This window comes from Phascolarctos cinereus, unplaced genomic scaffold (genome assembly GCF_003287225.1).
Source record: "Phascolarctos cinereus isolate Bilbo 61053 unplaced genomic scaffold, phaCin_HiC Scaffold_1;HRSCAF=81, whole genome shotgun sequence".
Classification (NCBI taxonomy): domain Eukaryota; kingdom Metazoa; phylum Chordata; class Mammalia; order Diprotodontia; family Phascolarctidae; genus Phascolarctos; species Phascolarctos cinereus.
In genome coordinates this window covers 158,600,527-158,744,705 of record NW_027555514.1, presented here as the reverse complement: position 1 = coordinate 158,744,705, position 144,179 = coordinate 158,600,527, and the positions used below count along the sequence as shown (strand labels likewise).

The window sequence follows — 144,179 nt, the reverse complement described above, 5'->3', positions numbered from 1 at the left end:
AATTTGGAAGTAAGGAAGAAGAGGAGTATTCAAGGGAGAATATCAGGGATGACATTCACTGTTTAAGCTTGGGTGTTAGAATGGTAGTGCCATTAATAGAAATAAGTACATCAGGAGAGTAGGGGAAGCGGATTTTGGAGGGAAGATGATAACCTTGTTTTGAGTGTGTTGCATTGGAGATGAAGACAAAACATCCACACAAAGACATCTAGCGGGCTTGAAATTTTGAAGTTATCTACGGAGGTGACAGTTAAGCGGTGGATTGCAAAAGAATGGAATGAAGATAAGTGGTGAAGGTAAAGGACTGATCCTCAGAGAATGTCTACAATTTAGGGTTAGGAGGAAGAAGAGGAGCCACTGAATGAGGAGGGGAAAAGGAATCAAAGAAATAGGCAAACCAGGAACATATTGGAAGCCAGTATCTACTACTATGCTATTTAGTGTTTATAAATTTTAGCAGAGTAAAATATATAATATTAGATTTTATGAACATTGACTCAAAATGACTTATTTTCAGAATTTCCATTTTATGTGGTTTGACTTCGCTGTATTTCATCCACTAGAAATAATGTTTTAGTGGAAGAATGGTTTCTAGGACACAGTGAAAATTGAGTATGCATTACATTTGATTTACTGGTTTATATGTTTGGAAAGGTGTAACTATTAGAAGTATACTGCAGATAGCATTCTGCACTCATTAGATTCTGATCTTTGATGTCCCTCTAGCATTTGAAACTCATCATGTCTAAAGTTGAACTCATCACTTTCACCCTAGATCTACTTCTCCCCCTAACTTCTCTGTTTTGATTCATGGCATCACTGTCTTCCAAGTCACCAGTCTTCTAAACTTAGAGTTCTTTCTTGACAGGTTCCTTTCCCTAACCCAACACATCCACGTCCTGTCATCTATATCTGTACAATTTTGGGGGTTTTTTTGGCACCACTTCCTATTTCAGTCACCCTAGTTCAGGCTTTACCTGTTATCAACTAGGCTGCTGTAATAACCTCCTCATTGGTCTTCCTGCCTTCAACTTCTTCTCTCCCAAGTACATCAACACACAACCTGGACCTCTTTTCAGAATAATAGTTTGCTGCCTACACTTACAATAGAAGAAAATGCCAGATTTCAGTTTGAGATACGAAAAAAAGACAGTTTTTTCCCATTCAAGTTCATGGACTCCCTAAATCAATCCAGGGACCCCTTAGGTCTGTGGACTCCAGGTTAAGAACCTCAGTCACTTTTAATGTCTTCTTGTTGCCAAACAAATACAATATAAATTCCTAATCCTGGTATTCAGATCCTTCCACAATCTGGGTGTAACCTACCTGTTCAGCTTCCTTTCATCCTACATTCCTGTTTATATTCTGTGTTTCAAATGCACTAGACTACTCTCCACTGCCCTTTTATAGCTTTCTTCTTCTCAGTTCCATGTGCTGTGCACCATACCTGGAATAGCCACTTCCTATCTATTAATGTGTTCCTTATTTCATGCCCAATTTAGATTCTTCCCCCAAAATGAAACTTTCCCTGATCTTTCACCCTCTCCTCCAAATGATCTCAATCTCTCATAGCACTTTGTTTAGAACGCTACTTTGCACTTATGTCCCTTTCTCCTGTATCATAGGTTTTCATTATTTGTGTTCTCATCCATTGGAGTATAAGCTTTTAGAGAGCAGCGTCTGTGTCATATCTTTGTTTATATCCCCACACACCTGAATGCCTCAAATACCATAAGTAGGCTCTTAATAGGTATTGGTCAAGTTGAATTCAAATTGCAAAGGACGTGTATCTTTAAATTAGTGACCTGAGTAACTCTGGAGCCCACCTTATAGCTGTCATGGACTTTATGTCTTAGTTTTGGTTCTCACATTGATCTGTCACAGGATGGGGCACTGCAGTGATCTGAGCAAATGGACCAGGATGGCAAGCAGTTAAGAAGGGGAGAAAGAAGAAACAGCGATTTTCCAGCAACAAGGAATGGGAAAGAGTGAGAAGAAAGATCTTACATTCCCTTCCTAGGAACAAATGGCAATAAGAAAAGAGAATTTTAAAATACGATCACGTGGGAATGGTGGGATGTTTTGACATTCTGCTGTACTATTAAAAATAATAGTGTATCAGAAATATGCATACATATTAGCTTAAAACATCAGGATTAGAATATAATATTAAGACATCATGTCATATCTTTGAATGTAATTGAGAATGAAATAAATAGCTTCCCAAGTCTATTCTAGTTTGTTGTTTTGTTTTTCAAGAAAAAAGTCATAAATCCTACCCACTTTTGGAATTCGGTGTGGAAAAACTTAACCTACTTGACATATTTTAGTCCTTTTTAAAATGCTTCTCTAAAATGTCTCACTTTAAAAGCTATTTACTGTTGTTTAAAATCAATTATCTAAGAATTCTAAACTTTAAGATGAAAAGTACCTAAGTATGCATTTCGTAAAATGGAGGACTGTTGTGAGGAGGAATTTGTTAAAATGCCCACTTGGTACTTAGTTTCAGATATCAAGATGGGTCAGGAAGGTTTAGGGAAAGCGTAGTGGCCTTTGCTGTACCTCGTAATCTTTAATAGAATCTTGCTTAAAGTCTGAGGCTGAGGTTTTTATTACAGTAGTGGTTACAAACAGGTTATTGGGAAATATATGTATTTTTAAAATTTTAAGTCTTTCTATGGGGGGGCATTTCAACAGTTTGTCATAATTATAAGATAATATTGTTTTAACATCTTTCAGAAAAAAGACTGGTGGTAAAACTTCTGTAGACATGGCTAGTTCTGACATGAAACCAAAATCAATAAGTCGTGCCAAAAAATGGTCAGATGAGATAGAGAATCTGTACAGATTTCAGCAAGCAGGATATCGGGACGAAATTGAATATAAACAAGTGAAGCAAGTCGCTATGGTAAGGTAGATTGTAGAAGAAGAATAATTTTCCTATATCAGAATAGTTGTTATGTCCCATTCAAGAAGCAACATATTTGTTTTTATGTTTATCTGTTATTATGCTTTTCTTTCTGGCATTTGAAGGGGTTGGAGGACAGGGATGAGGGGATGGAGTTCCAACCTTGAATTTGAAATTTTTTTTTTCTTTTAAGGAATTTAAGTTAGTGTTTATGAAGAAGTTGATCTAATAATCTAGGCCACTAGGTATTGCAGTGGATGGGGTGTTGGATTTGGAGTCAGAAAGACTTGAGTTTGATTCTTTCCTGGAATGCTTACTAGGTGTGTACCTCTGGGCAGTCACTTAACCTGGGTCTCTCAGTTTTCCCATTGGTAAAATGGGTATAATAATGGCATCCATCTCATATTTGATCCTCACAAGAAGCTGTGAGGATCAAATGAGCTAACATTTGTAAAGCACTTTGTAAAACTTAAAGTGATAAATGCTAGCTATTATTGTTAATGTTTAGAATATAACTTATTAATAATGGGCATTAGCCAGGTTCAGCCTTAATGAAATTCATCTTGGTTAAGCATTCAGAATTTTCTTTATAAGGATGCTGTAGTTATAAATGCTTTGCATTTTTCATATAGATAAAGCTGTGTACAAAATGCCTAGTTAATTCAGGCTTATTATCTACTTTCTGTATCCTCAGAATCTTTAGATTCTCATCTTTCGCTTCTATCCAGCTGGATAGCTTTTCTTATTAGTGCTTGGCACTTCTACAAAAAAAGGGGGTGGAAAAATGAAAGATGAAAAAAAAAATCTCTGGCTATTTATTAGTAACTGTGATTTAAAAAAAAAACCTGCTTGGAAATGAGTTTAAAATTATTGATCCTAATTGAATTATGTATGATTTTTATTTATCAGAATTATCACAAGTATTTGAAGTTGACTATATTCCTATAACCACAGGAAGGGTTCTTAGGGTTTTTTGGTACTACAATAGTTTTGAAATATATAGAATAGGAACAATATTATTTGAAGAAGGCTAAAATAAGCCCCAATCCTTCAGCTGTAGGCAGGGCTGTCCTCAAGGGTCTGTAGCAGTCTCTTTTAGTACTGAATGTTTGCACATTGAGTCCTCACCTTTCAATCAGTCAGTCAGCAAGGATTTATTACATTTTTGTACAGGCAAAACCAGAACTCTATTTCTTAATCATGGAATGGAGGAGAGACCCTTTATTATTGAAGGGTATTCATGCCAGCAGAGAACAAGGTCTAACAAGTCCTTCCAAGCTAAAAGTCTTCAAGTATAGCCTGGGGAGAACTAGTCTAGCTGAGTGAGTTAGGAAAAGCGGATGGATCCATACCAACTCAAAAAGGCTTAACATTAACATTGTGTCAATTAAAAAAGGTATTCATTCTGATTAAATCAGATTTCTTTTAAGTATTAAAGTAAGGCTGTACATCAGTGAACAATAAGAGCAGTTCTAAAAGAGAAAAGTAGTCACAAAAGGATACCCTGAGGAATGGATGTAGAAGAGGACAAAAGCAGCCTTAACCTGTGTTGTTTAAGTATTGTGGGATGATATGTAATATATAAACCTCAGATTTTGTTTTGTTTTTAGTGGTTGGCAGGACCACCTCCTCCCTTGCTAGGTACCTCTCAGAATTTTTCCAGAAATGTGGTCCTCGAAAGTTTAGGCCTGCAGTCAGACTCACTTATCTTTCCTTAGGAATGGCTTTGCCCAAAGGTAACATCTTGTAGAAGTGATGCTGGTGAGGCAACTCATCAAGCCACAACGTAGCTTGCAGTAATAGAGCATTGACTTTGGAGAACCTGAATTCAAGTCCCAAGTAACTAAGATCTTTATTGCAGTATCACCTTGGGTAAATCACTTAATATACCTAGGCATCAGTTTCTTAATGGCAAATGGAATTGAACTAAATTTATTTTTAAAGTCCTTTTGTGCTCAAAATTATATTACCTGAAGGCATGAGAAATTTGAATTTCCTTGAATATGTTCTATGTCGTGGCCATTGTCTAGAAATTCTAATATGGTTCTAGGAAGAAATGATAAAATGAGTAAGTTTTATATTTTTTGTTCCAATTGTTTATCTGAAAGTCTATATATATAACTTTGTTGAAGAATAAAAGTTTTATACAAGTTAAATACTTTAATTTTTTTATTTTGAACTATCAGTATAAAATACCAAGAATTCTTTTGCATTTAAGTACTTCATAAATATTATAATATTTGTTTATTTTCTTTGTGTGTGTGTATGTGTGTGCAGGTAGATCGTTGGCCAGAGACAGGCTATGTGAAGAAACTTCAGAGAAGAGATAATACTTTCTATTACTACAATAAACAGAGGGAATGTGAAGACAAGGAGGTTCATAAAGTGAAAATTTATGCTTATTAGCATTTCTTCCTTGTGTGATTTGTTATTTATTTTAAAAAACCCACTGAGTTTCATGAAATAACATGTAAAATGTATGTCAGATCACCAGCTGTACTCTTCACCTTAATGCTTTGCAACATAAAAGTAATGAAATTAGCTTTCTTTTAAGCCACCTTGCCCCATAGTTTAAAATATCTGATAGATAAATAAAATATCATCTTCTAAAAAGAAATCAGGGGGAAATTGGTTATTTCTCTATTTTTGGGATTGAGTTAAAAAGCAAATAACTTATTTTTTCAGGAATGTTGTAATATTAAATCAACCCCATTTATGCTAGAAGGAATCATGCTTTTGAATCATGTCTGACACTGCATAGGATTTACTTAAGTTTTTGAGTGACTGCAAATGCGATTTTACCAAGATAATTTTAAAAAGATGATATAAACCTTGTCATTAGCATCACTCCACCTAGTACAGTCCTTTTTGATTTTTCTTCAACTTCGTCAAGGCATAAATGGCAGACTCTGTAGGGCAAAGAAGAGGAAAAAATTTCCAGCTTACCAGATTATCTGAGGAAGCCAGACATAAACCTGACTACCTTAGATACTCAGCATAGCCAAGTTGCCAGAAAGCAATTGAGGCAGCTTAAAATGGCAGTGGATAGAACACCAGGCCTGTAGTCAAGAAGACCTGAGTTCAGATACAGTGTTATATACCTACTAGCTGTGTGACCCTGGGCAAATCACTTTGTTTTCCTCAGGTCCCTCATCTTTAAAATGCAGAGTTGTTGTGAGGCTCAAATGAGATCATTGTAAAGTACTTGGCACATAGTAAGTGCTATATAAATGTTATCGTTATTATTATTATCATTATCTGAGGGGATTTATATAGGAGCTAAGCTTCATCAAAGAATAATCATTATATAGTTTTCTCTAGTGATTCAGTTTAGTTATACCAGGCCCTTCTTCCCCGACTCCACCCCACACTGCCCTACCCCAAGAGAGGAGACAGAAATATTTAGAATGAATGATAGAATGATGAGAGCAGCCTCTGACCAACAAGAGGAATTCTGCCTATTTAGCTGACTTACTCATGACTAGAGTATTCAAAATACCTGGAATCTTAATTGGTGTATTTGTAAAAGGCTACAGCCCCCGTAGCTGTAAAACCTCTTGTTTTAAACCCTCCCACCCACCACTCTTCCGCTAAGAATTGGTCTATTGTCTGGATAGAGACGATTGCCTGGGTTAATTGTGTGACTTCATTTCTCCAAAACAGATAAATAAATATGGGGACTCAAGAGTGGTGGTCAGGCATCAGCAAATAGCTCCTTATACCCTTTTCTTTTTAATATGCTTGAGCATTCCACTAGTGATTTGATTGCTATTAATAAACTCTGTACTTAGATTCCAGGAGAATGTGACTATGTTTCTATTTTTTGAGATTCAGAACCAGACTAACTCAACTAACTATAGTTTCCTATCATCTTTTTCTTTGTCAGTCCATTCCCCTAAATAGTGTTCAGAAACCCAAGCAAATACTCAGGCTTCTTATATAATTACATTTCCCACAGAGCCAATAAACATTCTTATGCAGTACACAGGTTTGGGCTAGTTTTATGTATATGTGTATATATGTGTACATATACACACATACATTCACTGTTATTTCACCCTGATTTACTGGAATAACGAAAGCAGAGGAAAAGGTACAATTTATGAACATAAACATCTATCAGAATTCTTGGCAAGTTTTACATATATTTAATTCACATAAGCCATAGGTAATATACATTGTATGTTATGTCTTCCCTCTGAAGACTGACATACTTAGTCATTTTAAATTATCCAATGAACATTGATCCTTTTAACATTCTTAGGTAAGCATTGTTATTTGTATAGTTGATCAACTGACTTTCCCCAGCCAGTTAATGAAATCATAGAATGTAAGGGGGCAGATAAAGAGACAAGAAGATGTAAAGATCTTAAAGTGAAAAAAAGTGTCAATCAGACATTAGGAAATCACAAGGCAGCTAGCTGTTGGCTCCCTAGTGGTCTTTTAAAAAATCTAGACATATTCTTTAGGTAATTAATAAACATAGACAGCCTTGAGGAGTGTGACTTCTGGCAACAGAGAAGAGAGTCAAGGGGCAGGTAGGTGGCACAGTGGATAGAGCATCGGCCCTGAAGTCAGGAGGAGCCGAGTTCAGATCCAGCCTCAGACCAACCACTTGACTCTTAATAGCTGTGTGACGCTGGGCAAGTTACTTAATCCCAATTGCCTAATTAAAAAAAAAAAGAGAGAGAAGAGAGTCAATATAGAAAGAATTATGCCCACAATGCCCAAGGAATGAGTTGACTTTGCCACGTGTATTTCCCTATGAATGTGCCTCTCTATCAGTGTACCCTGTGTGTGTATCTACACTTTCTACAGAATCTGTATTTGTGGGAGAATATACCCCAAGTTTATGGGGAGAATGTTTTGTAGCTACTGATCTTAGTATGTATCTAGGTTAATTCAGATCTCTATAAAGGTTGAAGGTAATTTAGTAAAACAAACAGCATGGCTTAGGTAGTTTGCTTCTTGATAACACAACAATAAAACGAGAATCTAGAATAGATAAATCAGTTTTTCTCAAGTAGTTTAGCAAACCTTTGGCAATTATTGGTTAATCATTTCAATACTGAATTCTCTAATTGAGGCCTTTAATGCAAATATTCTATGTTGTCAGTTATTAGGAGAACCTCGTGCTATATATTTGTTTTAGATTTTATTTTTATTTCCGTTTCCAAATTCTCTCTAACTCCTCTGCCATCTTGAGAAGGCAAGAAATATGCCCATTATACATACGAAGTCATGCAAAACATATTTCCACATTAGCCATGTTCAAAAAAGGAAGAAAAATAAAAGGAAAAAACATGCTTCAGTTTGCATTCTGAGTCCATCTTTCTCTGGAAGAGGATAGCATTTTATATCATGTATCCTTTGGAGTTGTGGCAGATTGTTGTATTGATCAAAGTTACTAAGTCTTTTCACAGTCAGTTAGCTTTACAATATTGCTATTGCTGTGTAGAGTGTTCTGCTTCTGCTTACTTCACTTTGCATCAGTTCATACAAGTCTCCTCAGGTTTTTCTGAAACTATCCTCTTCATTGTTTCTTACATCACAATAGTATTCCATTACATTCATGTGCCATAACTTGTTCAGCTATTCCCCAATTAATGAGCATCCCCCTCAATTTCCAATTCTTTGCTGCCAGAAGAAAAAAATTGCTGCTGTAAATATGTTTGTACATATGGACTTTTTCCCTTTTTCTTTGATTTCATTGGTATATAGACCCAGTAGCAGTATTATTAGGTGAAATGATATGTGCACAGTTTCACAGTCCTCTGAGCATAGTTCCAAATTGTTCTACAGAATGGTTAAACTAGTTCACAGCTCCCATCAGCAGTGCAGTAGTGGACCTGTTTTCCTACATCCCTTCTGGAATTTGTCATTTTCCTTTTCTGCCAGCTTACCCAAGTTGATGAGTGTGAGATAGTACCCCCAGGGTTGGTTTTTGGGGTTTTTTTGGGATGGCAGTTGGGGTTAAGTGACTTGCCCAGAGTCACATAGCTAGTGTGTGTTATGTGTCTGAGGTCACATTTGAACTCAGGTTCTCCTGACTCAAGGGCTGGGGCTGTCTCCACTGTGCCACCTAGCTGCCTCTCAGAGTTGTTTTAATTTGTATTTCCCTGTTAGTGATTTGAAGCACTTTTTCACATGACTAGTGATAGTTTTGATTTCTTCTTCTGGAAACCACCGGTTCATCCATGTTATGTTTTTTAAAACGTACTGATACGTTTTGTTTTGTCACAACAAATACATCTAGAAATGTCCACCAGAACCAAAGTACATTACACCCAACAGTCAATTAATCATGAACAGAAAGGGTGTCTTTTAACTCTGACAGTATAGTACTAACATTATGTACATATTGTTTTCTTCAGCCTGGAGCACTTCAAATAAGTCTTCCTATGTTTATCTGAATTTCTCATATTCATCATTCCTTATAGTCAGAAATACTGCAGTGCATTCCAGTTTATACTGCCATATCCAAACTTAAAGCATATATTTGTTTCCACCTGTTACATATAATGGCTCCTTTTGTGTATGTGGATCTTAACTTGCTGTTGATAAGCACTTCAGGATACAGTCCCACTAGTACAACCTTGAGATCAAAGAATATGAAACATTTTAATAACTGCAAATTTGTTTTCCTGAATGATTGAAATAATTCACAATTCTGGCGTTAAGTGGATTAGGATCAGGATCCCAGTTTCAAAGTACTTCAACATTCATCCAGCTCAACTCACACTCCTAAAAGAATCTCCACTTACAACATACGTTTGAAGACCTGCAGTAAGGAGAAATCTACTGCCTCCTAAGTCAGCCCATTCCATCTCTGGATTGCTCTAATTTTTAGAAAGTTTTTTCCTTCCATCAAGCCTAGATTTTCCCTCTTTGCATTTTTACGCTTTGATCCAAGTTCTGCCCTCTAGAACCAAAGAAAACAGGTCTAATCCCACTCTTCCTGGCAGGAGATAGCTGTCTATTCATCCCTGATCTTTTTCTTTTGCAAGTTAAACATCCCTAGTTCCATTAACTAGTCCTCATATTGCATGAACTCAAAGTCTTCATCATTCTAGTTGTCCTCCTCTGGATACTCTCCAGCTTATCAGTGTTTTTCTAAAATGTGGGTTTACTCACTATATTCCTTCCCATAACCCCTCTAACAATATTTTCCTATTTCTTTTTACCGTCTTTGCCACATTGATCCCCTATCACCACACATAACATCAAAACACAAAGCAGAATTAGGGGCTATTACTATATTTTGTATACTACTAGAATAAACATTGGCAAAGAAATAGAAATTACAGGGGGAAAAGGGGAGAGACACTTTGGGTATATGCTGACCTGTCATGGCCTGCAACTGCAGGCCATGTGTGTGAGGGGAATAACTCAGTATTGCTTAAATTGCATTTCTCTACTAATGATTTTGAACATTTATTCAGGTAATTGATATTTCTTTTTGAAAAGTGTTCATATTTCTTGACCATTTGTCAGGAAATGACAAATGGGAAGTAAACTATGTGTTTTAGAAACCAGCAGTCATGAGTTTACTACAGGTATTAGTGTTATGAAAGTGTAATAGCAACAGTCATTATATTCTTGCCCAGAAAGAAAAGCAATCCACTTTTGTAAAAGGGCTCCTTGCAGGTAGGGTTAATAGTTGGTGAGAAAATATATTTTAATTGCATTTCCTTATACAGTTCTTTCTGTGGTTGAGACTCCAGAGTTCTTACCATGAAGCATAAAAGAAATAGTTTTCAAACGTTTTCGTAATCCTTCCTCAGTATCTGACCCTGCGATGGAGCCCTTTCCCAAGATCCCTCTAGTCATGAGATCATGAATTGGAGAGGTCAAGGGAGAGGAAGAGGAACACACCTGAGACAGTTTACAAAGAATTCAGGATAGAAGGAGGAAGGCCTAGTTGCCTCCCATCTTGAAGCCATGCAGGCTTTTTCAGTCATGCGCTTAATACTGGTGCTCTGCCTTCCCCTTCAAAGACCCTGAAAGAAGGGGCTAGAGCTAATGCTGCCAGTTTAATGATGCAGCTAAAGCAGCTGGGAATGTGAGCACTGAGCCTGGCTGACCAGGTTGGGTGAGATGACACCTAAGTACCTTTAAAGACAAATTCCTCCTCCCACAGCCCTAAGCTGGGAAGGAAGAGTGTAGTTTCTATTAATTTACCCACTCCTCCAGAGTTTTTGTTTGAGTTCTTTGTGAGTCATGGAGTTCATGGGGAAAGCCTGGGTCTCTGCAGTTGCAGGCCATGACAGGTCAGCATATACCCAAAGTGTCTCTCCCCTTTTCCCCCTGTAATTTCTATTTCTTTGCCAATGTTTATTCTAGTAGTATACAAAATATAGTAATAGCCCCTAATTCTGCTTTGTGTTTTGATGTTATGTGTGGTGATAGGGGACCAGAAGAGAGGTCAAGTCTGAATAAAAGCAGAGGCATCTAGTTCCCCCCTGAAGTAAGGGTACAGAAGCAGCCAAGTAATGGGCTCTGCCTGGGAACTCACACACAAGGTGGGACTATCTGTGACAGCTTCCTAAACTAGCCCAAAGTGATAAGCAGGAGAAATAAAAGCAAAGAGAGATCTGTAATAGCCATAAGTTCTCCCTAAACTATTATTGTAAATCAGAAGCCATGGACAAAGTGGGAAAGGAGAGGGACTTGTTGTTGTGGGCTCTCCTCTTTCCTTTCCCCAATTGGCTGCTAAAGTTGAGTATTCTATGTCACACATGTCACACACAAGCTTCTTTAGCTTTCCATCAGTATGACATCTGCCACATTAACACTGTTACATTTAAGTACAGGTGTCAACAACTGATTGCCTAATCATTAGGAAAACCTCAGTGTGGTCCCCATGGAATGTCTTATTTATCTACATGCACTTGGGTGGCCCACTACGATAACTTATCTGAAAAATGAACCACCAAACTGACCTGATAGGTGGGATTAATTTGAATGTCCACCTTGATGTTATAGTCATTGCCATTGTCATTCAGTTGTTTCAGGCATGTCTGACTCTTTGTGGGGTTTTTGGAGTTTTCTTGGCAAAGATACTGGAGTGGTTTGCCATTTCCTTCTCTAGCTCATTTTACAGATGAGGAACTGAGGGAAACAGTAACTTGCCAAGGGTCACACAGATAGTAAGTGTCTGAGGCCAGATTGGAACTCATAAAGATGAGTCTTGCTGACTCCAGGCTCTGTGTACCACTTAGCTGCCTTTAGTATTGGAGCATACCTACCAAATAGGGTCCTTGTAGTTTTGCTGTAACCAATAAGCAGTCTGTTCCATCTCCCTACAACTAGCCAATAGGTCCAACTAAATACTAGACAGAAAACTAGATCAAAGGGGAAAGGGGGTGCTTGTTTTCCTGTTTGCTAAAGAAGGAAGACATACATGTAGTTGACTTCATAGCTGTGTTAGACCTTTCATATAGAAATTTAAAAGAAATTGTACTAGGGTGTAGTCGTGTTCAACACCCATTTAGAATTCAGATTGAATCTCAGGAAATTATTTCTATCAACCCTGATTTTAGCTGATTCAAGCTCCAAAAAAACCTTTATGGCTTAGGATCTATGCCATGGTTATATAATGTGGTCCATAGATGGTTCCTGTCTGTTTTTAAGCTGATGAAAGATTGATGAACATTCAGGCATAGGCTGTGGAGTAAGGAAAGGGACAAAATTTTATAAGAACAAGCAGAGATTAGTAGCCAGGCATACAGGTCTTAGAACTGCAAGGGTCAAGCAATAGCAGTGTCTGAAGTAGAGGCTAAAGTCAGAAACCAGATTGCCATTCCATTTAAGGTGACGAGGCCTGAGGCAGGAGCACCCTCTGAAGGGAAGTCTTGATTAAAACCAGGGGTATAGTCAAATCCCAAGAGGATAGTATAAGGCAAAGGTCAAGCATCAAAGGTTTCATATCAGTTGAGCAATAGGGTATTGGGGTTAGACCAGGAAAAAATCCTAATTTGTCCCTTTCATTGGTCTATAGATAAATACAAGTTTTTATAATGTTCGGGCCATTTTAGTCATATCTGCTTCTTCATGACCCTCTTAGGGTTTTCTTGGCAAAAATACTGGGGTGGTTTGCCATTTCCTTCTCCAGCTCATCTTACAGTTGAGGAAACTGAGGCAAACAGGGTTAAGTGGCTTGCCTAGGCTCACACAGCTAATAACTGTCTAAGGCCAGATCTGAACTCATGAAGATGAGTTGGTTCCTGACTTCAAGGCTAATGCTGTATCCACTGTGCCACCTAGCTGCCCTCTACTACATTAGTTCAGAGCAAAGACTATCATTGCAAAATAAATGAGAAGGAAAAATTCTTTCCTCCCATCACACAGTGGCACATTTCCCCAGATTTCCATACCACTGAAGGGAGAAAGAACATGCTTAGAAGTAAGTAAACACATAAAGATGCATGGCCAAGAGTACTCATAATCCTATGACTGTGACCAGTGATATGCTGATAAATGTTTAACAACTGGCTCTCTGTAGGGGGAAATATTACATGCTTTTAAGTTTAATTTCCATTATTAATATTTATTCTGTCACTTTAGGCAACCAGAAAACAATACATCAGGCTCCAATCTGTAGCATTTGCCTATGTCCAAACTGTAAAATTTAACAACCAGCTCTCCAGAACAAGTAGTGCCAGCTCTAGCACACCTCTGGCAATGTCCCACCTGGAACCTGTGCATAGCAAACATATATACAGGAACATAACAGGGAGAGTCCACATGTATAGGAAATACAGTAGGAACCATTCCAAGAACTGTGTCTCTGTTGGAACTTCTTCCTGCTTTCAAAGCTGCTGCTTACTGCTTCCTCATCCTTATCTCAACCAGAGCTATGGGTGATATTGTCAGGTTGGGAGCTGCAAGTTCAGCATGTCCACTACTGAGCTATCCTGTCTACCCCTGCTCCTACCCTTCCCTGTCCTCTATAACACTGTCATCTACCAATGCCTCTGGTGAGTGGCTCTCTGTGTGTCTTGTTCTGATGTCTAGTGCTACCTTCTGTTTTTCCACCGAGTTACAGCTACTGTGTGACCTCTTTCCAATGCCCTTTTGTGATACAGACTGAACCAGCCATAAGAAGTGCTTAAGCACTGTCTGCCTTATGAACCAATCATTTCTGTATCAAGTGCCAATTCCTTGAATTCAATCTATTTATTGCGTTAGGGTGAGAAAATTCCTTTTAACTTCCCAAATTTGTCATTCCAGTCATGGTCCGGGCCAGTCAACCTGTGAGTAACATCACTAAAACATACACACAGTTCTCTTTTCACTGGAAGTTGTTGATTTGAATGTTTATTAAAGACACAGCAAAGCATTAATTCTCACAACTGTGAGCACAAATGATTATAAAATGGACCCATATTTCCAGCCAAATTCACTAACTTAAAGGGCTCCCAAGAAATGCTTTTCAGAAAGAACTTACCAGGACTTATATTAAGGCTATGACTTTGGTTCTAGGAAACCTGTATATGTGAGAGTATCCAAACGAATAAAAAGGATCATTTCTCTAGTACTGAAAATTAATTAAACTCCAAATTATTGACACCTAACAATGTGCATAATGCTACTATAAGCCTGAGAATACAAACGTATGCATACATACAGACATATATATTCGTACAAATACATAAGCCAGTAATACCCATGTCTTTGACTTAAGAATGAAACACATGAAAGAGTTACTGTGGAAATTCGATTCAGTTCACTCAGCATTTATTAAGTACCTACTGGGTGTCAGGCATGGGGCTAGTAACTTCAGATACCAAGGAAAAAAAAAAGTCAAACTTCCCTGACCTTAAGGAGCTCACATTCTGAGGGGGGAGACAACCTTCAGGTAACCATGTATGTACAAGATATATACATATGTGTAGATGGAAGGTAATCTTAGAGAAAGACACGAATAGTGGACGTAGAGGCATGGGCTGAGGTGGGATGGATGAGGAAATTTTGAGCTGTGTCTTGAAAGAAGCCAGGAGGCAGAGGGAAAAGGGACAGCCAGAAAAGGCATAAAATAGGGAGATGTAGTGTCCTGTAAGAAACAATCAGGCCTCAGAAAGGACCAAGTTGTAAGGTGCTTTAACTGTTAAATAGGCATTTTGCATTTAATCTTGAAACTACTCGAATTTCAGACTGCTGGAGTTTGTGAAGTCTGAAGGTGAGATGGTCCTGTGCTTTAGGAAAATCACTTTGGTAGCTGAATGGAGTATGGATTAATAAATGGGATAAGAAAAGAACAGGTAGTTCTGAAGGGAAGCAATCTAGGCTATTTGTAGTCATAAGGAAAAATGTTCTAACTCACTGATAACTAGAGAAATTCTGAAGTTCTATCTCACATTCATTGGCAAAGATAACAAGGGAAAATGAGAAATGTTGGAGTAACTGTGGGAAAACAGGCACATTAAATAACATGGTGGAGCTGTGAATGGGACCAATCATTCTGAAATTACATACAAAATGTTACTAGCAATGTATGCAAGCACATTGACCCAGCTATATCACTACACCTAAGAGACTATTGGAAAAAAAAAAAGCTCCTATATGCACAACAATACTTATAGTAGCTCTATTTGTGGTGGCAAAAAAAAAAAAGGAAAATAAAGGGATGCCCATTAATTGGGGAATGGCTAAACAAATTATGGATGTGTATGTATATGGATGTATATGAATGCAATGGAATAATATTGTGCTGTTAGAAATGAGGGAAAAAGATTATTTCAAAGAGACATGAAAAGACATATAAATTGATGCTGAATGTAGTAAGCAGAACCCCAATAATTTGTACTATATCATCGTTATAAACAATTTTGAAGATTTGTATGAACTGATGAAGAAAGAAATGAGCAGAACCAAGAGAACAATTGATACAATACAAAACAATCTACTATAACAGCCATTAAGAACTCATTCATCAGCACAATAAAAATCCATGATTCCAGAGGATGAATGTTGAAAAATATGCTATTTCTGACAGAGAGGTGATGGATTCAGGGTATAGAGTGAGAAATCTATATTTTAGACACAACCAATGAGGGATTTGTTTTGCTTGACTATGCATGTTTGTTGCAAAGATTTTTCTTTTCTTTTTTTTTTTTAAATGCAGTGAAGGGTGGGAGGGAGAGAAAATATATTACTTTTAATTTTTTAAAAATGCATTTTAAAAGATTTGTGCTTTAGAAAGATTACTTAGGGGCTGAGTGGAAGATAATTTAAAGTGGGGAGGGTCTTGAGGCAGAGAGACCATCCACAAAACTTTTGCAATACTCTGGGTATGAAGAGATGAGGACCTGCACCAGGGTGTGGGCTATGTGAGTGAAGAGAAGAGGACGTATTACAAGAGCGTTGGGAAGGTAGAAATGACAAAACTTGACAATAAATTGGATATGTGAGGTGAATGTGAGTGAGGACTTGAGAGTGACACTCAGGTTCTGAGCCTGGGTGACTGGGAAGATAGTGGTACTCTCAGTAATAATTGGAAGTTGGGAAGATGAGAGGATTTGAGGGGAAAGATGAATTCCGTTTTGGACACGTTGAGTTTGAGTTACCAATGAGAAATCTAGTTTGAGATATACAGGAAGCAGTTTGTTGATATAGGACCGGAACTCAAGAGAGAGAGACATGGATTGGACATCTGGGAATCCCCGGCATAGAAATGATACTTAGAACACTATATATATAGTTGGGGGGAACCCAAACAGAAGGCAGGAATTGGCAATTTGAGGTGGATCTGGTCTGAAAAAGGCCTCAAGAGCACTGGAGAAAACCCTGAGGCAATGACAGAAGGTGTGAAGTGAGTGGATGGCATCTGCAGGTGGGTCTCCTCGATCAAGGCATCTCTGGAAAGTCTCTGGAAAGAGGAGGCCAAGAGAAGGGTGGCCTGGATGATAGACAAAACCTGTGACTTCATTGGCATAGGAAACTCCTACTGAGGAATTAATTGCCTCTACTAATGTATTTGCTCTTCACCTTATAGTCTTAGAGAATTGCCTAGAGCACTGAGAGGCTAAATAACCTGCCTAGGCTCACACAGCCAGAGTGTGTCAAAGATGAGATTGAACTCATGTCTTCCAGCTCCCAGGACAGCTCTCTGTCTCATGCTGCCTCTCCTTAAGAGAAGCAGGGATAAAAGAGACTGAAAAATCCTTGCCTTTCCTAAAATGAATTTTAAAGATACTAAATTTTATTGATGCCTTCTGTTTTTACATTACAGCAATTTCCAGGTCTCTCTCCTCTTCATACCTAAGATCTCTTTTGTAATAAAGAAAAATAATTAAGAAATAAAACAATAAAGAAAAACAACCCACACAATAACCTCATCTCTGAGTCTACAACATTCTGCACCTTTTGCCATCCTGCCTTACTATTAAAAGGAAGGTGAATGTCTTCATCTTTGCCCGAGAACCAAGATTAGACATTATGATTACTCATCTTTACTTCATCTTCATTTAGTGTTCTTTTCATTTATATTATTGCCTTAAACTGAATTTTCAAAGAACTTCACCCTTGTTTATGTACACATTCAAACTACTTTTTTTTTTCAGGGATGAAAGTGAAAGCTTAGAAAAAACAGCATTTTCTAGAAAGTGACAGAAAACTCACTAGTTAGGAATAAAGTTAGAAAAGTACAATTTAAAAAAAGAAGACAATCATGGAAAATACTCACTTTGTTCTTTGATTTGAATGGTGTAGCTACATCTTAGAAAGTTTTTATTTTAAATGTTTCATGGATTTTTTTTTCATTAAAAAGAATTTTTGTTTGGAGACAGCTTTGGTTTTTTCACTAGTAGCCAGCATAGAACAACTATATATACATACATACATATATCTATATGTATATATGTGTGTGTGTGTGTGTGTGTGTGTGTATACACATATATATACATATATATACATATATATATGTATATATATATGAAAACCAGCTTTAGAAACATGATCAGAGTAACTAAAATTATGCTAGTGGAAAAAATAAAAACAAATCTCCCCCCAAAATGAACACTTTATATCCAAAACTCTTGAGCTATATTTGTAGCATTTTTTTCTTCAGTCTCTGAAAACTTTCAATCTTCTTGATCTTTCAGTGTACAAACATTACTTTCTCTTGTCTATTCTTAGTATGAAGTATGGGGATTCTGTGACAAGGTCAGGAGAGGTGACAGATAGAAGAAGAAATACTGGAAAGGTGCTATTCTTTGTAGCCAGAGCAAAAAAGGAAAATTTTCAGATAAAAACAGTGCACTCAAGGACACATATGAAGGAATGAGGATAAACAGGAGATAGGAAATGTCCATGCTCCATCAAGTAAGGTCATGGAAAGAAAACATAGACAGTATTCTCAACAGCAGCGTAACTAAGCAGGGCATTCAAAGTCTAAACATGTAGGAAGGTCATTTGGTGTCTTTACAAATCCTCTTTCCTGAGAGCGCATTTTGACTTACGCATGCCATGAGAGGGAGAGCTGAGAAGACAGATATCTTCTTCTTCCACAATTCACTTCTTCAAATATAAGAATCATTCTCTCTGCCTTTTCATGGATTCGAAATGTTTCAGAGTTAGAAGAGACTTCGGAGGCCTTTTGTCTAACTCATCACTTATACAACAAACCTGACAGGTGGTCATCTAACTTTTGACTTAAAGAACTCTGGGGAGAAGGCACCCACTAGTTTCCTAGGCAGCCTGTCACTTTTAAATAGCTCCATTAGGAAAGTTTTGCTGACACCAAGTCTAAATCCCTCCACTTTGAACCTTTTACCTATGCTTTATAGTTCTGCACTCTGGGGTCGTTGTTGTTCAGTTGTTGTAGGTGTGTCCGAATCTCTATGATCCCATTTGGGGTTTTCTTGGCAAAGATACTGGCATGGTTTACCATTTTCTTCTCCAGCTCATTTGACAGATAAGGAAACTGAGGCACAGAGGGTTAAGTGACTTGCCCAGGGTCATATAGCTAGAAAGTATCTGAAGTCAGTTTTGAACTTAGGTCTTCTTGACTCTAGGCCTGATGCTCTATCCACTGTGCCACCCAGCTTCCCCATGTCCTCTGGGACAAACAGAATAATTCTAATCCCTCTTCCACAATGAATATCTTCCCCTTCCCCTAAATCCTTTCTTCTTCAGTCTAAGTATCCCCAGTTATTTCTATTAGTCCTCATGTAGCATAGACTCAAGGACCTTTACCATCCTGTCTTCCACTGGCTACTCTCCAACTTATTAAACTAAACAGCATTGCCCAGAACTAAATACAGTGTTCCACAGTGCTTGTGGTCAGACAAGAGCAGAGTATATAGCAGGGCCATCTTCTACTTATCTCTGCATTTTCACCTATGGTCATGGTTGGGGAATTAAAAAATATTTGTTCTTCATTGTCACTTTCATACTCTCCCACTACCATCATCACTGTAATCTCTCTTTCTTTGAAGTTTTTTCAGTCCAAATTTACCATCCAATCATCTTTTGTACCACAAGAAGGGCTGCTATAAATATTTTGGTGTAGATGGAGCATTCTTTTTGTCAGTGATCTCTTTGAGGTATATGCCTGGCAGTAGAATCTCTAGGTTAAAAGGGTATGGCCATATTAGTCACTTTTATTTGCATCATTTCAAATCACTTTCCAGAAAAGATACTAATACACACCTCCATCAACAATGCATTAGTGTGCCTTTCTTAACATTGACTATTCCCATCTTTTGTCATCTTTTCTAATTTGCTAGGTATTAATTTGCATATTGTTTTGATTTGTGTATCTTTTATCACTAGTGATTTGAATCATTCTTTCTTATGGTTGTTAATAGTCTGCAATTCTTTTGAGAAGCTTGCATGGACTTTGGCCGCTTGTGAATTGGGGATTGGTTTTTGGTCTTACCTGCTAATCTTATATACCTTGGATACCAAATACTTATAAGATGTATTTAATATAAAGATTACCAGCCCTTCCCCACTTTCTTTTTATTCTACATACATTAATTTCATTTGTGCAAAAATAACTTAATTTCATGTAATCAAGATTATTTTATCTTTTATAATTGCCTCTATCTTTTGTTTGGTTTAGATTTTATATCTTATCTATAGCTTTGAAACTTATATGATCTGCTTCTCTCCTAATTTTTAATATTATCTTTAATATTCAGGCCATAAATGGTGTAAGATGCTGGTCTAAGCCTATTTTTTTTTAATCAGGCTACTTTTTTATTTTCCCAGCAGTTCTTAAATTCCACAATAACTTTTTTTGGTAATTTTAAAATTGATTTTAAACTTAAATACAAAACAGAGTAGAAAAAACTGTCATGTACACAGCAAAACATAAGAGAGGATTCAGTATAAAATAATAAATTTCCATTTCTATGTAATAAATAGTACACATTGTTTTCAAAGGTACCCAGCTTTTCTTTGCTTCCTTCTAGGTTTTCTTTTGTTCTCTGCTGTGCACTTTTTACTTTATTTTTTCCCTCTCCTCCTTCTCTCCTCCCCCCAAAGAAGGCTACAATTAAACATAGATGCACACACACACATATATACACATATACAATCATACCCTTATATGTAAGGCTGTAGTATGTTTATTCCCACTTATCATCAGTTTCTCTGAATGTGGATAGCATGTCCAAGTTATGTTTTTCTAAATCAACCAGCTTATCATTTCCCACACTATAGCAATATTCCAACCCAATCACATCCCATCTGAGAGATTGTGTATGAAAGTATCCCCCAATTTTCTATATTCCTTCTATTCTTAGATGTATAGGTTTTATTTATACAAGGAAATTTTAATTTAAATAATCAGAATTATCCATTTTATACTTCAACAATGCTTTCACCTTATAATATAGTTTAAGATCTGATACTGCTGAATCTGCTTCCTTTACATCTTTTTTCCTCTGGTTTCTTTGAAGTTCCTAACCTTCTGTTCTTCCAAATGAACTTTGTTCTTATTTTTTCTAACTCACATAATTTTTTTTTAGTAATTTTAATTGGGATGACATTGTGTTGTCCACAACTGATTCACTCGGCTACGGAGCCTACCTAGGGCCTAGGATTTCCCAATTACCTGATGAATCAAGACCAGCTTGATTTTCTATCTCGAATGCGCATTGATGAGGCGAGAGACAAGATGGAAGCAACTCCGTTTATTTTTAGCAAAGCACTTACTTATATAGTAAAATAACAGGAGCCCTTTCTCAAGTTACAATGACATATAGCCCATGCTGTGCTCAAGGACAGTGCATGCATGTGCTGTGCACTTATCTGACTCCAATCCCAGAATAGACTGCTAATGACCATACAATAATTACGAGAGTTAAAGATTGTTACAGATCCATACAATGGAGCACCGAACCATGTGACCTTTGCTCAAAGATCAGCACCCCAGAGGGGACTCTGCCCATCAGTGAGACCTCTTGAACAGCCTGTGGCCCTCTACATCCTTATAGATCCCTAACAATTCCCCCTTTTTGTTTTTGCCAGAGACGGAGCATATGAAGCTCAGTCCCAAAGTCCTTTATCTGATTAGCTATGCACCTGAGCAAACATGGTCCAAAACACGGCATGGCCAGCAAAATCAAACATAGTGGCAACAAAGAAGACAACATATAGACATAAAATGTCCAAGGTAAAAGGATTACGGAGTTTATCTATCCAATCAAGTATATGTTGGGCAGTTTTATCTGGCATCAAATCCTTATCAGCGGCCCTTGCAATATCTTTAACAATTTCGTATAAGTCATCAATATCCACTGCAATAGTAGAATTCCCAAACAGCCCATTTAGATGTCTACGTATTCTTTGCCAATCCCATTGGGATTTATTGTATTTAACATTGGTAAGGCAAATGAGTTCATACCTATAATCACATTTCAAATGTGTTCTATATTCTAAAATATCCAATTCATCACCTATTTCGATAATGGTTTCCTTCATTCCCTCAAGTATATGGTAAAATTCATCATCTATCCTTTTTTGTGTTTGAAAACCTTTAGATACATTGCGAGCTAATTGATTCATAAAATCAGCTTGAACCATTTCATTTCTTGCGATAGATATAGATTGAGATAAAGATACAGAAGCAGTTATGATAGCTATAAGTGAAACAATTCCTAATGCTACACATGAAATACATCTCTTTTTCCTAGCAACTGCTAATTGATTACTTTGGTCTATTATTCCAAAAATATGATCAGAACGTGACTCATACCAATCTTTGCTTTTCACAGGCACCAAGGCAAACTTTTGTTGTGTAATAACAAAAATAATTTGGTCTCTAATCTTGGTTCCTATACATTCAGACCCTGCAATTAATACAAGTGACATTATATTCCCCTGAATCCACGGCCATTATATTAACATTCTGTGCTCTTCCCCACATAAATGCATGATTACCAGTCAAACAAGCTGCATTGTCATATTATCATGGTCCCTTGCAAATTCATGATGTTTATGGGCCTAAGGCTGCCCACGCCTTCCACAACTGATTTTCAACCCCTCTGTCATGAAGGGAAACCCACTGAGGAAATGGAAACCCGCCAAAAGCCCAAGTATGTTGTTTTTCTCCCTAGTATAATTGTGCCAGGATTGTAATGTAAAATTCTTTTGTAACACAACACTGACGTTCTGAAGTATAAGATAACCAAGGAGGATACCCTAAGCTCTTGCTAATCGGTGTCACATGATAGCATGGCTTTGAATTACTTGGACGTCTGATAGGTTGTCATTAACACACTGTGACCCCAAGATGCCCGTGTAAGTAACCTTATAAAATTGAAAAAGACAACAGTATAAGGAGGAGGTGCCGTGTTATTAAACACATACCCATCAAAACGGGTGGTGACATTAAATAATTGTAAACACGTGGAGTCTTTGGTGTCATTGCCTTTTGTAACACAAATAGGCGGCACCAAAGCCACACCAGTAAAGTTCATTTTTACAGTGTGTTGAGACCGGTTCTTAGGTGATATGAAATGAAATTCCTTGCCAAAACCTGTGGAGGCATTTCCTTGCAGAATGACCTCAGGTATTGTCTCTCCCCATGTAACTAGTCTGGGCCATGGTGGTTTTGTCACAAAGGCCCATCGTGTTGTATTTCCTGTCTCTGCTGCTGCTGTATTCTGCATCCCTGCTGACGATAACGACAAGAGGCACAGCTTGGTTAAAAGTTCTTGTAGTGCCTTCTTCTTATTCTTTTGGCTCCTTCAATTTCCTGGCCGGCCTGTGTTTTCTCTTCTGCTTGCCTTGTCCCTTCTGAATGGATAATGCGGACATCCTTTGTTCTGACCCAGAGTTCTCCATCACCTGTGAAAATAAGAACAAACCCTTGCCCCCAGGTTAGCACTTGCCCTGGACCCTGCCAGACACCGTCAACGTCTCTCCACATAACTTTCATATTATGTTTAGGAGAAAGGAATCTGTTTGATTTAGTGGTGTCACTAGTACTGTTGTCATTTCCTGCCAGATATTTCATTGCAGGGAGAGGTTACAACTATCGAATTTTAAATAATTTATAGTGTAGAGTGCAGTGTTCAATTGATGCCAAGGGGATCCCTTAGCTCCCCCTTTTTGTTTTTGGAGCACCATTTTCAAGGTACGATTGGCACGTTCAACTATGGCCTGACCACGAGGATTATAGGGAAGGCCAGTAGTGTGACTAATAGAGAACTCAGTACAAAACTTTTTAAAACCCTGCGAAATATATGCAGGACCATTATCAGTCTTTAAGCATTGAGGTGGGCCAGTGAAGGAAAAACAATGAAGCAAATGATTAACAACATTGCGAACAGCCTCACCCGCTTGAGCAGTAGCAAAAATAAAGCCTGAATAAGTATCAATAGAAACATGAACATATTTTTGTCTTCCAAAAGGAGAATAATGAGTAACATCCATTTGCCATAAGGTGTTAGGTGTAAGTCCCTTGGGGTTATGGACATCAACATGGAAAGGGGGTTGAAATGGCACACAATTAGCACAGCGCTTAACAATTTCACGTGCTTGTGATTTTGTTATGCCATATAAAGTTCTTAAAGACCTAGCAGATAAATGTAACCTATTATGACTATTCCTTGCTATTTCCACATTCATTGTTAAAGACCTATCAACAATATTGTTACCTTCAAAAATTGGTCCTGGGGCAAGAGTTTGGGAATGAACATGCAAAACATAAAATTTTTCTGTCCTATTCTGTATCATAAGTTGTATATCATTAAGCAGCTGACATATATTGTTACCAGTATTTTTTATTACAGCAGTCTCTAGATGTTTTAGAATTCCTTCAACATATTTACTATCTGTGATAATATTCATTGGCTCCTCATATTTTTGAAAGGCACAATAGACAGCATATAATTCATTCTGTTGTGTGGATATAAAGGGTGTTTCAATCACATGTAACTCTTTCTTTTGGGGCACCAGATAGAGGCCTTATTCATCTTAGTGGCATCAGTAAAGACATTAATCCTGTGTACGGGTTCACCTGCTGTAAGTGTGGGTTGTATCCAAGGCCCATTCTCAAAGACTGCATGATATTTAAGGGGTTTTCCAATACACAATTTTCAAATTGATATTCACTTGCCAGTTAGGCATTGTTTGTATTGCTGTTTCAATCATTTGTTGAGAAAATGGAAGGTGTATGACTTCCGGATGTGTGCCACGTAATGTTAAACACCTGTTGTCAATTTTATGTATTAAGTCCCCTATCAAGGCCATATAATTACTTAAAGTATTTTTAATTTGAAGTGTTAAATATAGAAGCCTCCACACTTTCATGCCTATCAATCCTGTTTGTGTATGCTCCAACTACTTATTCCTGAATATACAACAATGTGTGTTTCACCTCAGGGGCCAGTATTCGGGGTGAATCTAATTGAGGATCACCTCTAAGGCAATCATATAAAGGTATCAATTCATAATTTGGAATGCCTCTCTGTGACTGAAGCCACTGTATATCTCCTATAAGTTTCTGAAAATCATTAAGTGTTTTCAACTTTTGTAGGTCTATTTTTGGAGGATGTTTTTGAATTTTTTCTGGGGCTATTTGAAGCCCATAACATTGCAACAAATTTTGTATTTTTAACAAGATTTCTTCCAGCACTTCAGGATTGGGATGAGCACATAAAATGTCATCCATGAAATATATCATTTTTAGCTTTTTGTAATGGAATAGTAAAAAGCAATCTTTTAAATCAATAACTATCAAGGGCTAGGAAGTCATAAATTTTCCTGACTTCTTTGCAATAATAAAAACAGGAGAATTTTAAGGAAAATATTGCACCCACAAATTAAGGGAAAATGAATTGAGTTTTAGCTATCTGTTATCCTAGTAGTTTAAAGTCATCTTAAAATAATTGATTAGTGGTGATTTATTAGGCAAGCTAAAAGTAATTAATATCTATAAAAAGTCATATGAAACTTATTAAAAATTATCAAGGAATCTTGATTAATTTGTAACGTTTTGGTGGTATACCTGCAGACTGCAGAACAATACACCCAAAGTAAGCAAAGGGTGACACCCTCTGTACCCTTTCAGGGGTAATTATGAATCTATGAGACTGAAAGGCTTGTTGACTGAGAAGCTTGTTAAAACTTGGGCATTAATAAGGAGAGTTTGGTAGTAGTAGGACAACTGCAAAGTTTATCATCCATATAATAAATTATTTTTGTCTGGGAATATTTCTGACTAACAAGTTTAATAGTGTGATGAACAAAATTTCGGCACATGGTAAGAAACATTCCTCCTTAATGGATTATAATAGGGAAAATGGGAAATACTGATTTAATGAGACAACCATATCCATATTCAAACTCAAAACAAAGTTAATTATAGTTCTAAGAGTCTTTTACCTCAAGCAGTAAGTTTCACTAATTATGGCTTAAAGCCAGATACAGTTAATTGTTTTCATAGAAGTATAATAATAAATAAAGATTTACTAGGACTTCCATATATAAGAAATTTTACTTAACATCCTTTCTTTCCCACATTTAAACTTGTCTTGGTGAAAAAGCCAATTCTTAGAAATTATTTATATAAAGTTGCAATTTCTCGGTCTTAGCTTTAAAACAGTAACTTCAAATAACTTAGTTAACAATTTGGTAATTTTCATGAGTGATAGTTAAATTGTTTTAGCTCTAAGCTGTTCTTTTAATCATAGGCAAAAATAGAAATACCTGATCTTCTAAATGATAGTTATAAAACATCACAGAACAAGATTAACCAGACTTGATAAAATAATTTAGCTGGATTTACACAGTTGTCTCACCACCTTTCAGTTTCTTTTAGTTCACGTTTTAATAACATCAAAATTATTAAAAATTGCTTAACATAACACATAAAAGTGTACCAATTTGTAATGAGACTAGATTTTTGAAACTTGAAACATGCATATTACTAATGTGAATGAACTAAATTATCTTTAGATTGTGTTCCAATACTTAAAAACTTTTCTTTTTGATTTGAAGAGGAAAACTGTCCTCCTTATCTCCTCCTTCTTTCTCCCTCAACCCAACCTGGCCAGGGTTGGAATTCGAGAGAAAGGAAGAGAATATTTTTTAACATAATCTTTCAATCTTACACCCAAAGCTTTGGCCAGAGCTTTAGAATGCAAAAAAGAAAGAGAATTTTTTTTTTTCAAAAGTTTCCAAATCTTTTACTCTCAAATCATCTATTCCTGCTATTCATGCAAACAGATTATATTATTCTTTCTATCCATACTTTTCTTATTCCTGTATGCTTAAACTTTCTTGCCTTTTATCAAATTATATAACCTAAATAATGAAGTACTTTTTCTCCCATTCTCTCCCCCATCCACCTGCTCCCGGGAAATGCGGCTGGTATTAGGGAGGGGGAAGGGGAGAAAGTCACTAACAGCATTTCAAAATCCAGTTGCAGCCCTTGGCTGCCTGGCAGTAAAAGATTAAACAGATCACAGACATTAATCACAGGCCATCATTCACAGAGACACAGACAAACATAGAACAAAATGACAGGGAGAATCCAAAAGCGAGAAACTTGTCAGAAATTCCCTACACAAATGAAATAATACTATTTTTATTTTATTTTATCTTTTTCTTTTCATGGTATTCTAAAACCAGGCAAAATCTTTCTTAAGATTTTGGTTTTTATAAAAGGAAACTTTTTCACTTTGTAATGCTCCACAATGTCCACAATATAGTGCTGTGACTACACGTTTCTTTTCTACTTCCCCTTGGGGATTTTTGAAATTCCTCAAGGTGGGATTTTTGAAATTCCTCATGGCACATGGTGGGAGCTTCCTTTGTTCTAGTGAAAGTACCCAGAGGAACTGATTTCAGCCTCTGGTGTTATAAAATTCTGTTAATTGTTCTCCCACTATTTTCCATTGTTCTAAATCTAAGTTCAATTCTCTGGGGTGCCATGGAGATTTTATATCAATAATATCTAGAAACTCTCTTATTTTCTTAGGAGTTACCGAGCACCCCTGTTCCTCAATCACTTTACATATTACTCTAACATTCTGTTCCTTATCTGAGAGTTTACCTAGATTTTGCCTCATAATAAGACTTTACCTTACCTCTCTGTAGTTTTCTGCTATGGGATACGATTCAGAGACCTCTCACAAGGAGGCTGCCTGGCTCCAACAGACCTCGGTGTCTTGATGTGGGTGTCGAGTCTTCTTGGTCCAGACGTTTCCTGACTGTTTCATGCCGCTGTCTCACTCTCCGTATCTTCTTCACGGCAGCAGTGCAGCCCCACGTTGGGCGCCAGTTTGTTGTGCACAACTAGTTCACTCGGCTACGGAGCCTACCTAGGGCCTAGGATTTCCCAATCACCTGATGAATCAAGACCAGCTTGATTTTCTATCTCGAATGCGCCTCGATGAGGCGGGAGACAAGATGGAAGCAACTCCGTTTATTTTTAGCAAAGCACTTACTTATATAGTAAAATAACAGGAACTCTTTCTCAAGTTACAATGACGTATAGCCCATGCTGTGCTCAAGGACAGTACATGCATGTCCTGTGCACTTATCTGACTCCAATCCCAGAATAGACTGCTGATGACCATACAATAACTAGGGGATCCATACAATGGAGCACCGAGCCAGGCGACCTTTGCTCAAAGATCAGCACCGGAGAGGTACCTCTGCCCATCAGTGAGACCTCTTGAACAGCCTGTGGCCCTCTGCATCCTTATAGATCCCTAACAACATTGAATAAATAGGTTAGTTAGGTAAAATTGCCACTTTTTTATTATACTGGCTTTATCTGCCCATGAACAATAAATATTACTCCAGTTATTTAGATGTGGCTTTATTTGTATAAAAAGTGTTTTATGTTTATATTCATATAGTTCTTATGTCTGCTTTGGCAGTTATATTCTCAGGTATTCTATACTTTCTAGTTGTTTTAAATGGTCTAAAACAATATTGAATAATATTGCTGACAATGTATTTACCCTCTTTTCTCTTTTGATTAAATCTATTTTATCTTTAACTTTGTCTGAGATCGTGATTACTAACCCTCCTTTTTCTGCATGATAAATTCTGCTCCAGCCCTGTATTTTATCTTTTTATATATCTCTCAATTTTATAGCATTTCCTGAAAGCATCATATTGTTGAATTCCAATTTTTAATCTGCTATCAGTTTCCATTTTATGGGGTAAATTCATCCCATTCTAAGCTATAATTACTTGTGTAACAGAGCTAGGATTCAAAACCTACTGTCTATAAATCTAGTGAGTTTTTTTTCTCTTCTTCTGCCTCTCTACTTAGTACTTTCTTCTTCTTTAGCCTCTGTGATACTATCACACTTCTCCTATCTCTCCAAATACTGCTCTGTTTCATTTGATGTCTCTTCATCCTTCTCCTGCTTCTCGTATGTGAGTATTCCCCTAGGTTCTGTTCTAAGCCTTTGCTCTTCTCTCTATACACTAGTCTATCCCTTAGTGATACCATCTATTCCCATGGCTTTCATTATCACCTGGATGCAGATGACTTACAAATTAATATCCTTTCTTCCAACTTCTCAGAGCTCTAGGGACATATTTCCAATGATCTGCTACCTATCTTCGTCTGGAACATGAAGGAATGAGGAAATAGTTTCATAAAGAGTAAGTGATTCACCTGAAATCTCAATGGTAAGTTAGAATGAGCACAGCTGAGTGTGAATCTAGGTTCTCTGACCCCAGATCAAGGTCTCATTCTACTTTACTACAGGTGAGACACATTACTGGAAAGAGATTTTAGAGATGAACTTTGTTCTACAGAGTCAAATGCTTTTTTTGATAATTAATTTAAAGATAGCAGAATCTTTGAAGATATGGTCTGCTCTATAGAGAATCATCTGCAAAAGCCTACTTATTTCCTTCTCATATTTTTGTCAAAGATACATGTGTAAACTGTTCTCATAAAGATGTTGTATAAATAAGGAAAGAAGTCATATGGATCATTATTTGTTGACACCTTCTTGGTCACTTTTTTGGTAATAATACCATAAGTGATTTATTTTCTCCCTATTCATTTCTTGTTGTCTGCTCTTTGAAATATCTTACAATCAATCCCTTGAGTGTTCCATCTTTTGTGTTTACTTAGTATTGTTTAGCCACTGTTTTTGACTTCCTTTTCTGGTACATGGTACTATTTAACACGTCCTAGCTGATGCAATCTGGGCAAACTAGGCTCTTAGAGTGAGGAGGAGGAAGATAAAAAAAAAACTTTGACAGATTTTTGACACATTTCTGGATAGAGTCCAAAAGTGCAGCATTTGATACTAAAAGGAATTCTGTCATCACCTATGAACATCTTTATGTAAATTCTTCATTATTATGTTTAAAAGGTACTTGGCATGGAATAAAGCTTGTCGTATTTTGTTTTATCTCTAGAGAACTTGATATTACAGCAAAGGACTTTGGGGAGGTTTTGGCATTGCTCCCCATGAAGGACCCTGGGAAAATTTCTTTCCTATAGGATACTTTGATGTTTCTAGGCAGAATAATGGCAAGCACATGCTCAATACAATGAACTACACTAAATTATCTATTAATATTTTAGCCTTCTTAGAATATTTTAAAAAACTTATTAGGTTGCCAAGTCTCACTAACTCGCCTAGCATTCATTGTATTCCCTAATCAATATACCTCCTTTTCCCACCCAATTTTGCACCATCCTCACTTGATTTTTCTCTATTCTCAAAAGAGTATAGAGTGTTTATCCTAAGTTTGAATGAAGACTTTGTCTGTGGCTCTGGACTTACTTTTCAGCAATTCTGTCTGCTTACCTTAAACTAGTGTATTTTTAAAAAGGGGAGGGAGAGTTCTTAGATCTCTTGAGTACAAAAGCACCAGTCCTAACTTCTAGGGCCACTCAGAACCACTTTTCAGTTTTCTTTGGGCCTTATTTCCTAGAACTACTGATTGTGCTGCTTATGCTTAGGAAACAAAGCCAGAAAGGACAGCTGAGGTTTTGGGTGAATGGCAAAGTGGATTAGCGTATATATCCCTTCATTCTTACACTTTTTTTTCTTTTTTGGGCTAGGCAATGAGGTTAAGTGACTTGCCTAGGGGCACACAGCTAGTAAATGTTATGTATCTGAGGTCGAATTTGAACTCAGGTCCTCCTGAATACAGGGCCAGTGCGCCATCTAGCTGCCCCACTCTTCATTCGTTAGCTACGTGTGTAACCCCTTTATCTATATGTTATCCATTTTGTATAGGCTTTCTATGTTATTAGTAAATTTAGTAGTTAGCAACAGAGTTTGCAACTAAGTTTTAGTTCTTTAAGATCTAGAACCCGAGTAACTTCCTCATCCATCACATCAAGTGTTGCAGAAAAACTCTGAAGGAGTGATAGTTGTACACAAAGGGGGCGGTCTTGCAGCTGACACAAGGTTCTAAATCACCTCCTACCTAGGCTATAAGGAAGCATCAGGACCTTTTCTTGGTGCTGGTAACCAGAGGAGTCACTATGGTTGAAATATGGCTCCAGGTTGTTTATGACAAAATATTTTGAAAATAGAGTATAAAGCATACGGAGAACACTGTATGGACAGTGTTAGTGTTGGGGCTGGAGTGATTTGTGTTGCAAATTAGAGAAGAAAGGTTTATGTTACTAATTGCCTGCAAACTAAGGAAATACATATCACTATGTGTATGGAGGATGTGTCTGTAGGATTTGTGGGCTCAGATACAGATCCCTGGGTAATTTATGGTTCCAGGTTGTATCTTCAAGTATGACTCTCCAGAGTTTTCAGGGTAAAGGCAAACTTCCACTTAGGGAATTGGGAACAATTGAAAATCAAAGCAGTAGCAATTATGGGTACCAGAGACTATCTTGATAGGCCTGACTAGATTTGAATCAAGGCCTGACTGACCCTTTTGTAACATCATCTCACAAGCAGTACATTCATATGTAAATGCCTATGAAAAGCTCTTAAAAAAAAAAAGAAAGAAATCTTGTACACCCAACTTATTTGGCAACCTCTTTGTAGATTCCATGCCTAAGAACTGTTCTAGCTGAATTTATATGTGGCCTTCAGTATTTTGTTTTGCCTCTTGATGACATTTCCAATGGCTGGATGCACTTGTCTGGGGAAACTGGTGTTCATGGGATCTGACATTCAGAAGCTGTAGGGTAGAGGATAATAAGATGGGCATACGTATCCTGGAGTCTACCATATTTGAAGATTATGTGTAGAGCATTGATATCACTGATTTCAACAAAGTCTAAAAGAACACTGAATGTGCGTGAATTTATAACAAAAATAAAGGCTCAGTTCTGAAAAAAAATTTTCTGGTCTGAACTCTAGTCACACATCTCCCACTGACCAATTAGATACTTCAAACCTATGCCTCATAAGGATCTCAAACTCAACATGTCCAAAACAGAACTCACACTTAACTCACCCACTTCTGAACTTCCTTTTTTTCTCTAAAGAGCACAACCATCCTTCAGTTAACCAAGTCACAACTGATGTTATCCCTGACTCCTCACTCTCTGTCACCCCACATATCTAATCACCGTCCCTTTCTCTTTATTCGCTCATTGACTAGGTGTTGCCTGAGACAAACTAACGCCTGGAAAGGCCTTAATTTAGAAAGGCCAAGTCATCCACTGCACCCTGGACCAAAGTTACTAGTTGTCTTTGACTTATGTCTTGCCACCGTACTTTAGTGAGTGAAGCCGATGACTCTACTCACCTCTGCCTCACTCAAGTTCAATGTACACCAAGTCAAGGCTTCACTCTCATGATGTCATCGGTCCTCGAAGGATGAACAACCATTCACACAACAGTACTCCTAGTTCAGAACCTTATCTCCTCTTGCCTCTGTTATTACAATAGCAGTAGCCTCTCATTTCGTCTCCCTGCCTCAATTCTCTCCCCTCTCCAATTCGTCCTCCACAGAGCTGCTGGTGATTTTCCTAAATCACAAATCCGATCACACCACTCCCCTGCTCAACAAACTCCAATGGAATGTCTAGGATCAAACTTAAACTCCCCCTTTCAGATTTTAAAGCCCTTCACAACTTTACCCCAACGTACCTTTCCAAAATTAACGTTCCCCTTCCTACACAAGACCAGTCAAACTTCTCTTCTTGCTGTTGATCACACGTGACACTCCATCTCCTGTCTCAGCACCTTCACATTGGCTGTGATCTATGCCTAAGATGCACTCCTATCTCACCTCCACATTTTAGAATTCCTTTTTTCCTTCAAAACTCTGTTTACCTTCTATCTGAAGTCTACCTTAATCCTTCTTCTCCACCACCAGCTTCTAATACATTCCTCCCCAAAATTTTACCTTGTATTTACTTCGAATAGGCTTTGTACTAATCTATGAAGATGTAGTCTCCCCCAGTAGAATATAAGATTTTAGAGCAGAGATGATTTCATTTTTGTCTTGATAGCCTAGATCCTTCCATAATGCCTAGGAGTTACTTACTAAATGCTTGCATGACTGATTGTAGCCACTTTCTAGAGTATCTAGCTTTCTGAATATATATATTTTTATGATGCATAGACAGTTGTCTATTCCTGTTTTCATTTTTAAGTGGTATACTTATTTTTAATGAATTAATTTATTTTCAGTTTTCAACAATCACTTCCATAAGCTTTTGAGTTTTAAATTTTCTTCCCTTCCCTCCTCACCTCCCTCCCCAAAATGGTGTGCAATCTGATATAGGCGCTACACATACAATCCTATTAAACATATTTTCACATTAGTCATGTTGTAAAGAAGAATTAGAACCAATAAGGGGAACCACAAGATAGAAGAAACAAAACAGAAGGGAAAAAAAAAGAATGAATAGTATGCTTAGATCTGCACTCAAACTCCATAGTTCTTTCTCTGGATGTGGATAGCATTTTCCATCATGGGACTTTTGGAGATGTCTTAGATCCTTGCATTGATGAGAAGAGCTAAGTCCATCAAAGTTAGTCATTGCACAATGTGGCTGTTACTGTGTATAACGTTCTTCTGGTTCTGCTCACTTCACTCAAAAGCTGTATACCTATTTATAAATTATATACATATACTTCTGAACTAATGAATTATATACATTATAAATCAGAAAAATAATTTGTATTTTATTTATTAAGGCTACAAAATGTCTTTTTGCTCCCACTAAAAAGTGTTATCAATAACACTTTAGTGAGAGTAATGTAATTGAATATGCTTCATTTAAAATGTTTTAATTCTCAAAATTTTTGGTTATGTTGAAGGTGACAAACATTGACAACCATATACATTTCCATATATAAACAAGAATAAGAAAAGGATCATATATGAAACAACAAATCTCTATTATATACTTGCTTCCTTTTTTCTTCAATCTTGATGTAACATTTTTTGACAGATTTGAAGGTCTCTTTCTAAGCTGTTTTTATGTAGGTTCTGGATTTTAATAGGTATTATTGAGTCAGTCAATAAACATTTATTAAGTTCTTGCTAGATGTGCCAGGCACTGTGCTAAGTGCTGGTGATTAAAAACAACAACAAGGGCAGCTAGGTGGCGCAGTGAATAGAGCTCTGGCCTTGGAGTCAAGAGGACCTGAGTTCAAATGTGACCTCAGATACTTGACACTTACTAGCTGTGTGACCCTGGGCAAGTTATTTAACCCTGACTGCCTCACAAAAAAAACAAAACAAAAAACCCAAACCAACAACAGCACAGTTCCTGGCATCGAGTTGTTGGGGGGAGAAGGATAATATGCAAAAAAATATTGAATATATAAAAAATACAAAATGTTAACCAGGCTTCAGTCAAGCCTGAGCATTTTGTGTGTGTGTGTATGTATATACATTAGGATGTGGAGAGAGCCCTAAGCTTGACCAGGATGCTGAGTACCTGCAAAAGGGATGGAGCCAGTTCCAAAGCTTCTTTGGGGAGAGACACATGTGGTTCCAGAGATTTTATGAAGAGTTAGACACCAGTTATATTTGAGCTATATTCTGAAATTACCAGAGGCAACTGTGGGTGGAAACAATACAAAGAGATGGGGTAGACCCCATTATTGGACCAAGTCTATGTAAGCACAGAAACTAGGACCACAGGTTATTCATTCCATTGAGTTCAATTCACAATTAATCAAATGCCTTATTATGTGCAAGGCATTGGGCTATGTACTACAGGTACAAAGACAGAAACAAAGAGTCCCTGCCTTCAATGAGGCTTACAGTTTACTGGGGGCAGAGGGCAGAGAAAGTCGTGAAAGGCAATAGGTTATAAGAGAAGAAAGCACACTGCACACATAGGGAATCTATTTGTGCAAATGAAGAGAAGCAGGAGATGAGCTATCAATTTTGGCAGGAGTCCAGCGTGCTTGGAATGAAGTTAATGAAGGAGAATTGTGTGAAATGAGGCTGAAAAGGTAGGTGGGACCCAAATTGTGGAGTGTCTTAAATGACAGGCTGAGGACTTTATATTTTACAGGAGCCACTGAAGTTGGTTGAGAAAGACATGATCAGACCCACGCATCAGGAAGATTATTTTAGCAATTGTGGTAGGATGGATTAGGGAAGAGAAAGACTGGGGGAAGGAAGACCATTTGGGAGGTTATTACTGTAGTCTAGCTGAGAAGTGATGAGAATCTGAATTAGGGTGAAATCTGTGTAAGTAGGAAAGAAGGGATGGATAGAAAGATTAAGTAGATGGATAGAAGATAGAGATAGCATATATTAAACCTTTTTTCTTTGCCAAGCACTGTGCTAAGTGCTGGAGATACAAATATATATAAGCAAAACAACTCTTATCTTCAAGGAGTTTATATTCTAATGGAAGAAGACAACACATAAAGGGGAGCTTGAAAGAGAGTGTGTGCATGTATAACCTATATCAGATTGCTTACCATCTTAGGGATGGAGGAGGAAAGGGAGGGAGAAAAACTTAAAACTCAAAATCTATAAAAAATGAATTGAGAGAGTTAATACCTTTAATGCTCAATTCTACAGCTGATTTCTGTTGTCATTGCCGGAACTGTCAAGGAACCCAGCCAAGCAAGCATAATGCCAATATTTTCCACTGGAGGGAAGAGGGAAAAAAAAAACTAACTACCTTTCTAGAAACAAGCAAACAAAAAATTGCAATCCATTTAGTTGACTTCAGCCAGACAGTGTAAAAGGCAAAAAGTTACATAATTCATCTTGGGGTTTTTTTTTTTTTTGGTTTTTTCTTTTTCTTCTTTTTTTCTTATCTTGGTTTTTATTTAGATTTTTCTTCCTTGATTGTAGTGCTTTACTTTAAAAAAAAAGTTCCCCAGAATGAATTCAAAGAACATTTGACCCAGTTCACTATAAGAATAAAATGACTATTTGAAGTTCTAGATTTGACCAACATAATTATTTAATTCAGGGCAGGAGTTGGAGAGGAAGTATTTTTCTTAAGAACCTAGATTTTTCAAATGTATTACCACGCAATCTTCCTTTTATTATTAAAGTGTTTTTAGGCAAAGAAAGGAAGCATGATTACCCTGTAGTTATGTTTATTTGGAGCACAATTGAATAAAGTAGCCTATATCAAGGCTACGGGCATTTTCTTTTTCAATGTGAGAAGAGTGGGGAGTATGCTTGAAACATTGTGAAAACAAAATTAAAATCAAACAAGTTCATTTGGTAAAACTGAGCAATATCAATGAGACTCCTATTTAAAAAAAATAATAATCTAAGGGGGGCAGCTAGGCGGTGCAGTGGTTAGAGCACCGGCCCTGAAGTCAGGAGGAGCTGAGTTCAAATCTGGCCTCAGACCGAACACTTGACATTTACTAGCTGTGTGATCCTGGGCAAGTCACTTAACCCCAACTGCCTAAAAAGAAAAAAAATAATCTATATCATACCAGTATGCAAAGCTGTTATAGTACTTTCCTTATTTCATTCTATTCCCCCCTTATGTACACTAAGATCTTCCCAAATTGGACTAGCTCACAGGCTCCAGAGGATACTGTATGCTTGCTCCTCTTAGAGTTTCAAACTCTTCCCTATATCTAGATTGGCTTCTCCACTTCTTACCTTAGCCCTACTGATGCTTTAAGACTCAACTCAAGTGTTATGTTTCCATGAAGTCTTCTTTGATCCCTCCAGCTGGAAATGCTTTCTCTTTCATTCCATTATTTAATCAATCTTATATTAGCGGCTACAGTGTAGGGGATAAAGAATTGGCCTTGGAGATAATTCTGGTCAAGGTGGCTGCCTGAATGAAGACAGACCTCATACCTCCAGCCTACTTCCACCAAAACCTAACGTTCGACATAATAATGACCAAGAAATTCAATGAGAAACCATAATGAATTATTTCTTCCACTCCAGAACTGTGCAAAAATTCAGCCAGAAGCATATGAGAAATTGTAAAGGAGGGCACCAGCAAAACTAACGCCAGCACAGACAGACAAACTGATAGCCGTTCAGCAAGGAAGACAATTCAGGGACACAGGTACCTTCAAGCCCCTGTGTCTAGAGGCAAAAAAAGCACAGGTTTTTCCTGAGGAAACCCCAGGTTAGTCAGAAACTCATGGCAGGGACTATGGAAGCTTTGGGGAGTGGAAGCCACCAATGTGGTGTGGCAGCAATGAGACCAGGACAGTCCAAGCACTCGGGGCCTCCAAGGTACCTAGGACTTTGTCCTGAGATGCCACAAAACAGGAGTTCTTGACCTTTTTTGTGTCAATGTACACTTGGACAGATTAGTGAAGTCTATGGATTCCTTCTAAGAATGTTTTTAAATGCATAATATAAAACACATAGGATTGCAAAGGAAAACAACTATAGTATATTGAAATACAGTTATCAAAATATTTTCTAAAAAACATATTAATGGGCCCCAGGTTATGAACTCTGACACAGAAGCTCTGAAGATCTAAGTGCTCTGAATCTTAAATCCCCTAAAGGGTGGAGCCTGGACCCAGCATAAGACTCCAATCCAGTAACTAAAGCTGGAGAGATGAGTATACCAAAGCTGACAACCAGTATAAAAAAATCGTCATATATCTAGAAATCACCAAAGGAAGGAGAGGAGAGAGAGATGGAAAGGGAGAAGGGGACAGGGGATAGGAGAAAGACATAGGAAGAGGAAAGGGGAGAGAGAGAGAGAGAGAGAGAGAGAGAGAGAGAGAGAGAGAGAGAGAGAGAGAGAGAGAGAGAGAGAGAGAGAGAGAGAGAAGGAAGAGGAGAGGGGAGATGGAGAGGGAGAGAGAAAGGAGAGGAAGAGAGGGGAGGGGAGGAGAGAGAAGGGAAGAGAAGAATCTTGGGTAGTGTAAACTGACAGTGTGAAGTAAACAGAACCAGAAGAACGATTTATAGAACATTGTAAAGGAAAAACAACTTTGAAAGCCTTAAGAAATCTGATCAATGCAATGATCATGTGTCTAGGGGACCTAGAGTAATGGTACTCCCTTCCACACAGACTCAAGGTGCAGAAAGAGACTTGCATTCTTTTGTTATGGTCAATGTGTGGGGTTTTTTGCTTGACTATGCTTATTCATTTAAAAGACATTTTTCCCCTTTTTTTTTGGTTTTATATAGGAGGAGGGTGGGAGGGAAGAGGTGTTAGCAACAGTAATGCAAAAAAAAAAGTCATTGAACATTTTTTTTTAAATTCCCAGAAGAGAATGAACATAAGTCCAGGACAAACAGACAAGCAGGGCAGTTTTGAAAATAGTATGTGGAATTTGTTATATACTCTTTTTTAAAAGCAAGAGGTATAAAATGTCAATTTTACCTAAAATTGAATAATCCTATTCAATGTCATCCCAATTCAATTGCTAAGAAGTTATTTTACTGAGTTAGAAAAATAATAACATTTGCTCTTCATTTGGAAGAGCAAAAGGTCAGGAACTTCAAAGAAACCAGGAAAAAAGATGTAAAGGCAATAGATTCAGCAGTATCAGACATTAAACTATATTATAAGGGAGAGAATTGTTGAAGTATAAAAAGGATAATCTAAATTATTTTAAATTAAATTTTTTGTATAAATAAAACCTATGTAGCCAAGAATTGAAGGAACGCAGAAAATTGGGAAAATAATTTTCATTGATAGTCTTTCAGATAAGATATGATTGGGTTGGAATATTGCTGTGATGTAGGAAATGATGAGCTAATTGATTTAGAAAAACATGGAAAGACTTGGACTTATGAAGGAAGATGCTATCCACCCTCAGAGAAACAGATGACAGGTGGAAATAAGCACAGTATTATCTTCCATATATGTGTATGAGTATATATGTGTATATATGTGTATGTTTATAGATATCTACTTAATGCATCTATGTGTGTATAGATAAAGATATAGATATAAATACATAGATACACGCTTACCTTTAGAGCTGAGGGGAGAGAGGGGAAAAAAATAAAGTACAAAGTGCACAGCAGAAAATAAAAGAAAACTGACAAGGAAGCAAAGAAAAGCTGGGTAGCTTTGAAAACAATGTGTAATATTTATTATATAGGTTTTCTTGAAATGAAAATTTATTGTTTTGTATTGAATCTTCTCTTATGGTCTACTGTGGACATGACAATTTTTTTTTCTTTTCTCATCTTGCATTTAAGTTTAAAATAAAAAAATTTACAAAAAAAAATAAAAGCAAGAGGTATGAAATGGAGAGTCACAGTTTCACATGCAATCATATTTTTGTGTTCTGTCATGTCTATGGAAATCCCCTTTTTTATATTTAAATCCAGAATAATTTTTTTTAAAAGACCAAAATAGAACAAACAAATTTTTAAAAGAGAAAACATACAACTGTTTTTACCACCTTCCTCCCAAAAAAACAAACAAAAACTATCCTTGGAACCCTGAGGAGTGAGGTTAACATGAAGTCCATCTTCTGACACATACTGGCTATATTGTCTTGCTTAAGGCACTTCTCACTGCCCCAAGCAACTCTCTCTATAAGTGTAAGTTGAAGAAAAAGTGGTGACTTCTATTGAAAAGGAGTTCCCTACCTCAACGAAATTATAGATCCAGTCCTTTTCCATAATGCTTTACCTTTCTTTTATAATAGTCTACTTATAATAGTCTAATTAGTATCATATTTACTATTTGTATGTCTTCTCATTCTGGAAACTGCCTTTTAAACCAATTTTTGAATGGCTCCCTTTTTTAGAGACGTGATTTTTTGAAGGTAGATTATAGAAAAAAAAGGGTTAGTTTCATTCCATCAGCAAGCATTTACTTTTATTTTTAATTTTACTTGCAGTTGATCTCATTATTTTAAAATGTTTTTTAATTATCTCATAACCTTAACAAACATCAACAAATTTGAACATGTTCCTTATGAAAAGAACAGAAAAAGGTGATTGTATGTGACAATATGAATCATTACACTCAACTTTTAAAAGATATATTAAATTTATCATGATAGTTTCAACACTTATCTGTGTCTCATTCTGAATTTTCTGCTAGCAGGCATTTATTAAATATCTACCATGTGCCAGGCACTGTGTACTGGAGCCACAAAGACAAAAGTGAAATAGTTTATTTCCTTGAGGTGCTCAAAATGGAGTAAGAGGAGACAACATGTATATGCATAGCTGTATGCACTATATATGTATGTGTGTGTGCGTATGCACATAAATTATAAGTAATATAATTCAGAGGGGAAGACACTAGCAACCTGGAAGGGAGTGAAGAATCAGAAAAGTTTTATGCAGGACGCTTCAGCTTGAGCTGAGCCTTGGAACAAGCTAGGGGTTATAAGTGGTGGAGGTAAGGATGGAGTACATCATGGGAATAGGAAATTGAGTGTCAAGTATGAGAAAAAGCAAGAAAGTCAGCTTGGTTAATTAAGTGGTCCAGCTCATTGGTTTCTAACTAATTGAGGACCTTGAGGCTGATCACAAACATAATCTCTTATCAAAAAGGTAATTAGTATTGTACCCATTATACAGATAGGAACAACTTGATAATTAGTACTATAGCATGCAAGAATACTTCATAACCGAGGGGTCAGACACACATCCCACAACATTCCAGAGTGTAGCTGAACCAGATTAAAATGTAGTTAGGAAATATTTAACTAAATAAATTAAATACAAACAAAATTTAACAAAACAAATAAAAATACAATAAAACACAGATAACATTACACTGCAAAACAAAGATCCTTGTGGCTACAGGGATCTTATGTTCCATTTAGTGACCCTGTCCACATTTGAGTTTGACATCACTGCTTTATAGCATAATTAATATTAATTCACTCTCTGATCTTTAGCTCTCTATGAAGAAAATTCTTATCTTGTTGAGAATGTTGCAAGAATATATTATTGTTCGTAAAGTATTTTTATTGTAAAAAGAAACAAACTCTGAATGTGCTACTTTTTCCAATTAGGACCTAAAAGTAGCATAGATATTAAAAGCCATAGGAAATCCAAAAAACAAAAAAACCCCCAAAAAACAAACCAATGGTCAATCAACATTTGCATCCTTTCCGAACCTTATCTTCCCATCAAACCATTGGCTAGATATGATAATTAGAAACAAAACCAATAAATACTAAGTTAAATTTAGGAATGTCTAACCATTTTCTTCAGGAAGCTTTTAATCACTGTAAGGGATTTCTTAGGGAATTGATAAAAAAGTAAAAATGTTATCTTAGGAATTTTAACCTAGTCTATAAATTTGATTTTTAAAATATTTCATTAACTACTTCAATATAATTGATTTTCTGTGTAATCCTATGTATTTTGCTTTATTAATTTAAAACCATTATACTAAGAAAGGGCCCATAGATTTTCCCTTGTCAAGTTAGTCTATAACTCAAAAAAGGTTAACACACCTTGTCTTAGAAGAAGAGAGAGCTTTTCATCTTGAGTATACTAAGGTTGACTTAAGAAGAAATACACTCTGATAGCAAATATTTGTCATTAAATTTTGCAGTTTAGTGTTAAAGGTAAATATGTAGTTTGAGACTGACTTGAAAGCTTTCAAACCCTTAATAAGCTAAAAATAATTATACTACAAGGTGAAATAAACCATTAGTTTCATTTCCTCTTCGCTATTTAGCAGTGGTGTGGTATTATGGCTGAGGGGGCAGGGCTCACAGTCACTCTGCTTTGCCCCTATTTTTTGTGGGTCTGGTTACTACTCCCCAGGAATGCCTTACTTTTACAGACATTTTTACTGTAAAAAGAATTTTGAATCTGCCACTTATTCAAATGCAAAACACTCTAAAAAATAAAACTAGGAATAAAACACTAAGATACTAATTGAACACATGTCCCTTGAGGTCACTTTCCACTTTCTATCTATACCTCGGCTTGATTTCAAGTCTAGGAGGCGTGATGTCCCTTCTGGGGAATCCTCTGGTGTCTTCCTCCCTTTCCTGCCCCACCCCTTTTACCTGCAACAGTTTGTGTATTATCTTTCTCCCTTAGATTTCAAGCTCCTTGAGGGCAGGGGCTGTTTTTCTTATTTGCATCTCAAGAGCTTAGCATAGTGCCTAGCAAGAAGTAATGCTTTGGCACTATTGGTCTAGACAATAGGTATTCTTCATCCACTTCTTTTTTCTTGTGTGGATTGTTAGGCAGAACTGTTCTGAGCAGTAGTAGAACTCAGTTAAGAATCTCTGGGATGCAATCAGAACAATATCCTCTTATAATCAAGGTATCTAGAGGGCCTCACCCTCCATTTTTCTACTGACAAAACTCTGGGCTGATCATCCTCCATGCCAATAGCAAAAATCCTTTGATACCTCTCCCTGTTTTCTACTTTGATTGATGATGATAATCAGGAATCACTACACAAAGTGATTTTTATTACATCCATGCAGGGATCTGGCATGTTATAAACATAACCCTGAGACATAAGCTCTCGTTATTTGGAGATGAGCCTTCAAGGCTCTACTTACTAAAAAAAAAAATTTTTTTTAAATTACATAATCAATAAATAGCTAGCATGATGTAGTGGACAGAGGTGGCCTTAGAATCAGGAAAAGTCCTGCCTCTGACAAACACTGGCTGTGTGACCCTGGGCCAATTACTTAACTTCTCAGTGCCCCAGTCAACTTTGCAGAACTTTCATTTGAAGAGCAGATATTGAGCTACGTTGGTAGCGAGTGACTTTGCTCACTTAAAGGAATGAATCTATTTGAATAGGACCCAAGATATCAAAGGTATAGTCCAAAATATTAAAAATAATAATAATAAATGGCCAAACAACAAACTAGCAAAACTGTGGGTTCTTTCCTTACCCTTCAGTTAATGTGACTTGGGTATATGGTCTAATGGAGATTATAGTTTGCGAAGCCCCTCTGTTTTCTTTGTTGTCATCAAGTAGCCTTGGTCTGTGTAGGTTATTCTTATAAAGATTTTAAAGAGAAAGTAGGCTTATGGATTGTTAGTAAATGTAAATGTAGGAAATGTAGTAGTATTTTCCAGTGAGGGTGGCACAGTAGATAGCATGCTGGAGCTGGAGTCAAGAAGACTCATCTTCATGAGTTCAAATCTGGTCTCACACTTCGCAGCTGTGTGAGGAGAGGACAAAAAGCACGATGAAAACTGGAATAATTCTGTCTGCATTTCTATACTAATTTCTTTATCAGCAACAGTGGAACCACCAGAATTGTAGTCAAGATTGTCCTCCAAGTGTTAAATGAGGAAGTGTAAATAGCACTAAAAAGAACAAAAACAGGAAAAGCATCTGGACCAGACCAAGCATACATAAAGGAAATGGGTGCTTGAGGCCACACAGTTTTAAGATCATCGGGAGACTGGTTTTCATGACAGCTAAAAGAAGGAACAATTTTTTTTCCCTTCAGTTGTGTCCAATTCTTCATAACTCTTTTGGAGTTTTCTTGCAAAGATACTGAAGTGTTTTGCCAATTCCTTCTCCACCTCATTTGATAGATGAGGAAACTGAGGCAAACAGGGTTAAGTGACTTGCCCAGAGTCACACTGCTAGTAAGTGTCTGAGGCCAGATTTGAACTCATAAAGATGAGTCTTCCTGACTCTAAGCTGGCACGCTATCCACTGTTCCACCCGGCTGCCCAGGGAGCCATCTAAGAGGGAGTAATTAGTTCCTGCTAAATGAAAATTCCTCCCCCTTCTACTGTTACAAATAAATGAATAAGGAGGCGGCAGCTAGGTGGCACAGTGGATAGAGCACTGGCACTGGAGTCAGGAGGACCTGGGTTCAAATCCAGCTTCAGATACATAACACTTATATTAGCTGTGTGACCCTGGGCAAGTCACTTAACCCCATTGCCTAGCCAAACAAAAAAACCTATTTATCAGTGATTGTAAATAAATATACAACCAAAAACAAAAATTGCTTATACAGCAAAAAGTGGTTAGAAATGATTATATATGAAACTAATGTGTTTAATCTGTGATCTATATTTTTAATTGTGAATGTCAATTTTAATAAGGTAATAATAAAACCACTCAGAGACGTTGTGCAGGTAATATTGACAAGATGTGGCAACTGTTTTGATGTGGGAGTGAAGGAAAATGAAGAGTTAAGGATGACATCAGGATTGTGAACCAAGAACCATAACTATTTCAGGAACCAGAAACAACTGAATTTAGCATCTGCTTAACAAAAGTGATTAGTTAATATTGGAAACTGCTCCCTTCAGGCTACAACACCCCAGGTGAATTCCTTCCCTTTCAATTCTCCACTGCCTGTAAACTGGTCTCACTGTATTCTGGATAAGTGCTTCTCTTTCCCCTCAACTGAATGTACCTTAAACTGTTCATTTGAGTTTTTCATGCTATTTGCCTGGGACTTCTGTGAAGTGGAAAACAAAACAAAACAAAACAAAACATCTCACAATTTAGTTATGACTTTGAAGTTATGTTCTCTGTCCAAGTACAGACCAACCTCATTTAAGAAGATGTTCTTTATCTCTCTTCTTAGAATTGTAAATTTGTTAGGGACTCTTAAGACTTTAACAAGGGGCAGCTAGGTGGTGCAGTGGATAGGGCACAGGCACTGAAGTCAGGAGGACCTGAGTTTAAATCCAGCCTCCCGACCAAACACTTGACACTTACTAGCTATGTGACCTTGGGCAAGTCACTTGACCCCAATTGACTAGAGTTTAACAGCTAGTTTTTAAGTCAAGGGAATTAAAGCCCAAAGGGTTTGTCCATTTCTTTTTCCATTTCTTTTTTTTTTTTTAGCTAGGCAATGGGGTTTAGTGACTTGCCCAGGCTCACACAGCTAGTAAGTGTTATGGGTCTGAGGCGAGATTTGAACTCAGGTCTTCCTGACTCCAGGGCCAGTGCTCTATCCACTGTGCCACCTAGCTGCCTGTGGACTTTTTACTTTTTTTTGGTGAGGCAGTTGTGGTTAAATGACTTGCCCAGGGTCACACAGCTAGTAAGTGTCAAGTGTCTGATGCTGTCTCCATTTCTTTTTGAAACATAGGTTTTTTTTAATAAATTTTTTCCAATTACATATGAAGACAAATTTTAACATTCATGTTTAAAAAATTTTAAGTTCCAGATTTTCTCCCTTTCTCCTTCACCTCTCCCCTCCCTAAGATGGTAAGCAATTTGATATGTTATATATGTGCAATCAAGTAAAACACATTTCCTTATTAGTCATGTTGTGAAACAAGAGAACGGCCAAAAGGAAAACAAAACACACACAAAAAGGAAAGTTAAAATAGCACACTTTGATTTGTATTCAGACTTCATCAGTTCTTTCTCTGGATGTGAATAGCATTTTCCATGTGGAATTGTCTTGGATCATTGTATTACTGAGAAGAGCTAAGTCATTCATAGTTGACCATCACACAATGTTGCTGTTACTGTGTACAATATTCTCCTGGTTCTGCTCGCTTCACTTTGCATCAGTTCACATAAATCTTTCCAAGTTTTTCTGAAACCATCCTGCTTCTCATTTCTTATAGCACAATAGTGTTCTTTTACATTCGTGTTCCCTCAACTTGTTCAATTGATGGGTTATCTCCTCAATTTCTAATTCTTAGCCACCACAAAAAGAGCTCCTTCAAATACAAGTAAGTCTTTTCCCCTCTCTTTTTTCTTTATTTCTTTGGGATATGGATCTAATAGTGGTATTGCTGGGTCAAAAGGGTATGAATAGTTTGATCGCCCTTTGGGCATAGTTCCAAATTGTTCTCCAGAATGGTTGGATCAGTGTGGTTTGTCCATTTCTTAAAAAAAAAAAATCTCACAATCGTATAGCTCTTTACTATCAGCAAAGCATTTTTCTCACAGCACTGAGATTCTATTATGTGATACTGTCCATTTTGTAGTTGAGGAAATCGAGGTGTGTGCAATGACTTGCTTACTTGTAACAGAACTAGTTGGAAGAAATAGACCCCACATCTTCTCCTAATTCCCAGTCTAGGGGCACTTTTCTACTCCTTTCACTATACTATTCCACACTATCTCTTATGTTTCCTTAAAGAGCATGAGACGTTATTTTGTTCACGTGGAGGGAGCTGTGCAATGGAGACAGCTCAGGCTAAGACAGAGAAGATGTGTTTGTCACACATTTGTGGTCTCTGAATCTGGATTGCTCAGTTGCTATGGTAATTCCTTATATTTGTATAGCTTTTTTTAAAAAAAAACTTTTTAAAAATAACAAATGGCAGGTGCTTAGCCGTACTTTATGCATACTAGAGTAAATAAATTGTGTTTCCTTTACAATAAATATTATTGTACCTTAAAAACACCATACTTAAGATCTACCCCAGAGAAATTCGTATTAGAAAGGCTAACTTCTTTGCCTGTCTAAACATTGCTTTTGCTAGTTTATTTACTGTGAGCAGAGTCTAGAACCTATTAGGCCTCAGGGTGCACAAAAACAATTCGAGAACAGGCAACCCCACTATCTGCTGCAATGCCTTAATAATAGAAATCATTTTTGTAAAGGTAATTGCAAATCATGTTTCCCCAGAATAACAGTGTTATGATGGGGTTTGGCGTTTCTGATCAAGGATTCAGCATTAAACAAATCACAGATGTATGTAACTAACAACATAACATAAAGACAAAGATGCTGGTCAGAGAGGCACAATAACTGTTCCAGTCACAGGGCCCACCATTCTTTCAGATGAATGTTGACTCTAATTATCTGAGACTTTCTAGCCCTCAGGTTCTTCATTTGGAAGATATTGGGATTTGATTTTCTTTTCTTTTTTTGAGTTGTTAACAAATACCAAATCAAATGGGCATTTCCATATATACAGTATAACAGGAAGATGATTGTACATGGAACTGTAGATCTCTTTCATGTACAACTTGCTTTCCTTTTCAATATATGATTTAATTTAATTAATTTAAATATGTGTTTGAACATACTTTGCAAACCTCACTCTTTCTCTGAATTTGCTGTATTTCACTGGTTTCTAGTCATGTGTCCTTGGCATAACAGAATCACTTCTCCACAGGAATGGACAGGCATGCCTGATACTACAGACAGTCACTTTATTCAAAGCATAGGATCAATAAAATAATATATTATATGCTCCCCAGCTGAATCTAGAGAGGTGATTCACTCAGAGTGTCCACTGAGGCATATTTATGTTTTGGACATAGCCAATGCAGAGATTTACTTTGCTTGACTATACATATTTGTAACAGGTTTTATTTTTCTTGATTTCTCAGTGGAAGGGGAGTAGGGGGGATAGAATTTGGACCTGAAAATAAAATTTAAATGAATCTTCAAGAGCAATACATAATAAAACATTTGCATGAAACTGTATACTCATGGCTTCTCCCAAACCTAGGCAGCCTCTGAGACTGCCTTAGGTCTGGGAGAAGAGATTGGAGCATACATAGACTATGGGAAAATGCATAGGCCATTCGGAACCTAGGCTTCTAGGAACTACACAATTCAGTTTGCTTGGCTGCCATGGCTGATCCTTCTGCAGCAAGTGAGAGAGTCTGCAATACAACACAATTCACAACTGATGTCAGACTCACACGTCCTGAAGGGTCAATTATTAGATGGTGATTCAGAATGCTGGATCCAAGAACACTGAAGCATAGAGAGGGATCTGGTGCAGATTGGAAGCATGCTCTCTTCCACTGCTTTTTGTTATGGTTAGCTCATTCTTAAAGAGCAGGGGAGGGATGAGGAGGGGATTTAGCAACAGGTCTCAACCAGGAACTAGTCATTCTCTCCAGGTGTCCTCCTCACCCTGAGGCCTTTGTCCTGACACCTCTCTCCAGTTTCTGCATCAGTCACTTCCTTTTACACACTTCCCAGGTCATAGCATGTTAGAGCCAGAAGGGACTCTAGAAATCTACTAGCTCATCTCTCAATTAGCAGAGGAGGGGACTGAGGCTCAAAGATGGTAACCAATACAGCTCAGGTTGCATTCTATAGTTAGTTATTGGCAGGGCCGACATTAGAACCCTCCTGATTCTTAGTCTGGTACTCTTCTTTTCTGCTATATCACACTGCCTCTCCATCTTTTTCTGAAGGAGCAATCTAGTTGGATTTTTTTTAAGCAGTCTAGTCTTTACATTTAGTTATAACTATATGAATGAATAAATCAAAGAAGCATTTATTAATGTGCCAAACACTGTTCTAAGTGCCTGGGATATATACAGAAAATCAAGGGTTCCCTCTGCTCTCTAGTTGCTCAAATTCTGATTGGGAGAGAGAACCCATAAATGAGAGCTTAGTTGCAGGGCAGATGTGTATAGCAACGGAAATGATGTCAGGGTCTAGGAGTCCTCAGTTTTTTTTGGTAGGTTAGATAGATGACAGTCCCTAGGAATGTGAAGGGTAAAAATGCAGGTTGGATGATAAGGCTTGGTGGTCTTCCATCTCACTGGAAGGAACAGAGTTGTTCAGTCAATGTACATTTATTAAGTGCCTACTATGTGTCAGGCACTGTCCTAAGCTCTGGGAATACAAAGAGATGTAAAAAGAAAGTGCCTGCTTTTAAGGAGCTTGCAGTTTAATGGGGGAGATAACATACAAACAATCATATGCAGGATAATTTGGAAATAATCAACAGAAGGAAGGAATTAGAGCTAAGAGGGATCAGGAATTAGTGATTCCTAGCTCATCCAAGCAGCTGGAGCAGTATGGGTAGAACACAGGGCTTGGAATTAGGGAAACTCATCTTCCTGAGTTCAAATTTGGCCCAGACACTTACTAGCTGTGTGATCCCAGGCAAGTTATTTAACCCTGTTTGCCTCAGTTTCCTCATCAGTAAAATGAGTCAGAGAAGGAAATGGCAAACCACTCCAGTATCTTTGCTAAAAAAAACCCCAAATGGGGTCACAGAGTCTGAAAAGACTAAACAACAACGAGATCTCATCCAAGCAGTATGAGCAATCGTATAACCTAGATGGGATCTGGTCGGCTGAGGCTGGCAAAGGTAAATCAAGGGAGTAAGGCATCCTATATGTAAATCAGAATGGGAAGACAGACCACAAATTCTGAAACTGGGGCAGCTATGTGGTGCAGTGGATAGAGCACTGGCCCTGAAGTCAGGAGAACCTGAATTCAAATCTGGCCTCAGACCAAACACTTGACACTTACTAGCTGTGTGACCCTGGGCAAGTCACTTAACCCCAATTGCCTAAAAACAAAAAACAAAAAATTCTGAAACTGCCAACAGCCAAGGAAGTAGAATTAATGTGAATAGAATGATCAGGAAATTCTGTGGGAGGAGTGAAAATAGTTCTTGAGAGAATTTTGTTGCCTTGGTGACCAAAGGAGGCTAAAGAGTCGCTAAATGAAACAGACAACTCTTAACGTGGGCAGGCAGGCAAGCAGTTTTTTGAGAGACTGGCAACACCCCTGAGTATGTAAGTGTAAATGCCATATCCCCTTGATTAAAGACAGAAAGATGGCATCTATGGCAATGGAACAGAGTAAAGTTAGTTTCTGGCCATTGGCAAGTTTCTTAGCATTATCTCAGATTCCCACCTCTGTCCCTATATCTAAGTATCCCCTTGTTTGGAATGCCTTTCCTTTCCCTTCTTGCCCATCCCCAGAAATTTCCAAATTTCATGAACCTTTTTAAAAACCACATACTTCTCATAAAACACTCTATACAAATAATTTTTCTTGGTTCATACTTTATTCAAATAAAATTAATAATTTATTACAATTTTAAATGCAAATAAATCTTAAAATTCAATAAAAGAATGTAATATACACAGATATATTTATTAAGTATTTTACAGTGTTCATATTTATACATTATTAAACCAATAACCATGATAATGCTATTGTTAATTGATTGATAGACTTGTTTGAGGAATAAAGTTTCTTAATATGTGGTATCGTTGAACTTATGAAGACTTATAATTCTTTTTTAACCACTACTTGTGATAGATATTTTGTCTTTATAACAGCCTCAGGAGAAAATGTTATTTCACACAAATATACTCTTACAAGTAGTAATAAAATTTGTATTGCTTTGTTTGATAAACCAAAGATCTCTTAATTAATCCTTAGCCAAAACATACAATTTTTCAGTTCATAAGTTTGTTTCTACGATCTCTTACAAGATGAAGCTATGAACTCTTCTCATTCAGAAGGTGTAAGATCAAATGTGTCATTTGCCTGTGGCAAATGGATTTCATATCTAATGATGTTTAAAATATCTAGGTCTCTAAAATAAGATGAGAATTGCTTCCTTAAGTAAACTAAGTCCCTTGGGCCAACTAGGTGTATTATAGCCATCTCAAATTCCACACATTCAAAATAACTAATTTTCTTTCACTAGTACCTTTTATTCTCTTATATTAGCTTACATATACTTGAAAATGTACATATTGTTTTCTTCTACAGAATGTAAACTCCTTGAGGGCAAGGACTTTAATTTTTGTCTTTTCATTCTCAGTGCCTACCACATAGTAGGCTCTTAATAAATGATTATTGATTGATTTCAATAATATATCTTTTGCTCCATTTACTTGCCATAGAAAATAGGATGATTTTAGTTTCTAACAATGGCACATAGTCAGTGAGTGCTTAATAAATTAATTGCCGATTAATCTTTATTAGTCTAAGAAAAAAGTTCCCCTTTTAGCTCAAATATGCTAAGTACATTGCCATTGGCAAACCAGTATGTTTCACAATAACATGAAAGTACCCTATGAACTGCCCTCAAACTGGCACATAATTTTATGAACTATTTCTTTTAATGGACTGTTTCTTAGAAGATAAAGTTGATTACTCTTGTAACAACTTGAAAAACTGTACATAGCTCCTCAGTCATATTTCTCCATACTAGTGATTGTAAAGTATACAATATGTCCAAATGTGGGAAGGGCCACATTTTTAACAGAATGCATCATGAAAGGAATATTGTTTCATTTTTTAAAAAGGGACAAAAATTTAAGAAAATTAAATTTTAGTTGTTCTAGATGAGTTATTTCAACTTTTAAAAGTTACAGTGTTTTGTATTTAAGTGACAATGAGAAATAAAGATTATGTTACTCTTAACTTCCACACCAAGGTTATTTAACACCCTTTGTGTTTACATAAACACTTCGTGTTCAAATGAAGCAAACAGTGTGAAATTCATCTGTGTCATGAGCCCATCCTGACTGATGGTGATATGCATTGACTTAAATGTAGCCTCATTTGTAATTTTTTGTTGTTCAGTTATTTCAGTTGTGTCTGACTTGTGACCCCATGTGGGGTTTTCTCAGCAAAGATACTGGAGTAGTTTGCCGTTTCCTTCTCCAGTTCATTTTACAAATGAGGAACTGACGTAAACAGGAGTAAGTGACTTGTCCAGGGTCACTCAGCTAATAAGTGTCTAAGGCTATATTTTGAACTCATGAAGATAAGTCTTCCTGACTCCAGCCCCAGCACTCCATCCACTGTACCACCTAGCTGCCCCCACTTGTAATATAGAATTAAATAATTGTGCCACATGCAATGTCTGGAGTTAGTCAGTCAACAAGCATTTATTTTTAAAAATTTTTTTTATTAATTTATTTTGATTTATCAACAATCACTTCCATAAGTTTTTGAGTTTTAAATTTTTCTCCCCCTCTCTCCCTGCCTCCCTTCCCAAGATGGCGAGCAATCTGATATAGGCTATACATATACATTCCTATTAAACATATTTTCACATTATCAACAAGCAATTATTAAGCACTTTCTACGTACCAGGCACTGAGCTAAGAGCTGGGGATTTTACAAAGAAAGGCAAAAACAGTTTTGGCTCTCAAAACACTCAACAGTTTAATAAGAGAGGCAACATGCAAACAACTATGTACAACAAGATATAGACAGGATAAATGAAAACATAATGAACAGAGTGGGAAGCATTAGCATTAAGGGGCATTAGAAAAGACTTCTTGTGGAAAGTGGGACTTGAAGGTATCCAAGGAAGCCAGGAGACAGAGGTGAAGAGGAAGAACATTTCAGGCATGGAGGATAATGTGAAAATGCCTGTAGTTGGGAGATGGAGTATCTTGTGTGTGGAATGGCAAGGATGCTAGCATCACTGAGTTAAAGACTTCCTGGTGGGGAGTAAGGTTTACAAAGACTGCAAAGGCTGGGGTAGGGGGCCGGGCCGGGTGATGAAGAGCTCTGAATGCCAAACAAAGGATTTTATATTTAATCCTGGGGGTGAGAGGGAGCCACTGGAATTCATTGAGGCAGGGTGTGTGTATGTATGTATAATCAGATTTGTGTTTTAGGAAGATTAATTTGCCAGCTGAGTAGAAGATGGACTGGTATGGGGAAAGAGTTGAGGAAAGGTGACCAACAAGCAGGCTGTTGCAATAGTCCAGGTGTGAAGTGAGGATGGCCAGCACCAGGTTGGTGGTAACGTCAGAGGAGAGAAGGGAGCACATGCAAAAGATGTGGCAAATGTAGAATACACAATCCTTGGCCACAGACTGTATGGGGATGGGGTGAAGGGAGTGTATGTGTGTGTGTGTGTGTGTGTGTGTGTGTGTGTGTGTGTGTGTGTGTGTGTGTGTGTAACTGAAGAGATTCCCATGACAAGTGTGAGCCTAGATGACTAGCACAACGATGCCACCCTGGACAGTAATATAGAAATTTGGAAGTGGGGTGAGTTTTGGGGAAAAGATATTGGTTTTACTTTTAGACATGTTGAATTTAAGATGTCTCTAGAAGATTCAGTTTGAGATGTCCAAGAAACAGTTAGAGATGCAAGTCTAGAGGCTGGAAGGAGGTTAGGGCTGGATAAGTAGATTTGAGAATTATCAGCAGAGAGATGATCATTGAATCCATGGGATTCTGGAAGAGTTGATGGGATTGATTGCCAAGAGAAATTATAGCACACAAAGAGAAAAAAGCTCAGTACAGAATTTTTGGGGATTTCCTATTGGGTAAGACCTGGATAAAGGTCACAAGGTCAGACAGGTAGGAAGAAAACCAGGCAACAGTAGTTACATGAAAACCTAGAGAGAAGAGGGTAATTAAGGAAAAGAGAGTGATAGAGAATATCAAAGGAGAGAAGTCAAGGATGAGGAGTGAGAAAAAACAGATTAGTCAATTAAGAGACCAAAGAAAAAAAGAAAGAAAAAGGATGGGTTATATGAGGGTTTTCTAGAGATTATAGGAGACACAGGTGTGTTTGTAGGCAGTAGGGAAATGGCCTGTAGAGACTGAGTGATTAAATTGAATCTCACTTTTGTTAATCTTTTTTGAACTTTGTTTTCATTTTTTAAAGTGGATATATTTATTTTGGGAATTCTCCTTTAAAAAAAATGCCAACTAATAGTTTTCACCACTGCTTCGTGTCCCACCAAGAGAGGGCAGGTAAGGGGCAGCTAGATGGCACAGTGGATAGAGCACCAGCCCTGGATTCAGGAAGACCTGAGTTCAAATCTGACCTCAGACACTTGACACTTAATAGCCATGTGACCCTGGGCAAATCACTTCACCCATTGCTTTGGGTGGGGGGGGGGAGAGAGAGAGAGAGAGAGAGAGAGAGAGAGAGAGGAGAGAGAGAGAGAGAGAGAGAGAGAGAGAGAGAGAGAGAGAGAGAGAGAGAGAGAGAGAGAGAGATGAGGAAGGAGACAGGCAGCAGTTTCCTCCTTCCTGCAAGCTTCTTCCAGGAAACTGTTCAGAGACTAGTTGAAATATGCAAACTCCCATCCCCTAGGTTCAGGTCTTGGATCTTGATATTAAGTTAATTTATTATTTTAACCTTAGTTGAGGTGGGGGAAGAGGGAACACAGTTCAAATTCCACCCCCTGCTCTGGACATATAGCCCATGTTTATTTTACCTTCACTTTTTATTTTTTATTCAGCCTGGTTCTGACAACACTAAGTACTCTGCCAAAGAGCACATCTGAAACACAGAGACCCTATTCTGAAGTTCATAAAAATGAAGGTAATTCTTTTCTTTGGATGAGAACAGAACTTTACTGTTTTTTGAGCCAAAGGCAATTGTAAAATGTACAGAACAGTGAACAGGTGTAATATGATCTTGAAAACAAGCTATAAAAATAAAAACAGAACAAAGAGTACATTTTCATGCATAACAATATGGTTTTAGTCATGAGATAAATTGATCATCTTATTGATTTGAGCTCTTTTTGTCTTGTGATTTTATCTGTGAAGCAGTGTAAGGATTTTAACATCTTTTTAAAAGATGGTTGATATTTCTCAGTACTCTACTCATAGAACACTCTCCTATAACTAAGTAATTAAGTAATAAACTGACACATTGATCATGCCTGAGAGATTTAATCTTTATCCTCCACCTGTGAAGTTTTAACCTTTTTACCTTGTGCATAGGGGTGGCCTATGATTTCACTGGCAAAGGTTTGAACTCCTGAGTGAGGAGTTTTTAATGTTTTATTAACATTTGTTTATAAACATTATTTTAATATATAATATAAAATATTTTATAAATATTTATTGTTTTACCTATAATATAGGTTAGTACCTCCTCTGTACTCAAAACATTAGAGCATTTCCTAGAATACAGAGAAGTGAGTGACCTGTCCAGGTTCACAGTTCAATATGACCAAGGCTAGACTTGAACCCAGGTCTTTAGGGCTTAGAGGCCAGTTCTCTATTCACTAGGTTACACTGTCTACACTTTCACAATACTGATTATAATTTGGAAATCTGGAAGGCGTATAATATGTTCATATCATGCTGTAAACTTTAAGATTTCGGGACAATTTTTCACGTAAAAAAATCTTAAAATGTATTTGACAGCTCAGAAGCTTAACATGAAAAACACCAAGATATGAAAGTACAATAACTAACTGAGACTGGTCCCTAAAATGATCTGATCTTTTCCTCCACTGAGACTGCTTTCTGCTCTGCAGAGTTTTGTAGTTGTGAAAAGCAGAGAGTAGCTTAGTTTGAACCTTAGCAAGACTTATTAGTCAACTAAGACTGAAGAACCAATGTAGATACTCCTTAGAGACATCCACAGGGAGACAGTGTGTTGCAATGCAGCAAGACAGCTTCAGAGGTCATCATACCCAGCTCCCTCACTTTATATCTGTGGGGGGAGGGAGGGAGAAAGAAGAGAGGAGGAGGAGAGAGAGAGGGAGGGAAGGGGACAGGGGGAGAGAGAAGAGAGGGAAAGAGGAAGGCAGGGAAGGGAGAGGGAGGGAGAAAGAAGGGGAAAACAGGGAAAGGGAAGAGGTGGAGAGAGGTAGAGAGAAAGAGAGTAATTTGCTCAGGTCCTCAGACTCCAAATCCACTTTGCAAGAGTACTTAGGCACAGCCCAACTAGCAAATCTTGGAGGTTATGCTTAATTAATTGTACAAGGCACCAGGGAATAGGGGTTAGGCCAAGAGAAATGCATAGAACTTGACCTTGAAGCTGCCTTGTAGGAACTTGGAGCAAGACTGAATAGAAATAGGTATAAGATATGCATCTACAGGTAAAGTAATAAACTAAATACATGCCATAGTGATCTGCAAATTATACTCATCCAATTAATCAGCAAACCTTTATTAAGCACAGGCACTGTGGTAAGAACTGGGGATGTATAGGCAAAAAATGCACCTGTACCTGCTCTCATTGGGACAATTTAGACCAAAAAGAAAAAAAAGAATGCAGTATCTACCCCTACTTCTTTTGGTCTGTTAATACTTAAAGTGCATTCTATCTACTTGTGTGTTCATTCATTCAACAATTATTTATTGATCTCCTACATTGTGAGGGATACAAACATGATTTAAGACAGGCCCTTTTTTGGAGGTGTGCTTACAGTCTAATTGGAGATAAGGAATGCAGATAAATAAGACAGGCATATTGTACTTTGTCCCGTGAAAGGATGAACTAAGGGCTGGTTAGTTAGTTGGTGTGGGGGGCTGGGGAGGAGGCGGAGAACTCACCTTGGCCTACTGGGATCAGGAGACCTGTTGGTTCTTTACACGTTTTGGTTTTCAGCTGCTCCCACCCTTCTGAAACTTGGGTCACACTCCTCCCCACGCCCACTCCGCAGAAAAGGAATTGCCACAAAAATTGTTTTTCTGGCTCTGCTACGCATGGTCAGTCAGAATTTAAAGACCGGGTCAGAGAAGTCACTTTGCATAGTAACCATTCCAGGGAGCTGCTTCCAGGAAACTAGTTGAAATATGCAAACTTTTCTCGCCCCTCCAACACCGCCTCCCTCCCCCAAGTTTCAGGCCCTCGGACCAATGTGTTAACTTTAATGCATTATTTTAGTCCCAATGGTGGCGGGGAAAGGGGAAAAGAAAGTGTTCTTAGTCTAGGCAGGTCTAAGGGTCTCTAGCTGTTGTAAAATACTTCCACGTTACAAACTTGCCTTCCCTTTCGGAATAAAACCCGCAGCTCTAGAAATAAAGATCTGCCACTCATGCTCCTCCTCCCGCACTGCGAGATTGGTGCGCCTAGGCCGTGACGTCATGGCAGGCTGGAAGCTGTGGAGAGGGGAGGGTTGGTTTGCGACAGTGGTTGTGGGTGTTAGCCAGGAAAGCGCGGGTGACGGGGGCAGGGAGGTTGGCTCACTCTACCTGCTGTCTTCTGAACGCGGGCTGAGCAGCCAAGAATCCCACGGCGGCGATGGAATGCTAGCACCGCCAGAGTTATATTTTCGAACATTTTGTTGCCTTTTCCTTACGGACGCAACGCACAGCCGAGACGGGGATACAGCAAAATAGGGACTTTTCCTTGGGCGCTGGGGCTGGCGTGGGGGTGGTGGTTTACCTTCCTTCCCATCGTCCTTACTCTACTCCTCATGTCAGGATGCTCACAGAGAGGATTACCCTGGCGACCGAGTGGAAGAAAATAATCGGGTTTGGGCGCTGGACTCATGGTGTCGAGTTATGTTGCAGCCCAGTTGTGTGTGTTTCCCCTTAAAAGACAAATCAATCTCTGCAGGACTGAAGAAGGGACTCTATTCCTCTTACTTCCCCAGGCCGCTGGTCCCGCTGCAGATCTGTATCTAAGAAGATCTCATATCGGCTCGGAAACACAGCCATTGCTAAAGAAGCTAGGGGAGGGGAAGGGCCGCGGATGCAACAATTTGAGAGAAGAATGAAAGTTTATTGGGCGCGGCTGCCGCTTTGATTTAAAATTGCTCAGGTTGAAAGCCCGGTAGAGCGCTGGCTTCCAATGTTTTATGGACGCCTCTCTTACTCCCGCACTAGTTTGTAAATAGAGTGGGAGGGGGAAGGGCAACCTTGCAGCTTTCATAGTAAGGCGGACACGGTTTGATGGTTTTTAGAAAGTGCTCCAGTGTTTACTGTTTTCGAAAGGCTCTAAGCGACGGGGTCCAGGTTTGGAATATCTTCCTGCCTTCCCTCATCCTTTTCTTCCGTCTATCTCGACTCCAGAGCCTCAGAGATTTCCTGTAGGACACTGGGACAGCAGGAGAAAGACGATTTGCTAACTTATTCTTGGGGTTCCAGAAAGAAGCCGTTTTGGTGAAGGGAGGGGAGCTACTTAACTCCTTCCCACTTCGTTGGGGGTAGGGTTTGTGGCGGGAGGGCGGGACAGGGTTATTGAAAGGGCAGTGCCTTTCAGTACCACTTTTCTCTGAGAACCTGTTGGCCGTACGGTTTTGGTATCTTCCCACCCCTCTGCCGCAGCATCTCACCATGGAGATCTCAGGAATCTAAAGTTGGAGGAAGTGGTCTCACAACCTGGCATTGAGCGCCCACCTTAATAGCCATTCTCATTTCCAATCAATAGTTTCCCCGCAATGAGCACCTTAAATAGCCAGCACCGCGTATCGTGGGAGTAAAGGCCAGTAGAGACGGAGATGACTCCGTTTTGAGAGCCGGTTGGAGTGAACAAACAGCTGCTTTTTAAAGTGACAAAAAGGGGGAATATGGAGGATTTTACCACTAGGACCTATGGCACCAGTGGCCTGGACAACAGACCTCTGTTCGGAGAAACTTCGGCAAGGGTGAGCCCCGGGTTTAGTTTTTTGTGTATTTGTATGCCTTAGCTGTCTGTCCTGACATTCGTCTCTGAGGCCTGACTCTGCGCCAGTCGGTACATGGGGCTGAAAGGAGTTCCCTCACTTGGGAGTTCCCCAAAGCAATGAAATCCCAGGGTTGGCCTTTTTTTCCTTGTGGGGGGCCGAAGGGATGCGGGCTTCCAAAAAGGCTGTCCTACCATTACTCTGGAGAGTTTCATTTCCACTTCAGGTCTCTGAAAACAGAACCACTTGGGGAAAAGGTTGGCCAAGATCTTTGAAGATGGGGGAAGGGGAAGAGTTGAGAAAGTTCTCAGTTCTCAACTGCGCTTGAGTGGAGAACAAGTCCATTTAGGGAGACTGGGTAGAGATTTTTCACTTCCTTCTCTAACTGTTGCTGGTTGGGGTGGGGTGTCCTTCCTTTTCGGAAAGTACCTCAAGGGTTTCTAAACCCAGCTCTCCTCGCCAGGTGTACTTTACACCCGGCGTGGGGGAGGGGGAAAGAAAGCCTACAAAGAAATTCGTTCTTTGTTTTTGGTTCCTCTTTCAGTAGAATTAGCTTGAAGGGTGCTTTTGGTGGCCTCAGATCTTCTAAAGTACCCTCACTTGTCTAAGCCACCCCTCTCCTCAAGTGTATTTTGTAATCTGCTACTTTGGGATGAAGTAATGGGGTGAAGTAGTTAGTAAAAGAATATTTCCTTAATTTGAGGGTCAACATTGCGGGAATAAGATGAAAGGAGAATTTTGAGGTGACTCATTTGAGGGAGAGATTAGAGAAGCTGGTCGGGGAAATAATATATTGTAGTGGAAAGAACACTTGCCTTGGAGTCAAACTTCAGTTGCTGTCCCACTTTGCTAGGCATATGTGTGATTTTGGGTGACTTGGGGAAGCAATTCCTTCACCTGTGAGATGGATGTAATAGGTATATCACTTACTTGAGGAAGTTAATTGTAAGGCAATTGCTTTATCAAATCTAAATAAATAAATGTGCACAAGGGCAGAGAGTGTGTGTGTGTGTGTGTGTGTGTGTGTGTGTGTGTGTGTTTTCCTGCATGCATGCATGCATGCATTAATTTGATGGAATGGTCCAACAACTTGAGGGAGAGCTTCTTGTTGCTATCCCCACTACTGAATTGCTGAGTAATGATGGGCAAGTTAACTGGCCTGTTTCCTCTATATTCCTGTTTATGTATAAAGGGGCATTGATGATCCTTGCCACTAGCAATTGGTTCTAAGGTGCTTTGAGATCTTGCAGAAGGTAGGTGCTATATACAATTTATCACTAGTAAGTTATTTTTTGTATCTAAGTTCTCCACTATCTAAAAGGCTTTCAATATACAACTGCACCATGATAGAAAAGATCTAGTCTTCTGACCTACTTTTAGCCTTTTGTTTTACGCTTAAGTCACAGAATATGTGTGGGACCGTAAAGAGCTGTCAGAAACAGAATATTTGAAAATATTCAGTTGTCTCTCTCCTTTCTCCTTCCTACCCCGCCCCCCCCCATGTTAGATGGCTTGGAAATGGTCTTGATGATTTTGGGTTAAACTTCTGGGGAAATAGATGACCCTCCTAAATGCAAATCAGTCAGGGAACATTTATTAAGTACCTACTGTGTGCCAGGTACTGTGCTAAGAACTGAGGGTACAAAGAAAGGTTAAAAAGTCACTGCTCTCAAAGGAGCTCCCAGTCTAATGAAGGAGCCAACATACAACTGTGTAAAAAAAAGATAGATGCAAGATAAACTGGATAATCGATAGAGGGAAAGCATTAGCAGTAAGGGGGAATCGGGAAAGGCTTCTTGTGGAAAGTGGGATTGTAGCTGGGACTTGAAGGAAAACAGGGAGACCAGGGGATGGAGTTCAAGAAGGAGAGCATTCCAAGTATTCAGGTTCAGTTAGTGAAAATGCCTGGAGGCGGGAGACGGAATTTTTCTTCCTTTTTTTTTTTTGGACATCAGGTTTATTTTTTTAAAATTGTGTTGCCATTAATATGGCCTATTATTTTCATAGTTTTCCTAATATTGAACACATCCTAAATTCCTGGTATAGATACAATGTAGTTGTAGTGCATAAGAGTTTTAAGATGTTATATCCTCTTTGCTTACATTTTATTTAATAGGAGATGGAATTTCTTGTTCAAGGAGCAGCAAGGAGGTCAGTGGCAATGGATTATAGAGTGTGGGAAGGAGGGTAAGAAGACTGGAAAGATAGGAGTTGGGGGGGACATCAGGTTAGGAAAGGCTTTGAACAAGGAACTTTGATCCTGGAGCTGATTGGGATCCACTGGAGTTTATTCAGTGAGGGTGCTGGTCAGACATTGGATTTAAGATCACTTTGACAGCTAAGAGGAGGGTGGACTGGAATGGGGAAAAAGTTAGTGACACATTGGATGGAGTGTGTCTGAGAGAGTGAGTGTTGAGCATGACACCTAGGTTGTGAGCCTGGGTGCCTGGGAGGTTGGTCGTTATCTAGACAGTGACAAGAAAGTTCAGAAGGGGATAGAGTGTGGAAGAAAGCTATTGAGTTCACTTTTGGACCTGTTATATTTAAGATGTCCACAGGACATTCAGTTCATGGTGTTTGTCTAGTAGGCAGTTGGAGATGTAAATCTGGAGCTTGGGAAAGAAGTTAGGTCTGGATGAATAGTATTGAGAATTATCAGCAATAGAGATAATTGGATCCATGGTAGCTGGTGAGATCACTAAGTAAAATAGTACATAGGGGGAAGAGGATCTGGACAGAATCTTGGGGGACGCCCGTGGTTAGTAGGTGTGACTTGGATAAAGATATCAGCCAAGGAGCCTTAGAAGTTGCTGGTAGGAGGATAACCATGAGAGAGTAATGTCATAGAAACCTAGAGAAAGGAGAATATTAAGAAGTAGATGATTGAAGAGGCTACAGAGAGGTAAAGGAGAATGAATGTTGCGGAAAGGTCATTTGATTTTGTAATTAGGACATCGGATATGACTTTGAAGAGAATAGTTTCTGTTGAATGAGGTCAGAGGACAGGAAGTTGAGGCTTAAGAAGAGAATGAGAGGAAAGGAAGTGAAGGTATCTAATACAGACAGCTTTCTCAAGGCATTTAATCACAAAAGGGAGGAGGGCTACAGGATGAGAGCTAATGAGGATGAAAGATGAAATTAGGGTTTTTTTGAGAATGGGGGAGATAAGAACATGTTTATGGGTAGTAGGGAAGTAGTCAGTAGATAGGGAGAGACTGAGGAGAAGTGAGAGTAGGAATGAGAAGGGGTGATCTGCTGGAGGAGGTGGAACAGGATGGGATTGCTTGGATGGCGGGAGGTTTGCCTTGTTGAGGAGAAGGGCCACTTTTCCACGTGAGACAGAAGTGAAGGAGGAGATATTGGGAAAAGTGATGTGAGATGAGGAGGAAGAGGAGAGAAGGGGATGGGGTTCTGGTGAATGGCCTGAAATTTTCAGTGAAGTATGAGACAAAGTTCTTACACGAGGTTTGGGAAAAGGGAACCTTGAGAAGTTTATTTGAAAGTCAGATTTTCTATTCAGCTCTGGTCTTTTCATCAAGAACGCTTGAAAGTTCTCTATTTCACTGAATGTCTATTTTTTTCCCTGAAGGATTATACTCAGTTTTGCTGGGTAGGTGATTTTTGGTTGTAATCCTATCTCCTTTGACCTCTGGAATATTACATTCTAAGCCCTTGGGTCCCTTAATGTAGAAGCTGCTAAATCTTGTGTTATCCTGATTGTGTTTCCACATTTGAATTGTTTCTTTCTGGTTGCTTGCAATATTTTCTCCTTGACCTTGGAACTCTGGAATGTGGCTACAATATTCCTAGGAGTTTTCCTTTGGACATCTCTTTCAGGAGATGATTGGTGGATTCTTTCCATTTCTATTTTGCCCTCTGGTTCTAGAATATCAGGGCAGTTTTCCTTGATAATTTCTTGAAAGATGATGTCTAGGCTCTTTTTTTTGATCATTTTTAAATGATCTCTCCTGGATCTATTTTCCAGGTCAGTTGTTTTCCAATGAGATATTTCACATTTCTATTTTTTCATTCTTTTGGTTTTGTTTTACAATGTCTTGATTTCTCATAAAGTCACTAGCTTCCATTTGCTCCATTCTAATTTTTAAGGAAATATTTTCTTCAGTGAGCTTTTGGACTTCTTTTCCATTTGGCCAATTTTGCTTTTTAAGGCATTCTTCTCCTCATTGGCTTTTTGGACCTCTATTGCCATTTGGGTTAGGCTATTTTTTAAGGTCTTATTTTCTTTAGTATTTTTTCGGGTCTCCTTTAGCAAGCTGTTGACTTGTTTTTCATGATTTTCTTGCATCACTCTCATTTCTTTTCCAAGTTTTTCCTCTGTTTCTCTTACTTGCTTCTCAAAATCCTTTTTGAGCTCCTCCATGGCCTGGGACTGATTCATATTTTTCTTGGAGGCTTTGGATGTAGGAGCTTTGACTTTCTTGTCTTCTTCTGGTTGTGTGTTTTGATCTTCTTTGTCACCAAAGATTCTATGGTCTGACTTTTTTTGTGCAGTTTGCTTATGATCCCAGCCAATTACTTGAGTTATAAACCCTTTGTTAAGGTAGGGGTCTATTGCCAGTGTGGAGAATATGCTGTCCCAAGCTTCAGGGGTTTTGTGCAGCTGATTTTCAGAGATACTTGTAAGGACCTGTAAATTTTCAGTTCTTCCAGGGTGGTATGATCAAGGGTGAGATGTTTACTCCTTTCCTGGCCTGGGCTCTGGTCTATGAGTGACCACAAGAGCTCTTTTCCGCCTTCGAACTGTGAGGAAGATTCCCTCTTCACTGCTTCTACAAGCTCTACCACGCCATGCTCCTCCTTGCCTCAGGACCACCACCCAGAACTGTGACCCAGATCTAAGCCCTGGGCAAAGCAAGAGATTCCTGCCTTAGCACCAGCAAAGAGATCCCTGCAATCCCCCTCTGGTCTGCCACTGGATTCCCCCCTCAGTCTGTGGGCTGAGCTCAGGAAGCAGCCACTGCCCTGGGTCTGTGCTGGGACTGAGCTTCTCTTTCCCCCAGGTCACAGACTTTTCCTACTGACTTTCTAAGTTGTCTTTGGCGTTTGTGGGTTGAGAAGTCTGGAAACCTCCACAGCTGCCCATCAGGCCTCTGAGGCCTGCTCCAGGTTCACTGAGGCCTGCTCCAGGTTCACTGAGGCCTGGTTTTTGCCTGCTCGGCCATGCTGACCTGCATTCTTCTCCCAGCCCCATGCAATAGACCTTTCCAATCAACCAGCAGGTTGTCTTGGGCTGGAAATTTGTTTCACTCTGTCTTTTTGTGGTTTCTGCTGCTCTAGAATTTGTTTAGAGCCATTTTTCACAGGTATTTGGAAGGGTTTGGGGGAGAGCTCAAGCAAGTCACTGCTTTTACTCTGCCATCTTGGCTCTGCCCAACCTTGAGAAATTTAAGGAAGGATGAAAAGGTTTGGAAGAGTAAGTGGGAGTGACTCAGGGAGGTGTACAAGTATTGCCATGACAGAGAGCCCATTTGGGATTACATAATGTAAATTTGTAGTTGTTTTATGATTTTCCAGTTTCATTCAGCAGCAGGTGGAAATTAATCATTGAAGAATGAGTTCTAGGTAGATTATCAACATCCCTTGGGGTTTGGCCATAGGTGGAGTTCTCTCAGGCCCTTAAGCAGCTCTGGTGACAGAACTAGGTGAGGAACTGAAGAAATGATGTTTCTCTTCTTCCAGGAAAGCAGGAGACCTGTTGGAGATCTCTTTTCTTACCCCAAGGGCTAGAGATTGGTGTGAAATGGGATAGGGTTTCTCCACTTCTCAAGGAAGGCAGGAAATATATCTTTAGGTGATGAAATTATACAGAAAATTCTCTGTCTAGAATGGTAAAACAAAAATAAAATGATCATTCTCTGTTGGCACTTGGCCTACATTTCTGGGAAGGGAGGATGGGTATGGAGCTATAAACCTGTGAAATTATCCATGCAGGCATCTTCTGGTGTGGAACTTCTCTTCCACTGGGATTTACAACTCTTCTATAACTTACAGTCATGAAAGAGTTGCCTGGGGCACTAGAGACTCAGCGTGCCCAGGGACTCACTACCAAATGCTGTCTGAGGCAGAGCCAGCCCTCTGTCCATTATGCCAGGTTGTGCGTTTTAAAATCTATCCCTCCTCCCCAAAATAAAAAAAATAAAAATAAAATAAAATCCATCTCAGTATTTTATTCTCCTGCCCCTCACTCCTTTCTCTGCTTCCACCTCAGTGCTGGGGGGCCACCAAGTTTCTTGCCCTTGGAATTAGAGCCTAAGAAAGAGACATTAGAAGCTATTTAATCCAACTCCTTCGTTTTACAAATAAACTGAGAACCTGAAGTAAAATTCTTTGTGCAAGGTCATATAGGTAAATATCAGAGGCAAGACCTGAACTTGGCTCTTCTAACTCCAAGCCAGTGTTCTTTCCATCCCGTTAGGACTTACCATGCTGTTCATGATGTCTTCCCTAAACTTGGGGTTCAGTCGCTTTGGAAACGGTGAAGGCAAATCCTTTAAAGCATTGGTATCAAACTCAAATAGAAACCAGGGCCCCTAATGCTCATAGGAGGATCCCTGCTGGCTGCATGTTGACTTAGGAAACCACATATTAACAGTGTCTATGTTCTATTTTATTTTTATTCATTTTGTTAAATATTTCCCATTGACATTCAAATCTGGAGGGGCCACACCTCGGAGTATTACAGCCTGAATGTGGTCCCCAAGTTGTGTGTTTAAGGCTGCTGCCTTAAGGTAAAAAGCCACAAGTTGCCTTATCAACTGTGTGATTGAATTGAGAAAATGGCAAATAGCTGACACCTCAAAGTTTTCTAAACTTATCTGTAGGCTTAAGAAAACACTTTGCTAGTGCTCAGAAATAATTCCTGGGGTGGGGGGGATGAGGTGGGAAGATAGGCTTGCAGATTTTTGCTTATCTTGGTTACTAGAACTGCAACAAAAAGAGATAAATAACAATACAAAAAGACAAATGCATTGGAGTTCACTGGAGGGAGGGATCACTGAACACTGAGAGAGTGAAGTTGGGATGGATGGAGAAGGCCTCCAGAGGACTTGACCTCTCTGTGGTCCTGTTCTCCAGACCTCACTTTTTTCAATCTTTCTCTCCAATGCCAAGAAATCATACACAATAGTCACTCTTCAGGTTGTCTGAGTTTTGGATAGACTCCTTTAAGGGGAGAACTCAGAGAAGGAAGTGTAGGTAGGGTGTAGAGGAAAAACCCACAAGCACAAACCCATTTTCTGGGTAACTTTTGCTGTTTAGATTAAAGGCTCACAAAAGGAAGATTATTGGTAGAGAAGCTTGGGGACTCTCTTGGTCATCCGTATAGGTGTTTCCCCAGCAACCTTTCTATGAAGTGGGGAGGTAGTCAGATCAACAAACATTTATTAAGCACTTCTTATGCACCAGGCATTATGCTCAGTGCTGGGGATAGAAAGAAAGGCAAAAATTGCCCTTTGCTTTTAAAGAGCTCTTATTTTAGTGGAAGGGATTACATTGGAAACAATTAGGTACAAGGAAAATAGATAATAGGTGAATTGGAGGTAGTGTCTGAGGTGGGCTGCAAAGGGACCCCTTCTCCCCTGGGAAGCTCTTTAAGAAAAATTAAGTTTACTGATGCCTTTTGCTCTTCACCATAGTAATTTCCATATACTACCCCTACATCCCAGAGCCTTCCCTTGTAACAAAAGCAAGAAAAACCAAACAACACAAGGACTCCATCTGACATGCAGGCTCCATTTTCGAGCCTTTGTCCACACCTCTCAGTTCTGCAGGGCCATGAGTTCACACAACATTTTGCTTCACTTTAGTGTTCTTTTTCATTTCATGACTACAGTAATGTCATATATTGTTTCCTGGTTCTGCTTCCTTTGATCCACATAAATATGTAACATGACTTCTTATGTTTCTCCGAAGTTCTCGTATTTGTTGCTTCTTGATGTTTTTGTAATGTAATGATATTTCTTTTCTTTATGAATATAAACCGTAACTTATTTAGCCATTTCCAAAATGGACACCCATGTAATTTCTTTCTTTCTTTCTTTTTGGTAACAACGACAACAACAAAAAGCTTGGAGCTACCTGTTTAGCTGTTTGCAATCAAACAAATCCTTTTGGAAGATTGTTTTTATTTTTTGCCTTGGGGTACCCAAAATTTGTTTAATTGATTACAAAGTTCCCAAACCCCCCTCATCCCTAACATTTAGAATGAACTCTCTGCTGTTATTTTTAATGGGAATGGAGGGTGTGGTGCCACCTGCTTTTTATTTGTAAAAATGTTTTATCCATGCTCCATTTTGAAAGTATCAGTGTCATTTCTCTTAGATCCTTCTCTCTTCCCTGTTACTCTCCCCTGCCCCCCTCGATATAAGAGTCAAGGACAACAGATCAACACATAGTCCCCATCTGAAAATGTATGTCTCATTGTGAACCTTTTATCCACCACTTCTAGGAGGTGGGAGGCATTCTTTATCAGTCTTCTGAAGCCATTACAAGTCTCTGAACTGATTACAGTTGGGAAGTCTTTAAATATTTTCCTTTCCATTTTTGTGATCATCATGTAAATTGTTCTTCTGTTCTGTATCAATTTATACTATTTCTCCCAAGTTGTCCTGAATTATTATTTGTTACTTCTTACATTGTAACAATCCGTTGCATTCATACACCTGTTTATTAAACTAACCACCACATCCATTTTGTTTCGGTTTTTTGCTACTAAGAAAAGTTCTTCCCTCAATATTTTTTTCATACGAGCCCTTTTACTTTTGACCTCCTCACCAGTTTATTAGTGAAAGTAGTAGTTGTTATTCATTTGTTTTCAGTCATATCTGACACTTCATGACCCCATTTGGGATTTTCTTAGCAAAGGTACTAGAGTGGTTTGCCATTTCCTTTTCTAGCTCATTTTGCAGATGAGGAAACTGAGGGAAATGGGGTTAAGGGATTTGCCAAGGGTTACACAGCTAGTAAGTATCTGAGGCCAAATTTGAACTCAAGACAGATGAGTCTTTCTGACTCTAGGGAAGCTCAGCACTCTTATCTACTGAACCACCTAGCTGCCCAGTAGTACAATCTATCAAAAAGAACAATGGAACTGGAGTTGGAAAACCCTGGATCTGAGTGAGTCTTGGGTCTACCATTTACTAGCTGTGTGACTCCTATCTTACCCCTTAATCAATCTGAGCTTCATTTTCCCCAAATGTAAAATGGTCATAATACTTGTACTACATCTCTGGTTGACTAAGCTGAAATGTAAAATGCTATGTAAAGCTAGTATTTTAATGTTATATGGGACATATTTATGTTAGATAACTTAAGTCTGAAAACATCTGTAACTTCCCTGGTTCCTGATTAGAATCATTAGCTAAAATAAAGCTCCTTTACTTGTACTCATGTCTTAATAGCTAGCATTTACATAGTGCTTTAAGGTTTGTGAATACTTTATACAAATATTTCATTTGATACAACAACTCTAGGAAGTAGGTGCTATTATTATCTCCATTTTACAGGTGGGGAAATTGAGACAGAGGTTAAATGTTAAATTACCTAGGGTCATATAATTGGTAAGTATTCCTGACTGGATTTGAACTCAGGTCTTCCTGTTTACAGGTCTAGCATTCTTGTTCATTGTATCACCTATTGTTTTTAGATGTATTTCTGTTCTAGCCAACTACAGAAGCTTTGTAAGATTTCAACCAAAATATCTGAGGCTTTACAAGCTATTCTTAACTGTCCTTTCTATCCCCTAGTGTGACCTCTGAGATGTCTCTTATTGTACTTATGAATCTACCTCTTCCATAGAATGCCTTTTTTTTCCTTCTTCAGAAAAATAAGACAAAAAAGACTAAGAAGTATTTCAGGTTGTAGAATGAAAGATGGAAAAATGCCTTTAGTCTCTAGGAAGTGACTGTCTCGGTCCTATATCTTCTTTTCTCCCTTCTTCTGATCTTGTGAATCTTGACTTACAGAATAACACTAAATTCACTTGTTACTCTGACTAGATGTTGATTGTGTTGAACCTAATAATAGGGGGAAAGTGGTAAGATGGGACCTCCAGGGGGGAGAAGTTAATGAATTTCCCATGTAGAGTGTATGGGGGAAGAGGACTGCATTCAGTGAGTGAGACAGTATTTGATGGTCATGTTTTCCACTGTTTGGAGTTTCCTGGGAATCCCTTGTCCAGAGTCTTCCCCAAAGAAAGGAGGTTGTCATTCCTTTCTGTCAAAAGGAGGAAAAGGCATTTTGGGATTGGACCCTGAACTCCTCTCCCCTCCCCTTTTCTTAGATACTGTGGTGAGTGACAGATTTTTTTTTTTTGGATGGCCCATTGCCTAGTTCTCTCTCATTAATTCTCACTTGCGCCACTTGGCAAATGATAGTGTACAAATAACAGTGCTATAATTAATGCATAGGGGGTGTGTGTGTGTGTGTAGGGTGTGTGTGGTAATCTCATGCTTTACTTGATGACACAGCTGTATTTAAGATGCTCTGCCATTGGCAGGCCTTTCTCCACTGCCTGCTTATAGAGACAGAACATTGTTCTTGGCAGGCCCTTGTCTTCCCAGCTTCCCTTCAAGCTAGACTTCCACCCAGGGCCTTTTCATGTGAAATATCCCTAGTGCTGCACAGAAGAGGCATCCTCATGGAAGTCAGACCCCGGCTGGTACAGCCATTTTCCCACTTTTAGTTCAGTTATTTCCTGTGGCTAGGAGTCAGGTTCCAAGTGTGCCTTTGACACTGACTACCCATATGGCCTTGGGAAAGTTGTTTAATATTTCTGGGCCTCAGTTACCTCATCATTAAGTTGAGAAGATTTTATGAGAGGATCTCTAAATTTCTTTTCAGCTCTAAAATTCTATGATATGTATATGTTTTGCTTTGCTGTTTCCCTGTCCCTTTGTGTTGTTGAGACACAAGTAGGATCTTCTCTATTTTTTGACTCCCTAACTCTCCTCTTTCTCTTTGCCTCTTATTTTTCCTAATGGTCCTATTAAATCTAACTGCAATTATTCTAAACCAGGTTGGAGTAGGGTTACCATGTTACTTTCCTACTTCCTGGGTTTCCCAACAGCGTTAAGAAGGTATTTACTAAATCCCAGATAGGTGGTTGGGTCTTTTGAACTTCCTTTTATATGTTTCAGAAGTGAAATGGTCATGAGACTGTTCAAACTCAAGCTTGGTATATGTAATTTGGCCCCAGCCTCTTTCCCCCCACTTTTAATTTCAACTGCTTTCCCTAATGGGACCCAGCCAACCAGACTGGTCTGTTCAAGGCGCTAGAGTGCCCTCTCCTCGGTCACTGGGCAGCTGAATCTGAACCAGCTGAAGTCCTGCTCCTGACAGCCTTATTCCCTCACCTCAGGCCATCACGAGGTTTTCCTTCCCCGAAATCATTTAGCATTTAATGTCTCTCCCATTCAGATGGTCCTTGTAACTTACCATACACAGCTGTTCTGGCAGCTTTTTATATACATATATTTGCTCTCCAGTAGCCTTGTAAGCTACTCGAGGGCAAAGACCATGTACAGTGCCTTACACGTGGCAGGCATTCATAATTGTTTCTTGATTAAGTTTATCATCTCTTGCCACTTGACTTGTAATTCAACTAACTGCAACTTCATGTTTGTGGCTGTATAGACACACCCTTTAAATTTTTAGTACCTAATTTTCTGTTTCTATCATCAGAGCATAGCATGGTACTTGGTATATAGTAAGCACTTAATAAATGCTTTTGAATTCATTTCCAGACCTGGATCTAAACAATATGGACTAGGTGTTCAGATCTTTACAAAGTATTCTTTTAAAAAAATATTAGTTTTCAACATTCACTTTTATAAGATTTTGAGTTCCAAATTTTTTTCTATCTCCCTCAATCCCCTCCCCCTCTCCAAGAAGGCAAGCAATCTGATATAGACTATACATGAACAATCATTTTAAACATATTTCCACATTAGTCATGTTGTGAAAGAAGAATCAGAACAAAAGGGAAAAACCATGAGAAAGGAAAAAAAAGAGAGAAACTAGTATGTTTCAATCTGTATTCAGACTCCAAAGTTCTTTCTCTGGATGTGGATAGCATTTTCCATCATAAGTCTTTTGGAATCGTCTAAGATCACTGTATTGCTATCAAAGTTGATCATCTCACAATGTTGCTGTTATTGTGTACAATGTTCTCCTGTTTAATAAGTATTCTAATGATTTTTAAAGACTAAACTGTGTTTAGTTTAATTGCTGTCAATGGAGCCTCCAGAGTAGACCTATAACTATTATGAGGTGACTGAACCTTTTCCTCAGGGCACTTGTGTAGGGCGTATGGGTTTGCTTTCTTTCTTTCTTTCTAATTTTTTTTGGGTAGGCAATGGGGTTAAGTGACTTGCCTGAGGTCACACAACTAGTAAATGTCAAGTATCTGATGCTGGATTTGAACTCAGGTCCTCCTGCCTCCAGGGCCAGTGCTCTATCCACTGAGCCACCTAGCTGCCCCCCAGGGTTTGCTTTCTTGCAGCAGACTTCTAGTTTGCCCATCTCTCGAGGCCTGCTTTCTTCCACTACTGTACCCACTGGCTTCAGCCTCCCCGCTCCCTTTTGTGGGGTTGGCGTTTGGAGCTAGGCCACCACCTCCTCTGGCAAAGTGTATCTGTCCTGAGTCCTGTTCCCACTGGATTGGGGGATCCATGCCATGCTTTTCACAGGGCATGCCCAGGATTAGGGTGATACAACAGTGTACTGACCAAGGTGGTATCCCACAGCATCTGGTGGTGAAATGGATAGAGTGCTGGGATTGGAGAGACTTGAGCTTAAGTTCACCCTCAGATACTTACTACCTGTGAGACCCTGGATGAGTCACTTCATGAACTCTATCAAGTAGCCTCACTTTGCTCAACTATAAAACTTGAATGCAATAATGCCTACCTCCCAAGGTTGTTGTGAGGATCAAATGAAATATTTGTAAAAGTGTTGAGCACAATGCCTGGCACATAGTAGGTGCTGTATAAATCCTTATTCTCTTCCTTCCCTGCCCATGGCCTTCCTGCATACCAGGAGAGCTTCCTTCATCCCCAAACAACTGAATTTGATGAAGTCACCAGAATTCCAAGTTGTAGATTGAACTCAGACTCAGTTACAAAGTAAAAGGGGATCATAAAGGTCCATTTGCCTTTTTAACAAAAGCCACAGGTAATCTTCTGGGGAAATGCATTATGTAACAGCAAGGCTTCTTGGGAAGATGGTAGTTTATTTTTGATACTCTGATATTAATTTCCATTTTTTTATGTAGTAGGGGACTAGATGAGACGTCCCAAGTGTGCTCTCCAGCTTTTCTTCTAGATTGCTTGAATAAAAATGTTCCATTCCAGTAACGCTAGCTCTAATCTAGGAGTTAGGTTCCCCATCCACCTCTTTCCTTTCCCCCAAATCCAGGCTTTAGCATAGAGTTGTGTAATGGGCAATCACTCAGTGAACATTTATAAAGAACTTACTATGTGCCAGGCACTGCCAGGCACTGCGGTTACAAAAAGAGGCAAAAGATGGTCCTTGTTCTTAAGGAGCTTCTAATCTAACAGAGATGACATGCAAACAAATATGTACAGGATAAATTTGTGCAGATCATGTTAGTGTAGGTTAGAATGTTAGAATCTAACAGTTAGCAAAAGGAGTTTTATGTAGCCATAGCATAGAAAGAATATAAGGGCTCCCCTGTCTTTTCTCTGCCTGGTTAGCTGTGGAAGGTATGGGGATGGAGTGGGCTTTTTTATGCCCTTAGGTGACCAGAAAGCCAGTTAGTATGGCCAGAAGCCACCAAAGGAGATATAATTTGTAAAAAAGGGCTTAGTGCAGTGCCTGGCACGTACTAGGTGCTATATAAATACCTATTCCTTCCTTTCCTACCAGGAAGCTACATCAAGGGAGGTAGCAGCTTGAGCCTTAGCCCAATCAAGGGCCAATCAAGCATTGGTCCGGATTGGTCAGTTTTCAGTGAAAACAAACACTAGGCTGATCAAATGCTATGGGAATGGTTAGTGATCCTGTCAAAAGCTGAAATCAGAATACTCCATCACTCCATCCTACGCTCTTTGGTATGAACCTGCCCTGGGAATATTGGGTTTAATTTGGGAGGTGTATAAGCTCAGCTGAAGCAAGGATTCCTGGGTCCTCTTCATAGACTTGAGAATCCTGAGGTGAGGGCATGTTAATCCTGGAGAATACTTTGGGGAAACATAATAATTGTTCTCAGATATTCAAATGGCCAATTTAATATGGAGGAAGGCTCATGCTCTCTATTGGGCTCCATAGGCAGAACCAGAAACAAAGGGGAAAAGTTGCACAGAGGAGAATTTAGGGTTTGTATCAGGAATAACTTCCTAAAAATTAGGGCTGTCCAAAAGTAAAATAAATGACTCACCTTGAGAGGAGGCAGGCTCCTCTCCTTGGACGTCTTCAAGAAGACGATGGATGGTCCCCACTTGTTTGTGTTAGAGCAAGGATTCTTTTCATGTGTTGGCTGGGATGGAAGGCTGCTAAGGTCCCTTCCCACTACCATGTCTAACAATTGTCCAGTTTCCTTCCTCTTCTTCCTAAATGGGAGCTGTTCCAGGGCTGTTGGCTAGCTGAATGATGTGGGCTCAGGGACAGATGTGACAAAGGTAGAGAGGCCTGTTGTTATAGGTGGTAGCTGTCATCATAGACTGGAGGATGCAGCCCTGGTTTCCTTCAAATCCCAACTAAAATCTCATTTTCTACAGGAAGCCTTTCCCCACCCCTCTTAATTCTAGTGCCTTCCCTCAATTATTTCTTATTTATCCTTTATATAACTTGTTTGTACATATCTGTTTGCTTGTTGTCTTGCTCACATTAGATTGTGAGCTCCTTGTGGGCAGGAACTGTCTTTTGCTTCTTTTTGTATCCTCAGCACTTGGCACAGTGCCTAGCACATAGTAGGCACTTTATAAATGTTTATTGACTTATTGCCTTGGGGACAGTGAGGCTTATGGCTCCCTCAAGTGAAGTGTCTTTTGCTTCTTTTTGCATCTTCATCACTTAGCACGGTGCCTGGCACACAGTAGGTACTCAGTGTTTATTGACTGCTTGACTTCAGGGACAGTGAGGTGTTACACCTATGGCTCCCTTAGGTGGAGGTGCTGGTGTTTTTCCAGGACTCTGATTTTTCCAAAGAGACTTTGTACTTGGAAAGGAGACAGGAAAGGGAAGGCAGAAGAAATGTATTGTCTTTGCAACTCTGCTACTTGAACAGACTCCCAGATAGGTAATTCTAGGAGAAATTTCAGACTGTATGTACATGTTGATGTCTTTATACCAAATATGACATTTCTATCTGGAGAGAGCATATTTATAGACTCCTAAAAATTCTGCAGCTTCATACACATAGATTTTTATATGTAAATCTTTTGGTGATGCATAATTTGTGCAGATGCATCTTTTTCACTTGCCCCTCCCAAAATGTACATGCATTCTAAATCTCATGAGAGTTTTTTTTTTTGGGGGGGGAGGCGGATGAGGGGTTGGTGCATAACAGTCTTTTAAAAAAAACCCAGATAACAAGATAGGAAATAATTAAGTGCACTTAAATTGCCTTTCTAGCCACAGAGTTGACTGTTGGTTCTCAATCGTTATGCCAATGGAATATAAGCTCAGGAGACTCTGGGTATGAGCTAGAATGGCTTCAGGCCAACCTTGGGCTAAGCATGTGTCTGTCATCTGAGGATCAGCCTTAGCTAAGCTTGGACTGGCAGTTATCGGGAGCTTAGCAGAAACCAGATGACTTTTTTGTAAAATGTGATGGCAGAAAAAAAAAAGGCATACTAAGGTATGGAAGGTTGCAATCTTCATCGAGAGAGGGGGCTGCTCAGGGATGAAATCACAGTTTTTTTCTGTAGGGAGTGGAGGCAGGAAAAGGACCTATGATTTCATAGGCATAGGGAACCCCCAGTGATGAAACACTCTCTACCAAAGCAGGTTAGAGAGTTGCCTAAGGGAACTGAAAGGGTAAGTGATAAAAGCTAATATTTATACAGCATTTTAAAGTTTTCAAAATGCTTTGAATACATTAGTTGACCCTCAAAACAATACTGTGGAGGTAGATGTTATTATTATCCCCATTTTGTGGATGAAGAAACTGAAGCTGAGAAAGGTAAAGTGATTTGCCCAAGTTCACAGAGCTAATGCGTGTCTGAAGCAAGATTCAAACTTAGGTGTTGCTGACTCCAAGTCCAGCATTATCTGCTGGGCTACCTGGCTGCCTGCAAATTAAGTGTGTGGGCCAGGGTCATGCAGCCAGTATGTCAGCAGGGAGACACATATGAATCTGGTCCTGTCTCCAAGGCCCTTTCTCTATCCACTAATCCACACTACCTCTATGATATCACAGGTCTTTTACCGTAAGAAAGAGGTGCTTTAAATACTTCCCTCAGTTTGGTATGACATTCAGTTCAATTCAGTAAGCGTTTATTAAGTGCCTACAATATGCCAGGCACTGTGCTAAACACTGGGGATACATAAAGAGGCAAAAGACAGACCCTGCCCTCAAGGAGCGGGGGAGTCAACTGCTGCCCTGGGAGAATAACCTTGAGTTTTGTTACTGAGAGAACAGGTTCCTCAAGGCTTGGCAGAGGCTGAATTGACCATATGAGGGCTCTGACCCTTAGTTATACTACCCTCCGCCCCCCCCACCAGTGGCTTAACTCATTGCTGGAGACACCTAGGTCTCAGGAAACATGGAAAACTTTGCATTTAAATTATTAGCTTCTAAAAGATAGAGATTTAGTCTATGTAACTTGTTTTTCAGAGACAGCATAGCATAGATATAAGGAGCTGGGTTCAAGTCCTGCTTCTGAAAATATTAGCTATGTGACGCTGCATGTCACTTGATCTCCCAGTACTCCAGGCAACACTGTTAAGACTATAAATTGGCCAAAAGGGGGCCAGTCTTCATTGGAAGAGGAAGTTCCTCACCCTTATGGATACTTGGGAAATCATGGGTCCAGGCAAGAAAAAAAAAAGTTCCTCCACCCCTTCCCTTTTTTATAGTGCCAAAAAGCATAGATCAAGTTTCCAAAGTTATTTATTATGATGCCCATTTATAACTGGTCTTTCTGCAGAGACTCAGAGGGAAGGGAGGTAGGTAGGAATGGACTTTTGTTTCCTGGAGAGTTGAAGTACCTGCTTTTTCAAAATATTAAATGGGAAAAGAGGACTGCAGCATTTTCTCTCTGCACAACTGGTTATCCTTCTGCTTTTCCTTATCACTTTAGAACACTTGAAGGAGCCTTTCCTTTTTCTTCATTCTAATCAATTCTCATTTCTGATAAGAGGCATGGAGAAGATAAAGCCAGGAATGGGAGTGCATGTTTTTTGGTTTCTCATTCTCCCTCCCAACCTTAGCACCTTTCCCTTTGTGGCAGGGGATTTCTTTAGCCGATGGACTCTGAACTGGGCTGCACAGGAAGCTTTCTACTGATTTTGTGGCTCCTCCCTGGGATTGCTGAGTTTAGCATTGTAGGGAGGGTTTCCTCATCTGGGATTGTTGCAGTCACTCATGAAACTAGCATCAGAGATTTTGTAGCTGCCCCTAGTTGTGCACAGACTAGCTGAGCTCTAAGCCACCAGGTCCCTCCCTCCCCAGTACTGCTGGTATTGCTTTAAGAGTAGTGGAACCTAAAAATCCAGTGTCATCTGGCCAGAAGCTGACTGGAGCAGCCACTTGTCAGATTGCAGGGCTGAGCTGGCCTGGGTGCTACCAGGATCTATCTACATAATACAGCAGTGTGCAGGGCAGGGCTTTGATAGGCTCTGGTTCCTCTGGCAAGCTGAGATTCCTAGAGTTTCAGCTTCTGGATTATTTGACTGCAGGGGGAAAAAAAATCTAAAATCTAATTGTGAAAGGAAAACTTGAAAATCCTACCAGATACAACCATTCTCTAGACAGTCTTGCAGGGTAATATTGGAGATTATATCCTCAGCCCTTTTCCTAAACCAGGGATTGGGAAACCTTCGGCCTTGAAGTCACATGTGGCCCTCTAGGTCCTCAAGTGTGGCCCTTTGACTGAATCCGAAGAACAAATCCCCTTAATAAAAGGATTTGTTCTGTAAAACTTGGACTCAAGGCCACATGTAGCCTTGAGGCTGCAGGTTCACTATCCCTGCCCCTAAAACCCTCCTTTCTTCAAATATTAAATAGCCCCATGAAAATTATATTGCCTGTTCAGATGATTCTACATAACTAGAAGGAATCTTGGAGGCCATCTGGTCCAACACTCCCATTTTATAGATAAGGAAACTGAGACCCAGAGAGTTTAAGTGACTTGCCCAAGATTACACAGGTAGTGAGTGGCATGGCCTAGATTCAAATCCAGATCCTCTGGCCCTGAAGCCAGCCCTTTTCATTTGTTAATGAAATCATACATTTTAGAAGTTCTGAGAAGAATGAGGACAAGGGATCCAGCCTTGGGTCAATGGCTGTAGTCTTAGAGATTTTTCTCTGATCCTTCTGTTGTTTTTTTCTCTTCCTTAAAAAAAAAAGGTTTTGATGCCTTTTTGTTTTAATTTTGGTCATTTGCATATATACCCATTCTTCCCTCCCTAACAAAGAAGAAAAAAAATTAAGAAAAAACAATCCATATGTGGCATGGGAAGCAATGTTGCACACCCATGCTCCCCTACCACTCCAAAGGAAAGCGCATTTCTGTTGTTTCTTTAGACTAGCACAGAAGCCAGGGAATTCCAGGGCTCTGGGTCTTATCTTTCGTTGTTGCTGAATGTCTCACTTGATCTCCTGCCCAACACAGACCTGGCATGGAATACTGTGTTGATTAAATGAGATCATACACAAAAGAAAGAAATTTTGGAAAATGGGTTATTACATCTTGCCCTTGGCATAGCTCTCCTTCCTTTTCCCATCCCCCATGCAGTTCTAAGTGCCAGTGTCATGAGTTAGTTCTGTGTTCTGGAGGCAAGATGATTTCAGGGAACCCAAGGACAGGCAGCTGTCTAGAATTCCATTCCTGGATGTTGTTTCCGGGTCCTTTGGGATGCTCTGCTGGACCTGTACAATTAAGCTTGTGGCATTCTTTCAAACCACATTCTGGAGCCAGAAGCTGGAACTCAGCAAGCTTGGAGGACCTCCTGCTTAGGACTCGTGAAAGGAAAGCTCTCTGAAATGGCTATATAACCCTGCCTGCAGACAGGGAGAGATTAGATGACAGACTCAGAATTTTGGAGCTGGAAGAGTCAGACTCCCTCATTGGAAAGATGAAGGGAGTAAGGTCTCATCTAACTAGCACCAGACTGATGCCAGTCTAGGGGTCTTCCCACTGTACCTGGTTCCTCCTAATTTAAGGCTCCTACATAATCCTGGGGCTCCTTGGTATAATGGAAAATGCATATTTTCAGGAGGACTTGAGTTCAAATCTGGCCTCAGACACTTAACACTTACTAGCTGTGTGACCCTGGGCAAGTCACTTAACCCCAACTGCCTCACCCCCCCCCCCCCAGAAAAAAGCACATTTGCATTAAGAAGCTCTGAGTGTGGAGCAGTCAAGTAGATTAACCTTTGATTTGGAATTTTTCTTACCTGTAAAATGGGGGCAATAATACTTGTTTCATGGACTTCCCAGAATAGTGGAACAAAGTAACTTTGTCAACCTTCTGGCATATAAATTAGAGTAAAGGTTGTTGTAGTGATGTTGTTGTTAATATGTTTAGGCTCTGGAACCTATGGATTGAATATTTAATTCTGTATGGGCTGCCCCAGAGTATACATAGGAGACTCTGATGTCCTCCAAACAGATTCTGACCAACTATCATGGTCCTTGGGACCCGTAACTGAGTTACAGGGCTTCTGGAAGGGATGGTAAGTAAGTAGTAAAGTAGGCCAGGACTCTGGCTCTTTCCCCATGTGGTACAATGCAAAGTCTGAGCGAGAAAGCCTGGTTCAAGTCACTTTACTTTTCAGGGCCTCAGTTTACTCAAATGTAAAATGAGAGGATTCAGACTAGATGTCCTCTAAGTTCCCTCTGAATCTGTGATTCTTACCTTTGTGTAAAGGTTTGCTATATGGGAGAAGAGGGGCTTAACTTTGGGTAGATTGATGGGACAGGGAAAAGGGGAAGGAAAGAATAGTTTCTTGAAGGATTAGGCTATGGTTTTGGAGAAAATTATTAGCAGGATTTAATATGGAAGGTGCATTGGATTTGGAGTTAGGATTAAAATCCAGATCCTTTCACTTTGCCATTTTCTACTTGTGCGATCCTAATTGACATCTCCTGGCCTCAGTTTCCTCATCTGTAAAATGAGGAATTTGGACTAAATGATTCCTACAGTCCCCTCTGACTCTAAATCTATGATTTATTGAAAAAAGAACACCCTTCCCCCTTTTCAGGGCAGCTGGTGGGGGTGGGGTTCCAGAAGAAGAGGAAGGGAGGAACCTAACAATGAAAGTCCATGTGGAAATAAATAGTATTTTAACTTAAGGTGGTTTTAATTTAAAAACAAAACAAAACAATCTAAGTGCTGCTCTGTTATAGCAGAAAGGATATGATGTCTAACACCTAGGGCTTAATTCTTGCTTTCGCTTACTCCCTGTGACCTGGGGCAAATATTTAGCTTCTCTGGATCTATTTTTTTTTATCTGTGAAATAATAGTTGAAATTCATATATATATATATATATATATATATATATATATATATATATATATATATATGTATGTATATATATACACACACACACACATATGTATATATACACATATGTACATATGTGTATGTGTGTGTGTATATATCATTTGATCCTCACAACTCTGTTAAGTTCTATTATTATTCCCATTTTACAGATGAGGACACAGAAGCTCAGAGGTTAAGTGATTTGACCAGGGATAAGTAGCAGAGAAGGGATCGGAAACCAAGTCTTCCATATGCCAAGACAAGCATTATATCCATGGGTTCTTTCTAGCTCTTAAAGCTCTGATGATGATGACTTTTAAAAAAGAACATAAACGTTTTGTTCAATAAGTATTTAAAATCTTATTAGGAAAAATCTACTGTTAGATGATTTGTCCTTGCTTCTCCTGACCACCTTCTATGATCCTAGGTTCCTTCTCTCTGTTCTTGGGAGCAGGCAAGTGCCCAGCTCAAAGCACTAGACATAAGATGGGATGGGATGTTCCTGCTTGAGTTCTTATCAGTCTGTATATCACTTTATGATCTACAAAATGCTTTACAATATTTGCCTTCTTTTCACAACACCCCTGGGAAGCATAGTCTACTGAGTTTACAGAGAAAATTGAAGGTGAGAGTGAAGTGATTTGCCCAGAGTCACACAACTATTACCTATCTGAAGAATTTGAACTCAGGTCTTCCTGACTCTAGGCCCAGCACTCTATCTACTGTGCCACCAAACTGTAAGACCTTAAGCAATTTAGATTGTTTCTCTGGGTCAGCTTCTTCATCTGTGAAATGAACCATCTGGATTAAAAGATCTCTTAAGATCTTGTCCATGTCAAAAAAATGTTCCACTATCAAATATTTGGTCAAAGAATGGGAGTTAGTAAGCTAGGCGTTAGCTTACACGTCTGAAACTTGTGCCTGGATAGGGCATTTCCCTTTGAGTCTGGTCATCTTATGAACTCTAAATTTTCAGGGAAAGAGATAGGTAGGGAAGGAGAATTTCAACCAGGCCTGTACAACTTGTGGCCTGCCAAAGGATTTCGGGAGGCCCCAGGAAAAATGTAGAGGAAAATATCAGCCACTTGAGATCCTTTGGCATGCCTTCAGGCCGTAAGCTGGCTGTCTCTGTGTGTGTGTGTGTGTGTGTGTGTGTGTGTGTGTGTGTGTGTGTCTCCGTCTCCTAAATCTGGCTTTCAGAGTCCCCTATAACCTGACTGAACCCTTTACTCTGTTCTTCCCCCGCCTCTACCACCTCCAAGTTTCCCTCACCAAGCACTGGCTTACTTGCCTTCTGCCATCTTCTCAAAGCTCTGTTATCCTACCAGATGTCTCCCACATGCACGTTTTAAGCTGTTCCTCTGGGACCAGCCTGGATAAAATTAAGGTGTCTCAAACAACTCCTTCCTCTCTTTTCCAGGATCGTGTCATTAACTTAGTTGTTGGCAGCTTGACATCCTTGCTGCTTCTGGTAAGTGTGGGGTTTTTGTTTTTTAAATTATGATGTAGACCTTAGTGTCCCACTCATAGTTCTGGACTTGCCAGAATGCTGAGTGAATCTACTTCCTCATTAAAGAGGGATCCTGCTACAGGGATCTGGATCATAGCTAGCCGAGCCAATCCTTTTTACCCAGCCTCTTCCTTATTTAGCTGGGAGTAGCTAAGCTGGGGTACTTCTGATTTCCATTTTCTTGTCCTGGAGACCACAAAACGAAAGTGAAATAGCCCAAAGGAGAAGCCGAGGACCTGAGGCATCCCACAAAAGGAATCATCTGTCCTTGGACAGTGAGGGTAGGGTTGTGGGGAAAGGGGTCTGCTTTTCATGTCTCTCTAGTTAATTTACAAAAGGGGTTTTTTCCTTCTTTCTCCATACCCCAGGTTACAGATTTTGGAGGTGTCTTTATGTTGGCAAACATGTACACCAGAGGTTCCCAAACTTATCTGACCTACTACCCCTTTAAAAAAAAATTTACTCATCGTTCCCCCCCCTTCAGGAAATCTACTTTCTTTAATGGTTTTTTAAAAAAAATTGCATACTTTCAAAAATTTTTTTGAAAAAATGACATGTATCTTAAGTTTAATAATTCATTGTAAATGTGTGGGTTTTTTCCCCTACATTGAAATTTTGATGACACAATATTGCCATCATGTAACCATATAGTATTGTATTGTAAACAAGTCATTATATGCATATATTCCTGCCCATGCATGCAGGACTTCCCAAAAATGCACAATATACTTGCCTGTTCAACACTTGCTTGTTAAGACCAGTTGGAGGACTTAACCCCAGATCAGTTATAATTTGCATTTTATGTATTTATTTGGAAACTAATGTAATCACTACGACTTTAACTGTTACTCAACAGATGAAACATGTACAAAGTTTTTCAAAATTTTCTTCTTTTCTTCTTTCCTTATGCTTCCACTGCCTCTTTATTTTTATTCAGTGCCCCCCCCAATCGTTCCAGCAGCACCCCCCAAGGGGTGGTATCACCCGCTTTGGGAACCTCTGATTATAGACTATGTGGGGGAGGGTGGGCTAGGATAGGACATACCCTTTATAAACACTGAGGGGATTTCTTAAACCCTAAAGACGGAAAAAAAGTTACCCCATGTTCTAGAGTTAGGGAAGCATCACTTCAGCCCAGCCACAGGAAATTAAAAGCTGTGGTTGACACTTGTCTTTAGCTTTAGGCCCTTTAAGCCTTTATTTATTGGGATCATCTCTGGTCAGTTTATGTCTGACTTTCCTGTTGAGTGTGGAATGGCAAGGGTCCATCACATTTCTTTGGCAAATGGGCTCTTTGTTCTCCTTACACGGGCAAAGTTGAACCTAAATAGGCATTAATGGTGAAATTAAAATGAATTCAGCTTGCTTCCTCACTTGGCTTTTTTGAGGGTGGGAGTGGAGCTGGGAATGGGGTTTGCATGGGGTTGAAGTGTAGAAGATACATTATACTAGGGTTGAGGGCTGATTCTTTTTCAGGACACCCCAGAAGTGGTTAGCAAATATATACCAAAGTGACAAATAGGAAGCCCTTGACTCTGTTTATTTTCCTTGACAGAAGTATTCAGAATAAATAGAAGTTAATTTCAAGCTTCTTTGGATCCAGTCCCACTAAAGCAGGGGGAGGGGAGAGGATATATGTGGGGTTTTTTTTTTTCAAAATTGCTATAAGCCCTTAACACGTAGCTCCCAGTCTGTTAGTTAAAGAGGCTAAGGATTGGAACAGTTATGGCTTTCATCATTTTTATTCCCTGAATTCTAATGTAACCAAATCTTTGGGAGTTACTTCAAAGTATTATTTTTTTTCCCATATAGGTAACTCTGATCAGTGCTTTTGTGTTCCCTCAACTACCTCCAAAACCACTGAATATATTTTTTGCTGTTTGCATCTCCCTGAGTTGCATTACTGCCTGCATACTTGTAAGTATGATTTGGAATTTTAAATGAAGCTTCTCTGACAAGTCTTATTCAGTTTTAGTGGGCTTGATGCTGTTAGGATATAGGGCAGTGGTTTCCTAATTCTGGTTTGGTAAATGGAGATAATACATCAGGTATTTCCATTAATATTCCATTTCCATAAACAACATGTATCACAATTCTCAAAATCAGTATTAGTTTAAAAAAAAAATCTACCTTGGGAGGGGCACAGAGTGAGTTTCCACAGTATGTGAATTGAATCACTGCTTTAGTGCTATAATACTATTGCATATGAGTTTAAGGCAATAACATCCCAAGTGGATCCCAGTGTACAGAGTTGATTATATAGCCAGTAAATTAGAATATAATCCTTTTTACCAAGCCTGTACTCTAAATTGAGTGAAATCCAAATGAATGGGTTATTATGCCCTTTTAAGGAAAGATGGTGCATTATGGGTAGTGTGAGCTTTGTCTTTGTGATAAAGGGCCTTTTGCTCTTCCTCTTCCCAGTCTGACATTTCAAATACCATTATTTTCTACAAGAGCAGTGAACAGATCTCCCAAAATGGAAATTGCTAATTCTTAAAGTTTCTGGCTAGTTTTACCTGCCAACGATACCCTTATTGGCAGATTTAACCATAAAAGCCCTTCCCAATCAGATATATACATACCTCCCAGCAGTATTTCTTTAAAAAAGTTAATATCAAATGATTCTGTCACTTGCCACTTCTGCTTACACAGGGTTAGAAATACTGAGATACAAAGATCATTGTTTGGATAAAAAAAAACCAAAACCAGGTGTCATCAACTGAAGCAGTCATCACACTTGGCTTTTAGAACTTGGGAGGGATAAATAAGGCATAGTTATTAGGAAGACATTATACCCTTTCCAACTTTAAAACCTCTTGAAACGTGACATGTAGCTGGAAAAAATGGAGTCATCAATAATAAGTATTGTAGTATAAATGCATGCCCAATGGACACTTTTTTTTAAAAGGTCCCAGCCTAATCAAATGATTTAAAAAAATGGGGCCCATTTTCTAAGAATTGAGTTTTGCTTTCACCCAGGGCCTCCCAAACTGGAATGATGCTTTAACCAATTACGGTATTTGGAATGTTTCTAGGAAATAAGAACTGCCATTTTCTAGAGTACTCCCTTAGTGAGCTCTGAGAAATAATATACTTTATTTTAGCTTTAAACTCTGGAAAATGGGTATACATGTGAGTAGGTGAGGTATTATCTTAAATGCATATTAATTAAGTCTTTATACTTACATCTGAGTTGGAGGAGGACATTGGCTATAGAAGCATAAAGTTTAAACACTTCTGTGACTGTAAGGTAGAGAGAATAAGACAGTACAAAGTCAAAAATCCTATCCTGTAAGATCAGAACAAAATGAGGTACTTTTCCTGACCTATGTGGGTCAAAGTGGGGAAGGAGAATTAATTGCATTTTGAATTGTAGTACTAAAAATATTTAAACGCTGGTTCTTCACCTAATTTGATTTCTTCCTCCTTTCCCAATTCCTTTTCTTTAGATCTACTGGTATCGACAAGGAGATTTGGAACCGAAATTTAGAAATCTAATTTACTATATCTTGTTTTCTATCATCATGTTATGTATATGCGCCAACCTGTACTTCCACGATGTGGGAAAGTGATGCTGCCAATGAATAAACCAAGACTGTTCTCAGCTAAAAATTAGTACTCTGAACCCGAATTCTGGGTAAAATAAACTGAAGATGAAGCAAGATTGTGCAGGAATTCAATACATGATTTTCATGTTAACTCCAAATCTAAATTCCCTCTTGTTTGGGAGCTAAGACGTGACATTATGCTTTTCCTTTTTAAAGAGCTGATGTTGCACTTATGAACATTCCACATATATGGGTTCAGAATGGCACAAGTTATTTCCACTTTTGAAATCTTACATTTTTTTTTTACAATCTACTATAGCACTGGGAGGGGGTTATATAACAAACAACATCTTAGAGCTCTAAGACAAATATTCTTTTATTTCTGTTAAACTGAATATACAATTATTTTGTTCCCTATGCAACCAACCATTGCTTGTAACTACAATTTAATTTCACATTAACAAAAGAAAGCACATTAGATGGTAAAAAGACAAAACTCTGATTGTGAAAATCTAATTACAATAATAAATAAAATAATTTATACAAGGGTTTTTTTTTCCTTCTTCTATAGGGATCATACTCATCAAAGCCTTATCATCAGTCAGTCAGTCTTGTCTTGGCTAAAATGCTTCTAATACAGGAATGACTTGTTGATTTGTTTCCTTCTTCCATTCCACAAGCCAATTTAAAAACAAACCCCTGAGCAGGAGAGGCTGCTATACCACACCTCCACTTGACCACCTGTCTCCCAAATACCATCAGTGGTTCTATGTTACCTTTAGTGTAACAAATCATCTAAGCAGTAGCTGCCTGGTATCCTGGGAAGGCAACATTATTACCCTTCTTAGAAGCTGAATGGGCCACCTTTTATTTTAATCAGGCCCGTAACTTCTGAATGGTTGGAGTGTGAAAGACTACTCTTATCCAGGTTTTTCCCTTTTTAAAAACAATTGTACTAAAGCTGAGTTTTCTTCAGTATCTGTTAATACTTTTATAGCCAAACCCAACTCTCATCATTAGTAATGGGCCAGCCAGAAGCAGCCTTCATGAGAGGATGCAATCATCTTGTTTATTTTTTATACAAGAGATGTCCCAACTAGGTGTCAAATGCTAGTAAAAGGTAGAGATACCTAATGCTTCTGTATGAGGCCATTAGTACCCTTTAAACTACACAGGTATGCAAACTTTTCTCTGAAACAACCAGATACAAACTTGGAAGTTGGAAAGAAGGCCTCCTCTGACTGTTCTCATAGTTAAGCACCTTTGCTCACTTAAAGCAGAACGATTAGGTTTTGGTGGTTCTAACTCCTTTCTGAGGACCTAAAGTGAGCCAAATCCCTTGCTGACTGTGTCACTGGCGACACTAAATGTAACGGATCTCCACAACCAAGAACCCCCACACTGTAAGTGAAAGTGGGCCTCAGGCAATTGTGTAATCATAAATGAGGTAAAAAGTTTCAACAGCAACAACAGTATACATGGCTTAAGTACAGTAGCTATTTTAAAACTAGAAGAATGGTAAATTAAGCCTGTCTGTGTAGGGGGTCTCCTTTCTCTTGAAGTGGTACCAGCACAGGGTTTTGAAAGCGGCTTTCTTGTTTAAAAACTGCCCTATTACTGCATGTGTGCTTAATGGCAGCTGACCAAATCTTCAACATCCTTTGAGTCTTCTGAGATAGGACTGTCCAAGGATGATCCAATAATATGTGATTCTTCTTGGTGATGATGCAGTATGGGATCTGTAATGAGTTATACATTAAGAGTCTAAAAAAGGGCACCTGTGCTGTTTACAAATCCTGAAGCTATTCAATGGTAATTAAAGCCTTGTGGAGAAAGGACCTTTCTTCTACCACAATTTTAGTAACTGCCTTTGAGTCATCACAAATTAAAAATGTATTACTGCCACAGCCCACCCATAGTATTTATAGTTTTGGGAGGTTTAAAAACCAAAAATTAATTATTAGCAGGAAAGTATATACATAATGAGAACTCTAGATGCTGTGTTAAATAGTCTGGGGAAGAAAATACCTACAAGCCCAAGCAACAGCTCTAAGGAATTAAGGAGGCTGCAGGCTTTTGGCATTAGCAAGTTATGGAGGCCTGAATCATTAAACATCAGTTACATAAAGGGGTCATGCTATTGTTACCTGTTAGTGTTGTCAGAGGCAAGACAGATTCGTTATCTATATCATCTGATGTCTGGATAAAACCACGTGGTGAAGGAACAATAAGTATAGTTTCATCATCAATTGTGGACTGATCAACTTGTTCCTCTATAGTAGGAGATTCCAGGTCCTATACAATTTAAATAATGAGACAAAAAGTGATAAAAAGAAATCAGCTTTCAACTACTTAAGCATTACTTCTTTCCTACCACCTTACCTCTCTCAAATCCTTAAGATTTTAAGAATTCTAGGCAAGTATTTCTAGCTTCAGTTCAATTTTTTTTAGACCCTCAACTACTCTATTTCTATTCCTACTTATTCCTCTAAAGACTGTCTACTTGGGGCTTACTGGATTAATATTTTTTTTTATAGAAATGATAATTAAGCAGAACAAGTTCTTTTAATTAAACTGAATAATGAGCTAATTTCATGTTTGATTGTAAGAACAATATATTTTTAAAAAATCTTATTAATGATTGACATAACTGCAATGGGACACATTGGAACAATCTTAGATGAAATATTAAACATAATGGCCTTTTTTTGAGTAAAGATTGGATACAATTTAAATTTTAAGGCTTAAAAGCAATCTGGTAAATTAGTGGCTTTAGCTACACAAAACATTTTGTGGGGAAAAAACCCCCAGTGTTTTGAAAGCTGTGATCCCTGGAGGAACTACCTGACTCAACAGAGTAAAGCATTCATTAATGTAAATTAAATCTTGACAACACATTGAAATAAATACTAGCAGTACTTTACAACCCATGAAATTTAATTTAAAGTAGGGGAATGAATATTGCCTGTTCCATTTGGATTATGTGATTGAAAGCAACTCTGTCAATTATTTGTCTTTCCAAGGAGAAATCATGCACTACCCTTCCATTTGTCTGCAACTTCTTCCCTATGTATTCTGATCTCATTTACAGCAAGGAGGTGAACACTGGTATGGTTCACTTTTTTCAGCAGTGGTGAACTTGTTGGTTGTTACCTGAAGATTTTAAATTTAGAGTAGCAATAGTTAATGTTTATAAAAGGTCTAAAAACTTACTTTTATTCTATTATTAAAACATTATTATCTCCCACATGAATGAATTAAAGGTGGTTCTTAACTTAGAAATGTTGTGTTTTCAGTTATAGATGTAGTTTTAACCTTGTTAGATACTTTCCTATAGAACTGAGTTATACCCCTAAAGCCTATTTAACCCATGTTTCTTAAGTATATGACCTATAACTACTACAGAATCTAGTCACCTTGTGTTATATGCATTTTCTTTTTTGAGCGAAATGTATTCTGAATTTCAGCCTGGGGTATGCCCCCACCAAGTTGAGTGGGATGGGTGAACAAAGCAGTTACTCCTTAGGAAGTGGAGCTATGTTTTATCTCTATCTCCAGCTCCTGCAGAAAAATCTGATATCAAAGTACTCTGATATCTCATACGGAGGTTGTGCTAGGAGGGCACAAGTGCTGGAAAGCCCTGTGAGGCTAAAGGCTTTGAGTACAGGTCTGGTTAAGTCTGCAGTTAGAGGAATACCATGGCCAATTCGAAGATGAGCAAAACTAGTAGGCTGACCAGCAGATCAATCGCTTGGCCATGGCAAATCATGAAACAAAAATATAAAGTAGCCTTCAGTTCTGCGTGTACCCCTGCTAGCTTCTGCAATGGAAGTTGCAGAGTGATGGAAAAGGGGACAAAAGATGCTAAAAATAAGTTTTTAGACCTATTAACTATTGCTACTCTAAATTTAAAATCTTCATGTAACAACCAACAAGTTGATCACTGCTGAAGAAAGTGAACCAAACCAATGTTAATCTCCTTGCTGTAAATGAGATCAGAATACACAGGGAAGAAATTGCCAGCAAATAGAAGGGTAGTGCATGATTTCTCCTAGGAAAGACTAATAATTGACAGAGTTGCTTTCAATCACATAACCCAAATGGAACAGGAAACGTCATTTCACAAGACATTTTGTCATCCTACCTTGTAGGGCTCATTATTGGCTTAAGAATAAAAAGTGCCACTTTAAGATTCCATTGTTCATGTACTGAGGTTTGTGCAAACCATGGACAATGCTCTACTAAGCGTTTCTGAGGAGGCACCAGTGAGGAGGCACGGATGAGAAGACAAGAATGGGTTTCTGATCTGTACAGCTGGAGGGATCCCAGCTCTCTTCAAGTACTGAAGTATATCTCCTCAGTGCAAGGCATTTGATAAACGCTGAATCCAAAGAACAGGATTCAAACTAGTGGGAGGCGAGGGGAGGGAGGTCTGGGTAAATGAAGACAGCAGAGGGAATTATGAGGACTAAGAAATGGCCACAAGATGGAATTTACCTTCCTCTGCTCTCTCATTCTGCTGGTGAGACCTACAATGATGCTAGGATTCAAGGAACTGTATTTACAGGCAGTTAAAGAGATGGGGACAGACCATGTCAATAAAGGTTGGGAGGATGACAGAGGCTCTTCCTGACCTTCCCTGCCCCCAGTGACTGACTAGCACTGGGGCAAGATGAGAAGTGGGGACTGCCTCTTATGCGAGACAGGGCTGAGGGCATAAGGTGTTGGTAGCACCTTAAGTGGACTGTGGATTGCCTGTATTCCCAGAAAAAAGCCTTTGTAAGAAAATAAAGCTCCATTTACCTATTCAGTAAAACTTGCATTAACTGAACATTCAGTCAAGTGCACAATTAAGGAAGCAACAGCCTGCTAATTTTGTTTTCATTTAACAGTAGGTAGCATTTACAGAGCATCTACCATGTGCCAAGCACTTACAGATATTAGCAGTTGCTCCATTTTACATTTGAGAAAAGTGGGACAAAAAGAGGCTAAGTGATTTGCCCAGGATCACAGCATTAGTAAATGTCTGAGGCTAGAATGAACGTGGGTCTTCCTTACTCCAGGTTCAGCCCTCTAGCTACTGTGCCACTAGTTGCCAAGAGAAAGTGACTTATAAGTATAAAATCTTGACAAGTTGTCTCTCAAGCTTTGGTGATGGTAACAGAAATGACTTTTTTTTCCCTGCATACACATGTCTTAATAAATTTTACTGCCACTTTTTTTTTTATATCACATTAATTTCTGGATATACTGCCCCAGCTTCATGAACCCCTTCCCCTCCCTGCCATCACACGGAACCAGAACTGAATTATAATATTGTTAAGCAGATATAGAACACCTCTACTCAGCCTAAAGATAACCAACTGAAACTTAAGGATTTCGCTTGTGAAGTTGTTACTGGGAGAGGCTAAGCTTACGATGGCTGTTATCCAACAACTTTCCAAGCTATGAGGCAAAAGAGGCAAGCATTATGGATATGCTTTCGCATCCTGTAAAAAGTGAGAGGTGACATCTGGTGGTGCCCATGTCCATTCAATCTGGTTTCTGGCAGCCCAGGCGTAAATCCACCTCAAGGTTTTCCTTAGAGAAACAGAGTTTGTAAGTTAGATCATTGTGCACACCACCTAGCCACAGTAGAGATCAGCTTCTAAAGGCTGTGTGGCTCCAGGGCTATTTCAGAAAAGAAGGAAAGCCATCTTTTAAAAAGCAAGCTGCCTCTGTTTCATAAGACAGCTGACTTTCTTAATGTTCCCTGTTTAACAGCTTCATACATGAGCAGATTTTTTTTTCTTTTTAGCAAATGTAAGAAACAAAGGCTTGCTTTCAAGTCATTCAGACTAAATTCTTCTCTCCTAATGTTATTTATGTGACATTACCACCACATTACCACTGGCTGAAGAAAACCTGTAGCAGCTATAACATATAACAGGAACACAACTATCATACAGATCTATATGATATTCTCTTATGCTTAAACAGCTAGGTGGTGAAGTAGACACGGTGCTGGGACTAGAGTTAGGAAGACCTGAGTTCAAATCTAGCCATAGACACTTCCTAGTTGTATGACCTTGGGAAGGTCACTTAACCTGTTTGCCTCAGTTTCTTCACCTGTAAAATTAGGATCATAATAGCACCTACCTTGGGGTTGTTGTGAGGATCAAATGTAATATCTGTAAAGTGCTTAGCACAATGCCTGACACATAGGAGGCACTATATAAATGCTAGCTATTATTATCAATTTAGGGCGCAAAAGTCCAAATCATATTCCACTTGTCCCCATCTGGGAAACTAGAAATGTTTAGGAGAGATACAGGATTAAAAAAATAATAGTTTAAAATAAAACCAGCAATTTCCCAGGCTGGGAAATTTTTAATATTTTCATGAAGAAAGTTATCATTTAACAAATGCTTTTAGGGTAGCAATTACTTCTAGTTATCTCCCCCTGAGAGTATGCCACTTTGGGGTATCAGACAAGTACCTACTGTAGGTACATTTAAGAGCTTTCTCACCTCAGTAACATAAGCACTGGCTAAAGCAGATGGAGAATCCTCTTCTTGCTTGAGGTCTGTGACAGAAATTTCTTCTTCTGTTCTGACCATAATACTATCGATTAGTTCGGCGCTATTCTGGTCACTAAACTTGGAGTCACAAGCATCACTGAACGATGTTCTTTCACTGGTCAGTTTAGGCTGATGGATTTCATCTGAAAAAGTATCTGCTTCTAGTGTATCTGAAGGGTCAGTCAAATCATCTGATCGAATGTCAGTATCTACTGTTAGTTCTGCCTGGGATATAGAAGAAGTGATATCTTCAGTGGCAACTGTCCGAATGATGACACTTGGCGTGTGACACTGTACAGTGACATTGTCATTTGTGTTCAGCAAATGTTCTGGCTATTAAAAAAAATGGAAAAAAAAGGTCAGGAACAAAATGTGAATACTTACTGAACTCTATATCCTAGAGTTAAAAATCTTCATCTATAGGATCTACAGGTAGTCCTTTACTTACATGAATGTTTGATATATCAATGATCCATATTTGATGCACCATAGATACTTGGGCAACCACAATGTACTGTCTGGGGGAAGTGAGGCCCTCCAAATGTGCCACCCCCCCCCCCAATTTGAGTCCTTACAATTGGTGTGTAGTGCCCACTGAAGGGAAGTGCCTCTCCTTAGAGAGTTTTCTGCTGTTCTCATACCCTTTCTCTAGCTATCTCATATTTTTAGAGATTCAACCTGGATGAACATGACTCTCTAATCTGTATATCAAGCCCTTATGTTCCTTAGGAACACCAATACTATATATGTCCAACTAAGCTGTTCAATGTTTCTATTTGAAGTATCCTACAACTAACTCGAACTCAAAATATCTAATATTGAACTCATAATCTTTGGCCCCTCTCCTCTCTATTTTGGTCAATGGCATCACCAGTCTCGCAGTTCCAAAACCTTGGAATCATCTTTTACTCTACCCCTATCCTCCTGGCCTCATCATTTCCAAATGGTCATCAGATTCTAGAGCTTCTTCCTTCACGGGACTTCTCTTATGTTCTTTCCTCTTTTCTTCCCACAATCACAGCCCTGGCTCAAGCCCTTTTCACATCATACTATACTTCTTCCTTGCTTCAATTCTCTTCTTCCGTTCTGCACACCAATGCCCTATTAATCTTCCTAAAAAATCACTTTGTGTCACTCACTTGCTAAACAAAACAAAAAACAAACAAAAAACCCTCCAATGGCTCACATTTTAATAAGTCCAAACTCTTCAGGTCTGATGTTCAAGGTCTTTTACAATTTGATAATATCCTGTTTTGTTTTATTTTTTAAATATTACTTTCCATTACTTGCCTAAAAGGACTCTCTGGTCCAGCCACACTGATTTATTTACTGTTCCTGGAATATACTTTACATTGCTGTATCTGAAATACTTCCTGTTCTTTACCCATCCAACACTATCCAAGCTTGAAGAGCCAACTCAAACCCTTCTTCCATAAACCTTCTCTGATCACTAGTGCTCAGTGATTTCTTCCTCCTCTGAATTGGCAATTAATTGTGTAAAGTCTAATAATATATTATCTGTCATTTAGATACTTCATTGTTATTTAACTTTCCACATGTTTAGCATTTAGCTGCCTTATACTTAACACATCTATGAGGTTTAATTTGTTGAAATGAATGCATTTTCCCACAAAACAATGTTATTAAACATGACTGTGTAAGAAGGCAGACACTAAGATGATGTGTACACCATTCTACCTGTAAAAGATGTCTAATCAAGAACAGTATGACCTTTAGTGAAAGCAAAGTATAAGATAAGTCAAATGTGGTACTGATATCATGAAATATTCAAAGATTGAGGGGAAGGTCTTCAGGACACTGGGTAGATCTTGTATGGAAGATTTATGTAAGGACATGTACAAGAACTGTGTAGGATTGTGATGTGCACCAGTGGAGAGAGTACTCATAGTGTTAAGACTCTGGGATTTACTGAAGCATGTTCTATGACAGAGGTGTCAAACTCAAGGCTTGTGGGTCATCTATGGCCCTCAATACTCCACAATGTGGCTGGAACCAGACTAACATGTAATCAGGAAATATTTAACAAAATAAATAAAAATACAATAAAACACAGATAATGTTAATTTGTGGTTTTCTAAGTTAATGTGGCCTGCAGGGATTAATTTCTATCTTAAGTCTGAGATTACAGTCTTCTTTGGTACTATATTAATATTTTAGCAGAACTCTATTGTGGGTCAAATAGACTTCTGGTAATCTATAAGTATAATGCATAAGTATTTCAATAGGAAATGATCTTGAATTCCAAATAGCTTATTTTGGAGCAAGCTTTTGGAATGCAACCTGTTTATAAGATGTAAATTATCTGTGCTGACCTTTCTTAGAACTCAATGAGTTCCATTCTTTCTAAACAAATCTGAAAACTCAAGGTGTCTGCCTTCTTAAGCATTTTATGAGCACTACATACAGATAAGGCATGTACAATGATCTGCTCTGGTGAAGCAGGTGCAGCAGTGGTTGTCAAAGTCACAGTGGGACTGGCAGTCAGTGTTAAAGGAAGGCCTTGGCTTGAGCTTGTCTGGAGCAAGTAGGTGCCTGGAGTTCCAGTGGGCTGTAAATGGAAAGACTAAAGGAAGAAGAAAAATAGAAATAAGCAAAAAATTGTCCAATTACTGATTAACTCAGCTTTGAAAATTAACCAGGACTGAAAAAAAGTAGTTAACCAAGAACACAGCCATGTTCCTTCCAAAAGGTACATCAAGATGAATGGTCCCAGTATTCTTACTTAGCTGACAGATGGCATTATTCATGCTGGCATAATGGTTTAGCTACTTTCCTTTATCTGTCTCTTAGGTGCAGTATACTCCCATCTCCTAGGATTGAGTCTTGCTGATTGACTTTTCTCTTCCATTGCTACTGGGGCACAGTAATATTGGGGCTGCGCTATCAATACTGAGTCACCGAAATCTGTATATCTTCAATCATCTCATAATGACACGACCTGTGTTACATAAATCTGTTCCTTGGTTTAGCAGTACAAAAGCCTGGATCAAACCAACTTTTTTTAGTATAAGCATTTTAAAATGAGGGGGGATACCACCTTGAGGACATTAATTTTTCTTAGCAGAAAGCTCACCATTTCTATTGGTGAGAAAAAAAAGGTATATAGACTGCTACTTTGTCCAAGGAATTGTACTGCCTCCCTCCTGAAATAATAAGGTCCTATCTATTTTGATTTCACAACAAAGACATTAAAAAAATTTCCCTTCCTTACATTTGTATATAGGGTTCTCTGTAATGGCTGCAGTATAGAGGCTAACATGGGATACAAAAGTTTTGAGAATTCTACTTTTGGTATCAAAGTGAATAATGTCCCATGAATTATTATGCTTGACATACAGATAAGAGAGGGCACTATTAACTATTAAGTAACATAAATTAATACTTTCTTTCAAATATAAGGTATAAGCAGTACCTTATTACATAAAATGTTACCATCCCATCAGTTCCTTACTCATTTATCCAAAAATGGGGCAACAGGTAGATCCTGGGAAAGGAAAATTCTGTGGAATCATCTTCTGGGAGGTGATATTCATCACCTGATGGTGCTTGTCCTAGATAATTCTCCTGCCTTTGTCACAACTAATAAATTTTCAGATAATAAAAACCATGGTATATCCTTTTTTTTTGGTATATCTTTTACTTAAAGAAATATTAATAAATCAATGACAAATTCCTATCTGAATATTTTAAACCAGAATCACATATTGAGATGAAAAGTGAGTAATACTCTCTGGCTCATCTATAAAAAATAAATTTAGGCAAGACCACAGGTAGGCTATCCTAAATTGGCTTGTGTCCTCTTACACTGCCACACTTGATTTCAACTTTTGTAGAAAAGTATTTATTTGCTCATATGATTTGAGGAAATGGACTGCTGATATTGTAAAGGAAAATGGATAAATGGCTGGCAAAATGAAAGACAAAGTTGTAAAAAACTGTAATTTCTGAGAGGGCAACAAATAAAGGAAGGCATATTTCCAAGGACTCTACATAAATATAGTGACGCTTCCAGAGAGGCTACCATCTTTTTGTCCGAGTTCATACAGTTAATTTGTCCTAGTTCATACAGTTAATTATAATAACAGAACTGGGACTGGAATCCATATCTCCTAATCCAGTGCTTTCTACAAAATCATACTCTTAAAAAACATGCAACACAACATAATGAAATGACAATTATGTACCTAGGGGGACATGACAAAAAGAAGCATCCTTTGAGGAAAAATCCCAAGAAGAAACACATGAGAAAGTGCAGCCTCTGCCCCCCATTACCTTTAAAAGTTTCTTTTAGAGTAGTCAAGGTAGTTTGCACACACACCCATGAAAGCACATTAATGTTCTAGTTGTACCAACTTAATCTTACTGTGCTGTACCAGATGGTACAAAAAACTAGGTCTGGGGTCTCCACCCTGCCCCCAGTAACTAGCTGTGACTTTGGGTTCTTAGCTTCCTTTTCTGTAAAATGAAGATATTCAACTTGAGCCCTTCTGGTTCTCGCATACTCTGATTCTAGCATTCTCTTTTATTGCCAAGAAGCAAAGAGAAGTATTTTATTTGTTACCACTTTATTATTCTTATTAGTTAATGCTTTGAATTTCCCAATGAAGAGTGATTTAATGAGTCACAGTAAATTTTATTTTTAATAGGGTGTTATCAAAACAAGGATAAAGCACAGATATTACTTACTGGAAGAATCTCAAACGTCTGTAGTGTACCACTGTTTAGTGTTATGGTCTCAGAGTCGACAGTAGCAGCAGAGGATTCTGTTGAAGCTATAGTAAAAGCAAAAAGGGGGAAAACTCACATATAGGTAGCTAAGTACTATGATTATTCAATGAAGAGGCACGCAGGGTAAAATACCATTGACTTCTGCAGTGGAGGTAGAAGAAAGCTAATAGATGGATTTTACAGAATCTCAGAATTGGAAAAACCTCAGAAGTCAACTCATTTAACTTGTATCTTCTTTCTAAAACATACTAAATACAAATGGTCACCAAGTATTTACATAAAGATCTCCACTGGGGGAAGAAGGGATGAGGACAGGGATGGGAGAGAGACAACCTCCTGCTTCCCAAGGCAAATTCGTCCACGTTTGGAGAGCTCTGTTTTGAAGTGTATCCTTATAATTGTAACAATGATAAACAAACATTTATATAACATTTTAAGATTTATAAAGTGCTTTACATCATTTAACAAGCATTTATCAAGTGCTTATCTTGTCTGATCTTCACAGCAACCCTGTGAAGTAACTTGTACTATTACCCCATTTTATAGATGACGAAACCAAGGCTTAGAAAGGTTCAGTGACATCACAGTAAATCTATGAGACAGGATTCAAAGCTCAAAACTCTATCCATTGTGCCACTACTTGTGCTGCTCATCAATGCTAAATTTGGCCCTCTGCAATTTCCATCTTGGTCCTCATTTTACCTTCTGGAGCAAAGCAGAATAAATCTAACAAGTTCTTTACATGACAGTCTTTCATAAACTTAAGATAGCTATCAGATTATGGCCACCCTGCTCTGCCCCAGGGCCAGTTTTTTCTTCTCTACATGAAACATTCCTAGTTTTTTCAACTGAGTCAGCTAGCTGGTACAATATTCCAGTATTTCTTAAGGTAAAGGTAAACAGGTAGCTAAGGAAGAGCATTAAGGTATCCTAAAAGTGACAGGATGATTCCATTCTCTCTTGGTTAAGAATGATTCCATAACCAATAGCATTATCCTAGGCATTGCAAAACCCACAAAAGATATGGTTTAATTTTAGAAGGGGGCCACATGTAGTCCAGATTCAGATGCAATTAAAAACTGGTTTGAAATGGACTTTTTCTATATATTGTTTCCTGTTGGGTTAAGTCTACTGTATTTTACCTTTACTAGAACTATGGGTCAGGCCACAGGACTCAGAGGAATAGGATCTATCTATCTATCTGTCTGTCTGTCTATCTTTCTACCTTTTATATAAACTACATAAATCACTTAACCTAAGTATATTTATACAAAACAAAAAATTTATATGTGTATGTATGAATGATACATACACATATATAAGAGAGTATACTCAGGTGAAACGATTTATGTAGTCTTAAAAATCAGACTTTGTTACCAACCCCAGGCAAATAATCTCAAGGTATAGTTAAACGGAAGTTTTTAGTTAGTCAACCTGTATTTATCTTAGTACCTACCATGTGCTACACACTGTGTAAAGGGCTGAGGATACAAAGAAGAGCAAAAAGACAGTCCCAGCCCCCAAGAAGTTAAGTCAAATAGGGAAATACCAGGCAAACCACTATGTATAAGCAAGACATAAACAGGATGAAGTGGGGATAGCAGAGGGAAGGTAAGCAATAAGAGGAACTAGGAAAAGCCGAAATCTTGAAGGACATCAATTATTTCCAGCAGCTCTATCCAACATAATGGAGATGTAGGGCCTCAGGCAAGGACTCACTGTACATGTTTGCAATCTTAAATGCTTCTCTTATCAAACTAAGCTATTGATTGTATCTTTGACTCCTCTTGAGAAGAACTACATATAAACATTTTGAGTAGTACTAGAAAATGTAAAAAAGATAAAGTTCGTATTCAGAGGAGATATTATTAACTTCTCCTGCTTTTACAAAGGTTACAAAATATTTAGTATGATATTTTACAACCAAAGAACACATGGTATTTGGGTAGTATTTATAAAAATCCCTGATGTCTTCTTCAGTGTCATTCTGGTCTTCCAGCATCCTACTTGCCACCAAAAGCAACCCTCAGTTTTTCTGGGAAGCAGCTCTTCTAGTTGTTTCACATTTCCAGCTAGGTTCAGGGCAAAAAGCCAGGAGCTAGGCAGAGAAATAGTTGCTGCTGTTTCCACTGATGGGCAGGCAGAAGCAAGTAGCACCAATTCACCACTGCCTTGGGATGGACAGCAGGCCCTGTGACTTCACGGGTACAGAGATCTCTTGGATGAAGAAACTCTTCTGACCAGAGCAGGCTGGCATCTTTTCTCTACCTTGTAGTCTCAGAGTCGCCTGGTTGGTTGTTGTCCTTTGCTCTTGAAGAGGACCAAAATGACATCAATTGTGTTAGAGTCTAATTTCAGTGTGTCCCACTGGCTGATCAGACCAGTATGAGCTCGGAATGTTCTACTACAGGACCCTGGAGTCTCCGAAAGCTGCCTAGAGCATTACTAGCAGGAGCGACTTGTCTACAGCTATACAGCCAGTATACCAGAGGTGGCACTTGAACCCAGGTCTTTCTGGCTCTCAGTCTGGCTCTCTTTCCATTATGCCGCAGTCTCTCTCAAGATTAACACATATAAAGTTAAAAACCTCTAATGTATTCTGTTGGATACACATGTTTGCCTTTCCTACCCCTTAATGATACTAACAGGTTCAACTTTATGAGGATATTATGTGATTAGAATACTCTCATTTTAAGATGAAGCTTAAGCATCACCTCCTACATAAGCACTCTCCTGATCTCCCCAGTCACCAGTTCTCTACCCACCAAATTACTTTGAATTTATTTTGTATGTACACTTTGTATATATTATATACATATTGTCTCCTCTAAGAGAATGTAAGCTCCTTGTGGGCAGGAGTTGTTTCTTTTTGGTCACTGTAGCCCCAGTGCCTGGCATGTAGTAAGTGCTTCATTAATTCTTTTCTTTCAGTGAGGCAACTGGGGTTAAGTGACTTGCCCAGAGTCACACAGCTAGGAAGTATTATGTGTCTGAGGCCGGATTTGAACTCAGGTCCTCCTGACTCCAGGGCCAGTGCTCTATCCACTGTGCCACCTAGCTGCCCCTTAATAAATTCTTATTGATTGGTTGACATGGAGAATTAAGTGCTTATGCACATGGAAGGGTGGAGTCCCCAGCAGAGGTTGTAACCCCGGCTGCCATGATTATTAGCCCACTGGATGAAGACAAGGCCTCTGACCACTCTGTGCTTCAGGCCCTCATTTGTCAAAAAGGATGAACACCAATCACTTCATCTACCTCATGGTTCTGTCATGAGGATAAGAGATGCAAAAGTGCTTTGTAAAAATAAAACAACTCTGAAAGTAAAAGGCATTGTCATTTACTTTATTATTACATAAAAAAGCAGATAGAAAAAACATCTATAACTACCCAACCCACGTTCCAACTTTCTCATTTTTATTAGAATGATTTGTATATTTAACTAAGTGTATCCTTAAGAAAGGAACAGTAAGGCTTCTGCAAACAATTTTCTACATGAGATCACAACTTAACAGACATAAAATTGATAGAAAGGAGCACAAGAACCTGCTGTGCTCACTGTGTGTTGATTACAAAAGAATATTCCACACTCCCTTTCACCTCTGCCTCTTACCTAGTTTCCTTTAAAGCTTAGCTGAAATGCCACCTCTTGCTGCTGTGAATGCTTCTTTCCCCAAACTTATCTCTTAATATATATACTTATATATGTTGTCTCCTTGAATAGAATGTAAGATTCTTTTGGGATTAAGTGACTTGTCCAGAGTCACACAGCTAGTGAGTGTTATGTGTCTGAGGCCAGATCTGAACTCAGGTCCTCCTGACTCCAGGGCTGGTGTTCTATCCACTGTGCCACCCAGGTGCCCCAGAATGCAAGATTTTTGAGGGTAGGGACTGTTTCATTTTTGGCTCTGACTCCTCAATGTGTAGCACAGCGCTGGGCATATATAGCTGGTACTTAATAAATGCTTGTTGAATGACTACCAGAGGAAAAGACAAATTTAAAAGCCTTCCTCTAACAAGCAGCTTCTTATGCATATATTATGAGATCATATAGTATTTTGATGAACACAATCACAGGGATAACTGTTTAAGGGCCTCTGATTCTTAATGACCAACGAGGCATAAAAAAAGGGAGACATAATGACTACACCAAAGGTATTTTCCAGTGTCACAGGGAATGTTAAGCACAGGATCCAAATGGAAGAGTGATCCTTCAGATTATATCATGCTAATTATATCAAACCTCATAGGGGTATTTCAAAGATATCCAGAGCCTCTCAAAAAAAGCCAGCATAATAGTTTATACAGGAAAAAGCAAATGGATAAAAAATATCTATTGTCCAACCTAAGACAAGCAGTTGGACGGGCAGCCTGCTGCATCAGTCCATAAAAACATAGTTAACAATAATAGTAGCTAACATTTATATAGCACTTACCATGTGCCAGGTGCTGTGCTAAGTGCTTTACAATCATTATCTTATTTTATCCTCACAACAACCCTGTGAGGCAGGTGCTATTATGACCCCCATTTTACAGATGAGGAAATCAAGGCAAACAGAGGTTAAGTGACTTGCCCAGGGTTTATATAGCTAGTTAAGTGTCTGAGGCAGGAAATGAACTCAGGTTTTCCTGCCTCCTGGCCCAATTTTTACCACTGTACCATCTAACTGTCCCAATCCAAGATCCATTTATCTTGGATAACTACAGCTGACTGATAATGAACAAGCCCCAGAACTGAAGGCCAGAAAAAGAGTGGGTTAGATTGCATTTCACTGCACAAAAATTGTGCAACCCTTTCATTAATTGCAAAACACTCCCACCTTTTTAATGACAATGTTCTCGCGTCATGCTGTATTGTTAAAAACCTTAGAACACAACTAAGGTCAAAGAATCAAAGTTTGAGGTTACTTACCCAAAGGGCAACAGAGACATAAAAGATGGGTGTAAGTAAGCTGAAGCATATTTCTAATAATGACCTGCCTACATGTAAGAGGTGGCAGACATCTAGGAAATGCACGATTGGAAAAGCAAGAACAATAGTCATGGAATCAAAGTAGGAAATAATAGGCCAGCACAAATCCAACTCAGAGAATGTTAACAGGTCTAGAAGAAGGCTTCCAGCACTCTGAGCAGATCCTCTGGAAAGAACATATGGGAGACCATGGAAAAAAATCATACAGGATGAGAAGGCCTGGATAGGTTATGATCTGTACTGATGGAGAGAATATTCATTCAATGAGATTAAACTGAATATATTATTATCTTATTCCCAGAAAGCAGTTTACTAGTTCAGCATTAATTCTATCTCCACTTATACAAGATCACAACTCCTACATATTTTAGTAGATGATTCAATGAGTTGCTATAGATAAAAACAATGATCACCTCTTGGCCAGTCTCCTGTGGTACTTAGCGAGGTTAGTCCTTGTGAGGCCTGTACTTGTTTGGGCCCTGTTGGAGTTTGTGCTCCAATGGCACAGACTTCAAAAAACCTTTTTAGCAAACTAGAAGCATAATAACTGCTAAAAGCCCATGGAATCTACTTCTAGGCTCAACTGTCTAGGCTCAACACTTATGCTTAATTCTACCTGTCAAAATCCTACCTATCCTGAAGATATTTATCTCACAGACCAGCTCCTTTATTAAATCTTTCTCGGTTTACTCTAATTGATGTCTTTTTCCTGTTCTTGGAACCCTGATAAACACTTTCTGGGCACCTTTTTTGGTCTTGTTACACTCGGCTTTGTACCCATGATGACTTATCTTATTCTTATAAACTGTAAGGTGCCTGAGGGCAGGAGGTGGATCTTAAATGTCTTTTGATTCCATGTACTGCCTTGTATGGTGTTTGTGTAGGATGATTGCTCAACAAATATTTGATGAATTGTACTAAAGAAATTCTTTGGTTCCCAATTATACAAAGTCACAAGTGAGTAGTAGGGATACTACCAAGGGCAAAGATGACTCCAAACCCCACCATTCTGCATCTGTATAAACATTTTTCCAAGTACTTTAAAAGCATAAAAACTGGATCCTTGGCTTAAAAGAATGCTCTCAAGTTATCTCTGGAGGAAAACATTTACTCCCCTCTTCCAATCTACCACAATTTGTGGTTTTTTGCTGAGCTTCTACCCAAAGGAATAGTAACACTAACTGCACTTCCTTGCCAGATTTGATCTGCACAAAGTCATTTATTAACTAAACTAAGTCTGGAGTTACACAGAATGCATATCTGGGCTTCAGGAAAGTGTCTGTTATAAGGGCAAGTGGTATGAGATCTTGCCTCATGCTTCACTGAAAAAAGGGGCCATCCTTGGGGCAGCTAGGAGGTGCAGTGGATAGAGTACTGGCCCTGAAGTCAGGAGTACCTGAGTTCAAATCTGGCCTCAGACCAAACACTTGACACTTACTATGTGACCCTGGGCAAGTCACTAAATCCCAATTGCCTAAAAACAAACAAACAAACAAACAAACAAAAAGGGGCCATCCATGGGAAGCTCCCTCTCTTCCCCAATTCTACACTTCATATCATCCTAGAGGTACCCATCTTGGCTCTTGTCCTTTATCCCAGTTTCAGGGGATAAAGTGGCCCTTCTTGTCAATGACATTTCTTCTTGTACCATTAATTATAGCCCTTCCCAACTCCTCCAGAAACTTGCAATTATCTCCTCTCTCCCTAATTTTCAACTTCTCTTTATCTGCTGGCTCCTTCCTTGCTGCCTACAACCTCCCCCACTCTTAAAAAAAAAATCCACGATTTGATCCTATTACACTCCTATGTTTATATATTTCATATACATACTTATGTATTTCTCTTCCCTTTCAAAGCCAAACTCCTAGAAAAGCTAAACTATACTTGATATCTCCATTTTCTTACATCGTGTTTCTTAAACTCTTGCAAACTAGCTTACATTCTCACCATCTGATTGAAATTGCTCTCTCCAAAATCACCAATGAAGTCTTTGGACACCAATGAGCAATGAATCTTGTAGACAAGGATAAGACATTGAAGAACTCAATGATATGCTATCAGATATGTTTTCAATATTGAAGTTCAGTCTAATTATGCTGTTTAATGACAAAAGACAGACATACTTCATCCTAGCCTCCATCAGATCACATCAGCTCCCATACATTTATTCATCATTTTTATGAAAACACTTCTCAAGTCTATGTCACTAACTCTCATCTTTCTCCTGGGCTTCCGTCCTGCATCTCCAGCTTCCAGTTTGACATCATCTTGGGGACATCCCATCTGACGTTATAATGCAACACATCCAGAAGAAAATTCATTATTTTCTTTCCTGAACCGTCCCCATTTGTATCACCAGGGTCTACCACAGTGTCTAACATACAGCAGATGTGGAATAAATGCTCACTGGCTGAGTGCTATTAAAATTCCTTATTTCCTGTCACAAGATAACCTTCCTAGTGTCTAGATCATTTTGAGCATTTACATACTAAATAACTGACCTAAAAAACAAAACTAAACCCTAACGCCTTTAAATGATGAGAACTTCTAACAATGACTCTCTATAAATTTCCCAAAGTACTCAGAGTCATTTCTTGACTCATTTAGATTTTGATAACTCAAGAGGTAGCATAGAGTGCTGGACCCAGCTAGAATCTGGAGAGAAACAGGCCTGAATTCTGCCCCAACAATTCCTAGTTGTGGGACCGTGGGGGACTCACTTAACTTCTCTAAGCCCCAGTTTCCTCATCTGTAAAATGGGGATACAAATATCTACTACCAGTACCTACCTCTCTGAGTTGACATGAAGATCAAATGGGATAATGCATATAAAGGTCTTTACAGACCTTGAAGCCCTATGTCAGCTATTATTATTAATAGTACTATTAAATCACAAAGTACAGGCACTTACAAACATGGGTGATCTGGACAGGAATCTGCAAAGCTGTCATGGGACTTGGAGAGATGCCCGTATTCTCCTCCAAGCGGGCAACTCGGATCTGAACATGCTGAACGCTTGAATTGGTATTAGTGTTTGGAACTCCGGGGCCTGATTTGTTCTCCGAAAGTGTTGGGTTGTTTTTTTGGTTCTCGTGCAACTGTTTAAGACCTTTTATCAAGACTGAAGGGAGATGGGTAGACAAAAAGAACATTGATTCGCCGACATCACCATCTAAGTAGCAAGGGAGGTGGGAGGAAGGGATGAGGTGAGGAGGGAAAGTATTTGGAATAAATAGTTTGTTCACTGGATGTCAAATAGTACAAATACAATAACGAAACATTTGAAAAACCACATTTGCTGAGATGTTTTTTAGCTACGCAAATTTTTATTAATGAAATACCCATGTTGCCCTTATCATTTAATACTTAAACATTAAAAATAGATATTGTGAAATATATGAATGAAGTCTGTCTAAGGCATTTAGCTATTGGTAAAATGATTCTTTTTGGGAGGGGTATTCTTTGAGAAGGATACTATACATCTTTAACAATATTTTTATCATGAAATTAATAAATTAAGTATGGTTATATACAGACTTTAGGATATCTAACTATTGAGGAGCAACATCAGGACTTGGCTTTTGGCTTACTGCATCCCCTTCATGGTAGCTGGTAATCTCAGTGCTAGAGGAAGGAGATGGCAAATTCTTTCCATTCACTAATCACAGAACTGCAGTCACTAAGGGCTTGTACAAAAGGCTACCTGTGTACACTCTGCTTCTTCTACTATTTATGACAAGCTGTCTTGATTCCCTTTCCTCTCTTGTGCTAATACTACACATTTTGCTTAGTTTCATGTTACATAATAGCCACTCACCACTTTGCATTAATTTTGCACAAAGCTACACTTAAATCTTTACCAACAAACCATTTATTATTTCTTTTCTTTGTCTGACTTTTTTTGGAAAATGGTAAGATGCTCAAAAGGGGGCAATAACTTTAATCAGCATTCAAAATGAACAGACTGCAGTTCAATTTACCAATGAAAATCTAAGTCTAACAGGTCAGTTTGTGAATGGGGAAAAAAAATGGGGAATGTCATGGGGAGAGGGCATAGAAAGTTGAACATATTGGTATACCTGACTTTAATCATAATTCCATATGAAAACCTGGAATTTACACATGAAAAATTAAGGTGTGAAAATTCCTTTAAAAATGTTCTAAAAAATTAATTTACTCTCTATGAAAAAGAGTAAAATTAGGACTCCTGTAAACAGCAAGCTTCCTCAGATTACCAGAAGTGATACTGCTGACTAAAAACTGATTTATATCTTTTGAGAAAAAAAAAATCCTTTGCACAAACACTGGCTTTTAAATATGTAAAATTTAATTCATCTCGACTGTTTATATACATATATCATGAACTTCTGATTTTAGAAGCTTTAGGCATTTCAAAGACATATTACCCTTTTCTGAAGAAGAAAATGGAAAGTATTATTTATTGGAACTGAACGTCCCAATACTAACACAAGATGAATGACTGGAGTTCCTGCATACCTCTAGGGACCTCAAGCATTCCTGAGTGCATGACTAATTAGGCACATGACAAAAATCACTGTTACCATTATATTTCAGGAAAAAGTAGTAAAATAAATCTTGCAGCACAACCAGATCAACTAAGGATTTTAAATTATGCTTCTTTGAAATGAGATGCCCTTCCATCCAGCAACAGAAAGTTAAGACAAACTTTCAACTTTCAGCCCTACTGATCAGCATTTTGTGAAAAGTATTGAACATTATGATCGTACAGGATCCTTATTTACACCAATAAATGTTCACTATGACAACAGAATGAAAGGTTAGGCACACCTAATTAATACATTACCAGGGAATGAAACATCCTTGTGGTTTGCTATCTGCCTTTTGATGGTCCACCATTTACTTCGGAGCCATTGTGGTGAACGGACACTGCTCCATCCCTCGGCTAGTAGATCCCAGTTTATATCATTTTCATCAGCCACATCAAGCTCTGCTATCCTGATGGGTTACAAAAATGGGTGTCTGTTAGGTGCTGCCCTTTGGGACTAATGGGAACCCTACCCGTATTTGTTTTTTCTATGACTACCCAAAAATAGTATGGCACTGGAGATCATGGGAGAGCTAAGATATAATAACAAGATGTTATTGCCAAATTGTTGAGGAAAGGATCCCAGAGGCAGGCCAGATATTCCAGAGCTACAATTAATTATTTTAACTGTGAATGGTTAGAAGGTTGTATGTGTTCAAATGTTTCATTGTGCAAGTAAGGAGATGTTATTTAGAGTTTAGAGCACTACCAGAGCCACATTTTAATTGTGTTCTACACCTGGTTCATAGTATGACTATGAGTAAGTAACTGTTTTCCTGGGTCTCAGCCTTTCCAACTGAAAAATGGATGGTGGTTTGTACTATAGAAACATTATGAGTTATTTAAAAAAACCCCCAACAAAAAACAAAAAACAAACAACTCAAATAAAAAGCATTCCTTAAAATAGCATGAATATATTTGGAGGCTAGGATGAAGTATGTTCATCTTTTGTCATTAAACAGCATAATTAAACTGAACTTCAATACTGAAAACATATCTAATAGCACAGCATTGAGTTCCTTATCTTGTCCTTGCCTACAAGATTCATTGCTCACTCAAGTCCTTCAGTTTTAATGTTAAACTAAGTGGTTTAAAAAAAATCTTTAAATTAAGAAAAACACTTTAGTATTTATACGACTAGTCAAGTAATCAAAAGCCTTTTCCCTACAGGTATCCAGTTCACATATAGGCCAGGGTGGCTGAATCGACTAAATGAGGTTACTCTATATTTTAAAGCTATCTGCAACTTATATGAAATGGAGGCATTTTTTTTCAGTCTAGTTTTCATGACTGGTTAAACTCCAGACTAGGACCCCCTTTTTGGCACCCTCAGAAGAACAGCCAAGGATTGAAGGGCGTGGAGACTGAACAACCCTCTTCCCCCTAACCATGATCCCTCCAGGCCAGGGCTGAGGCACAATAATGGGACAGTGGAAAAGCTTGCACTGCCGCTGCCTGTGCCGTACCTGTTCTGTGGATAGAGAGAGGACTTCAGTCTCCAGGCCTTCAATCTGGTACCTTGCACGGGCACTAAATTCACTAAAAAGGAACAAAACACAAAACAAAAAAGAGCTCAATATGAAATACTTAGGAACTCAAATGAATCAGGTTGCTATGGGAAGAATGATTTTCCGACTTAACACATCCAAGGAAACAGAAAAAAGATGGCTAGTCAAGACTTTATGACTCACAGTAAGCAGTAGGACACAAACCTCAAGATGAGATTGATTTCGTCCTCTTTGGTCCACTCCGTCCCCCCACTCTGTTTCCAGTTCAGGTAGTTGAGCCACTTTGAGCGACACTGCTTTTCTGAGCGGGTCCCGACTCGTTCAGCTACAGCTGCCCAGGATACCCCCTGTGTGACGATGTCACCCGGCTCAGTGCTTGTCAGTTCGTGAACAACCTCTGCCAGCCTTTTCTCCTCCTCTTCTGTCCACTTCCCTGAAAGGAGGAAATCGTCTAGGCTACCACCACTACCTGTCTCCTAGTTTGTTTTTTTCCAAAGCAGGGACAGATTCATCACTACACATGCAATGATTGAAAGAAGTACATTAATACTTCCAGCATCTTAGTTTCTAGACAATCCATTTAGGGGTTGCCCAATACACCTACATCAATGGTAACATTTGCCCCAAGGTGTTAAGTATACCAACAAGCATTAACATTTCTAGGGAGAGCAACCAAAATTAGTACAACTAAATTAAAGTGAGAAAAGCTGACAATCACTTTTTGTGGTGCATGCTCCATGCAATTCTATGTAGCTCCTATGCCAAAACCTACTCAAAAACTTCCATCAATTTAAAATCATATATTGTAAATTTTACAGTGGTGGAGAACCTGAGGCTTCAAGGCCATATGTGGCCTTCTAGGTCCTCAAGTGCAGCCTTTGGACTGACCAAGTCCAAGCTTTACAGAACAAATTGTTTTATTAAGGAGATTTGTTCTGTGAAGTTTGGATTCTAGTCTTATTCTCATATTTTCCTATTCAGACTAATTTTCATTATTCAAAATTGAGTCTGCACAGCTGCAGTACAACTGCACCGCATGGTCTCCTGTTTTCCCCACTGTCTATACTTTCATAATTTTGCTTACTTATTCCTGCTACCTAAATATCCTATTTCCTATCTACTTGTTAAATTCCTATTGGCCCTTTAAAATGTAATTCAAAATGCTACATACTCCAGAAGGATGTTCTTTATCTCTCCTAACTGGTAATAAGTACTCCCTTTTTAATCTTATATAAATATTTGCTGGTACCTCTCCTATACCCATATTATCTTGTACCATTGTTATCTAAGTTTATGTCAAATTTTCCTACTAGAAAGTAAGCTCCATAAAGGCAGGTATTATGTCTTATCTAACCTGTGTAACTCACCTGAAACAGTAGTCTGCACATGAAGTTTATTAAGTGGTTGGTGAATCAAATGTAAGAGAATGGCATTCCTGAGGTGGAGGTATTTTCATTTACATGTTTCAAATTGGGAGGGAAAGGCAAAATATAGCCTGTGACTGGAGTTGTCTATCTGTAGCTCAGAAAATATGTAAAACTGGTACAAGGAAGAATGAAGTAAGAATGAAGGACAAGGAAAGAGGAAAAGGCTAAGAAGGGGAGAGACAAGACTAATAAATGTATTGTCCTCCATTCCCATCCCAATCGGGTAAGGGATAATGAGCTATTTGAAACAAAAACCAAGTATGAATTGGAAATCACTTATTATATAAAAGAAGTTTCCCAGCAGGAAATACATCAAAGTTGCCTCAAATGCAAAATGGATTCCCTGCCACACTGGTCCAAGTCCTTTTGAAAATGAGGAAATTCTACACTGTTCTAAATGATTTTAACTTATACAGAAAAAAAAACCCATATAAAGCAATCAACAAGAAAATATCAGTTTCACTTACTTCTAAAGAAACCAAAAATGCAATGGCTGTAGAGGAGGGAGATTAGTCTTTGAGCTTGACACTGAAGGGGGATAGAGAGACATCTCCATAGAATGGATCTGTGACTTATTTCTATATAGAGGATCACCCGGGGTTTCAAATTCACACACTGCAAGCAGCGTTTGAGCACCGAAACAGTACCTGTATTGCAGGTATCCTTCATCAGCCGGCATCGATCTTTGACGGAGGACGCGCTTCTTCCAAGTGCCGCCCCTATTGTTGCCCAGTCATTGCCGTGCTTTATCCGGAGCCTAAAACAAGAGTCTGCCAATCAGCATTTGGTTCAATTGTTTTCTCCCTTTTTATTTCATCATTTATTCTTCATTCTTCTTCTTCCCATATGACTGGTTTGGAAGTTGTGGACAGCAATACTTTGAGAGCCAAAGTTTGAAAGTGTGGCCTTTTTTTTGGGGTCCACAGTTGTCTGTGGGTGAAAAAACAGGCAGCAATTGCCTTTTTCCTGGGTCAGAGAAGAAATAAGTAACTTGGATATGTCTTCAAAAAAGACCAAAATTTCCCCTTAGCCCACAACTACTATATTGATATGATCTCCCAGGTATCTTCAGATAATTTTCTTACTTTAGTAGTCTTCATTTGATCTTTTTCCACTTGTACTGATTTCCTATCTTTCTGTCCCACTATTTTATAAGATAATTTATCCTCAAATATTTCTTATTTCTTCTAATGTTAAAAGACCATTGCTCCACCAAGAATCTTGGCTTTACTCTTCACCAGCTCTATGAACCTAATCAAACAAGTCACTATTACTAATCAAGCCTCAGTTAAGAGAGAGGAAGACTAGATGATTAACCTTTAAGGTTCCTTCCTGCTTAGTCTATAAGATGTTGCTTGAACATACAAGGTTAAACTATGCCTTGGGTGACTTGGGGGTAACCAAAATGGTTTTTTGCTAGGAAATAGCATACACATTAGCAATGTTTGCTAAGCCATTATTACACATTAAATCACAAGGCATAAACTTGGCTTTCATCTCAATACTGTTGTCTCCAGAAGTCATGCTGGTGACTGGTTTTTTATCTGTATATCTACTTTTAGGGAAGTAGAGTAGTGTAAGTACTGGAGTCAAAAGTTGATCTACTACTAAAGAAACAAAAAATGAGATTAGGGAAGAAAATGACTAGGACTGAAAAGACCGGAATTCTATCTAGTCCTGCTTCTGTCATTATCAGCCAATTTAGTTTTCTCATTTGTAAGATGGGTATCAGAATACCTACTGTAACAACCTTAGTAGGCTGCTGTGAGGATCAAAAAAGAATGGTATTTGTGTTTTGAAAGCCATAAAATACTTTAGAACAATTTAATATCATTTTCAGTCACTGCTTTGACAATTAGCAAAATATGATTTTCAATTCTTAAACTCCCTTCTAGGACCAGTAAATTAGAAATTATAGCACTCCAAAAATCTCTTAAAATGTTCAAAGCAAAAGCTTTTCAAAACAGAAGATACAAAAAGTATATAAGACTTTATTAATTGAAAAAAAAACTTACTCCTTAAGTTTTTCGATTTCTTCAGGAGTATACCTGGAGAACGCCAAGAGAGAAATTTAGAGAATCAGTTAGTGTGGAATAATACAAAGCTAAAAAACTTAATAAAAATCAGTCTCGTGTAAGAAAACAATTTACAAACAATAAAAATGTTCAGATTTAAATGTAAAAATATAATTATAATTAAGACATAAATCTACTTTTGTTACCATAACTTTTAAAGGAGTCAGTGAGTAGGAAAACTAAAAAATGAATGCGAATGTTACTATTTCCTTTCTTTTTTTTTTTTAAACGCTACAATAAAATACCTGCTTTGACTGGACATGGTCAGGGAATAAGCATGTCTCCTTTTTTAAAGATGCCAGTAAAAATACAATACTTTCTTATATTAAGTCACAAACTTTTAGGTTTGGTGTAGGATACCATATGATTGACATTCTTCAGGAAATTCTTTGTCTAAAATCCTTTTCTAACTTTAAACCAAGGCTTTTACCCACAATTTTTCCTCACCTTAATTTTTTAAGAAAATTTAGACCTTCTGAAACCATAACCATTCCCTAACATGGGAAAAGTGACAGAAAATCTCTAGTATCAAATTCCATCATTGTCTCCAAAAAGAAAAATTCCAGCCAATTTCTTTACATTTGGACATTTGATATGCTTCTGCTCTAATTTGAAGGTTGTCTCTTAGTAAGTAGTTTTGAAACTACTTAGGACTACCATGTGGGGGTTGTATTCAAAATGTTTATTTGCCAATAAGTTACTCATTTTGAAAACATCAAGTCAATCAAACTGCACACCATTCTTTATTCTTCTTCCTCAACTGCCATGGAAACATAATTTCTTTTGTTGCATGTACGTTTAGTTTTTTAAATGTGCTCACTTCATGGAGCTGAGTACCTGGAGAAAAAGTAGCATAAGCCAGACTGGCAAATATGCCTAGAGTTCGAGACCTGAACAATATCCATGCAAATAACTTCTAAAATTTCCATGTAGCAAGTAGGAATATTTTAATAAGCATATATGTCTGGTACTTTTTCTGGACAATCTGTCACTTTGAACAATGCATATTTTCAAATTCTATGCCTGCTTTTGTTCACAAAGTTACTTCTTTCCACTTTAATTTTGTAAAAAATCTGACTTCAAAATGCTCATGTATGGAAAAGGGAGTGTAGAAAATCTTGGCTCCTGAATTATGAAGAATTATTCTCATATTTTACAAACTACTGCGCTTAAATGCTTTAGCCAACAGAGTAAAATTCAATATGAGACAGGTTAAGATTTGGACCTCGGTCAGGGGGATTTTGTTACCAAGCGAACAAAAAGGGCCTTGTCTAAAGGTATTTTCTGTGTCATAACAAAAGCAATGAATGCAGGATTCATTTAGGTAAGACTCTAGTACAAATTGAGATTGGCCTCTTATCTGGACCTTGGTCATACCTCTAACCACCACTTATAAGAAACTACATTTCCAATGTATTCCATTTATAAGAAACTACATTTCCAATGTATTTGTTCCTAGTCACTAGTCACAACACGTAGTATTAAAGGTTTCCATTTTCATACTTTCCCACATGGTTCCTGTCATCGTACATGCGAAGGACTCTTCTATACACTGCAAACAAAGGCCGGTTCAGACCCCACGCTATAGTCCTGTAGAAATCTTTTCTTTCATCTTTTGACATCTCAAAGATGATTTCTGTGGCATCTTTTATTCCACGTGCCTAAATGGGTTACATTTGTTTGGTTTAGGGATTTTGGATACAAATGCATGCAACCATACTAAATTTCCTAAGTTTGTCATTTTTAATCTCAACTATGCCACTTAGAAAAACAATGTATATATACACCATGTTATCAGAAAAGCTACTGACAAACTTAAAAATGATGCAAAAAATGAAGTTTAAAAATATGAAAAATGATAGCAACTTCATTTTACAAATGAAAGGTATCAAATTGTTTTAAAATTATGAAGAACTTAAAACATTTTCTAAACATATGATCTTCCATAAAGTTGTATCTGCCTCTTAATTCAACGAACATTTATTAAACTCGTTTATTTCTGCAGACAGAACTGGGATGTAAAATGAACACCAAGAACCTATTTCTCACAAGGAATCTGTTCTTGGCTTACTGTAGTTATTTTTAGCTTTCACTTTACTCGTTATATGAGACAGAGTAGAGGTAAAAGATTTAAAGCTATATGGGATCTCAGAAGTTACAACCACCTCATTTTATAGATAAAGAAACTGAAGCCCAGACAGGGTAAGTGATTTGCCCAGTCATACTGACAGGAAGTAGCCAAGCTAGTGTACTGGTAATCAGATCTGAAGCTCTTCTCTATTAAGCCGGGTACCAGGTGCTAACTGAACTAACAGGGCTCTTCTGGAAAATAAATCACTGTAAAGCAGGCCAGAAAAAGCACCATGTATGTAGGAACAAGTGTTTACAAACCAAGTTCATTCTTTTCCCACAAACCAACTCCAGCTCCACACAATGTTATTTCTGTCAATCATTTTTTTCCCCAAGAACCCACGCTGGAAAACTTGGGAGTCATTCATGGCTACTCTCTTTTTCTACATCCAGATAAATTATTCCTCAATTCTTTCCCGATGCTTCTTTTCCATTTTCACAGGCACCATTTTAGTTCAAATCCTTATTATTTCCAGTCTGGATAACTGCAGTAATCTCTCAGCTGATTCATTTCTCTGCACTGTCTTTCTCCCTCAATCAAGGAGCTGGGAATGATCATTTTAGAGGTGAGAATACTGAAGTCCAAGGAGTTTAAATGACTTGACTAAGGTCAAAGAGCTGAGTCTAGACAACAGATTTTTCTTTCCACTACATTGTTTTGCTTACCCTAAATGCACAACTCCCTTTTAAATATCATTACTGTTGTTATTCATGGGGAAGTTGCCAGTGGTCATTTGGTAATACTGTAGTACTCTTCATTTTATAACTCAACTTTTTTCTATCCGTAGTTGTGGGTAAATGCAGTTTCTATGTTGTCTTTGTTAACTACTGATGACTTAAACCCTAAGCTTCCACCCTGAAAGGAGACATTCTTTATATTTATATTTAGATTAATTTCTACAGCTCATAAAGTAGTGAGGTTTGATATGAGTTTCATCTTATTTAGAGATTATGCTGGAGACACCAGTGCTCCCTTCTATATATGGGAAGAGCAAAAACTACAAAGCAGACTTCCAAATTCAGTTATATTGAGAATCTGATGGAAGAGTAGGAGAAACTTGGGACATCACTCTCTCTCTCTTCGGAGCTCCTAAAGCACTTGCAATCTGGTTTCCTCATTTAGCACTCACTATCATAGACTTAGTTATAACGTATGTATGTCCATTAAATTTTTACTCTGATGGATTTTTGAAAGCTATGACAGCTGATTGCCAGTTTTGGCAGGTCCTTCCAAGCAAGAAAAGCTTCAAGTATAGGCCCACTGATGATGTCTGTTGTCCAAGGACCAATGTACCTAAGTTTGCAGAGGCTCATTACCAAGTTGCCTTTAGGGTGATGAATTTTTTGGCCAAAGGAGCTTTGGAAGACTATTAGTATACTGTGTAGTTGTTATCTGCATGGGTGGAGGAATATCCACTCTGACAAAATCACAGATCATTGCAGTTGAAGAAGTATACATCTTATCTCTTCAGTTAGACTATAAGAGCCTTGAGGACAGGGAACATACCTTATATTTTCTGTATCCCCTATAGTACTTATGTAGTACCTTGCACATAGTAGATATTCAATTAATATCTGTTGATTGATTAAGCTAGAGGACAATGACTAGAATTAGACTCTCTACACTTCCATGGTACCTCCCACCTCCCTTCTCTTCCCCCGAACTCCACATATCTCCTGTCAGCAAACCCCCTGGATTTTGGACCTAATAAGGTTGGTCACCCATTATTTCTGAGGCAATCCAATAGCTGATAGCTGTGCCTTCACAGGAGATGCAATCACATTCTAAGCAAGTCAGACCTAGTTTAAGGTCAAAGAGGGAAATTAAGTTCTTGGCCTTAAGGCCATATAAGCTGAATTGATTCCACAAAATATAGGTTCCTTACAAAATCTTTAAAGCAGAACGTGTGCTTTAAAATCCTGACAAGACCCTAAGTACTTACAAGCTTATTCTTAAGTAAAGTACTTTAGCAAGGCAAGTTCAGACTTAAAATCTGAAGTAAAGTTTTTAGGTAGTTCAAAATCATGATCACATATATTAGAATTATTTAAGACATATTATGCTGGTGAATTCTAATACTGCAAATAATTATAAATTCCTAGGGATATTTGTATTAAAATTATGTTTTAATTTTTTTTTCACAAACAGGAAATCTGATGAATGAAAGTAATTAAAAAATAATGAAATGTCATATCAAGAAAAGTAAGATTTAAAGAAAAGTAGGAAGATTTATATAAAGTGATATACTTGAGAAAACAGAATCAAAACAAAAAAATCATTGACAATGTCTCATAAAATAAAAAAACATAATAGCAACAAAATCTGTAAAAAATATACAAAAGAAAAAGAGATGAGAAGGGGACATGAAAGCAAACAGAATGTTTTTATTATTATTTTGTTAAAATTAATATAAACGAATGATAATTAATTTAGAGTTTATAGTTTTATGCTTAATCATTTTTATTTGAATGTTTTTGTTGGATTAAATGAATTAAACATAAAAATACATTATAATAGATACCTTTAGATAACGTTCAATATTACTCATTAAAATGTCAATTTCTTCCTTTGACCACATTCCCTGCTTCCATTTATGCCCTAAAAAAAACGATAAGCAATGTCATGGAACTGTTATTGCTTGCTATTAAGAGTAACAAAGACATGACTGATTAAATTTGTAAAGAGACAAATAAACAATTGAAAAAATCCCATCTTCCTAAGTAAATTTGCTTTCACATTACCTGGTTTTATATTATTCACTCTTAAAATTTTTCTCTACGAAAAATTTTGGGAAGAAGAGGGTGAGAAAGAGACAGAGAAAATTGATATTAACTACACCAATTTATATGGTTGCTCTGGCTTTAAGAATCCTAAACCTGCAATGAAAACACATATATATCTTAAGACAGGCAAAAGGAAACATTTATATATAATTTAATGGGAAGTACTATTCCTTTTCATTAGGTATTTTCCTTATCCTTCTGATTTTATACTCCAGTTTTCAAATAGATCTGTGATCTCATTAATTTGGGTATTCCTTCCAATGAATGCTGCAGATGACAACCCATTCATGTTTTCCCCTCCTACGGGACTATGTCTATGTCTTCTCCTAAGTTTGCCACAGGGGTTCTGTTTAAAGCGCTGAGCCTTCTTCAGACTGCATTAACATCATGAATGTACCAATGGAACACACTTGACGATCTATCTTCTTTCTCAATCACACATCTGACATCATTTATAGTGCTCCTTCTGCATAATTCTGCATTTGCAATATGTTGCTTCCTGCTCATTCCCACCATTCACCTCTCCATTGTCCTTTGGGTGATTCATATTTCAGTTCTTGTGTCTTAGATTGGTGTTCTGTGACTCAATCACACAATATTATCAGAAGAGTTTTTATTGTTGTAGTTCTAGGCATGGAATTTCATCAGTGTGAGGAACTCCCGATATGGAAACTTTCTTTATTGAAGCAGATATTGTTTCCATGTTTGGTCTAGTTTCATCCTTAAAATTCTTGCGATGATTTTACTTAGTTAAGTCTTTTTTTTAAAAAAAATGTTATTAGTTTATCTTGATTTATCAACAGTCACTTCCATATGCTTTTGAGTTTAAAATTGTCTCCCCCTTCCTCCCCCCCACCCTCCCCAAGACGGCGCACAATCTGATATGGGCTTTACATTTACATTCCTATTAAACATATTTTCACATTAGTGAAATTGTAAGTAAAAATTAAAACCAATAGGAGGAACCATCAGAAAAAGGAAACCAAAACTCAACAGAAGAGGAAAAAAAATGATAGTGATTCAACTTCCATAGTTCTTTCTTTGGATGTGGATAGCATTTTCCATCCTCTGGAGATGTCTTAGATCCTTGTAATGCTGAGAAGGGTTAAGTTTATCAATATTAGTCATTGCACAATGTGGCTGTTATTGTGTACAAAGTTCTATTGGTTCTGCTCACTTCGCTCAGCATCAGACCATACAAGTCTTTCCAGGTTTTTCTGAAGTCAACCTGTTCATCATTTCTTATAGCCCAATAGTATTCCATTACATTCATATACCATAACTTGCTCAGCCATTTCCCAACTGATGGGCATCCCCCTCAATTTCCAATTCTTTGCCACCACAAAAAGAGCTGCTATGAATATTTTTGTACATGTGGGTCCTTTTCCCATTTGTATGATCTCTTTGGGATACAACCCTAGAAAGGCTATTGCTAGGTCAAATGGTATGCACATTTTTATAGCCCTCTGGGTATAGTTCCAAATTGTTCTCCAAAATGGTTGGATCATTTCACAACTCCACCAACAATGCATTAGCATTCCAATTTTCCCACATCTTTTCCAACATTTATCATTTTCCTGTTTTGTCATGTTGGCCATTCTGATAGGTACGATGTGGTACCTCAGAGTTGTTTTGATTTGCATTTATCTAATCCATAATGATTTAGAGCATTTTTTCATATGACTATAGATGGCTTTAATTTCTTCATCTGAGAACTGTCTGTCCATATCCTTTGACCACTTATCAACTGGGAAACGGCTTGTATTCTTATAAATTTGTCTTAATTCTCTATATATTTTACAAATGAGGCCCTTATCAGAGAGACTGGTTGTAAAAATTCTTTCCCAATTTTCTACCTTCCTTCTAATCTTAGTTGCTTTGGCTTTGTTTGTGCAAAAACTTTTCAAGTTAATGTAATCAAAATGATCATTTTTGTATTTCATAATGTTTTCTATCTCTTGTTTGGTCATAAATTCTTCCTTTCTCCATAAATCTGACAGGTATACCATTTCTTGCTCTCCCAGTTTGCTTATAGTATCAGCCTTTATATGTAAATCATATACTTTTAACAATCTTTCTTCCAAACTATTTTTTTTCTTTCACTGTTTCTTGCTGTCTTGAGGTGATATTCCTCATAATTTTATATCATCCTTTTTCACATGTTATGAATGAATTCATATTCCAAACTCATTGCCTTTGGCTGACATACCTCATTGGTTAGCAAGAAGATCATAAAAGCCAAAGTGGCCATATAAATTGGTCTAGTTAATATCAATTTCTCTCTCTCTCTTTCTCACTCACTCTCTCTTGATTTGGTGACTAACTTTTTTTTTAGTCACTTGTAGTCTCCTTGTAATGGCAATTGATGCGTGTTGGTTAAACTTCTATATGAAATTGTTATAATGTTAGTGCATTTTCCTCCATCTATTTCCCAATATTTAGCAACAATTACTAATTTAAATAGGTCAGATTAAAGTTTTTAAAATTATATATATCAGAACTTCTGTCATTTTTATTCTACTTTTTGCGTAAATTTTGAGCTCTGCTCTAGCAAATTAGTGATGTGACTATAAACAGAAAGACAATTAAATGATTTCCACATCAATAATTAGATGTTTCCTAGCTATTAAAATATAATCAGTTTCATTTCTTGTGATGTTATTTGATGCTCATCATATCCTGTATTTCTCAGTTCTTTTCTCAAACAAAGGAACAAAAGACTGATCTATGGGCATGAGGCTTCTATATGTAGTCTGCAAGTTTTTGGCTTCTCTCATCCCTTACTTCCTAATTATATTTTTTGCCATGCTTATCTATGCTTACCTTTGCATTGAAATCACTGAGTTTCAAAGCATATACTAATTTAATTTAAAAGATCATATGAATGAGTTTTCTTCATCAAATCTCTCTTTGTTCTTTGTAGCCTGACATTAGTGTATAAGCTGCAATTATTTTCATCATGGTCTTTTTTCAAATAAGAATAACAGCGAACATTTATATAGTGTTTTAAGATTTGCAAAGTATTTCTCAATATCTTATCATAATATGAGTAACTAATGAGAGAAACTATAAAACATTCTTCCATTCCTTCTTTCTTTTGCTTTTGCATATAGCAAAGAAAACAAGATTGATGTCTTAGTTTCTTCAGTATAACATCTTCTTGCTGGTCACTGGACATGGACCTTACATTTAGAGTATCAACAGCTCAGTAAGTATCTATGGATAGTCTGCCCCCTGTTTCACTATTACTGAAGAAATGGGAAAGGGAACCCAGGACTGAGAGCACTTGCTCTTCTTCTTTGTGTTATGCAAAACAATGTCCTGGAAATACAAACAGAAGAGCAAGTTTTTGCTTTCAAGTTTACATCCTAAACGGAGGAGAGGATGCATTAGCAGGCCTCAGTGCAAACTAAGAGCACAGTGATCCTTAAGGTTCAGCAACAAAGCAGATGGTGATACATCTTCTTTAGGGTCATTTCCATTGAGAATGTCATATTTGTTTCTGACGTTGAGCCATTTGATGGTGCCAAGGACTTTGGTGGTGGGAGAATTTTCTGAGTCTTTAATAGCGTTAGCAGAGGCAGTGGCCAAGTTGCATCTCCACAAGGATTGCTGTTGTGCATGATGGCTGAAGAGGCTAGGCTGGAAGTAGGTAGTCATGGGTGGACACGCCTAAAGAAATTATAGCCATGTGACCAGCCTACTGGCGGTGAGCTTTTCCTTACTTAGCCAATCTGGTCCTTGGAAAGCAGCAGACATAGCCTGTTACCAGAGCCGTACTTCAAACCTTTCCAGTCTGGCGGAATCTGCCACAGCTTGTGCTCTATCGGCACAGCCTTCAAGAAGCCAGTCATCTTCATACCACAATGAGACACTGGGGGAGAGGTAAGACAAGTCTTCCTGGAGGTCTAGTTCTATTTTTCGTTAAAATGAGGCCCATGAAACTTGTAGGAAGACCCTTCCAGGTGGTTTGTTTGATACTTATTAATGTTCAAATTTACTTCAATTTTTAAAAAATAATTATTAAGAAAAACAAACACATCCCAAAGAGGCCACAGCATGTCATTTATTAAAATATCTCTTGCAGCTAGCTATTATTCTTCCAACACAATACACAGTTAGTTCCTATCTAAAGATGGATATGGCATCCATCCATGTATTATTAAGTACACAGAAAGCACTGAACATCCTATTGACACAATGTTCAATAATGGCTTTAAAATTTGAGTCACCAATACTTAATGCTTTATTAGTTTTCTCTTCTTCCTTCCCACACACTTCATCAACTCACAGTGATTCATTCCAGTACTAACTTTCTACCTCATCCCTTAGCAGTTCCTAGATCTACCCTCATCACCAAACAGGTTGTACAAATAGTACATACAAAGAATCACTAAATGATTATCAGACTAAACTAGCACTGAAGCTAGGCTAAGTACTCATGAAACATCAACTTGACCTTAATTCATGTCTCCATAGCAGCAAATTGGCAACTATATCATTTAGCCTTGCTACACCTCTGTGCATAAGAGAAAAAAAAGAATATATGAGAAAAGGAAATATTTTCAGTCACCAGCTAGTGGTGGGAAAAATAAATGCTAGATTTGTTTTTTCTTTCACTCAGGGATATATCTGACCTAATTTGAGGTGTTTGATTAGAGATATAAAGGTCTGTTTCAGAGAATCTTAGACTCATCAGCTCCACAAGTGATGAGAGCCACACTTTCATTTCCCCCAGGTAGGCAGGACCAAAGTCACTGGGTATCGTACCTTTGTTAGTTAGTGAATCCTTATCTTCTTTAGTAGTAAACCAAGCTTGGCTAACAGCTGAAACCTCTTCATTGCCTAAGGGAGACACATCATCCAACTGTTCATTCTGTAGGATCTTTAAAGGAAAATATGAAGAAAAGATCATTAACTCAATGAACATCTTATGATTCTTCTGTGTTCTGTAATTCCACATATAAATAGAATTTTTGATTAAAACAATGAGAAATACTTATGGAAATTAAGAATAAGATATGGTTATGAAGGACAATAAAAGTCATTTGCTCTAAAGGAGTAATAACAGTATTACCGAATATTTCTGTAGTGCTTTACAATTTGCAAAACACTTAACATACATTATTTCTTTTTATCTTTATAATAACCCAGGATGACAGACTCTTGAAGAAACTGAGGCTCAGAATGACTTAAGTCACGCAATTAGGAAGTGGCTGAAGCAAGATCTGAATCTTGTCTTTCTTGATTCCACGTGCAGTTCCATACCTACTATGCCACTGTTTCTTAATCAGCTATAGAAAATGAATGATTCGGTGAAGCAAACATTTTCTTGTGTTTTTATTTAGTATGAAGTTAAAAGCTTTTGTATAAACAAAGTATTTTCCTTTCCATCATTTTACTGTATGCAATAATTTGTTTTTACAAGTTAATGAGAACCTTTTCAGCTACAAGTCCTAGGTATAAACTTGGGCCATTCGGTTTATGACCTCTATGACCACAGGCAGGTCACTAAAATTCCATGGGCCTTTGGTTCCTTTTTTATAAACTTGGGGGGTAGGCTAGGTGATCTAGCTCTAAGTCTGTGATCAAAAGTCATAAATCAGAAATGTCAGATTCTACATAGTAGACTGTCTTTAAAGAAAAGCTGAGTAATAGATTCAGCCTATGTCTGAATTTGAATCACAGTTAGAAGACCAAACCTGTCTGGACATTGTTACAGTGTCCCCAGCACAGAGCTTGGTGTATAGGACACTTAAAAAATATTAGCTGATTAACCAATGCAAGAATGGCCTGTATTATAACATAACCCTTTATTTTGGTACAAGATGTCAGAAATGCTAGACTGAAGTGACAGATAAGATGCTTTCACTGCTATTTTCTCTGACTAATTTGTATGGTGCCATGGTAGCCTTGGCTAACCTTTTGCAACTAACTTTTACTAAATTTCTAAAATCAGTGGGACTCACCTGCTGAGAGTATTAATATTTTCAGGTCAATAGAAGGGGTTCATGGGACCCTATTGTTAGATTAAGAAGGCACCTTAAAGATCATATAGTCCAAATCCCCCTCATTTTATAGAAAAATTCATAAAGGGCTTCGAATGCCAAACAGAGGATTTTATGCAGCTCCATGGCACAATGGATAGACCACTAGTCTTGGAGTCAGGAAGACTTGAGTTCAAATTTGGCCTCAGACACTTACTAGCTGTGTGATTCTGGGCAAGCCACTTAACCCCTATTTTCCTCAGTTCCTCAACTGTAAAATAAGGGCACAATGGAGAAGGAAATGGATTAGGCCAGTCATGTAACTCTCTGAGCCTCAATTTCCTTATCTGTAAATTGAGCGAGTTAGACTTTGGAGGTACCTTCCAGATCCATATTCTAAGATCTTTAATCTGTGTCAAGCCCATTTGCTTCCAAATGTGCACAGGTTGTCTCTATACTTAAAACCTTTCCCTTCACTCTACTACTCCCTCAAATGATCAGTCACTCTCTTTCTCCTCTTCTTCCACTGTACAATTTACAGAAGGAAGAGTCTATGCCAGCTGCCTTAATTTCTTCATCATTCACTCCTCAGCCCCTTGTGCCAATTTGCTTGTTTCCATTACTAAACCAAAGTCCAAGGTGTCCAAGGACTTCTTAAGTGCCAATACAATGACTTCTCCTCAATCTTCATCCTCTGATACTTTTACATCGTTGGACTACAACTTCTTCTTGATACTTTCTCTTCTCTTAGCTTCAGTGACACTGTTCTTATCTGGTTCTCCTTTCTGATTGTTCCTTTGCAGTCTCTTACTTGGTTTGTTTTCCTCCTTCCACCCCACTTATCTTACTCCAGTAGCTGAGTCAAAATTTTTTAGTTTCTCTTCAAATAAAAGATGTTAATATCGAAATTTAGATTAACACTGCTAAAAGCAGCTGATCAATCCCAATCTGAGTCAAGTTGGAAGGTTTACCATACCTGGATCTGTGTCACTGTTCCTTCAGTAATCTCGTCATCTGCCACCTCTGTGGTAGCGGTCATAGTCACCTCAAAGCTCTGATCATTTTCTGAAACTTCAAGAAATGTAAAGTTAGAAGAATAACTAAACTCCAGAACATATGCCACCCACAACGATAATGGCTAATTCTAGCTACTATGAAAACAATAATGAAAAGGTTTTTGAACATTTATTTTCTATCATAAAGTTATTATACTCTTGGGCAATACTCTTCCATGTGGTTGAAAGGACTTACACATATCTATAACACTGTGCTAATGTGGCAATTTTTAAAAGCATATTTCATAATTCCCAAATGATTATAAATCTACTTCTTTCACATTAGAGTATACGAAAGTGATGCTTTTTGTATTTTAATATATTCAGTGTTACTGCTATACTTTTGTCCCTAGATGTGCTTCATGTCATTTTTTCAGAGGTGGAGATGGATTTGCTATGATTCGTCTTTATTATCTCAGCTAGTCTCATTTGTGAGGAAGAACATACATGATCAGGATTAGAGTTCAGCCCATGACCATGAAATTAAACAAACTGGTCAACATGTAATTTAAATCCACAATGCTAGCCTTGGTAGCAGTTTCCTCTGGTCAAATTACTTTGTAAGAAATTAACTATTTGTACTCTGCTGTATCACTGTAATATTTTTTAAAATTTCATAAAATTTCAACTTAGATTTCCCACCCACGACTCTATTTGTGCAGCGAACTCAGTCAAATTCTTAAATCAACTCACAGTGAGACATCATTAGGAGGAAAGAATACTCACTCCCAAATCTCTTTTATTGCCTTTCTATACAGTCTCATGACAAAAGCTAAAAAGCTTATTTCTTATTGAATATAATAAGTAAATAAATCTATATGCAAAGTGTGTATCTATTCATGTAGGTACTTATTTTCATGCTGAATAACTGTACTTAAAAGATTCTGAAACTTTTCTCTGAATCAGACATTTTGATCTAAATGATCTAAAAATATATCCATGATAAGAACTTTTAACTTCTTATTTAACATTAACTAAATCAAAATTACTATTAACTGTCTTGTAACCAAAAACTCATGTAAATTAGTTTAATGACCTTGTTAGAATAAGTAAAAGTAAACACAGATTAGACTTTACCTAGAAATGCTTGCCCTAGTATACACATGAATTCTTGAAGTTTATATTTTTAGTAAATGAAAGAATACAGCGCCCTTAACATGAAGGGACTTACGTGGAAGTGCCACAACTGATATGCAGGGTGTAGAATCCTCAATACTCTGGTCATCTTCAGAGGACAAACACAACCTCTTGTTTGGAGGTTCAGTACTATCTTCTGAGTCTATTTCATCAGTCTCTAATAACAAAAAAGACCCAGTGCTCTATTAACAAGCAAAAAGCTCAGGGAAAAAACTAAAATCAAGGATCAAAAATGAAACCTAGACTTAAGCCAAAGAAGACTGGACAGCATCTTCCCTATTCATGTGCCTAAGCTCCCCAAATCCAGGGTGAATGAAGAGGACAATAGCCAGAGGGCATCTTCTCTACACCATCAGTGTCACTCTGCTGACCAAGTGAAACATATTAACAAAAGTACTACTTCAAAGGACCCCAAGTTTGGGGCAATCTGGCACATGCTTTACTTATTCTATAAAGACAACAGTGGAAATGTATTTATCTAGTTAAAAAGTTGGAGTATCTCAATATATTATAAATGAGATTAAATGTTACTAACCTTCTGAAATTCCTTCAAAGGTTTAAAAAGGAAGTCTATTTGTCTATTTAAGTTGTAATTTAGAAATTGGGGAGAATCTTTAATTTCCAATACAGGGTGTTTCTTCCAAAAGTTTTAGCACAGTTTTAAGCTTTACGAGTGCACTAAGATTTTTGGGACATTCTATACACAAATTACACTGCTGGCACTGAAATGTATGACAACAAAAGGTGTTAATGTTTGTTCAGCCATCATGGCTAATGATCAACTTCTGAGAATAATGTTAAAATGGTAGGGTAAAAGTCATAAATAAAAGGCAAAAAACACAAAATTGAGCTTAATCATGTAAGGACCTCTGTTCCTATTGCATTAACTTTAAATTTCTGCCTGGATAACTCAGTACCAAAGTGACATGGATCTGACAAATTTAGAGATTAATTATTTAGAAATACTAAGTGTCAGTGAGTTCTCCATACCATTCTGAGGGCAGTGAAGAATAAGGTTCCCTTCTGTGTCCTGGGTCAAAGTCACAGAGTTCACAGTTTCTACTGTCACTGTGTCAGACTCCTCTTCAACTGTGCTCATACTCAAATCTGCACAAGAATAGGCACCAGATTAAAACTTTTTAGGGTAAGCTCTAGATCAGAGGTTCCCAAACTTATCTGGCCTACTGCACCCCCTTAAAAAAATTACCCAGTGCCCCCCATGAAATCTACTTTCTTTAACCCTTTAATTTTTTTTGAAATTTGCATCATTTCAAAAAATATAAAATATATATATTTTTAAAATGACACATCTTAAATTTAATAATTTATTGTAAATGTGTAGTTTTTTCCTTGCACTGAAATTTTGATGACACAATATTGCATCATGTAACCACAGAGTATCATACTGTAAACTACTCATTACATACACATATTCCTGTTGATGTATGCTGGACTTCTCAACAACGTTGTTAAGACCTGTTAGTGGGCTTCACCACTGATCAGTTATAACTTGCATTTTGTGTGTTTATTTGGAAAATAATGTAATCACTATGACTTAAGTCTGCTACACAACAGATGAAACACGTACGAGTGGTTTTTCAAAATTTTCTTCATTTCTTTCCTTATGCTTCCCCGCCTCCTTATTTCTGTTTAATGCTCCCCAACTGCACCCCCGCCCCCACAGTGGTAATGCCCACTTTGGGAACCTATGCTCTAGACAAAAACATGACAAAACAAAAATGTATCTTATGTTAGAGAGATTTTGTGAACTGTCTACATACCCTGTGAAAAATTACAATTGTATGTTAGGTTTCAGAAAATAAAGTTTACATTTGATTGTGCCTGGTAAGCACTGATTCTCCTGGGTACAAAATGATCGACTACTATCAGCACCTAGCTGGTCAGGGTTAAACTTCGGAGATTTTCCTTTATAAAAGGGAAAGCCCCTTGCATTTTACAAGTACTCTGTGGTCATCTGTTATTTCATATATAACCCTAGCAGTTATGGCAGCATTTTTTTTTAAGGCAATTGGGATTAAGTGACTTGTTCAGGGTCACACAGCCAGTAAATGTCAAGTGTTTGGTCTGAGGCCGGATTTGAACTCAAGTCCTCCTGACTTTATGGCCGGTGCTCTATCCACTGCACCACCTAGCTGCCCCTATGGCAGCATTTTTTCAGACTCTAGGAGACAGAAGAAACCTAAAAGACATCTAATCTAACTTGTATCTGAATAGGAATCCTTTCTATAATAATTCTTGACAACTGGTATCCAGCCTCTTGAAAACTTCAAGTGAAGGGGAGTCTAGCACCTCCTAAAGCAATTTTGTAAAGCTCTAAAGGTTCTAAATTTTTCCCTACAAGGATCTAAATATTTGCTTCTCTTCAACTTCCACCCATTATTTTTTCTTTTGCTAAAAATAACAATTCTAATCTCCCTGGTCAAACACCTGAAGGCAACTATCATGTCTTCCTTAACTCTTCTCTTCTTTAGGCCAAATAGCCTAGATTCCTCAAATAATCCTTGAATAGCAAGTCTCTAGTCTTCTTACCAACCTGGCCATCCCTTTCTGAATCTAGTCCAGTTTATCAATATACTTGTGAAACCCTCAACTGAAAACAAAAATCTCAACAGGGATTGGACTAGGGCAGAATACAACAGGATTATAGAACATGGTGCTTCCAATTTATTCTAAGGTTATAAGACAGGCATCATGGCATAGCTGATTGAGAGCTGCCTCAGTAATAAAGACCTGGGTTCAAGTACTGCCTCTAATACATAGAGCTTTATGAACATGGGCAACTCACTCGACTTCTTGGTGTTCTAGGTCAGTGGTGTCAAACTCAAATAGAAATGGAGGCCACCAATTCATATTAAGGATCCCTGAAGGCAGCAAATCAACTTAGTTTTAAAACATAATATCCATTTTTATTGTATTGTTATTTGTTTTGTTAAATGTTTCCTAATTACATTTTATTCTGCTTAGGGACAGACTTGGGAGCTTTGAGGGAACCTAGAGGCCTGCTGTCCATATTTCTAATACCTCTGTTCTATGCAACTCTCTAAGACTGTAAATTCCAGAACAGTTGCCAGTCTGTATTGGTACGGCGAATTTCCTTGCTGGAAGTCCCCAATACAGAAGAAATCACAGGTCTGGGCAAAAGAAAAAAAAGATTTTTCAGCAGTCATGTCATATTGTTGACTTAGAGTGAACCCTGATCTTTTATTCTACTTTAATTACTAAAGGGTCATATTTGGCCAAGTGCCAACATTTAGTGTCAGGTAGAAGGCAGAGGTCGGGCTGGAATTTGTCCAGGAAAGTCTAATGGATAACCTTATCATGTAAGTACTAAAACTTAAAGCAGTCAAATAAACATAACTTCTTTTAGTCCTATCTAACACAATATACTTATAACATATTGCATTGTATCTATATAAATATAATCAACACAACTTACTGGTTTTCTGTCAAATATTATCAGATCAAGAAATGTTATTTTGCATCGCCTATGTACAAGATGGTGTGGCCCAGTGGATAGAGAGCTAACTTTGGAGCCAGTAAGACCTTATATTCAAGTCTTGTCTCTGACACAGCCTAGCCATGTGACTTTGGGTGAATCACTCCCCCTTTCAGTGGGGCAGGCCACTCTTCAAGATTGAAAGTTGCAGAGAAGGTTCCCACCTGTAGTGGTAGAGGGAGTTTCCTATACTAACAAAACCACAAGTTTAGTCCCTAGCTTTAGTCCTGACTGGAATGCACTTCCTAATTCTCAAGTTAACCATTTAGGATAATGCCTTTTTCCAAAGAGACAAAATGCATTCCTTTAAATCTGCCATGGCAGAGATAAAACTAATGATTTGGTCTGGTAGAAAGGCATGAAGTCTTAACTGACTGTTAGTAATTGCTGCTTTTCTAAATTACCTATGGATAATTTATGCCATCTTTGGATTCTATTACTAAACCTGAGAGTTGGTATTAATTATTCTAAGAACCATTCATTCATGTTTCCACGGAACTACCAAGGTATTTCCACTGGTAAAATGGGAACAATATTAATTACTCCTATGACAGGAGATTATATTTGTGATCAACCTCAAGGTTCTTAGACAAATTAAGTGTATATATGATAAAGCCAGAATTAATCAAAATTAACTAGAATATTTAATTAATATGACCCCTCTCCCAACCTACTCTCCAAAAAGAAACAAGTCATCAGAAGCTAAGCTGATATTGGCAATGAGTTTAAATACCAATTTTTAGGTTATCTCTTTGAGTACACAGTCAGTATAAATTTGGAGCCAATAACCAAGGAAGGGAATAAAGAGTTTCAAACAGAAGAGAAAAAGTTGTTTTAAAGTTTTGAATGGATTATTGTGGGAGAGGAGGAGAAAAGACAGGTATATAAAACACTAAGCACACTTGGTTTTTAAACTAAGGATAAAAAGCAAAACTTAATTGATACTTTATTACTTCAAGATCTGTGATTTCATTACAGAGGGTATTTCCCCCCAAATACAGATAATACTTCCATAGCCCTCATCAGCCAGTCTTTTTCTGGCGGCTGAAAAATTTCACCATCTGATGAGTAACACTCTGGTAAACATGCCTTTTAAAACTTAGCTAGGTTAATCCTTAGACCACAATCTGCTGCCCATCTCATATTCACCAGCAACAAAATTAGAGAATCCATAGCCAGCTTCATATAATCAGGTATCACAGTTGGATTTCAGAGGAGGAAAACAATAATTACAAGAAATACTCTAAAAATCTCTTTCATAGCCATTTATATCCAGCTAGAGGGAAGTAGTAAGAACAAAAAGAAAAAAGGAGAAAGGGCACAGCGGTTGATATAGTGGAAAAAAGCCTGAATGTGAAGTCGGCAGACCTGGACTCATATCCCAGCTCTGCCACACTTATGAAATATGTTATTTCATCTATCCCCATCCTCATCTTCCTCATCATTCAAAGATGAAGATTTTAAACTAAATAATGACGGTACTGATGGGGTGCTTGGTATCTGTGCTTGGACCCCAATTTCTCCCTGGCCTCAAGGCGCTATTCCTGACAGTTTCCCTACAGCCCAAGGGCCCTATCTCTGGCAAGAATTCATGAGTGGGCCCAGTGAGGCAAACTATCACTCCCTGTTACAAAAACAAGCTGACCTCTGTAGAATTTCCCTTGTACTATCTTGTACCAGCAGAACTATCAAGTGCTGATGCCCACAGTTACATATACAATCCAGAGGTCAAGCTATAGACGTCAACTCCCTAAACTATCTTGTTGGAGAAATAACAGACCAAAAATATACACCCCTTAGGAGCCCCCCTCCCCGAGGTTTCCAGTAGTGAATTATGTAGTTGTACATTATCATCTAAATAGCATACTTGCCACATAATCCACTACTTTCCCTATACAAGCTTTAGCATCATTCCTGTCAGGTTGCAAGTTCCCTAAGGAGCTCTGCCCACCATGGCAGGTTCCTTGAAAATCCCTGCCCTTGTTACACTATACAGATAGTGTAACAATAAAACTTTGCCACCTTGAGTCAAAGAAAGCCTGAGTCTGTGAATTCATTCCTGATGACCCCATCCTATATTCTGCTCCTTGAGGGGTTGAAACCTCTCAAACTGCAACAGTACCTTCCAACTCTACTTCAATTATCCTTTGAGGGAGAAACAGAGAAAGTGACTGAGAAAGAAAAAGAATGACAAAGAAAACTAAACCATTTCTAAGGGTGAGTATATTACTTTTATGGAATTTGAACTTCCTTTTGCTATCTGGTTAATCTGTCTTTATAGCTCTTTCCTTCTTAAACACTAAGAGAGACTGCTTTGAAAGGGTTACACCTGACAATTTACTATGAGTTATTTATAGTCACCAGAGAGATATTACTCTTTGGATCAAAACTGAGCACCCCTTTCCTCTGACTTCTACATCTTCAGCATTTTACATGAAGATTTGCATTCTGAATGATGCTCGCGAGACCCTGTGAGATCTTGAATCAATAAAGAAATATTCAATTGTGTTTACTATGTTTACTTACTAAGATCAGAAAGTGCTATGCATTTAAAAAGACCAAACAGGAGAAGCTGAAAGCAAAATGGTATAAAGTTTAATCTTCAAATATTCAGACAATTTCAGTAATCATAATACATAATTTAAGGACTTGGTTAATGTTTTGCTGTAAAAATTACAATTATACAAAAGGATAGTTCCTTACTTAGCATGGGCACTGTACACACTTGGTTCCTAATACATGCCTGTAGAATATTGAATGTGTTGAATATAGTAAATCTATAAATCCTATATTAAAAGACATGAATGGTTCTAGTATGACTAAAATTATAGAAGATAGGAATAGGGGAGGGTCTTGTCACATTCTTACACCAAACTTACCTAATCAAAAGGTGAAGCTGTTATTGCCCTTGCCACGGATTCAAGGTGCTTTTCCCTTGCTAGTAGTATTACCTTCATGTTAACCAGATTGAGTTTCCTCCATGTTTCTATTTCTGGACCATTCTAGGAGTAACAAGATCACACAATCAGGCTCAATTATGTTCAAGTTTAATAATTTATTAGGTTCAATGAGAAAGATGCTTAGATCTGAGTATTAGTTAGCAGATGACATTCCGGCATTAACTATCTGACTTCCCTTGGGTGCCTCTTCAACATGTCAACCATAAAAGAACGCTAAAGGTATCTTTAATAAATGGAATTTATTCAAATCAGCTATTCAAATTAATCTCTAATAGAGAAAGAAGAGAAATTATAAGTAATTCTACACATGTTGAACAAGAGGTTTCCTGTTCCAATTAGTCTATCATTAGGAAACTAAGCATTCTATAGTGAAAGTATTCTTTGAATGAAAAAAGGTTTTGAAAAAAAATTAGTGGTTATATTGAACACATATTGTAGCCATCCTCCTTAATTTTTTTGATGCCATCCTACTCCCCACCCCACCTTTATTGGCAACACACTATTATTTGTTTATTTCTAACCATAACATTCAGTCAATCAACATTATTTATTAAGTGCCTTCTATGTGCCAGGCACTCTGCTAAGCACTAGATACTAATATCGGCAAAAGACAGTTCCTGCCCTCAAGAAGCTCATAATCAAAGGAAGAAGACAACAAACAAATATATACAAACTTGTACATATTCCACTGCTCATCTGTGTTATTTGTAATTTTAATTCCTCTGAAATCATGGTGTTCCACAAGATGGACATGGGACTAGACCTTTGGTTTCATCTATATATGGAATTCCTGGATGATGAAATGCCTGCTACCTGGGGCAGATAAGTGGTGAAGTGGATACAGCACCAGCCCTGGAGTCAGGACGACCTGAGTTCAAATCTGGCCTCAAGACACATAACACTTACTAGTTGTGCGACTCTGGGCAAGTCACTTATCCCCAACTGCCTCGCCAAAAAATAAATAAATAAATAAATAAAATAAAACAGATGCCTGCTAACTCTACCAACACAGGTAAGCATCTTCTCAGTAGTTTGGATTCTTAGACAGTTGTCTCTTTAATAATCGGCCATATAACATCACAGGAGACTCAATGAAAACATACCCATTTAAAAACTTCCTGGTTACTTTGTTATGAAAGGACAGAATGAACCAAAAATTGAACTTAAGTTTCGTGAAGGCAGAGATGCTACCTGTGATTTTTCTCTTATAGCATAGCATCCTTTCATGTGGTAAACATTTTAAAAGAATAATCATAAATATTAATAAATGAATAAATTAAAATCATAATCTCCAACAATTTAGTTTTAAAATATGAGAAAAACACAAATGTGACATATTGAGCTATCCAAATGAGAGACTTGATTCTATACAGTAAAGTATATTTAAAACTAGAGGTAGAAGAGAAGACCTGTTAGACAAACAAGTTAGACAAGATACAACAGTATATACACAGGCAAGCACAAAGGAATTTCAGGGAGAAGAGAGCATGAATTGGGAGCAGGAAAGGCTCTACAGAGGCTCCTGAGTAGAATCCTGAAGAAAGCTAGAGGTGGGCGTGAGAAGGTGAGAGGGAAAGCCTATGTGGAAAGCACAAAGACTGGAGAAGAAATGCTAAGTTTAGCAAACAGCTAGTTGGCCAGGTTGGCTGGAACAGATTATAAAGCAGACGGCATTAAGCGCCAGGTTGAGAAGATAATATTTGATCTTAGAAGCAATTGAAAACAACTGCTTTTTCATTGAGGGGGGACAGGATCAGACTGGTGCCTTAGTTAAGGCTATTTTGGCAGCTGTATAGATAAGGGAGGAGAGACTGGAAGGTGTGTCAATTAGGAGGCTCCTCAAACGACAGCTTAAACTATCACAGAATAATTTCCCTGTGAGGGCAAAGAACCTGAGAGCACTGAGTAAGCAAGTTTGATTTCTTTAACAAAGTCTTTTTCAGGGTTGATTGCTCATTGTTTTGAGTTCATAAAGCACTTATTATCAACTACGTATTTTGGCATTATGTACTGTCCCATAAAACTACTCAGTTCTCTCATGCTTGCTCATCTGTTAGAAGTCCTCTAGTTCAAATCCTTTAAGCTGACTGTACCCATCTCTTAGATTTTCGGAAAGTTCTTATTTAAAACATTCTGTCCCTCTGTTCTCATAAGGCAGGTAGTAACTTAATAGGGCATACCCCCTCAGACAGCAGGGTCACAATGTTCAGAGAAATATAAAAGAGTAAAGTTAAAGTTTGAGCTAGGGGAAAAGTTAGGTAATGGGGGCAAAAATAAGCCCATCATTAATGGGACCAGGCAGTAGAATCACTAATCCACCATGGGGTTTGGAAGGCCACTTCAAAAAGAAAGGGAAAGAAACAAGCATTTTGTATATATGTACAATACCAACTATGTACCAGGTAACATGCTAAGTGCTTTACAAATAAGATCTCATTTTATCCTCACAACAACCCTGCAAAATAGATGCTGTCATCTCCATTTACAGTTGAGGAAACTGAGGCAAACAGAAGCTAAGTGACTTGGCCAAGGTCACACATTTAAGCACCTGAGAGATCAAATTTGAACCCAGGTCTTCCTTCACTGCAGGCCAAGTACTCTAGCCAATAAGAGGCAGAGCATTTGTGGGAAGAGTAGTAACAGGGCCAAGACTTGTGATTTCATTAGAAGAGGGAACTCAGGGAAAGTACTTCTCTGCAACTCTACTCACAGAAAGTTGCCTAGAATAGAGGTGTCAAACTCCAGCTCCACGAACCAGATGAAAATATAATATGAAAAAGCTTAGTAAAATAAAAATACATAAGGATAATGCTAATTTATGGTTTTCTAAGTCAGCCCAAGGCCCCACAGGTATACTTTTCTAGCTCAGTTTGACACCACTGCCTGACAGCAGAGAGGTTAACTTAATTTGACCCGGGTCACAGAACCAGGAAGCACCAAAGTGGGACTTAAACACTTGGGCTTCCAGCTGTTCATATCTACTTTGGATTCAGACTCTGACACTCATTAGCTGTATATTCCAGAGTAAGTTAACTTAACCTCTATCTCAGTTTAGCCTGTAATACTGGAATTTTCATGGCACCAATGTTGCAGGACTGCAGGGACTCTCTTTTATTAAAAAACACGCAAAGAACTTTGCAAGTCTTAAAGTATTGTTAGCTATCTATGTGTGGGAAAAGTAAAAGGTTTAATTTACCAAAGGTTTGGGAAATCTAAAGGGCTAGCCTGTGGATCCAGGGGAAAAATGTTAATAAGGCCTCAGACATTTTAACAGTTTATCTAGCAAAGGGACTAGACAGCTAGTGGTGCAGTGGTATCAGGCCTGGAGTCAGGAACACAAATCCAGCCTCAGACACTAACTGTGTGATCCTGGGCAAGTCACTTAATCCTGTTTGCCTCAGTTTCCTCATCTGTAAAATAAGCTGGAGAAGGAAATGGCAAATATCCAAATGGGGTCCTGAAGAGTCAGACATGACTGAACAACTAGCAAAGGGAGAAATGAGGAGAGGAAACTCACCATAATTAATACTTTACTACTGTGTGGAGGTTTTGTGTAACTTGAAATGGATAACAAAGAAGCAAAAGAACAGGTCATTATGGCGATGCAACTTTAACTGACTCTTAATTATACAAATGAAGTCATCTGTAAGTGTTTGCAAGTATTAGTAAGACTTGGGGATGTTTGGGGAAAAATTGTTAACAATTACTGATTAAACTGAGTGTTTCAAACAAGTAGGAGTGGAACAATTCAAAATAGGTTAATTACTAAAATGTCAACATAAAATCATGTATTTTTTTTCCCCACATGACTTCATGTTTCTAGCTCATAAGATTACTCCTCTGCAAAATGAAGAGGCTAAATTTCTAGGTCTAACATTCTATAAGATTCTAGCACACTGCTATCACCCAGTTTGGCACTGCATATAAAATCAACTCAAAAGCAATTAAAAATAATGTATTTGTGACTATCTGATATATTTTGCTTCAGATTTAACAGATAATTTTATTACATATCTGTTTACATTATCCAAGTGTATAGCAACTGGGAATTCTGGGAAGCAAGATATCCTAATACTCAATATTTTCTAACTGTAAATGTTTATTATGAGTTTTTAAAATTATAAGCACAGAGGAAAGGAGCGATGAAATTTTAAAGTCAAATACATACAGCATGCATGGAAGACATTTAAAAAACATTTTATTATTGTGAAATGACACTTTAATAGTTAACAATGAAGCATATAGGACTGAACATAAAACAACCTTTTGAGGGGGGTCAAAACTAGATTCAATAACTTAAAAGGCATAACATTACAGCTTTAGTTGCACTTTACCAGTTCATACTTATTTACTTTAAGACTGAGCCATGTTTATAAGGTTCAATTTATCATACATGCCTATAAAAGTTGCAAGTTGAATCTATACTCATATAGTGAACTTCAAGTGTATATGACAATGTTGAATGGTATGATTTTTGCCCCAGAATAAATTTATTCTTCCAGCTGGCTCACTTTATGTGCCATAGACAGTGCTGTTCACCAATTAATCAAATATTACTTTGCACTGTTACTCAGGTACAAAAATGAATGGTAGACTCAATCAGTAGGCAACAAGCATTTATTATCTACTCTGTACCAGGCACTGTGTTCAGTGCTGGCGATAACAAGGATCAAAATTAAAATTCCTGCTCTCAAGGTACTTACATTCTCCTGGAGAAGCCAACATATATAAATATATAGTGATTTTATTTCTAGGTAGGAGCATTAGAAGCTGGGGACGGTGAATCTGAAAAGACCTCCTGCAGGAAGTGGCACCTGATCTAATCTCTGAAGTAAAAGAGAGATTCCGAGGGGTGGAGGTGGAATTGCAATTGCGTGGAAGGTACAGGAAACAGCATGTGCAAAGGCACAGAGATGAGAGCTAGAATATCATGTGTAAGGAACAGAAAGGTGATCAGTTTGGGCAAAGAGGAAGGGGAGAGGTGGCTGGGAGAAATATAAACAGTAATGTATGAAGGGGAATAATCCATAATAATCCAGAAGTAATGGAGCTATTGAAGTTTATTGAACAGGAATGTTATTTTTAGCAGTTGTGTGCAGGAGAAGGAAGACTTGGGGCCAGGAGATTGAAAGGTTATTCTAATAGTCTAGGAAAGAGGGGAACAGTGAATAAAAGAATTTCTGAGAATGAGTAGATTTTAAAAGTGAGTAGAGTGAGAATGAGTAGATTTTAAAAGGCTGGAAAGGTCTCTTAAAGAGGGGCTTTGAAGGACCTGGGCAATATGAAAGCAAAGGGAACGGTATTCCAGGCAGATAGAACATAAAAGCTTAGAATCTAGAATGCATTCAACATTTACTGAACTTCTACTAGGGATATACTTGTTAGGGATGTAAAGATGTTACAACATAATTGTTGCTTTCAAGAAGCTTATGTATTTGCAAAACATGGCATATTTAAAGGCAATGAGGTGGTTGGCATAACTGGAATAAAGAGCTTCCACTGTATAGTTGTGGGAGATAAGGATGGGGCTAGACTTTAAGAAGCTTGAATTCCACACTGAAGAATTTGAGTGCTTTAAGTAATAAAGAGCGAACTGGAGGTTTTGGAGCTGAACCACAGCAACCATAGAATTCAGCCCCTACTTGATCAAGAATCTCCCCAACAATATTGCTAACAATCTAGCCTCTGCTTACAGATTTACAGTGAGGAGTAAAGTCACTACCTCAGAGGTATTTCACTTTTCAACAGCTTTAATGACTTAAGAAAAAACTTAAAGTCTAAATCTGTCTCTCCTACAACTTTTACCCACTGCCCTAAGGACACATGTGGCCTTCTAGATCCTTAAATTCAGCCTTTTGATGGAACCCGAATTTGTTCTGTAAAATTTGGATTCGGTCAAAAGGCTGCACTTAGGGATCTAGAAGGCCATATGTGACTTCAAGGCCGCAGGTTCCTCACCCCTGTTCTATCCTATCAGACCAAATGAAACAAATCTAACTGCTCTTCCATATGAAAACACTTCTAATCTTTTGAAGAGTGGTATCATGTATCTGTGAAGTCTTCTCTTACTTGGAATAAACATCCTCAGTTATTTTATAAGATCTTCCCATAGTGTATGGTTATCAGTCATCTCATGATCCTGCTCCCCCCTCTTCTGAAAGCACTCTAGCTTGTTGCTAGCCAGAACAAATACCCTTAATAAAAAGATTTGTCCTATAAAACTTGGATTCAGTCAAAATACCGCACACAAGGACCTAGAAGGCCTTGAGGCCACAGGCTCCCTCCCCTCTCCCCCCCCCCACTACAAGTCCATCCTAAAATGTAGCACTCAGAATTGCATATAGTACGGACTGGTGGGGGGTGAGGGAAGGTGAGGAAGCAGGGCTGAACAGTAGATTTATATGCAAAGCGCAGTTCGGTAAAAACATTTTTGCATTACTTGATCTCGGCCATTTGCTATATCTTTCCATACAAAGAATCTTACTACAGTATTATAGGTTCATTGTTAATGTAAATAGACAACTCTCAGCAAATTAACTACTTACAGCTTCTACTTTTACAACTATTCCACATAACAAAGTTGCTAGTCATATTGAAATGTCAATGTTGTCGACTCCTGGTATAACAATTTGCTATATAAAGCACTTGCATAAGACCCAACAAAACAAGCTGTATTACTTATAAAGACAAAGTTGGTCTGCCTTGGATGCTATCCAAGTACCTGATGAACCATTACCTAATATCACAGGATAAGTTTAGAGCTGGAAAGGACTGTAGAGAGGCATCTTAAGAGGGCCAATCCCCTCACTGTAAAGATGAAAAAACTGAGTTAGAGGGCCGATATCTCAACCAAGGTTCTCTGACTACAAGACCATTGTAATATCCCCTATAAAAGTCTCTAAGAACAACACTAAGGATGGTTTCCAGAATATTCATTTTAGACATTAAGTCCAAGTAGCACAGCACAAATATTCACAATCTAATCCTTTTACTTCAGGACTCTGTGTAATATAATACTATGCTACTCAGGTGCTTACAAATAGGCAAAAGGAGATGCCTAGATCTATTATTTAAAAGTTAGGCTAGCCTCCAATCTAACCAAGATTTTGTAAGAATCATTATGCTGTTTTTGTAAGACCAGGCAAATGCAGGGCTATTACTACAAATTCAGAGCTTAGAGATCTCACGTTCCAGGTTATCATCCCAATTGCTAATTTTTTATACAGAACGCAAAGCATCTTCAGTTCAATTTTGCTATAAATTGTAGTAATTAAGATGCATCCTTAAAGCCTGTGTACTTCATTTTATTGTACTTCAGTAAGACCTGAGTTCCAGTTCCAGTTCTGCCATACTAGCTGTCTGACACTGGACAAACTGGTTAACCTCTTCGAGTCTGTTTCATCTGTAAAATGAGAGGATTGGACTTAATGGCCGCTACCACTCTGGCTCTAAAGCTATGATCCTATATACTTTTCTGTGCAGTCTTCTGCCAGTTGGGCCCCAATTTTCTCTTATTCATTCATTTATTTATTTTCAATACCGGGAGCTCTCTATAACGATGCAACCTCTGCCTAAAAGGAAAAATCTTTACAAAATCATGGGGCAGCACCCAGGGAGTTTCTGTTTTAACTGCCTTGTCTTCTGTGCACACAGAAAGCAGTAGCTTGGACAGATATGCTCAATTCCTGTCCTGGAGCCACTCCAGAGCCTTAAGCAACCATGCAACAGACTATCAAGCTCTGATTCATCATCCTTTCAGGAACGTTTTCCTTTTCCAACTCTGGCTGAACAATTTTGATCATGTTGTTTTATAAGGCAAAATATTCAATAAAAGATCAACTTTACAAGAAATCATCAATAATTAGATATCAGAAATGATAAATAAGTTTTGCTCCAAAAAGAAACCTTACACAAATATCCTAAGAAAGCTGCCCCATCTGTGAATAAAATAAGACGCATTAAAATCCAAATTCTCTGCCAGATCTTTTGGAAGTCTCTCTGTAATTGTTCCTCTAGGGAAGAAATTAACAGGCAATCCTGTAACAATCTGACCAACTGGAGGAGCCAAATTTTCAAACTCTGCCAAACTGGCGATTCAATTGGCCAATAAATTTATTTTTAAAAAATCTCCTCTCCACTATTTTTGAATTTTTAAATCCAGTGCCAGCCTGACTCAAGTACCTCTAAATGTATATAATGCTAGATTTTAAATAAAATAAAATGTCACTCATTCAAACATTTATTGAGTGCCTATTTTCAAGCCACTATTCCAGGCACCTTAAGTGTACCTTCAAAGAAAATATGTACCACTATAATCTCCTACTAACGATCATCAGGAAATTGCATTTCTTTTGTAAGTATACTTCTTAGGCAAAGCAGGTGTTTTATCACCCTCAAGCAGACACAAAGACTTGGAGATGGATAGAATGAGAACCATTATAATTTCTTTCTACTACTTAATGTACACAAAGATAAGGCTGTGAGTTTCATAAAGAGGTAGTGTACATTTAACCACAATGATATCAAAAAAGAAATGTTACAAAAGGATGTTAAACAATTTAGTACTGAGTAACTTTAGTCTGGTCTCTAGATTTTTATGTTTCATTCAATTGTGGTATATCACCTTTCTAAGGCTGAAAAAAGAAAAAGCAACAAAAATAGTAAATAGATATTCCCTTTTATTAACTATTTCAAAATTAGTCTACCTTTAAAAAAAAAACACCCCAAATCAAACTAAAACAAAAAACCTCGACCCAAAACAAAACTTTTCAGTTCTCACTCCTCCAATCCAAAGCAATTAGGGGTTATTAAGTATCTAATTTATCTTCAAGACCCTCTGGAATTTTCTCCCTTACAAGATTTTTGAAAGGCCTACTGAATATATCTGTGGTTTTAAAAAAATGCACAAATATTTTAATACAATTTTCTGTCAAATTCTTCTTTTAAAGCAGAAATCCACTGGATTAGGAGAAAACATTTAGGTCCTAGCCCAAGAGATATCACTAGCCAGATGACCCTCGGCAAATCACTTAATTTCACAAAAATTCAGTTTCTTATTTGCAAACTGGAGACAATCCCTGCACCTGTCCAACTCACAAGATAGTTTTGAGGGTCAAATGAGATTAAGTTCTCAAAAGCGCTCTGGAAAACAAATTGCTACACAAATGTTAATAGTAGAGTCTATTCTCTCCCATAAGACACTATTAGCTGACAGTTATAAAAGATTTTTAAGGTTTACAAAAACTTTACATAGTTATCTGATCCTCACAATAATGCTTTGAGGTATATACTTCAGTTGTTGTTGAGTACTGTCAGTGGTATCTACTCCCTGTAACCCCATTTCTGATTTTCTTGGCAAGCATGCTGGAGTGGTTTGTCATTTCCTTCTCCAGCTCATCTGGGCAGATAAGGAACAAAGGCAAAAAGGGTTAAATGACTTGCTCAGGTCACACAGCTAGTAAGTATCTGAGGCAGGATTTGAACTCAAGTCTTCCTGACTCCAAGGCCTATACTTTACCACTTTACAACCTAGTGCTCTCTTCAGATACTATCCTCATTTTGTAGATGAGAAAACTGAGGATCAGAGAAGTGACTTGATAATGGTCACATGGCTACTAAGTAGTACCAAAGGTGAAAAAGAAACATAGGTATTCCTATACCCAGTTCCTTACTCTATCCACCATGCCCACCTATTTTCTTAGAAGGATTATACTTCAAAAATAAAACTCCCACCCTAAAGCACCCAGCAGCTAGGTGGGCTAGATACTCCAGTATCTTTGCCAAGAAAACCCCAAATGGGGTCACAGAGAGTCAGACACGACTGAAAAATGACTACACAAAAAAAGCACCCAGAAAAATCACGTTTAATCACATGGTTATTAGGATACAATTTCTAAAGGCAAGATTCCATCTTCTTTTCAAATGTATAGTACTTAACACATTTTCAGTGATTACTGAATAGAATCATTTTTCACAAATGTGTCTATATTAGGACTCTAGACCACTGTAACCATGTAAATAGTCACAATTACAAGTACAATCCTCAGAATTTGAAGACTAGTATTCTAAAACAGTAAGCATTTCTGTTTTTATAAATGTCTGGCTCAATTTAATTAGACTAAAGAAATCCAAAAGATGAAATACCATGTAATATACCCAATGTTTATCTGTGATATTTTCAGAGACTGTCAAAGATATTTTCTTTGGAACAAAGAAGAAAATACTAATTTTTTACCTGTGTTTCTCAACCAAATCTTATTAAAATTTTTAGTATCAAAAGCGGTGGAAGCAAGCCCACAAGCTCACAATGGAGCACTTTTGTGACCTGCCATATAGAAATAGTCTTACAATTTTAATGACCACTGGAATTTTGAATTGTCAAAGTTTGAAAATCATTTGAGGAATATTTTGGAGTATGATTCTGATTTCTCACTTTTTACCAAAAGCAGTCCTCAGTCATTTTAAGAACAAGGTTGTTTGTACTGTCTGAAAAATATCACTTTAAATTATTTATGTGAAAATTCAAAATTAGTGTACAGAAAAAGAACCTCTAATTTTAGATTTTTTTGATTTCAAGATGTACTGACTTCATCAGCTTCTGAACTTAAAAGTTGAGGAGTTATTTGGTAAACTCAGAAACCTTGAATTGCTACAACGCAATGGGAGAGACAACTGAAAAAAGTCCAAGCCCCAATATAGAAAGTGGTATCAGGAAGGGATGGGCTGGAATCCCACCGCTGACATTTATATTACAGTTGTCACACTATGAGCAAGTCACCTCATATTTCTGAGCTTTGGTTTCCTCATCTGTAAAATGTGGCTAACAACTGCAGTACTAACATGAAGGAGATGTCAAGCTCAAATACAATCTATAAAATATATGTTACCTATATAAATGTCATTCTTTTGAAGGGTAGCAAATCTGGGAAGGTTTCATAGAGGAAGTGTTAGATAAGCAGGACTTTCAAAGGAGAACTAGAGGAAGACAAAGGGCCTAAAAGCACAGTCAGGCTGAGAAGCAATGCAGAGAATCCTGGGGCAGAGGCGAGCACAATGAGTAGGACAATCCAGTTTAGGTGGGGCACTAGGCAAAGTACAAGGAAAACAACATGAAATAAACAGCAAGATTGTACCAGATTACTGAGGGCTCTGAAAGCCAAGAAAAGTTAAGGAGTTTGAACTTTAGTTGGAAGGCTATAGGGAGCCAGTGAAGATATTTTAATAGTGAAATGATACCAAGTTAACAAAACATTGAATTTAAAGTTTGTCAAACTAGCTTGAGGCAGCTAGGTGGTACAGTGGCTAGAACCCCAGTCCTGGAATCTGGAAGTCTAGAGTTCAAATCCTGCCTCAGACAATTACTAGCTGTGTGACCCTAGACAAGTCACTTTGCCTCAGTTTCCCCATCTGTAAAAACGAGCTGGAGATGGAAATGGTAAACCACTCCAATATCTTTGCCAAGAGAACCCTAAAATGGTTTCATGAAAGGTCAGACACAACTCAAACAACTAAACTAGCTCAACCAGAAAGATATATATGTAGATATATTTTTTTATGTAGCTACATATGTATATAGACACAGATATATACACATATATATCCTTTCAAAGATAGCAAAAGTTAAAATATTGGCACCAAGGATAGTGACTGAGTTATTCTGTGCAAAGTATAGTATATTGACTGTGGTTAATTTACAAAACATAAACAGCATCGTTAAAATTAAAAAAAAAAACCCAAAACCATGAGTGGTAATTTATTTTAATTGCCTTAAACAAGGTCAACATTTCTAAGTGGTAAAAACTGCCCTTTCTATGTTGATAGGTTAGAATTTGAGATGAAATAAAGACAAATCAATTTCCCCATTACCCGACTTGACTATTTCAATGACATTAAAAAGGTGTTCTATCCTAGTTGAGCATTCAAACACAGCAACACCTTTTACTGAATGTGCATGTGTTCTGGATAACTGTCTAATCTGACTTGGAGCCGGAAGAGCCTTACAGGTCTTTTGGTCCAACTCCTCCATTTTACAGAGGCGAGAGAGAACACTGAGGACCCAGAGGTTAAGAACCGCGCCTAGGACGATACCGGATCTAGTAAGCAGCAGAGTCAAGGATCCAAATCCAATCCAGACTTTCCGATTCCACATCCATCCAGTGCCCTTTCCACCTTACCACAGCCGCCATCCTCAGAAGGAGGCAACCCTAATAGAGATTTTTATTTGCCCCAAATGAAAACAACAACATAGATACCCCATACTACAACTAAATTGCTCCTTCGCGAAAGAATGTATTTTTATTTTAACGGACTATAAACAGCTCCTTCATAAAAGAATGAATTCTGATTTTTAATGAACTATATTAACAAGTACAACAAGTGGCATCTTCAATTCTCAGAAATGAAGTTTTTTAAAAAAAAGTCAGAAAGGAGAACAGCTCATTCATTTTTCAACACAATAGGAGTCTGGACTTTACATTCTTTCCAGCCTTCTCCTCTAATCTAAGCAACAAAGTGGGGTTGGGGGGGAGGGAGGGGAGAACAGCAGCAAATGTTTGGATGACCAGAGCAGGAGAGGGACTTTCTAACCCTCGTTTCCCATTAAACGGGGAACAAACGTCCCGATTCTCCCGAGGCGCTTAACTCAAAGAGGGCAGCGGCTCGCACTTCAGAGAACAGCTGGGAACCCGAGAGGGATCGGGGGAAAGGGGGAGAGAGGACCCCAAACACCCAGCCAAGTATAAATTAACGAGGGCCCGGCCTCCTCCCCCGCGCCCTCCAGCTCTGCAGCCAGGGGCCCGGGCGGACAGCTCTGCGGAGGCCACCAAGGCCAAGCCTGCTCCGGAGAGTGGGGGGCGACACCAGTTAAACGGACACAGGCGGCCTCGAGACCCCACTCCGATGGGAAAAGCGGGCGGGGAGGAGGGGTCAAGATGAAAACGGGGGGGGGAAGACAGCATCCCCCGCCCCCAACTCACCCCATTTTACAAAACGCATCGCTAAAGCGAACCTAGAAAATACCATCACCCCAACCCCCAGACCCTCCCCTGCTCCCCCCAGGGGTCCCGGCGCCATTTGGACTCCATCGAAGCGAGCCGCCGCCATTTTCCGCCTCCATCAGTAACGCAGCCGCTTCTCCGCCTCTGCGGCCGCCCGCTTCCCATCCCCGCAGCCCCAGCCCGGGGAGGGAGGACCTGGCCCAGGCCGGCGAGGAGAGGGGAGGGGTGTGGAGGGGAGGGGAGGAGCAGGGTAGGTGGAGGGAAGCCTCCTCCAGCCGGCCCGGCTCGGGGTTCCCCCGCCCTCGCCCTCGGCACCCCCCTCCTCATCCCTCCCCCAGGCCGCTGGTCCAGGGGCGCCGGAGGGCTGAGGGCAGGGGAAGGGGGCAGGGGCAGGCGGCCAGGGGGCCGGGCGGACTGAGCTGCGCAGCGCGGGGCGGAGCGGAGAGGCCCCGGCGGCGGTTGGGACCTGAAGGTTCCATCGCACTTACTTCCTGTTTTGGGTCCGGGCACTTTGGAAGAACCAGGATGGAGGCTCCGAAAAATACCAGGATGGAGGAAGCGGCTGTGGGCTAGAGCAGCCGCGGCCGGAGAGAGAGAGCGCGACAACCCGCCGGAAACCGGGCGACCGCTCCGCCCCGCCCCCAGACGCTCTTCTCTCCTTCCCCTCCCGCCTTTCTCCCCTGTTGCAGCAGCCACTCTTCCCTCCCCCTCTCGGCTGGCGTCATTTCCGTGCGGCCAGAATGCGGAGAAAGGGGCCTCAGCTTTTCGGATCTCCTGGGTCCGAGCGGCTTGGGGGTGGGGGCGGCTGGGTCTCTTGCCATTCTTTAGAGTTCGGGACGCCCCTTTGGGAAAAGCTTCCTTCAGGCCGGTGGCTAGAGCTCCCTCGGGCAAATGGGACAGGCTGGGACGGCCTCGGTGTCCCTGGCCCCAGGGGCGGCGGGGGCAGTGTGCTGGGATGGGATGGAAGAGCCTCGGAGTGCGGCAAAAAGGGAAGAGAGACTGGGGTTCTTGGGGTCGGGAGGTGGAAGCACCTGAAAGGGCAGGGGCCATTAAATTTTTTTGTGTCAGGGACCCCATGAGTAGGCTGGTGAAGCCTATAGACCCCTCCCTCAGAGTAAAATTTTAAATGCGTAAATATTGCACAGGATTACAAAGGAAACCCCTTATGTGGAGGTAAAAGTGTAATTTTATTTTCCCCATCTAAGTTCCCGGACCCCCGACATCTGTTCACGAACCCCTGGTTAAGAACCCTCCCTTCCCCCAAGGTTACACAAAGAGTAGATCCCAGAATCTAGTCCAGTTCTATTAAACTGGATCTGTTTCACTCTGGGAGGGCTGTCCTTGTCCTACCCCTGTAAATAACATCTTGACCAGAACTCTGACACAAAGTTTTTAAAAACCATGTTGGGTTACCCGGTGAGGGGCAAACTGGATGGTTGATGGCAAAGGCATCTTTGGTGTGGGAGAATAATGGCCACCTATGAAATAGAAGTTTGAGAGTAGTGTGGTCTGTTAGTAAAGATTTGAGACTTACCTCTCATAATGCCTGTTGCGGGTATTAAGAGGTAGAAGTAACCTCTGAATGTAGCCCAATTTTCTTTGAAAAACTACTGAGATAAAGTGCAGGTTTTGACATCATAAGAACTGGTTTTGAATCCCATTCCCCCCAGTTACTGTATGGCCATGAGCAAATCGCTTAACCTCTTAAAGAGGCAGTTTTTCTATCTTTACTCAGCCTATCACTTTGAGTTGTGAAAAGTACTTTGTGAACCTTTGTAAACGCAGTATAAATGTGAATGATCATTCAAATATAATTAAATATGCTTTGTATGGAATATATTGAAAATGACCCTTGGTATCTATAAAGTGTAATAGAGGTTAACCTGTTAATTGTACTTTCAATCTATAAGTTCTTTCAAACTATAAGTTCTAAATTAGGATATCTTGAGATTTAAAGAAGAAACTGATTTCCATTGTAATAGCAGTACTTTCAATGTAATGAAAGTCAAATTTGCTCCATCCAAAATATACTAACTTCGTTAAAAACTTCAACTTTAAGAGTTATTATTTTATGGAACTCAGTTTTCATCACAATGTGTGATTAATCCTCCACAGAGTCTTACTCTGATTCCTTATGGTGCCATTAGGTTCTGACAGCTACTGTCATGCTGGAAAAGCTTCTAGAATGTTATCAGCAAAATATTAGTTTGCTGTCCAAGGATCAATCTAATACACAGAGTAATGACTAGTATGTTGACCACTAGGTGGAAAATATGGCTTAGGTTTGAGAAATGAAGTCATGGGCATGTAGACTACTCAAAAGTTTCATGCATAGATATTATA

At 38.4% G+C, this 144,179-nt stretch overlaps 3 protein-coding genes across 14 annotated transcripts in view; 2 read left to right on the top strand and 1 right to left on the bottom strand.

Annotated features, from left to right (window-relative positions):
- Window positions 1-6,717, top strand: part of MEIG1 (meiosis/spermiogenesis associated 1) — an 11,270-nt gene extending 4,553 nt beyond the window's left edge. For 3 of the 6 annotated variants that reach the window (XM_020999782.2, XM_020999781.2, XM_020999780.2), the window contains 2 exons: window positions 2,740-2,908; window positions 5,186-6,717. In XM_020999782.2, the coding sequence (XP_020855441.1) occupies window positions 2,771-2,908; window positions 5,186-5,314 (267 nt within the window). In that variant the 5' untranslated portion in view covers window positions 2,740-2,770 and the 3' untranslated portion in view covers window positions 5,315-6,717. Of the gene's footprint in view, window positions 1-1,884; window positions 2,073-2,739; window positions 2,909-5,185 lie in introns of all 6 variants that reach the window. The other 3 variants (XM_020999778.2, XM_020999775.2, XM_020999779.2) reach the window with 2 other exon arrangements.
- A 49,463-nt stretch (window positions 6,718-56,180) lies between these two features.
- TMEM243 (transmembrane protein 243) lies at window positions 56,181-83,961 on the top strand. The gene is made up of 4 exons (XM_020999765.2): window positions 56,181-57,644; window positions 79,773-79,823; window positions 81,675-81,779; window positions 83,315-83,961. Exons 1-4 carry the CDS (start codon window positions 57,567-57,569, stop codon window positions 83,435-83,437), a joined length of 357 nt encoding a protein of 118 aa, XP_020855424.1. The 5' UTR covers window positions 56,181-57,566; the 3' UTR covers window positions 83,438-83,961.
- DMTF1 (cyclin D binding myb like transcription factor 1) lies at window positions 82,938-142,476 on the bottom strand. 7 transcript variants are annotated; one of them, XM_078154643.1, is made up of 18 exons: window positions 142,325-142,476; window positions 128,761-128,883; window positions 123,355-123,471; window positions 122,399-122,521; window positions 121,149-121,243; window positions 118,956-119,070; window positions 113,924-114,000; window positions 110,775-110,932; window positions 109,212-109,244; window positions 107,844-107,953; window positions 105,974-106,202; window positions 104,520-104,671; window positions 102,606-102,866; window positions 94,681-94,766; window positions 92,399-92,557; window positions 89,923-90,306; window positions 85,561-85,708; window positions 82,938-83,108 (listed from the first exon to the last, which is right to left on the bottom strand). In XM_078154643.1, the coding sequence occupies exons 3-18, from the start codon at window positions 123,461-123,463 to the stop codon at window positions 83,014-83,016; spliced, it is 2,334 nt and encodes a 777-aa protein (XP_078010769.1). In that variant the 5' UTR covers window positions 123,464-123,471; window positions 128,761-128,883; window positions 142,325-142,476; the 3' UTR covers window positions 82,938-83,013. The 7 variants fall into 7 exon arrangements, with proteins under 7 accessions (XP_078010769.1, XP_020855417.1, XP_020855420.1 ...); XM_020999758.2 differs by lacking the exon at window positions 82,938-83,108 and adding an exon at window positions 83,772-85,152 and having other exon boundaries at window positions 142,325-142,475; XM_020999761.2 differs by lacking the exon at window positions 82,938-83,108 and adding an exon at window positions 83,772-85,152 and having other exon boundaries at window positions 92,414-92,557; window positions 142,325-142,475.
- Between the last annotated feature and the right edge of the window lie 1,703 nt (window positions 142,477-144,179).

Bases quoted from the DNA above. Each gene is read 5' to 3' on its own strand.
- DMTF1 (XM_020999758.2), bottom strand. From the start codon at position 123,463: ATGAGCACAGTTGAAGAGGAGTCTGACACAGTGACAGTAGAAACTGTG. The intron at 122,522-123,354 runs GTATGGAGAACT...TTTTGTTATTAG, and splicing joins TCTTCACTGCCCTCAGAATG to AGACTGATGAAATAGACTCA. The intron at 106,203-107,843 runs GTACTGTTTCGG...TCCTCCTTTCAG, and splicing joins GAAGGATACCTGCAATACAG to GGAAGTGGACAGAAGAGGAG.
- TMEM243 (XM_020999765.2), top strand. From the start codon at position 57,567: ATGGAGGATTTTACCACTAGGACCTATGGCACCAGTGGCCTGGACAAC. The intron at 57,645-79,772 runs GTGAGCCCCGGG...TCTCTTTTCCAG, and splicing joins TCGGAGAAACTTCGGCAAGG to GATCGTGTCATTAACTTAGT. The intron at 79,824-81,674 runs GTAAGTGTGGGG...TTTCCCATATAG, and splicing joins TGACATCCTTGCTGCTTCTG to GTAACTCTGATCAGTGCTTT.